Source organism: Rhineura floridana, chromosome 1, assembly GCF_030035675.1.
Source record: "Rhineura floridana isolate rRhiFlo1 chromosome 1, rRhiFlo1.hap2, whole genome shotgun sequence".
Taxonomy (NCBI): Eukaryota; Metazoa; Chordata; class Lepidosauria; order Squamata; family Rhineuridae; genus Rhineura; species Rhineura floridana.
Genome location: NC_084480.1, coordinates 248443049 through 248587227, shown reverse-complemented (window position 1 = coordinate 248587227; position 144179 = coordinate 248443049). Strand labels below are relative to the sequence as shown.

The following is a 144179-nucleotide window of genomic DNA, read 5'->3' as shown; positions in this document are numbered from 1 at the left end:
GCTCAGTCGGTGACTGTCATTGGCTCTCAACCTAACCTACTTCACAGGGTTGTTGGGAGGACAAAAGTGGGAAGGAGAAAACCGTGTATGCCACCCTGAGCAACTTGGATGAAAAGTGGGATATAAATGTAATAATAACTAAAAATAAAAGTAAAAATCTAGAATGGGGGTGGCATAGCTCAGTGATAAAGCACACACTTTGCATGCAGGCAACCTCAGTTAAAAAGAAGAGCCACATCCAATCAGAGTAGACAACAACAACAACAATAATAATAAATCCCACCCTTCCTCCCCGTAGCAGCCCAGGGCGGCACAATACCTGGCTAAAGAGACAAATAGACTGAACCGGTGTAAGGCAGCTTCCTATGTTCCCAGGATAGTGAATGCTATGGAACGGCATGGTGCCTCCCCCTATGATTCTCCCTGCTCCATGTCATGTAAGCAAGAAGCGTGGTGTTGTTGTTGTTTAAAAAAAAGACATCCAAATCCTTCTCAATATGTCTGCCTCCTTTCCCTCCTCATAATATAACAACCTAGGAAGAGCTTGCTAGATCAGGCTGGTGGCCCATCCAACCCAGCACCCTGTTCTCACAGTGGCCAACCAGATGCCTATGGGAAACCTGAAAGCCAAATGCGAGTGCAGCAGCATTCTCCCCACTCTCAGCAACTGGCATTGAGAGGCTCCAACAGTGGACGTAGCGCATAGCCATCATGGCTAGTAACCATTGATAGCCATATTTGTCTAATCCTCTTTTAAAGCTATCCGAGGTGGTGGCCATCGCTGCCTCCTGTGGGAGCTAATTCCATCTTTTAGCTATGCACACATGTGTTCTCTTGCACTTCATATTTTAGATGTTATCTTGGAAAGCCAGCTTATTTACTCAAAATCATTTTGAATAGGATTCCTTGTAGGGGTGTACACCAAAAACAAGATTTGCTTTGGACCCCAATTCAGCATTTCAGAAGCTGTCAATTTGGTTTGGGTTCAAATCCTGATTTGGAAAAATAGCACTTTGGGTTGTATCTAATGCTGCTGTTCCACTAGCACAGCAGATTTCTGATTGCATTATGAAACTTTCCCTCTCCTCTCCCCTGCAGCCCCCCATGTACCCTCAAAATGTGTTCCCTCCAGAGAGTTGAAGGACTCTCCAGAGCAGATTTTGAGGATGTGCAGGAAGAGGAGAGGAGAGGAGAGAGGAAGGGCAAGTCCCATTGCATGAGCAGAACTCTACATGTGCAGTGTTGGATACACCCTGTGTGCCCCCCACTCACCCATTCACTAATCAAAAAATGGCTACATTTTTTTCCTTTTTACAGAATTGTATGGAATTTGCAAGCATCATATCCCCTCCGGATAAAGCCACCAAATCACAAAGAGGCCCAGACGTTTTTATATGCTGGACACCTCTAAAGTTGTTTTTTTTTAAAGGAGTTGCTTTGCTTTCCCCGAGAGCTCTTCAAAACTTGACAGGCAGTGTTCTAGACTGCCTCACGTTGTAAGGCCTGTCAGAGACCAGTAAAAGATTATTGGGATGCCTCTAAAGGGCTAGTTCTGCACCACCTATTGGAAGACCAACAGCTACCAGAAAGGCCAGTGTGGCCAGCTTTTTTTTTTTAAAGTACAAACAAGAATGCACATCACTAGACTACCTCTTAATATTTTTAAGGTAAGGAAGAAACAAACTGCCACTCCTCCTGCCTCATAAGAGATTATGGAGGAAAATGTATCCCTTTTACTTCCCTTCAACAAAAAGTCCCTGGACTTATTTGGCTGAAATTTGACAGGCTTAATCTGCTCTGGAGGGACTCCTGTGCTTGTAAATTTTATCTACTGTGGCCCAGACGGCAAAAGGTTATTGCTGTTTTTAGATTCCCCATTATAATGAACACAGAGGTTCATTTAATCATAGCACCTCCAGTTGTAACCCAAAGCACAGACTGAAGTAGAGAGAGCACAGAGTGACTCAGAAACAGATCAGAATTTTAAAACACAAACAGATACGAGGCAAATCTTGGGGTCCACGCACACCTCTGTTGTGATGATACAAGTTGGAATTTCATTATGGATAATTTTAGTGGAATGGCCCTCTGCACAAAGGGGGCACTTTGCATAGCCAAGGTGGAAAAGCAAAGTAGGAGGTGCCAGGCGCGTGACTCCGATCTTCTAAGAATCTTTCCAGGCAGAATTCTAGGCACCAACAGAACTTCAACTACACTGCTACAAAATGAGCAATGGCAAGACACTCCACACAGGTAAGCAAGGGTGGCTGACTGTGAAGTGGAAGCCCATGTAGGCCTTCTGAGAGGCAAACATTTGGAGAGGAAAAGATTAGCCACAAGTCCTCCACTCAACATTGCACTCAACCTCCTAAGATTGCCTTTTGGTTTTCAAAAGAAATGAGGAAAAGATACAGCTTCAGTGTAGGAATTGCTTAGAAAAACTTGTCATTGACCTTACTGGGCTGCATGCAAGAATAAATGTATATATAAGTTGCCAAAGTCATTAGCATGAATAGCTTTGCCACAGAGCTCACAGTGAGTGAGTTCTTTTTTTTTTTTTTTCAATAATTTTTATTCAGATTTTCATAAAACATACAAGACAAAATCATAAAACATTCAAAGACAAAAAACAAAATCAAAAATAGTTAAACAAAAAGAAAAAAAGAAAAAAAAAACAAAAATAAAAAATAAAGAGTAAAATATTGACTTCCCATTTGTCAAAGATCAAATCAGTTATAAGTCTATAATATATAGCAATCCTGTCTCTTAAGTCATATTATAAAATCACTTTCCTCCAGTAGTTATCTTACTTAATCATCAAATCTCATAAACATTACTTTATTCTTTCCACAAAAAGTCAAAGAGAGGTTTCAATTCTTTAAGAAATATATCTATCAATTTTTTTTTTCCAGATAAGCATATCGATTAATCCATCTCATTACTAATTATGATAATCTTATTGTCATAACCATAGTCAAAATAAACATTTCAATTAATCCATCACATCAGAATCTGTTAGGTTCAGTAATTTCAGTAGCCATTGTTCTATTATCTCTGTTAGTTCCATTTTCCATCTTCCATCTTCAGTAGTCTTGTTAAGTCCAGTAATTTCAATATCCAATCTTCCATTATCAGTATTCCATAATAATCTTGCTGTCAAAGCCATAGTCATATAGTAAGAGTCTAATGGGAATTACCTCTATCCCAAATATTTTCTTGCCATCCATTCTGAATAAGTTGCTGAAATACTGCTGTAAAATCATATCTCTGTTCTTTTTTTCAAAATACACTGGGTCATCTCTTAAAAGTTTTTCCATTGTCACATGGCTGCAGTTAATTCCATAGATTTTCTCTATATTGGGCTCCATCACATCATTCCAGTCCAGAAGATAATCCATGCCATTGATAACTTTATCTCTAGAATCTTCATTAATTTCTTCAGAGATAACATTGAATTCCAAACAATAGATTTTATTTCTAAAGTCCATAAACTCCAAATCTTGTTCCTGTTCCACGTTTGTTCCAATCTCCGGGATCTCCTCTCTCACAGGGACCCCTATTCCAGTCTCCAGGGTCTCCTCTCTCACAGGGACCCCTGTTCCAATCTCCGGGGTCTCCTCTCTCACAGGGACCCCTTCCAGGGTCACCTCTCTCACAGGGACCCTTATATCTTTAATCTCCTGCTTCATTTTACTCAATTCAATTTTCGTTATCTCAATCTCATCCATTATTTTCTGAAACATAGTTATTTCCAGATTCTCAGCCACTTTCTTAATTGCCATTTTAAAAGAAAAATATAGGAAAACCACTTCTTATTTCAGCAACAATTGGGTTAATACTCCAAACTTGGTGACATCACAGTATAAACAGAGCAGACAGCCTTATCTCTCCAATAGTTAAGTAAACAAAATGCAGTTCCCAGGATCGAAACAATTAATGGCAATCGTCAAGAAACAGATTCGTCAAAATAAAATAGACCAAAAAGAGAGTAGTCTCAAAACAGTATAATATTTTTCAAAATAAAAATCTGGAATAGAAATCCCTCTTCTGTGTGTATCTTTAGAATGCAAATCCAGGACAGCTTTTTGCAACAAAAACAGAGATAAGCTATTAATTAGTGCGTAGCAGAGAGAAGTTACGGCTCCCCAGTGAGATGTCAAAAACCGATCAATCTGGCAAATCTCTTTTAAACAGCAACAATTTAAGTCAAGTAAAAGAAAAATATAGAAAGAAGGGTGCTTGCCTGTTAGTGCGTTCTCTCTTAGAAGATAAGATGAACGTTCGCTTTAACAGATAGAGCTTGCTGTTGAAAATCCGTCCCACCTTCGTCGGCTGGACCTCGTCCCATAAATTAATGAGATCTGGTCGTCCCAACAAAAATAGGCTTTGAGGTTAATCTCTTCGTTTCTCCCTACCCGGGAGAAGTTTAATCAGTCAAAAAAAAAAGAAAAAACTGACTGATATATCTGAATAAGCTTCTTTTGAGGCAGGAGCCCGTCTCAAAAGCAGGCACAGGCTAAGTCACCCTTCCCGGAAGTCACAGTGAGTGAGTTCTATGCCCTTAAAGATCAAGGAAAGAAGCAAATTAGTTAGCAATCTCAAAGGCAAAGTTGTTTGGGGTTTTTTTTAAAAAAAAAAAAAGTTAAACCCACACATTTTGCCTACAGCTATTTAAGAGCACCATATTAAAGGAGCAGATGGTTGGTATACTTCTGGACAAAGTAACAATAAATCCCACACTGTAAAGTAAAAAAATAAAATCAGTATATGTGAGTTAAGAAAAATGTGCTTTTAAAAATATAATAATAGTTGTGAGCAAAAAAAAAAAAAGCCAGCCAAAAGATTATGGCTCAGTGGTAAACTGTATGCTCTGCTATGTTCCAAGATCAATTCTCTGCATGTCTAGTGAAAGGATCTCAAGCAACAGGACTCGGAAAGGCCAGAGCCACTGCCGCTCAGAAACATCATGATGGCGTAGCTGGACCAATGGCCTGATACAAACTCTGTTACCCAAATCCCGGTGGCTTTGCTGCACAGGAGAAGAGACGGTTCCTATGGACTTGTCATGAAGCATAGTAGTCCAGTGATTATCTAGACAAATATGTTAGATCCATTTTGTGGAATAAACAGAGTATCACAACTGCTGTGCCTCCCTCTCTCCATTTCCTTTATTTTAATAGCTGTAAAGCCATCCATAAAGAAGTCTCCACTTAATGATGCTTGATTAATTACTTAAAAGGCACAAAATATAAGAGCTAAGGTTGGATGCATAAGCTTAAGTGTGTTTCAATATGATCTCAGGTGGCAGATGCAACAGTGATTAGCATTGCATAAGACCCAGAACAGCATGGGCTGGGAACTTTTAATTACCTGATCACACACTAAACCCAACACCGCAACAAGCACAATCCTCAGTTGTCCACCCATAAGGAGTTCAGTGTGTGACTGACACCTGCATAAAGAGGTGAAGAGCTGTGCACTATTCTTAGAAAAATGACTTATCTCAGAGTGAGCTGTTTAAACTCCTAGCTGCTGGTAGTGGGTCTGGTTGGTCAATTTTCCAGCAGAGAATGATTAACCCAGCTATCCTCAGGCTGGGCCCTCCAGATATTTTAGACTACATCAGCCCAACCTGCATGGGAAGGTTTCCTTTTTTGAGGAAGTTTCCTTTATTGTGTGTATTGTGTGGTCAGTGATCAGGGATGATGGGAGCTATAGTCCAAAACATCTAGAGGGCACGAGTTTGGGAAGGTTGGACTAATCCATCGCTACAGGCCAGGTGATTGGACATCCTAGTGCCACTGCAAGATGAACTACCAGACCTGCTGCCATCCTACCTCCAAAAGCGTCCTGCGACCATGTTTTGCCTGTACCATCTATATCAGGACAGGGCAGCGGCGTCACTAGCGGGAGTGCGGGGGGGTGTGGACCTCCGGTGCGTGCCCTCCCAGGGGCATGGATAAGGTGGCTGGGCTTGCGTGCGCGCGCACACGAGGCCAGCCACCCCGTCCATGCCCCTGGGAGGGCGCACGCCGGAGGGGCACCCAGCTGGAGAAGGCCTGGGAATGCCGGCACGCCTCCCTCGCCCGCCCCTGCTGACGCTGCTCCCGGTCTCACCCGCCCGCCCGCCTCCGAGGAGGAGTTGGAGCAGCCTTGCTGGGCAACAGCACAGGGCGGGGCAGCTCTGGGTGTCACCCCCCTCATGGTGACACCCGGGTGCGGGCCGCACCCTCCACACCCCGGTAGTGACACCCCTGGGACAGGGGTGGGAAACCTGTGGCCCTCCAAATGTTGTTAGACTCCAATTCTATCAGCTCTAGCCAGCACTGAATAGAGGGACACAGAAGGCTGCCTTATACTGAATTAGACTTATTGAACCATCTAGCTCAGTATTGTCTACACTGACTGGCTGGAGCTGTCCAGGGATTCAGGGAGGGTTCTCTCCCAGCCCTACCTGGAGATGTTGAGAATTGAGCCTGGGACTTCTGTAAGGCAGATGCTCTACCTCTAAGCTACAGCCTTTCTCCAAATGACTAATGGTGAGGGATGATGGGAATTGCTGTTCACCAACATCCGGACAGCCATATGTTCCCCACCCTGATCTGCCCTGACAGTACAGGTTAAGCAGCGTAGGCATGATTACATCACAAGATCAAATAATGTCATATAGGGCGGTCCTTTCATGCACATACTCAAGTCTTGTAACTTCTGAACCTCTCAAGTTGAGTAAATGGGTATGTCTCAGGCAGAGCAATCCAAAGCTCCGATCCACCACGTTGGAGGGGTTTTTGGATGAAGCAGAGGTGTCCATTGTGACGCCCTTCCCTGGCTCTCCCTGTCAGGTTCCTACCTGCTCATGGTTACTGCCTGTCTCTAGGCACCACCAGGGACTCCACCAGTCCAGACTGTCCTTTCTTATGGTTTCTCTCCCCGCTCTAGCACAGATCTCAACAGATCCCCCTGCTAGGCAGCACGTCCTATAACCAGTAGTCCCAGAGACTCTGCCTGAGTCTCTCTATCTGGTTACCTCTGTGACTGAGTGCTAAAGCTGTCCCAATCCCTTTGATTTACTCAGACTGCTTATCATTCTGGTTTGCTCTGAATACTTGTGGTGTTATATTCTTCCCTTCACCCGCTGCCACCATTTGTCACTCTTAAGCCTTGGTATTTACCTTACCCTCCCTTCTGGTCTGTGAAACCCCAGCCAAGGATCAGGCCTTTGGTAAACCAAATAAGTATTTTATTATATAACAGAGATAACAAGATTTCTTTAAAAGGCACTTAAGCATATGGTTACATCTATTCCTGAGGTACTGGTCTTAGTATTAATCCGAACTCCACCCTCTCCTCTCAAAACCCACCAAAACAACCCTCTCAAGTCCACCAACGTCCACCTCACATCCACACCACATTCACCTAGATTTACCTGACATTCTTCCTTTTATACTGTCAGCCATTTTAAACATTCAGCCAATCATCCAGCATTCTACTGCCCATTCACTCCCCCTCCTCTTTCACTCCACTTACCATGTATTTTCTAAACAAACAGCACTTACCCTATTTACACTAATACAGGATCATCACATCCATCCCTCAGCCCTGCCACCCTCTGCCAGCTTCTGCCAGTGGGAGAGCTCCAACATCAGTGGGGAACATAACAACATAAGAAGAGCCTGCTGGATCAGGCCAGTGGCCCATCTAGTCCAGCATCCTGTTCTCACAGTGGCCAACCAGGTGCCTGGGGGAAGCCCGCAAGCAGGACCCGAGTGCAAGAACACTCTCCCCTCCTGAGGCTTCCAGCAACTGGTTTTCAGAAGCATGCTGCCTCTGACTAGGGTGGCACAGCACAGCCATCACGGCTAGTAGCCATTGACAGCCCTGTCCTCCATGAATTTGTCTAATCTTCTTTTAAAGCCATCCAAGCTGGTGGCCATTACTGCATCTTGTGGGAGCAAATTCCATAGTTTAACTATGCGCTGAGTAAAGAAGTACTTCCTTTTGTCTGTCCTGAATCTTCCAACATTCAGCTTCTTTGAATGTCCACGAGTTCTAGTATTATGAGAGAGGGAGAAGAACTTTTCTCTATCCACTTTCTCAATGCCATGCATAATTTTATACACTTCTATCATGTCTCCTCTGACCCGCCTTTTCTCTAAACTAAAAAGCCCCAAATGCTGCAACCTTTCCTCGTAAGGGAGTCGCTCCATCCCCTTGATCATTCTGGTTGCCCTCTTCTGAACCTTTTCCAACTCTATAATATCCTTTTTGAGATGAGGCGACCAGAACTGTACACAGTATTCCAAATGTGGCCGCACCATAGATTTATACAACGGCATTATATCGACTGTTTTATTTTCAATACCTTTCCTAATTATCGCTAGCATGGAATTTGCCTTTTTCACAGCTGCTGCACACTGGGTCGACATTTTCATCGTGCTGTCCAATACAACCCCGAGGTCTCTCTCCTGGTCGGTCACCGCCAGTTCAGACCCCATGAGCGTATATGTGAAATTCAGATTTTTTGCTCTAATATGCATAATTTTACACTTGTTTATATTGAATTGCATTTGCCATTTTTCCGCCCATTCACTCAGTTTGGAGAGGTCTTTTTGGAGCTCTTCGCAATCCCTTTTTGTTTTAACAACCCTGAACAATTTAGTGTCGTCAGCAAACTTGGCCACTTCACTGCTCAGTCCTAATTCTAGGTCATTAATGAACAAGTTGAAAAGTACAGGTCCCAATACCGATCCTTGAGGGACTCCACTTTCTACAGCCCTCCATTGGGAGAACTGTCCGTTTATTCCTACTCTCTGCTTTCTGCTTCTTAACCAATTCCTTATCCACAAGAGGACCTCTCCTCTTATTCCATGACTGCTAAGCTTCCTCAGAAGCCTTTGGTGAGGTACCTCGTCAAACACTTTTTGAAAGTCTAAGTACACTATGTCCACTGGATCACCTCTATCTATATGCTTGTTGACACTCTCAAAGAGTTCTAATAGGTTACTGAGACAGGACTTTCCCTTGCAGAAGCCATGCTGGCTCTGCTTCAGCAAGGCTTGTTCTTCTATGTGCTTAGTTAATCTAGCTTTAATCATACTTTCTACCAGTTTTCCAGGGACAGAAGTTAAGCTAACTGGCCTGTAATTTCTGGGATCCCCTCTGGATCCCTTTTTGAAGATTGGCGTTACATTTGCCACTTTCCAGTCCTCAGGCATGGAGGAGGACCCAAGGGACAAGTTACATATTTTAGTTAGCAGATCAGCAATTTCACCTTTGAGTTCTTTGAGAACTCTCGGGTGGATGCCATCCGGGCCTGGTGATTTGTCAGTTTTTATATTGTCCATTAAGCTTAGAACTTCCTCTCTCGTTACCACTATTTGTCTCAGTTCCTCAGAATCCCTTCCTGCAAATGTTAGTTCAGGTTCAGGGATCTGCCCTATATCTTCCACTGTGAAGACAGATGCAAAGAATTCATTTAGCTTCTCTGCAATCTCCTTATCGTTCTTTAGTACACCTTTGACTCCCTTATCATCCAAGGGTCCAATTGTCTCCCTAGATGGTCTCCTGCTTTGAATGTATTTATAGAACTTTTTTGTTGTTGGTTTTTATGTTCTTAGCAATGTGCTCCTCAAATTCTTTTTTAGCATCCCTTATTGTCTTCTTGCATTTCTTTTGCCAGAGTTTGTGTTCTTTTTTATTTTCTTCATTCGGACAAGACTTCCATTTTCTGAAGGAAGACTTTTTGCCTCTAAGAGCTTCCTTGACTTTGCTCGTTAACCATGCTGGCATCTTCTTGGCCCTGGCGGTACCTTTTCTGATCTGCGGTATGCACTCCAGTTGAGCTTCTAATAAAGTGTTTTTAAACAACTTCCAAGCATTTTCGAGAAGTTTTTCGGGAAGTTTTGCCAGTGAAAAGTGCCCCAATGTGGTCCCCAAATGGCAGATGGCAGCTATGTCTAACAGCACCCCCATTGGTGGTAGCCAGTGAAAAACCCAAAAATGAGGTGTTTGAAGGGCAGAGAGGAGGTGGGTCTGGGCCAGATCATGTAACAGCAATGAGCCTGGGAGGTGGCACAGCAAAAGGGCATTTTTTTTCTGTCCCCTTCTGCTTTGGCTGACATAAAGCACCAGGGCTGTGGATATGGTGCTAGTTGCGCCATTCCATCCAGCCTACTGCTCCCAGCCAAGGGTTAGGATTGCATCCTAAAACACTGAATACGGGAACACTGGTTCTTGAATATTACATTCCTTTGGCTCTCTGTTTGGCTGACCCTACCCTTCAGGATTGCCAGAGGCATTTTGATACCTGAGGCCCAAACCCCAGTGGCAACCTCCATCTGTAATAACAGTACAATAAGTGCAATAAGACTGAGGTTTACTCTCAGGTGGCTGTGCATAGAATTGCAGCCGAGTACATGAAACAACTGACAATTAACGAGGCTTCAGCGAATCCCCGTATGTGAGGCCATAAGGCAGCTTTCACACTCTGCCTCATGGTAGGGCTGGCTATTTTCTCTTTTCTCCAGTGTGGACCTTTAAAAATATTTTGGTTTTTTTGTCTTGATATGGTCTGTGGACTAATTCAATAAATTCTGTTCTATTTGATGAACTCAAAGCATGTTGCACGTGGTTTTCCAGCAATCTTCCATCCAGACAGTGCTTGGGAACAGACCTGCGAAGCTCTATTATTATATGCCTTCAGATTATTCTTGAAACTCAACACTGCTATACTATTCCCATAGCAAAGGCATACTTCTTTACTATTTATTTATTTATTTATTTATTATTTATATCCCACCCTTCCTCCCAGTAGGAGCCCAGGGCAGCAAGCAAAAGCACTAAAAACACTCTAAACATCATAAAAACAGACTTTAAAATATATTACAACAAAACATCTTTTAAAACATAGTAGTAGTATGAGTAGCAGCAACAAAAAAACCATGACCGTCTTTTTTAAGCTGCTTCCATCTTAACACAATGGACCAAAATCTATCCATCCTTCTGCATTGCCCACAAAAAGATGGTTCAAATTCCACTCTTATATCTCTGTATTTTGAACTTGAGCTGCTTGGCTCCTCTTTTATTCAATTGTACCTCAGTTACAACAGAATGTTCTTTATTGAGATTCATAAGTCTAATCCTGGCATTTGCTGTTAATTGTTCTGATGCCTTATGTTGGCTGAAAAATACAATATTCCCTTCCATGCTTTCCATTACTGTATTTCAGAACATTAACAATGAAGTTACTATACATGGGTTTTTTTTAACTTTTTAAAAAAGAAATAAAAGAAATTATTTTAATCTGCACCTATATAGGTATTATATGGCAGTCATTTTTATAGTTAGCTAAGCTGAGAGGTTCTAACACCCAAAGGATGCACAAAGAGATACACTTACATAAATTTATATAGTGCCCTGAAGGCACCTCTGTTGCATTATTGGGTATCTCATGAATAGTTCTGGTTCAGGCAGTAGGACAGTGAAGCAAAGCTAAGTAGCTCTATACCAGATGAACTGCGAACAAGACAGATTGTACTACAAATAGAACTGCCTTCAGATACAATATAGTTTCGTTTAATGCACTGGAATATGAAAAGGGGTCTCTATTAATGAAATATATAAATTATATCTCCTCTTTATGTACAATTATGCACATTCCTTTTTCAAATCCCTGAAACCAGATTTGGTTTTACCAGTAGAAGAGGGGCAATTATCCCACATTGTGAGCCTCCAAGATCTCATACATTTTTAGACCAAATCCATCACCAAACAATGTTCTCATCATTGTTTCCAGGGCCAGACTTAGAGTTTGGAACAGCCTATAGAAGGCCTAGCTCTTCGTCCTTCTCTCCTTCTCCCCTTTCTTCATTTCATAGCTCTTGGCGTCACACCAGATCCTCCTTTTCCTGAGAAATAAAACCAGATTCTCCTCCTATTTGTCCATGCTGTTAGAAAACCAAGAAAAAAACTTCTGTCAGTGGTTATTTTGTGGAAGTGACTTGTTCACTGAAGATATGCAGTGCTTGGGGTCACCACTGCCAAGAGAAGCCATTGAGTCATTGAGTGTTGCTCCCTGGGAAGCCTGGGGGCAGCAGCAAAATTTATGTTGTCTGTAGTGCCAACTTTGCAAAGGCCGGCCCTGATTGCAGCTTTTAATTAGAACCATCTGCCACATAAATCCAAACTATGTATGTGTCTTTGAACCAAGCTTGAGAGGCACTAAACTTGTGCAGAATGGGGAGGTTGGGATTGCAGTAAAGACCAGACTGGGGAAAAAAGGTGTTTGGCAACATATATACATAAACTTGTCACCTGGCCAATTTTAAGCTGGCTTAACCAATATTTAGTTGGGTTGGATGTTTCGGTTTGAGGGCCAGGCAGATGTGCCTTCCAGTCACTTGTTTTAAAGTTACCATAGATAATTTGCTTATATTTTAAATGAATGTAAAAAGATGGAGCAAACTCTTTCCCTTAATATGCCAGGAAATATTTCCTGTGGTGTGTATCAGCACTAAGTGTTCCCTGAATTCCAAAGAAAATCAGGGTGATCCAGAAAGGTACTCACATTTAAGTTGGATCATGCTGTTAACAAGGCATCTTAGTGTAGAAGCCACTAAAGTTCCAAGTGGCTTTATGGCTTCAGTTCTCCCAAAAATGCACAGTCATTTGTTTTTCTTGAGAAACAAAAGCAAGCTGATTGGGGAATTGTCCAGGGCTCGAGAGGTGAGAAGATGAAGGGGGTCAGGAGGAATCTTTCATTTTGGACAGGAGTTGCTTTTAATCACAGTGAATTATTTCCCAAGGCCATCCAATCACAGTGCTTTGGGGGAGGGATGTTGGAGTAAATAAATAGAGTTGTTCTTGATGTGGGTCTTCTTTCTCCATGTTTTGGCTATGACAGCAGCACATAAGGGGGCAGAGTTAAACTACTGGGGTGACCTGCTTCATTCCCGACCATTATTTAGCCTAACAAACCATTTAAAATCATACCTTGCGCGTGCTCTTTCTTCACAGACGGTATATTGCAGGTGACCATGCCTGCAATCTGCATCCGATTCTGTTTAGATTCCCCATTATAGTCAAAGAGGTGAAACAGAGCTTTGGACTTAACAGATCAGATTCAGACCAAAATAAATCGAATCAGAATGACAAAGAATGTTTCCAAAACAGGCCAACCTGCTTCCAAGCACTATAGGTACAAGGTGAATCCTATGGTTACTGCACACCTCTAGTATTTACCCATTTTCCATTGAAGATTATTTCTTTGTCCAGAATCCAAAGGTTTATCTGGATGTATTACAGAGCTTAACTTTTGATGCATGGTCAAGGCTTGGATCATATCTTTCCACATAAAAGTATAATGATATGGCAGACATTGTCAAGATGATCACACTGAAAGGTCCTATTCGTATATCCTTTCCCGCATTAGCAATGTGTCTTGCTTAGTTCTGCTCTGTGGTAATAGTTTCTGCCCAGAGCTTGGAAAAGCTACTTTTTTGAACTACAACTCCCATCAGCCCCAGCCAGCATGGCCACTGGATGGGCTGATGGGAGTTGTAGTTCAAAAAAATAACTTTTCCAAGCTCTGTTTCTGCCTAAGTGATAGTTGGTGATGTCATCTCTGACAGTCTTGATCACCTGTTAGTGAGGAAGGTCCACCTAGTTTCAGTTCTCCACCAGACAAGTGATTGGAACTGTGAGGGGTAAGTGTAGAGTGCAGGAGCCCTATATGACCACCCCACGGTGTCTCCCCTTGTAGCACTCCCCTGAATACATGGGTGGGCAGGAATCATGAATGGTGATCACTGAGTGAAAATTAAGTTGTCCTTCATGGAACAACCTCACCACTGATGGGGAGTCCCCCTGATGGAACACTCTTGCCTCAACATTATACTCTTCTAGGAGGAGAGTGAAGATGTATCTTGTTAGTCAGGTATTTGGAGATAAAGAGGTATAATCTGTCCGAGGTTAGTCTAATCCAAGTGAGGAAGTGAGAGTGCTAAATCAGTGCTTAGCCATCAGAGCTTGGAAAAGTTACTTTTTTTGAACTACAACTCCCATCAGCCCCAGCCAGTATGGCCACTGGATTGGGCTGATGGGAGTTGTAGTTCAAAAAAAGTAACTTTTCCAAGCTCTGAGCCATACTAACGGACTGGATGAAGGCCAACAGACCAAAGCTTAATCCATAGAACACGAAGGCACTATTAGTAAGGTGGTTCCTCTGTTAAAATAAATGGTGTTCAATCTGTTCTGGAGGAGATTGCACTCCCCTTACAAGAGTAAATTCATAGCTTGGGTGTACTCTTGGTTCTGGCACTGTCACTATAGTGCAGACCATCCTTTACCCAGCTTAAATTGGTATACCAGCTATGACCCAGCTATGTGAATGTTGATAATGTACATGTGATTTGTTTTGGACTGTTTTTAATATTGCATTTTCTATTGTTGTGACCCACCATGGTACCTTTGGGTAAAGGGTGGGCAATAAATGCAACAATAACAACAACCTGGCCTCAATGCTTCCTGCTCTGGGAACCTCCTGTTTTGTGGAAAAGAGAAAAATCGACTCATTTGAAATGTGGTGTTGGAGGAGAGCTTTGCGCATACCATAGACTGTGAAAAAGACAAATAATTGGGTGTTAGAACAAATTAAACCAGAACTGTCACTAGAAGCTAAAATGATGAAACTGAGGTTATCATACTTTGGACACATAATGAGAAGACATGATTCACTAGAAAATACCATAATGCTGGGAAAAAGAGAAGGGAATAGACAGCTCCAGACACTCTTGGATGAGACTGATTATCTGGATCCATTTCAGTCAGGTTTCAGGCCTGGTTTTGGCACGGAAACAGCCTTGGTTGCCCTGTATGATGACCTTTGTTGGGAGAGAGACAGGGGGAGTGTGACTCTGTTGATTCTCCTTGATCTCTCAGTGGCTTTCGATACCATCGACCATGGTATCCTTCTGGCGAGACTAGCTGAGTTGGGAGTGGGAGGTACTGCAGTGCGGTGGTTCTACTCCTACTTGGCAGGTCGCCTCCAGAAGGTGGTGCTTGGGGAACATTGCTTGGCACCCTGGACTCTCCAGTATGGGGTTCTGCAGGAGTCAGTTCTGTCCCCCATCCTGTTCAACATCTACATGAAACCGTTGGGGGCGGTCATCCGGAGCTTTGGAGTGCATTGCCATCAGTATGCTGATGACACGCAGCTCTATTTCTCTTTTTCGTCTTCTTCAGGTGAGGCTGTCAATGTGCTGAACCGGTGCCTAGCTGCGACAATGGACTGGATGAGGGCTAATAAACTGAGGCTCAATCCAGACAAGACTGAGATGCTGCTAGTGGGTGGTTCTTCTGACCAGATGGTGGATGTCCAACCTGTTCTGGATGGGGTTGCACTCCCCCTGAAAAAGTAGGTTCGTAGCTTGGGGGTTCTCCTAGAACCACCTCTGTCACTTGAGGCACACGTAGCCTCGGTGGCACGGAGTGCCTTCTACCAACTTCGGTTGGTGGCCCAACTACGTCCCTATCTGGACAGGGATAACCTGGATTCAGTTGTCCATGCTCTGGTAACCTCCAAATTAGATTACTGCAATGCACTCTACGTGGGACTGCCTTTGAAGATGGTTCAGAAACTACAGCTTTGCAAAATGCAGCGGCCAGATTGGTAACAGGGACCAGACGGTCTGAACATATAAAACCGAATCTGGCCTGCTTGCATTGGCTGCCTGTATGTTTCTGAGCTCAATTCAAGGTGCTGGTTTTGACCTATAAAGCCTTACACGGCTTGGGACCACAATACCTGATGGAACGCCTCTCCCGATATGAACCGACCCGTACACTACGTTCAAGATCAAAGGCCCTCCTCCGGGTGCCTACTCCGAGGGAAGCTGGGAGGGTGGCAACAAGGGAGAGGGCCTTCTCAGTGGTGGCCCCCAAATTATGGAATGTTCTTGGTGACGAGTTGCGCCTGGTGCCAACACTGTTATCTTTTCGGCGCCAGGTCAAGACTTTCCTCTTCTCCCAGGCATTTTAGCATGTGTTTTTAAATTGTTTTTATATTGTTCTGAATTTTAAAATTGTGTTTTAAATTGTTTTTAAAATGTTTTTAAATTGTGTATTTGTTTTGATGTTTTTGATTGCCGTAAACCGCCCAGAGAGCTTCGGCTATGGGGCGGTGTACAAGTGCAATAAATAAATAAATAGAAAAAGAGGAAGGCCAAACAAGAGTTGGATTGATTCCATAAAGGAAGCCACAGACCTGAACTTACAAGATCTCAACAGGGTGGTTCACGACAGATACTACTGGAGGTCACTGATTCATAGGGTTGCCATAGGTCGTAATCGACCTGAAGGCACATAACAAGAAGAATATGGCAGCAAGAGTTTTATCATGCATTATGAACAGTTCTTTCTTGACTTCATAATCTGTATCTAGGCCCAAAGTGCTGGTTTTGACTTTAAAAGCCCTGCACGGCTTGGGATCTAAAGGAACATCTCTTCCTGTAAGTACCTACCCAAACCTTAAGAGCATCAATGTGGGCTGTTGTCAGCATGCTACCCACAGTCTGAACCACAGAGTGTGGCTATGAGGGAGAGGGCCTTTTCAGAGACAACCCTCAAATTGTGGAATGCTCTCCCTAGAGATACTTGTCTCGTGCCTATGCAAATGTACTTTCTGTACCAGGCAAATACTTTTTTTTCATTCTCTCAGCACTTTTTAAACATAATTTCATGATTAATATTAATATTATTTAATTTATTAGCCTCAGTTTTTTATGGGTGTTTTTAGCCCTTGTGAGGCTTCTTTCAGGTCTCTCTTCATTTTAGGTATTTGCCTGTGTTGGTATCATGCTTAACTCTCTTTACTGGTTCTAGATTTTAGGGCTGTATTTGACTGTATTATCTGTATTTTATGTTTTAATTCGTTTTAAACTTATTTATTACACGTCGCCCAGAGATGCACAATGTTATGGGCAAGTAACAAATATAAATAATAAATACAGAATAAATTGCCCTTTTTTGCTTGCTAAAAGAAAGATAATTCAAAACACTGTTCAGTGAGTGGACTCCTGTGATCTGCATCCTTTAGATCCCCCCCCCCGAAAGCTGCCCTTTTCCTGAATGTTAGCGTTGACAGTGATGGGGGTGGGGAGGTGGTCTTAGTTTTCCAGGAGCTAATTATAAACACATGAAGTTTCAGCAAAAGCTCAAAATCCAAATACCCCTCTCAGTTTGAACTCATTAAAGCTGCTATTCACTTTCCATCACATGTTGATTGTTCACAAGCACGATTCAGATTTATATATAAAATGTGTCTTCCCTCAAGATACTCCTAAATAAAATAGAATGGCATGTAGTTTCAGTAAGTTATCCCAATGCAAAGTGTCCCTGAAAGAGCCTGACATAGTTAAAAAAAAAAAAAGGAGTGTGCTCCTTCTGGGAGGCAGGGTGGGATATAAACTTAATAATTTAAAAATTTTAATAAATAAATAAATGTGAAATCATCACTGAGATATGAAGTTACTATAAGGAAACAAATTCATTATTTGACAACAGCTCCTGTCTACTCGAGAAGCACCCCAGATAGCCAGCTTCTTTGTGGGAGCCCCTACATTATGGAATTCCCTCCCTGGCACCTTTGCTGTACACCTTCCAGCAAATACTGAAGACACACCTCTTTACTTGGCCTTTGGCTCCTGAGATATATGTTTTCAAAATGCACCCTATTCTTGTGACTGAAATGTGTTTTAATTTGTCTTAATATTGTATTTTAGATTTTGTAACCCACCCTGGGACCTATTGGTGAAAGGTGGGTGTGACGTCCTTCCCCAGCACCACCTGTGAAGCTCTCACTTGGGGCTACCAGCAGACAGGAACGTCAGGTTTTCTTCTTACCCTTTTCAGCTCTAGCACAGATTCTACAAATCCCACTGCTAGGCAGCACTACCAGTCACTTTCTGTAACCCAAACTCCCAGAGACTTTACCTAAGTCTCTCTATAGCTTGTTACTTTGTGACTGTGTGCCTATGCTGTTCCCAACCCCCTTGTATCTTTATATTTAAAGCATACAACTCTGGGTTGCTCTGGATACGTGACTTGTTACAACCTCTCCCTTCACTGCTGCCACCATTAGATACAGTTTCTGTTCAGCCTTGGTAATTACCTTGCCCTCCCTTCTGGTCTGTATATTTCCCCAGCCAAGGATCAGGCCTTTGGTAAACCAAATAAGTATTTATTAAATATCAGAAATAACAAGATTACTTAAGGAATGTTTCACAAGCGTATGGTTTCATCTATATTCTGTTAGGTACTTTACTTTTTACTAATTGCCTAAGAACTCCGACTCACTCTCAAACACCACCTCTCAATTCACCACTAAACACCACCTCAACCTCTCTCTCCATCCTTCAATTCACCACCTCCTAAACCTTCTAAACACCACCCAGATTCAACTGTCATTCTTCCATTTATACTCCCAGCCATTCAAACACTCAGCCAATCATCCAGCATTCTACTGCTCATGTACTCCCCCCTCCTCTTTCACTCTACTTACCATCTATCTTCTATATAAACAGCACTTACCATATTTACAATATAAGCAGGAACATCACAGTGGGCAATACTATCATCATCATCAAAAACAACAACATGCATTAGTTATTATGTTTATATACCAAGGAGCTCAAGGTGGGGTGCTTGGTTCTCCCCTCCCCATATAACTTCACAACCCTCTGAGGTTGGTTAGGCTGAGAGACAGTGATTGGCCCAAAGTCACCCAATGAGCTTCATAGCTGAGTGGGGATTTGAACCCTGGCCTCCCAGGTCATAGTCCAATGATTATACCACTTGTGGGGCGTGTACACAAGCAGGATAGCAAGAATCACCAGCTTTTAAGACTAGTGATGTCCAAAAGGAGGTGGCAAACTGAATTTCTTTCTTTAAAAAAAATTCTATCACATCTTTCCTCTAAGACAGCCTTTCCCAACCAGTGTGCCTCCAGATGTTGTTGGACCACAACTCCCATCAGCCTCAGCCATTGGCAATGCTGGCTGAGGCTGATGGGAGTTGTGGTCCAACAACATCTGGAGGCACACTGGTTGGGAAAGGCTGCTCTAAGGAGTTCAAGATGGGTGCCTGGTTCCCCCACCCAAGTTTTATCCTGACAACAGCCCAGGGAGGAAGGTTAGGCTGAGAGATGGAGAATGGCTTAAGGTCATCCAATGAGCTTAATGGCAGAGTGAGGATTTGAATTTGGGTCTCCCAGGTCCCAGTCCAACCCCTTACTGCTATATCACACCAGCTTTCTCAGTATAGTGATTTGTCCACATCATCTTCAAATCACAAACATAAGCCTGAGACTATTGGGGCTCCTGCTCTGACTCTTAGCCTTATTATTTCAAAGCAAAGTTGTTCCAGATTGCAGTCCTAAGCATATTTACCATGTGTAAATTCCACTGAAATGTATTTTGGACCTTTTCAGCTTAAATACTCATACTTTGGTCTCACTGGTTTGTTAAACTGATCCAATTGGATCAGTTCACAAATTACTGTGGGGGTGGGAATAGGTGGAAGCATTTTGACAGTATATTGACCATGGAATGTAAAGGTCCTGTGTGTGAGAGAGGGAGAGTGTAAAAAAGCATGCAGGGAGCATGCACCCAAGAGTTTTCCAAGTTTGCATAACACAAGTTTGCATAACACAAGTTTCTCCTTCAGATCCATAGGCTGTGAAAATACTTCCCTGTAATGTGTAAAGTAGCACAAAGTCCGTTTCACGCTTATCCTGCTATTTGTGCCAGAATGATGTGAATTCTGTTAAGGGAAGGCAGAATGCATGAGAGAACCAGTTTCAATCAAATATATATTCCAGCCACTGTAGATTTTACATTCACCTGCAGACCAATTTAAGCATCCCCTATCAACATACCTCAAAAACTACTGGGACTGAAGTAGTCCTACTTAAATTGACAGAGGTACTCTTGAGCAGTAAGTTGAGGCTCTTCAGGTGTAATACAACCTAGTAGCTTCCATGTATACAAGGAGGGCTATTTTATTGGGGAAAGTTAGCCACAATTGTGGACAGAGTCACATGATCCTCCATGGTAAATTCTGGGTAGGTTTACAGGGATATTTGCTTTCTTTTAATTTTACTGTTTGAAAATAAAAAAAAATTATGTGGAACTCCTTCAACCTTTTTGCAATTCTGCATGGTTGAAACATTTGAAATGAGTTTGTATATCACCCCCAGGCACTGATTCAGGCTTGATTGGGGCAAAGCCGACTCCACGTGCTTATTTTTATACACATCATTTGGGTATTTATATAGCCAAAGGAACAGAAAATGGGTTGCTCCCTTGCCAAATTATCCCATATCCCATACTCAAAACAGGAGGGCATCATAATCAACAAGTTGGGTGCCCTCCGTACAATGACAATGTCAGGCCAACTTGAGAAAGTGTAGAGGCAGATCTGAATACCATTTTTTAAAGGAAAAGGAAACAACCAACAATCCTTATAATTATCATCATCTGCTGCTTTTCCCTCTTCTGGCAAAGAAACAAGCCATCCATTTGCAGAAATCGCCTGCGGAAACGTTACATCAAAACTAATCACAACGATTAAAATCAGCTTTTCTGTGCAAGAGGAGACTAAAAAGCAAGTTGGAGGCTGGAATGAGAGTGTTTTTCCCACAAAAAAAAATCTGGGAAAAATACATCCTATATTGATATATATATTTGTATGCACGTTTTGAAGGAGATCAATTTTATGCCCGTGTGATCAGTTAATTTAATTTAACTTTTATTTTGGAGATTGATTTAGACTGGAGGTAGAGACATGAGCTAATTGTATCCTGATCCTTGCCTTGGGGGGTTTCAAAGCCCCTGGAGCAACTATTCTCTGTATTTTGTTCTGTCTACCTTAGCCAAGCTATTGCATTTCTCTCTGGTATAGCGAAGAGAGCAGATCGCTGCTGGGAGAGAGAAATATCGGAAGTGGGGAGGCGAGAAAGAAACGGGCTTGGAAAAAAGAGATACGCACACTTTCTGGCTTCAATGTTTCAGGTAAGATCTGACTGGGTTTGTTATTATTTGCTAAAGAGGGTATGGCTGGGACTCTGGGCGCAACTCGCTTTTACGCATGTGCCAGGCAATGGGTGAGCGCTGCACACTCCTAGAAACACACACAAGAAAATCCACGGGGCTGGCAAATCTCCCACCTCCCGGATCGCTACAACTGGGGCGAGATGAGTTTGCACGGGGAGAGCTGGAGATAGAACCGGAACGTTGCTACTGGCCAGGCTCTTGAACCGTGCAACCTTTTCGCCGACCAAAGGCGTGTCGTCCAAGCGGCTACCGATTTGGAAGCAATCCCTCCCCCTTCCCCCCCATAACCTCATCCCTCTTCATAGCCCCTTTCCAAGGGTTGCAGCCAATTCACCCCGTCGCGTTGCGCCGCCATGAGCTTCTGCTTTTGCAATTAGCCAAGCTGCCGCGCGCGCCAATTAGACCGCTGCAATAGCTTTTTCCCCCAGCGGGCTTGAGGTTTGTTTTGCTTCTCTTCCCCCTCCCCCCTTATTTCTGTCCGAAGAAAGGGGGAAAGGGGGTGGCTGGAGGAACCTAGGATAGTATTGTTCAGGGGCTCCCTGCCCCCACCGCCCCATCTGGCTGCAAGAGAGACGCCATTATGTGTCTGAGCGCGCGCGCGCGCGCCTGTGTGTGTGTTCCGATTTTGCCCCCAGGATAGCTCGCTTTCGCTATTGCAGAAAGAGGCACCTTCCCCAGTGGGCGGGCTGGCGGGGACGCGCTGGCGTAGATGCACGAGCGGTGGGCTGGCCTAGACCTAACCCCCTGGCCCCGCCCCCTTTAGTGGCTACAGGACAAGCCTCTCCCTGTCTTCCCCATCCCTACTGAGGCCTTTTTGCGTTGGTGCCTGTGTCGCTCTACCTGGTGGACGAGGCCATGGATGCTGAAAACTAGCCCGTAAACAGCCGGACGTAAAGGCGTCGGACTTCTTGAAGGGATGATTGAGGCGCAGACTCCGCAAAGGCACCAATGCGCCTTCTTCGCACAGACACAGACGCACCCCTTTCTTTCTTAGCGGGCCCTAAGCGCGCCACTCGCGGCCGCCCTCCCCTGGCCAGGTTCCGTACAATGCCAGCGGGCTTCCTGCTGCTCGCATGTTCTGTAGTCGAGGTCGTTATAGGACTCTCGTTGCCTTCTCAAGCCGTGTGCCGGGCTTCTTAAAGGGCCAGAGAGCCTTGCCTTGGAAACCTCGAGACCTCAAATCAACCTCCAGCCGAGCGTCTTCGAGGGAACTGGCAAGGCGGACCTCCGCTGCTCTGTCCTGCCGCTAGTCGTCGGTTGCTACATTGTTCTCGCTCTCTAACGTGGCTCTGCACAATACGCCAGGGCTGAGAACACCGTCAAAACAGCAACCCCAGTCTCTGAAACCAGAGGGCGCGAAGATCCTCGTCTGGCCCAAGCCTCTGTGACTACAATGGGAGTGAATAGGAAATGATTTCCACTGGAATGAAGGGGTGGCTTACCCCCAAGTAAACATGTTCAGACTTGGTGAGCTAGGGTACTGGACTGGTGTCTTCCAACCCAGAGGTTTGTTTGCTCTTGTGTTCTGCTTGCAGCCTTCCCATCTAATTAGCTACTTTGAGAATAGATGGGTAGGGCCATCCCAAGTAGGGTTTGCAGGTTCTTGGCCTGAGACTGATCCTGTATCTTTAGGAGAAGAGAAAGTCAGCCAAGTGCAGGTGTCCTTGCAACACTGTAATGGGAAAAACCACAAGGTGGAATTCTCCCTTCCCCCTGCACAACTTTTAAAGATACAGAATAACTTTTGGTTGCCAGGCCTGGCCTCCAAGAGGCCTTCTGTATCTTTAAAAGTTGTGCAGGGGGAAGGGAGAATTCCACCTTGTGGTTTTTCCCATTACAATGTTGCAAGAACACCTGCACTTGGCTGACTTTCTCTTCTCCTAAAGATACAGGATCAGTCTCAGGCCAAGAACCTGGCAACCCTACTCTGTATATGGCCCTCGGAACCCTCCCCAGGCTACACACACCTCTGGACTTGCTTTGTACCCAGTGTTTTTGCCTGGCTGAAATGTGTCTTGAACTCTTCCTTGTGTGGATGGAGAGGGGTGTGTGAGTGTGTAGAAAGTAGCCTACTGTACAAAGCTAAAATTTACTTTTAGTTGCTCTGCCCACTTTTTGCATCTGGCTACCACCATTACTGACATGTGGCCCTTGGAAGGTTGCCCAGAAAGGAATGTGGCCCCTGAGCTGAAAAAGGTTCTGCACCCTTGCTTTATTCCCTGACTTTGGCTTCTCTTGGGTCTCAGTGGCACAACGTAGTTGGCAAAAAATAATTAGTGCAAATACCGGTACAGCTGAAATGTTCCATAAGACCCTCTCTCATCAATGCATGCAAACCAGCTTTCAAATAAGACTTTGCTTGTTTGACTTTTTCCCCATTTTTCTGTTGAAAGAAAGAGAACTGTTTTAACAGCACCATTCTCTAAGAAATGTTCGCCTTCTGGTTTCAATCAAGGAAGCTGGCAGACACATACAAGTTTATTTCAGCATACCCTCTGGGTACCAAGCATGCTTGGATTGTTTGAGCAAATTAAAAATGAGGAAAATGGCTTTTACCTTCTCAGCAGTTAGACTCCTTAAAAGTCCTCCTACTTTGAAAGTGGAAAAACAAACAAAGCATGTTGTAGAGGAGGGAAAGAGAAGGAAAATTCTTAATATGCCCCAAATAAGCTTTTTTATAAATGAAGAATACGTATTTGTTTACATTACTCTTATCCATGAGGTCTGATAGAGTAATTTTCAGCTGCGCAAAATTGCAAACTTGCCTGAGAGTAAACCCTATTGAACCTAGTGGGACTTGCATCTGGTTAAACATGCACAGACTCAAGTTGCAATCCACACCTCACCTACCTGGGAGTAAGCCCCATAGAATTCAGTAGGACATACTTGTAAGTAAACGTGGGTAGGATTGCACTGTAAGAAACTAAACTCAATTCACACGTTTTTAACACAGTGCTTGTTTATATGCCATTCATCACTATTCATATTTTGCTGTATGTTTAGATTTATCTGGGTTGAGGGGATGCCACATTGGTTCATAAACTAGAGCTAGTGGTGGATGGATGCCTCTTATTTTACTTTGAAGCATTATTGAATGAGAGGGCCAGGGCTCATTTTTGAATCCTTTCCCCACACCCTGCAATTGCTGGAGTAACAGTGGCTATGCAACTGACCTATGAATCAAAATCCTTGGTTCAAAACTCATGTCTTCCATGAACTCACCAGATGGCCATAGGCAAGCCATCTCATCTCAACTTCACTACCCCGTCCCTGCAATTTGGGGGTAATAATACTTTACTGCCTTACAGGATTGTCATTGAGTCGCTATAGGATAATGCATGGTAAAACACACTGTACGCTTGAAAACATTATTCAAATACTTATAATTATTACATGGGACCAAAATGTTGCAGTATATGCCCAACCCCTAAGGTGTGTACTCCTGTTCAGGGCTTCAGACACCCTGCAATTTGATGTCTTAACTGTTTTCAGTCATAGTCTTAATTGACAGTGCAGTCTTAACCATGTCTATGTGGAATTATGTCCGAATTCAATGAAGCTCACTCCCAGGTAAGTGGAGTTAGCATTGCAGCCTCTACAATCTGCCTGACATCTGGTTACTTTAGGCCAGGAATGGGGAACTTCAGGCCCAGGGCCCATATGTGGCTCTCCAGACCTCTCTGTCTGGCCTTTGGGCTCTCCCCAGGCCCCCTGCCGTACTGAGCCAACTCCTCCTTAGCCCTGCCCTGCACCTTACTTGAGTGTTTTTGCCTGGCTGGAATGTGTCCCTGAACTTTGATAAGGCTTTGCACTTGCCTGAATGGAGGATAGAGAGGGCTGTGTGTGTGCAAAGAAACTAGCCTACTATACAAATATAATATTCACATGTATTGGTTTGCGTGGGCAAGCTGCATAGTCCCAAGGAGCCCAGTTGCCCCCCAGCTGGCAGTTGCGGACAAGGAAGGGGCTGGCTTGTGCAGTTGTGGCAAGCTGAGCAGGCCCTAGCCAGCTGGGGAGGACTAGCCTCAGAGTGAGGCAAAGGTAAACCCCCTGTGAATACCACTTACCATGAAAACCCTATTCATAGGGTTGCCATAAGGGGTTCAAATTGAAGGCAGTCCATTTCCATTTTTATTGGTTTGCCCACTTTTGCCTTTGGCTCTGCCTGCCACTGGTAAGTGGCCCCTAGAAGGTTGCTTAGGAGGGAATGTGGCCCTTGAGCTGAAAAATGTTCATCACCTCTGTTTAAGGCCCTTTTATTCCCCTCTCTGTATGCTCAACTAGTATTCTATAAATCCTGGGACCTCACAGGTTTTTGTTGAACCATTTAAAAATGTTCTTTTTCTTTTGATATACAAACTTACCTGAGTATTTAAGAAACTACGCCATTATTTTTCTATGGTCCCATTTTGCTTCCAAACTGATGGGCACTCAGCATCTCAGTTTGCTATTAGAGGAAAGGATGAGGATGATTTGGTTTCTGGACTGGTCATGCCCAAAATATTTCAGATTTGGGGCAGAAAGCTAACTTCCAGACTCTTAGGAATCATGTGCTTTTTTATTGGACGTTAAGTACATCAACAATATAATCCTATGTATGTGTTCTCAAAAATGTCCCATTCAAGTCAATTCAATGGAGCTTAGTTCCAGGTAAGTGTGTATAGGATTGCAGCTTAAAGAGGCCAGTATGTCAGACCCCACTCCAAAGCACGTTATGGAATAAATACTATAGCTCTGTAATTTGATTTATTTTTGACATTTTGATCTGACAGGCGTACAAGAAACTGTTAGGCAAACTCTTTGTGATCCTGGATGTAAAGGTTTATACACAAGCATTAGAATGCTGGTGACCTTTTGATCATTCAGCTATAAAATCAAATCATTGAAACTGATCAGACATAATGCAGAAGCTTTGGAAATAAAGGCAAGTTGATTTTTGCCCAGTTTCCACTCTGCTTCAAAAAACTGATGCCAATTGAGTTAAACCGCACACTTAGGAGGACATTTAAAACTAATTCACTCTGAGAGACACTTACTGAAATTTAATATCACATATTCAAAACGACTGCAGTGATTTTGGTGTATTAATTATGCCTCAAGCAGGACACAAAATGTTCTAGCACACACTAGAGGTCTCTCTTGTAGCTAAGATGTATCTGTGTGTACAGTTCTTTCTAATCTCAGAGTTTGAATATTGCCAGCTAGGGGTGCTGTCTAAAATACTACCATTTACTTCAGTGCTTTTTACCAAGTAGTAGAGGGAGAATTGTACCTACACATGTTGATTCAATGCACGCTAATTATAGTAATGATGAAATACTGCCCTTTTTTTAAAAAAAGGACCAATTACAAAGAAATTGGTAGGAATAACTTTTCTAAGTTATGGTCAGGTGTTAGGGGTTTCAAAGCATGCTTACTTACAAATCAACCAACATGGATCCAGCTATCCCCTAACAGGGGTTTACCATCCTTTTTGTGCATACAAAGTTTAGTTGATTTCATTAAGCTTAAAGAAAGGTAATGGGATGGTTTATTTCTTTTTGTTCTTTACAGATTCATATGTGAAGTGGTCATACTAATTATTTTTAACAGTAGTCAATATGGAATCAAAGGGGGGCAATTATTCTGATTAATTGAAGGAGACAACACTGGTGGTAAGCTACTGCTCAGATAAACCAAATGCTCTTGAAGAGCAGCAAGCAGATGCATTTATCAAGTGCCTGTGGGTTGTACTCTGGTCATATTAATAACAGGATTACGCTTAGTCACTTGTAGAATTGTCAACTTTATAATCAGCTCTTCCTCCTTTAAGAGCAACTTCATTAGCAGATGATAATAGGACTGTTCACAAGACCCCTCACCATATTTATGTTCCACACATGGGATGGGACTGTGTGTCTCTTATCCCTTGATAGCTGCACATTGAGTAGATGTCAATAGGAAAAGCATATGCATGACTGAACCTTTCTGTTTTAGGGTGGATATCTTGGAAAGCAGTAGTTTGGTACAATGAAGGCTTCTATTCATTAAAACTATAAACATGCAAGATGGAAAACTTGTATGATTGTATTATGTACAAAAAGGGGAGTAAGAGGGTAAAAAAACTTCCTATTCATAAAGAAAGTGCTACTATTCATATACTACATGCATATTTGTGAGTGGGATTAAGTTAATCACCATCTATGCAGAAAATGAAATCTTAAGAAAAAGGGCCAGGGACTAATTTGTGGATTCCTGATTTTAACAGGAGGAATGTTCATAGTTAAAAATACGCCAATTTATGTGCCTAGCCTTGTTGGTCTAGATTCCTTTTTTTAAAAAAAAATGAAAATTTAAAAAATAGATTAAAAACTTTCCAAGGCTGTTGAAAGTATTTCAGTTATCAACGAATTACAAACAAGAGAATGTTCTCTTTCCCATGTCAACAACTGCTCTTCTGCAATGTGTTCAGCTTTCCACCCTTGCTTTTGAGGGAGAAGAACTGTCAGTCAGAAGAAAATCCCCTCGTAAGATGGCTGCTGTCACCTCTTGTGCATTTGTTTTTGGGTTTTTTTTGCTCCTGCTGCTGTTACATGGCCAATTTTGATTATCTTCTGTGTACAGTGGGGGAGTCCTTGTTTTTGGAGGGAGAAACATATTTTTTTAAGTGTTTGGAGCTGACTTACTTTATTTCACACACAAGCAGAATTTTCTCTTTACATTCTGAGTCTCATTCAGCCTTAATATAACACATTTGCTAATACACTGAGAGTTAATTTGCCATACTCAATTAAAATGTATTATTCCCTTGTCCTACTTTTCATAGACTATAATCTCATTTTGCCTGCTTGGAAGAATTTATCTAAAATGCAGACTTTATTCTAATTTCAGCAGTTTACCTTTGGTATGCGCAAGCACAGAGCATCTGCTTTTGCTCTTAAGGAGCAAAAGAGGGAGTATGAGGAGTAACAAAAACTTGCACAGATTTTGGAAATCTTGTAGTAGGTATTTTATGAAATGATGCTTGTACATTTTACATAATGCTGTTAGGGTTGCCAGGCTCAGAGCCTGAGAATGATTCTGTATCTTTAAGAGAAGAGAAAATTCAGCCAAGTGCAAGTTTTCTTGCAACACTGTAATGGGAAAAACCACAAGGTGAAATTCTCCCTTCTCCCTGCACAACTTTTAAAGATACATAAGATCTCTTGGAGGCTGGGCCTGGCAACCAAGAGGTCTCCCTGAGCCTGGCAACCCTAAATGCTATATATTAATGTGATATTCACTAGTCTGAATTTTAATTGTGCTTTAGATCAACATGCAGTTCTTTCCATCTTTTATTCCTCTGTCCAGTTTAATTCATCTGATATACAGTTGACCCAAAATGCTCATTAAAGCATTAATAAATATACTTTGGATCCATTGTGCTTCTGAAGTTCTTTCCTTGATTTCACTGAAGCCAATATTATTGCTTTTAATCGCTTTTTCCTTTATTTCTTATACAAATGTGTCTACTGAAAACAAAAGGTGCAATCCACTGGGATGTAAGAATTTTAAAATATTCTTAGATTGTATCACCAAATTCTTGACCCTAGTTTTCTAGGCCTGGGGTCCGCAGTGTGGTGCACCACAGACATATGATGACACCAGATGCCCTCTTGGTGCCTGCCAGGTGAAGTGTTGGGGCTGGCTAGAAAGAGAAGCCATCTGGAGCCCCAGACTTCCAGCTTCCCATTTCCAAACGTCAGTAAAGAAAGGGGAGGACCTGGCTACTGTCTTGTAAACTAGGGGAAGTAGAGATGTGTTCTTTGATGTTTTTTGTTTGAGGAGGGATTGTGGATGTGTTGCTTCCTTTTTTATTATTAGTTATGGGTGGGAGGATTGTTTGGGTTTTTTGCTGTTTGGGTGTTTTTCTCTTTGGAGATGTTTTGCCTGCTTTTTCTGCTACTTGAGAGTATCCTGCATCCCTTATTCTTATTTTAATACTTTTGCTATTTGTTTTGCATCCTTTTTATTATGTTTGCTTTGGGAGAAGAGCTTTGTGCATACCATGGACTGTGAAAAAGACAAATAATTGGGTTTTAGAACAAATTAAACCAGAACTATCACTAGAAGCTAAAATGATGAAACCAAGGTTATCATACTTTGGACACATAATGAGAAGACATGATTCACTAGAAAAGACAATAATGCTGGGAAAAACAGAAGGGAGTAGAAAAAGAGGAAGGCCAAACAAGAGATGGATTGATTCCATAAAGGAAGCCACGGACTTGAACGTACAAGATCTGAACAGGGTGGTTCATAACAGATGCTATTGAAGGTCGCTGATTCATAGGGTCGCCATAAGTCGTAATCAACCTGAAGGTACATTGTCATGAACCTGTAATGTTCATGAGTTATTAAAAATCTAATAGCAATACTTTGGCTCCAGCAAGGGACTCTGGGAGATGGTTGCAGTTAGAAAAGACAAGCCTTTGCCAATTTGCAATTCTGAGTTTCACTTCCCAGCTGAAGATGGTTAGAGAAGTCTTAACAAGCTGCACCTGTTTATCTTTGCTGATTAGCAAGTGCCTGGTACCCAAGGTCATCCTTGGCCTGTACAGTTGGAAAACACAGTTGGGAGGGGGGCCTGAAGGCGCGAAAATGTGAGAAACATCGAGAAGAAAGTTACATCGGCCAATTCCTGATTGGTCAATTAATCTTGGACCGTTAGGATCTTTTTCCTTTAAGTATAGGGCTAGAGACCCATAGCCTTTGTTCTCTGTTCTCTGCCTATGCTGACTTGGCACCAGAGTTCCACACCTTCTGCCTTATGGTTCCAGGGGTTGCTTATGGGAAGGTAACCTATGTCTGGTTCCATTGCTTTATGTTGAACATCCATCTCTCTTAGGAGAGGTGCCACGCAACCAACTACCTCGTGTGTAAGTAGTTAGGTGAGTTTAGTTTGTTATTTTCTTGTTGTGTGTATGCATTCTCTTGTAAGAACCTAAACCCCTGTTTGGGTGTATGGTCTTAAAGGATTACTTGCTGCTATATTTTATGTGCACTTATATATCTTAATAAAGCTACTTCTATTTAACCTGGTGTGTTCATTGAGAGAAAGGGTGGTTCTGGATTCAGTACCTTGACCAATCTCAGTCACTAACTACCAAAGAGGGTTAAGAAGTTAAAGGCTTGGATTTTAAGTGTTAAACCAGAGGTGCCTGGCAAGGAGTGTAACTGTGATTCTTGTCTTTTAGGACCTTGGTTTTTATATATCCTCTGGGCTCAGAGATCCCCTGGCTCTGAGTAGACCAGTATACAGGGGTGGTGGCAGCCTACCTTCTACCTTGCAGGGTTGTTGTGAGCGTACACAGCCTTGGCAAGGGTGAAGTATTAGCTTTTTGGTTCCAGTCTCATTTCCCTAAGAGTGGGGGTCTGAGCCTGATGCATGAACCCAGTACCTTGGTGGTCTAGGGGGCATGACATGGCTGGCAGCGGTGAGGATCGAAGCCATTCCTGCTCTTAAGTGAACACGCTGTGTGAGATAAGTGCATTGCAGCAAGTTGTAAATTTGAAAGAGACTTCTGACACAACCGTTTGTTACTTTGGGTAGTAAGGTCAGTGCAGAATGTCACAAAAGATAAAAACCAGATCTCAAAAGAACGGAGCCGAGGATGTGCACCTGGCAGACAATGCGTTGCCTAGTCAGCTTGTTCAGCTGGAGGAAGGCGCTGCTGCTCTGTCATTTATACCTCAGCCTTCTGCGGATGACAAGGAGATCGTGTTTAAGCAAACTGAGGAAAGTGAGGAGGACAGTGAAGATGAGGAGGAAGAAGATTCTGATGGGGAAGAGCTGCCTAGAAGTATGCAGCGTTACCTAGCCAAGCAAATGAAGCTGTTGTCCCTACAGTTCAAGGCTATGAAGGAGGATCGCCGGAGTAGGGAAAGTTTTGCTCGTGAGCTGCAACAACCGCGAGGAGGAAGACCAGACCTCCATAAAAAATCTTTTCCGACCTTTCGTGAGACAGATGATATCTTTACCTTTTTTCAAGTTTTTGCTCACTCTTGTAGAGACCAAGGTGTGCTTAAAAAGTACTGGATGAGTGCTTTACGCATTAACGCTGAAGGCGAATTGAGAGAATTGTTGAACTCTCTGCCAGCGGAGTATGCAGATAATTTTGATTACTTCTATGCTCTAGCAAGATCCCACTTTGCTTTAACAGCAGAGGACTGTTTTCGACGTTTAGAGGCAGATCAGAAAAAGCCTCGGGAAAGCTTCTCAGCTTTTTCTGCACGGATGGGCAGGAATGTGGAACGCTGGGCAGACACGGCTGAAGCTGCAACTCGAGGCGAGGTTTTAGATCTGTTTGCTAAAGAACTGTTTTACAGACGTCTCCCTCGAGACCTGATGGCTCTGGTTAGAGACCAGCAGCCCCGTTCGCTGGCTGAAGCAGGCGCGCTAGCAGATCGTATGTTTAAAAACAGAGCTGGAGAAAAGTTTACTCTGTTTCGGAAACCTGAGAACGTTCCTGTGAAACCGCCTGGGCGAGAGATTCCAAGTATGCAGAAACCATGGCAACCGCCGAGGGAAGTGAAGGGAGGGCAGAGCTACTCCAAAGTAACTTCCACTCTGACAGAGTCGGGATTACAAAAGAAGTCCCTTGTAGAAATAACTTGCTTTAAATGTGGAAAAATCGGCCATAAGGCTAATTCCTGTTCTGAAATCTTACCTAAGCCCAATCCTGCTGGGAGGAAGAATCCAAGGGTTGCCCCAGTTGTGCGTGTAAGAGACTTAGAGTCACCTGGAGCGGAACCCCCTGAACTTTCTTCTTGGTCGTCAGCAGAGGAGAATGAAGGAGCAGAATCGGATTTTGTGTTTTCTGCCCCAAATTCACAAGACCGTCCTGAAACTCCTCGTGGACCTGTAGTCAAAACCCTGTCGGTGAGTGTTGTACAAAATATACCCGGGGGCAGAGAGGGAGGAGTAAAGGATAGCTTAGTGCTAGGAAGAAACTACCCAAAACCTCTTTCACCGGAATGTAAGGAATGGGTTCAAACGCAGTTTTCGGAACCCATATATGTCAATTGTGTTCAGGTCATGAGAAGGGTAGATTCGGGTGCTGAGATTACCAGTATTGCTGAACACCTGGTTAAGCCAGAACAATATGTCCCAGACTTACAAGTGACTGTCACGGCGTATGGACCCAGGACAGTGCAAGCTCGTGTAGCTGAGCTGGTGCTTTCGTACAAAAATTGGACTGGGCGCCATAAAGTTCTAGTTCATTCAACCAACAGTTTATGGGACGCTTTGATAGGAGCAGACCTGCTTTTCCTGCACCATAAAGAGACTGAACGTAGAGCGGAGAGGGATGCTCTTGCTAGGTCTCAAGTTTTGTTAGACGCCTTGAAACGTAATGGGAAGGAAGCCAAGGCTTCGAAGGAGCGGGCCGTGGGCTTGCCTGAGCCACAGGAAAGAAGTTCGCCTTTGCAGCCCAGAGGAGGGGGGCTGATGGAATGCAAAGTGCCGCCTGTTGGCTCTCGAGAAACTAAGACAGTTCTATTAAAGAAGGGAAGCCTCCCAAGTTGTAAAAACAAAACGGAAGTCAACCCGGCTGCTTTGTTAAAGGCGGAGAAATCTAATTCTCTTAATGAACATTTAATTATGGCTTGCGCTAAGGTGTGTGAATTTGCAGAGGATTCTTTGGATTTGGTTACAGAGAGCCAACAAGCAGGGGGGATAACTGAAGTTACCCTACCCAAAGGTTTGACTCAGGAGCAACGAAATCAATTAGTCCAAATCCTGACTGACTTTAAACCTATGTTTTCCAGTAAGCCTGGAAGAACTGATTTGGCTATTCATTCTATTAACACCGGGAATCATCCCCCTATGCAAGCTTCTCCGTATCGAGTTACAGGGCGGAATGCAGAAGTGGTAGAGAGGGAAGTCCAAACTATGTTGGAAATGGGAGTTATTGAACCCTCTACCAGTCCCTGGTCCTCCCCTATTGTGCTAGTGGCTAAACGAGAAGCTAATGAAGTGCGTTTCTGTGTGGATTACAGGAAGCTGAACCAGATTTCCCAAGTGGATCCGTATCCTTTGCCTAGGATGGACCATTTAATAGAAAGGCTGGGAGCAGCAAAATACATCACTACACTGGATTTAACCAAGGGATATTGGCAAGTGCCTCTAGATGGGGACGCTGCTGTGAAATCTGCTTTTGTCACGCATATGGGTTTGTTCCAGTTCAAGGTTCTCCCATTCGGACTTTGAAACGCTCCAGCAACGTTCATGAGGCTTATTAATTCCGTGATTAATGGCCTAGGCGAATTTTCTTGCGCGTATCTGGACGATATAGCCATTTTTAGCCCTGACTGGAATTCGCATTTGAATCACTTGAGAATTGTTTTACAGAGACTGCAGGCTGCTGGACTAACCATCAAAGCGCAGAAATGTCAATTTGGGTTGGGGGAAGTTGTATATCTTGGCCACAGGGTGGGGCAGGATCGTGTAAAACCCCTGGAGGCTAAGATCGAAGCTATTCAAAATTGGCCTGTCCCTAAGACTAAGAAACAGGTTCAGTCTTTTTTGGGGTTAGCAGGCTATTACAGAAAATTTGCCCCACATTTTAGTAGTGTTGCTACCCCCCTAACTGAATTGTGCAAAAAGACTATGCCGATGCGTGTCATTTGGACTGATAAATGTCAAAGTGCTTTTGATGCTTTAAAAACCATGTTGGTAAACTATCCTGTTTTGAAAGCCCCTGATTTTTCCAGCCCTTTTGTAGTTCAGACGGATGCCTCCAACTTTGGGCTAGGAGCTGCCTTGCTCCAAAAAGATGCTGCTGGAGATTTGCACCCTATTGCATACATTAGTAAGAAATTGATTCCAAGAGAGCGCAATTTGGCTACTATTGAAAAGGAGTGTCTTGCTTTGGTTTGGGCTCTTGACAAGTTACGCCCGTACCTATGGGGACGTCATTTTCAATTGCAGACAGACCATTCCCCTTTGTGTTGGCTAAACAGGATGAAAAACTCCAACCAAAAATTGTTATGTTGGAGTCTGGCCCTTCAAGACTTTGATTTTTCAATCCACTTCATAAAAGGGCGGGATAATGTAGTAGCTGATGCTCTATCTCGCGTATCTGTTCCAGTTGACTGATATTTGATTCATGCCTATTTTACTGACTGATTTCCCGGCTCTGATGACCTCTGGACTGTTTTTAGACCTTGTGCTACTCTTTTACGCTTTTAACATGTTTTATGGACTTTTATAGGATTTTATGGCTTATGACCTTTTTTGAACCTGGACCAGCTTTTGGATTACCCCATTTTTTATTTTTATTTCTTTATTTCTTTAATAAAGTCTTCTTTTTCTTGGGTATTTTTAGGGGTCCCTTAATTTTCTTACTGTTATTTTGTAACTGTGTGTATCTTTTGAATATATTTAGAAGGCATAAGTCAAGAAGTAGCTCACCTGCTTAAAATGTTATCAATCCTTTCTTCTTTTAATGCTGTATATAGTGCAATGTCGATATATTGATTAAATTTTTGATTGTTCCCTTATCCCTGGTTGCTGTGGCGATGACGCAGAACTATCCAGAGTTCTGACATCATCTTCCCAAAAAGGGGCGTGTCATGAACCTGTAATGTTCATGAGTTATTAAAAATCTAATAGCAATACTTTGGCTCCAGCAAGGGACTCTGGGAGATGGTTGCAGTTAGAAAAGACAAGCCTTTGCCAATTTGCAATTCTGAGTTTCACTTCCCAGCTGAAGATGGTTAGAGAAGTCTTAACAAGCTGCACCTGTTTATCTTTGCTGATTAGCAAGTGCCTGGTACCCAAGGTCATCCTTGGCCTGTACAGTTGGAAAACACAGTTGGGAGGGGGGCCTGAAGGTGTGAAAATGTGAGAAACATCGAGAAGAAAGTTACATCAGCCAATTCCTGATTGGTCAATTAATCTTGGACCGTTAGGATCTTTTTCCTTTAAGTATAGGACTAGAGACCCATAGCCTTTGTTCTCTGCCTATGCTGACTTGGCACCAGAGTTCCACACCTTCTGCCTTATGGTTCCAGGGGTTGCTTATGGGAAGGTAACCTATGTCTGGTTCCATTGCTTTATGTTGAACATCCATCTCTCTTAGGAGAGGTGCCACGCAACCAACTACCTCGTGTGTAAGTAGTTAGGTGAGTTTAGTTTGTTATTTTCTTGTTGTGTGTATGAATTCTCTTGTAAGAACCTAAACCCCTGTTTGGGTGTATGGTCTTAAAGGATTACTTGCTGCTATATTTTATGTGCACTTATATATCTTAATAAAGCTACTTCTATTTAACCTGGTGTGTTCATTGAGAGAAAGGGTGGTTCTGGATTCAGTACCTTGACCAATCTCAGTCACTAACTACCAAAGAGGGTTAAGAAGTTAAAGGCTTGGATTTTAAGTGTTAAACCAGAGGTGCCTGGCAAGGAGTGTAACTGTGACTCTTGCCTTTTAGGACCTTGGTTTTTATATATCCTCTGGGCTCAGAGATCCCCTGGCTCTGAGTAGACCAGTATACAGGGGTGGTGGCAGCCTACCTTCTACCTTGCAGGGTTGTTGTGAGCGTACACAGCCTTGGCAAGGGTGAAGTATTAGCTTTTTGGTTCCAGTCTCATTTCCCTAAGAGTGGGGGTCTGAGCCTGATGCATGAACCCAGTACCTTGGTGGTCTAGGGGGCATGACAACATAACAACAACAAATACATGTTTGGGGTGTGTATGAAGGCGTTTGGTTTGCTTGAGCATCACCAGTTTTCTTCTGTGAAATGGCTATTTTGTGAATCTGGCAGTTTCTTAGATTTCTAAATGTGCCTTTGGACCCAAAATTGATTGGAGGGGGGTGCTGTTCTAAACTGTAGCTTTAAAGTCTAGTTCCCTATTTAATTACATTTCATTAACTTCTGTGATTTGATTTTTTTTAAAAAAATGTTCATGTTACCACTTTCTGTAGGTATAGAAAATTCATTGGCAATAAATATTTTACTTTGAGCCATTTGTGTAAGAACACAATGGTAGGAAATACAGGTTTTAATTTCTATGGCATCTCAGCTAGCTGGACCAAAAATTAGAAAAATGAAAATGAAGCTGGGAAAGATCCACTGGGTCATAGGGTCAAATCCTCTGTCCTGAAGCATAACATCATGTATTTGAAGATTCCCACCAGATACTTCTCTAGCCTTTTCATAAAAACCTTCAAAGAGATAGATTCCATAGGCATCCTAGTCAGCTGGCCCTAACTGCTCATTAGGATACAGTCACCTTAGCATGTTTGCTGATATCTATCTGAGAATTAGCCAGAACTGTTCACATGCTGGGTGGAATTGCTGTTTAATATTCCATTTCTGGGCTTTGTGTGATTCAAAGGAAGTTTCCTCCTAAAGAGGAATTGACTTTCCCTACAATATCCCTCAGCATATCTGTTATCAGGAGTGGCTGCAGCCTCCACAGCTGGTAGATCTATTCCAACCTATCTACGCAGCTGAGCCAGCTGATGAGGGATCTCTTTCCAATTGGAGTCTGGTGTTTTCAATTTAAAATGGAGCCGTTCCCTAGCCAACACATTTTCAAGATCACTAGGAGATCTGCCTGCTGTCATGCACTTTGGTTGAGCCTGGAGGCCTCCTGGCCAACATACAATGTACTTGTGAGTAAGCAGCCCAGCCTTTAGGTTGTCAGAATGAATCCCTGCACTGGATGTTTCTGTTGAGTCAGTTGCTTCTATGTTACTTACTGGGGTACAGGCAAACCTGAGCACTCTGGCAGACCACAATCTGTTATCAATTAATTATACCTGGAGAGACAATACCAATAACAATGGTCTTCTTAGGAAGGCTTGCTTTGAGAAAACGTGGCAGCCCCTGTACAGAGATAATTTCATAAAGCAAAGGGAGTGTGGTGAGGTGTAGGGAAACAACTCTTGCAATAATTTTATTTAAATGATAAAACAGGAAGTGATGCAAACTTCACCACAGAGAGTAAAAGTAGAAATGAAGTCTTGAAAATTGCTTTGTTAACAAACAATGAAACCACGTTCTTGCCTGTGAAATATACAATGCTGCAATCCTACAGTTGCTTACCTGGGAGTATGTATTGAATTCTGGGGCTTACTTCTGAGTAGACATGCCTAGGATTACACTGCATATTAGTAAACTTAAAAGTGCTATGGTTTTTTAATTGGTAACTTGAATTGATTTTCTTTACAACTGCTAAACACAGTATACCCTAGTTGTTTTCTTTGTGTCTATTTTTGGATTTTCAGTTCCTTTAGGTGGGGGTCTGTCTTTTTCATTGGTCAGCTTTTAACTTTTTCTAGTTTAAATAAAAGGTTAACTTAAAAAAGTTGTTGAAGTGTAACATTGATTCCCTGTAAGAGTGGGAACATATCTGCTACTAAATTTAAAGACCCCAGAAGATATGTGATTAAGTATAATGTACAGGTTTATAAACCTTTTGGAGGCTCTCAGTGAGACTTTATGATAAAAATTTTTATTCAGAATTCTGGACATTTTTAGTGTAATGCTAAGTTTGTATGACAAGTAGCAAATTGTTTTCAGGTAAAGCCCGGTGAGTTCTGTGGGCTTATGGAAAAGAAACCCACTCATAGCATTTGAAAATGAAAAATAATCCTACCAGGCAATTCACTGTGTTTCATGCATTTCTCATGACTGGAAAGTTCATAGTTGAAAGTGGATCTATTTAACTTTTAACTTGAGTTAATTTTAAAGGCTTTTAACTTTGATTAGTTAAATTTTTCATTAACTTTTCCCATGTCTGTATAAATGAAATGCCATACTGGCTTTCACATTAAGTGATATTTTATCGCATCTGTCTTGCTTTTGGAAAAAGTGGGGCAGGGAGAAAAATGAAGAAAAAATAGTATTTAAAAATTCAGATCACATTCATGAACTAGATGGCTTGAAGCATTTCATTATTCTCTCAGCCCCACCCTGTACACTCACCTCAATCTGCAATAGGGTATAACAGCACAGACCTTTCTTCTAAAACTGTTGGATTACCAAAATAACCTGTATGAAGCATTTTGAATGATAGAAATGCTATATGTAAATATCAAGTCTTACTGTTTGCCTGAGTGGGATGGCATACATTCGCTGTTGGCTTCTCCCACTGCCCCAGTCTCACAGAGCCCTAAAAGACAAACAGCTCCTCTTCCAAGAGGAGGAGGCATCCCTTTCTTGCCTTGCCTTCGTCAGTTCAGATTGGGGCTTTTCAGCTCGTGTGGTGAAATCCCTTCTTTTTCCTTGTCTTTTTCTGACTCTCCATCTCTAGTTTTTCTGGGTTTGTTGTTGTGAGTGTTCCTCTTCTCATCCATTTTTTTTAAAAAAAGCTTTTCTTTCCCCAGCCCCCCCCCAATTTTCCCGCCTTTTCCTCTCAGCTTGTGATCTTTGTCTTTGGGTTTTTTGGTGGAGGTATTGAGTTGGGGTTCTTAGGCATGGCTACAGTGGCTTCTCTCCCTAGTGACTCCTGCAGTCGCTGCTACTGACAGGACTGCCATTTTGTGCTGGGTGTATGGTTTGGAGGCATCTGGGATAACTCCCTCAGGCCTCTTATCAGCTGCTTATGGAGTTTTTTTTCCTGCATTTGATTTCATTGGTGTGGGCTGGTGTCCGTTTATTCTAGCACCAGGCAACATTAGTGCTACCTGCTCCTACCATCCTTGCAGGTTAGCGTTCTGGGCTTCCCTCTGCCTTATTGGGTGTGTGTGTTACTTTCTGTACGTTTTGTGTGGTTATGGCTTGCTCATGATGGTACATGCAAGTTTAGATGCTTTTCTTGGCAGTCTATTATTAAATGAAGTGTACGTTTTAAATATAAAATAAATTTCTTTATCCCTTTCTCTGACAGATAATCCCTTTTTGAAGATGTGTTTAATAGAATCACAGAGAAGATGCTGCTTTTTATATTGTCTAACTGAGAGGGAAAGTAGCCCCATGCCTTTTAGTAGTCCTTTATGCCCCCTTAAACAATTGTTTAATCATGGGGACGCCAGATACTGCACAGGTTACTGTGGCATGGCAACTTTCTGCCAACACACATAAGTTTGAGAAGTTTTGTCTAGCTGGAGAAGCTTCTTTCTCAGAGTTTTGGCTAATGTTAAATGATTCTGGAGTACAGATGGCTAACGTTTCTGGTGTTCATCAGGCATATTTCTTTGTCTAGCAGATGGAGATGCTGTTTTCATGGAGTTTTTCCTAAGCTCAAATCACTTTAAGAGTATGATTAGTTAACTTTACTGGTGTCAGTTAGGCATTTTCCTTCTCTTCTGTTGGCAAGGTGTATCCTGGCGGCTCAGGTGACGTCACCTGATGGTGTTCGTCCAAAGTTTTAGTTTCTCCTAGTCTTTTCAGCAGCTTCCACTTCCATTTGTAGATCGCATTCCAGCACAGCTGAGAATTTTGGTGTCTATTCCAGACACAGCTTTCTTGCACTTTTCATCAGTCTTCTTCATCAGATGCATGAAGTGTGATAGTCAGTTAGGACGCATGAATACGTAAGGGTGTCGAGCAAAGCAATTGTAAACAGCATTCAAATGGCAATGAAACACAAAAAGTACAGTCTCTGACAATTCAATTAAGGGACCACTCACAACTTAATTCAGTTGTTACCGGCTGTACTTTTTGCATAGTCATGCATGCAGGAGGAGGTCCCAGGCTCAATCCTCAGCATCTTCAGGTAGGGCTGGGAGAGAACCTGAAGAGCTGTTGTCAGTCATCTAGAAGAACCAGTGGTCTGACTCAATATGGCAGCTTCTGGTGTTCCTTTGTGCCTGCCAACTGAGACTAAAGCAGTTTTTGCATTCGGTCAGCATGGCCAGCTGCCTAAGACATTTTGTTGCCTCAGCTGAAGCAGTTAATTGTTCTTTCCCTCAATCCTACAAGTCAAGGTGTATAGTACCCAACGCCAGACAAGTTATTTTGGCATCCTGAAGCAGAAAATCTTACAAGCACCTCTCCCTGGATGTAACAATGCAACAATAATAAAGTAACTAATAATTTGCCACCCTTTTATGACACCCAGTTTGGCTGCCTGAGGCTGCTGCCTCACTCTGTCTAATGGTAGGACTGGCTCTCCATGAAAGCTTATGTCACAATAAATTTGTTCATATTTAAGATTCTATAGGACTCTGTTGTTTTTGGTGCAACAATCTAATGCAGCCACCCTCTGGAACTCCACACAGAAATGTTGCCCGCTGTGCTGTGTGTGAGATGGTAACTAGATGCTGAGCAGCAGGATGACATTCCAGGTTGATAAGAAACACTAGTCCTTTCCCCCAGTAGATTTCAAAACTGTACTGCTAGAGCCTTGCTCAGCCAACCAGAGAAATGCAGCAGCAAAGGGCAATTTTGAAATGGAACTTGTAAAACTTGAAGTGATAGTCCAATGCTACCACTAAATCTTTGCACCTGTTTACTTTCATCACTATTTCTGGACTGCTGTCTGAGGAAACTCTGTCCACCTTCTCAACATAGGAAGCTCCCTTATACTGAATCAGACCACTGTATTGTTCTCTACACTGATTGGCAGCAGTTCTCTGGGATTTGAGTCAGGGAGTCTTTCCCACCCCTACTAGGAGATGCTAGGCATTGAACTTCGGTCCTTCTGCATACAAAGCAGCATGAGGGACAGCCCTTCCCCAAAGCTGCCTTTGAGATGTAAAGAAGTTCCCCATTAGGTTGGCTGCTATTTTATCCTTCAGTACTGCCATCCTATGCATGTTTATATGGGAATAAGCTCCACTGAGGACAGTTAACTTCCTCCTGAGTAAAGATGCATAGAATTACCCTGTAAATGTAACTGCATTACAACATATCTAAAACTGAGGCCTTTGGATAGATCCAGGATTGAAAGAGTTGGGCCAGGAAGGAACATAAGAACATCCCGCCCCTAGCCCCAATGGAAGGCTTTTCTAAAGTGTTAGAGCAGTGATTTTCAACCTTTTTCATCTCACAGCACACTGACAAGGCACTAAAATTGTCAAGGCACACCATCAGTTTTTTAAGGATATATTTTATCATTTAAAAAAAGAGTATTAAGATTGTGCTTAAAGTTCAATAACTAAAATTTTAATCATTGTGTTATTTAAAAAGAAATCAGTGGGAAATCTGTGCTTGATGTTTCATGATGTCCCTTGTCTGAGGGCAGATGGTTGACAAGCATACCCTCAAGTCCTCCTCCAGTATTTGAAGCCACGACCTGTTCTTGCTCTTCATTGTGTTCCTAGCAGAGAAACCAGCCTCACACAGATAAGATGTTGAGAAAGGAAGAAGTGCTTTAATCCCCATCTTTGTGATGATGGGGTATGCCTCTTGGAGAGACAACCAGAATGAGGCCATATCTGTTGATGAGTGTTTCAGTTTCAGTCCTCTATTATTTCTGATTTCCATCAGCTCATCTTCTTCTGCAACAGTTAATTCTGCTGACTCGCACGCACTTAACACAAACGGATCTCTCACCCAGTCTAAGGAAGATACATCAAGTGACGGGAAATACTTTACAATGTTTTTACTCAGCAGTGACAAATTTTGTAGAATTAAATCGACAAGATTTTTGTCCAGTCTGCAACTTTTTGTCAGTTCAAGCATTTCAGCTTTGTTCTCTTTTTTGATTCTGGCTCCCCACAGTGTTAGTTTTTCCTTAAAGGAGATAACTTTGTCAGTACAAGTAAGAATATTTTCATTCTCTCTCTGCATACTCTTGTTAAGAGTGTTCAAGGCTTGCAAAATGTCATCTAGGAATGCAACTTTATTGCACCAGGTCTCATCACTAAGCAGGACAGCCAGCTCAGACTCTTCTGACGTAAAAAAAATTAGAAGCTCTTCCCTCAGTTTATACAACCTTGAAAGCACCTGCCCTCAAGATAGCCATCTCACTTCCGTGTGCAGTAGAAGTTGTGTGTGAGCAGCTTCCATGGCAGAACACAGTGCTGAAAACAACCTAGATTTCAATGGCCTACTCTTGATGTAGTTAATCATTTTGATCGTCTCAGCCAGTACTTTTTGGAGTTCAGGTAGTACTGATTTTGAAATGAGGGCCTCTCTGCAGGAAACAGTGTGTACAAACAATGCCAGGGTTCTTTTGTTTGGCCAGTGCAACGAATCCTCTTAGGCTTCCCAACATAGAGGGAGCACCGTCCGTGCAGATGCTGATGCATGATTTCCATGACAAATCGTGAGAATTGAAATAGATGTTGACAACATCAAAAATGTCTTGGCCTCTTGTTGTTTCTGGAAGTGATTTGCAAAATAACAATTGTTCAATGATGTCTCCATTAAAAACAAACCTGCCGAATGCTAGGAGTTGAGCTTTTCCAGTGATGTCAGTTGACTCATCCAACTGGATAGCAAAGAAATCGGCTTCTTTAATGTTAGCTATCACTTGTGACTCAATGTCTTGAGACATGTCCTGTATACGCCGACTAACAGTGTTATCTGACACAGGGATTTTCAAGATCTTTTTCATATGTTTTGCCAAACATAATATTTCACCAAACATAATACAGCATCCTGGTAAAATTACTGACTCAGCAATTGATGTGATTTCATCTTTTTTGCTACAGTTTTGGCAATGGCATAGCTTGCTTCTTGAGCTTTGTCAGAAATAGTTGTGATTTTGGTAAATTGTTTAGCCTGATGTGTTTGATCAGCTATAACCCTTTTAAAATAATCAGTTGGTTTCTCGCATAAATCTGAGTGCTTTGTGTGAAGGTGTCTTTTCAGCTTACTTGGAACCATAGCTTGGTTTGCCAGTTTCTCACTGCAAACAACACACTTAGGACGTGGCACTTCTTCTCCCGATAAAATGAATCCGAAGGACAAATAGTCTTCATTATACTGGCACACGATGGTTTTAGAACTAACACTGATGGTACTATGTGCATTACTACCTGAACTAGTGCCAGCCACACCTGATTCATTGTCATCGTCCAACTTACATTTTTTAATTAAAAATCTATCCATGTCTAATAAGCCCTGAAAAAAAAAACATAATTAGGAACTAAATTCAGAAATAACAAAATAAACATAAACAAGATAGAAATAACAAACTATTTACCTGGACATTTTTGTCCCTGGGGCAAGAGCACTTTGGGAGGTGACTGGGGATGAGTTTTTTGAGCCATACACAACTCTACCAAACAATAACAATGCTCACCATCGTTGGAGTCTTCCAGCAGAGCTCTTGCACTTTGCTTTGAAAGCCAGGGCACCACATCTCTCTGAAGATCAAATTGGGTGTTCAGCTGGAGCAGCATCGCTCCTTCTGCTTCTGGTCTGCCACCAGCCCCCATAGGCAGCACGCTCCCCAAAAGCTGCTTTCGCTTCTGACCCGCGCTCGTCGTCTCTTAAGATTGGAATCACCCAAAGTAGGCAGAGAAACTATTGCCTATTTGATGCGCCGAGTGTCACTCATGTTTGCGCTGCTTCCTCGCCCTCTGTAGCTTGACCCTGCAGTGATTGTGTTGCAGTGGTGCCCCATTAGCGTTTAAATACATTGGAAGTGTTTCCCTGAGTATCTTGGTGTGCATTTGCAGGTGCGTCATTAGTGCTCGACTAAGCAGGGTTCAGTGTATTTCAGTTCTAACCCTGTAGCAGCTACACGGAATAACATGGAACTTACAAGCTTACACGGAATAACACACCCAATCCGAACAACAGCTGACTGAAGAATGACACTGGTTCTGCCCTCCCTCAAACTCCCCAATGGCCCTACTAATAAATGACCCTCCCCCAAACTCCTGCAGCACACCTGCAGACCATTCGCAGCACACCAGTGTGCCATGGCACAGTGGTTGAAAATCGCTGGGTTAGAGAGATGCATGGATTACTGGATTTGTGTATAGTGAAGTCACAAAAAATATAGTCCAAAAATTGCTTTGAGCTTGGGGGAATGGAAGGAGAAAAGAAGGAAATTAAACTCCGTCAACTCAGCATGGGACTACTTAAGCACTAGCATAATGAGTCGCAGAAGGTATGCATGCACCAAACCCAACAATGCAGCAGGAAGGCAAGACCAAAATAAATAAATAAAACAAGCTGAGCTGAACTGAGCAAGTAACCTTCAGGAAATGGAAATTCAGCCTTCGTGAGGGCAGTGTAAAAGGAACGAGAAGGAAGACAGGGAAACCAAAAATTGGCAATTTGAAAGCTGGGAAGGGAATTAATAAAATTTGGTCAGTTACATCAGTGGTGTAATAATACTATATAACAGATATTATGAGGCGTGCCTTATTTACTTTTGCTGAGGAGATTACTAACAGAATTGTGTTTTCATCAATGGCAACCCTGTTGCTCCAACCCCTTTGCTCAGCATTCTCCTGTCTCTTTGCCTCTTGTGATGCATAGTCTGAAGCATCTGCTAGTTCCAGTCTGAAGGACAGCCTGCAGGACTATTGTGATCCTCAGGTGGGAATCCATTATTTGGAAATCACTAACATAGAAATACTAGTATGAGAACCAGATAGCAGTTAGTATTCTGAATGGCAGTTGATTTCCCACCACCCCAACACATGGCCCTGGATCAAAGGAAATTATTTTCATTTACAATATATCTTATTTTATGCCTTTGTGATGCAAATGTGTACATGGTTGCTGCTGGGGGGGAAATATGTTTCACTGTTGTTGGTAGTCTGTGCTCAGACAATAGGCTGCATGAATGAAATTTGCCATACTAAAGGCAGAATTAGTTATATCTTAATGGGCAACATTTGAAAAACCTTTTGCCTCCCAGATAAGCAATTGTTCCCCATAGCAACTGCCATGGATGAACATGCCTTTAGAAATGAAAAGTAGCAACTGAATTGCCCAATTCATCTTTCAAACTGTTCACTTCAGGAGATCAGAAAACAAGGAGATAGTATATGATAGTGTTCAGGTTTTAAAAGTGGGTTTCTTTGGGAAAAGTGGAGAAATTGATTGAAGAAAATAAAAAGATGGGGAGATGTTGTTTCAGCAAAACAAAAATACTCCTCCAAACACTTGCAGTTTAAGAATCTTAACTGGATTTTGGTTTTCACAAGGATGTTTTTTTTCCTTGAAAAGAATGGTGAAGTTCAAAAAGAATGGTGAAGTTCAAAGAGCTTCACAAAGCTCTATTCACTGTAGATGTGAAAGGTGATGAAATCTAGGACAAGCAGTGTTTGCAATCTAGAGAGCAAATGAGAAAATTGACAGAAGCCGGTTCATTAATTCTCTGCTAGTATTAGCTAAGAGAGAGTGGGGAAAATTTTCAACCTGAGGGCTGCATTTCCTTGGGGGCAATCTTCTGGGGGACTCATGCCAATAGTGGGCAGACAGACAGAGGCAAAGTGAGCAGAGCTATGGAACCCAGTTTAGATCACAATCTCGTGTGCAATTCATTTTTTATCAATACAGAGCATTGTGAGTGGATTAAATAATTTGGTGGTCTGTTATGCAATGCCGGTCTCTGAGGTAGTAAGGAAAGACCTCATTCCATCATAATTTAATATGTACATAGTGCCTCTAATATATTAAGTGCTTATAAGATAGTATTAGACGCATCAATTTAACTATGCATATGAGGCTGTTATATCCCTTTTATGTGACACCATGTGAACTGTGCTCTACAACATAATTCTTTCCCCCATTTCCCCCTCCCCCAACCTGTCTGGGTAATTAAACTGCCATCTCGGGCACTTTCAAATGGATGGGCCCTAACAGATGATGCGTAAGGTCCTAAACATCGCCAATTAAAGGATGTTGGGGTTGGGAAAGATTTGCAGTGACATAGATAGGGAACAAAAAGGAGCTTTAAAAAAAAATTCTAACCAATTTTTTCCCCCTATGGTTGACTGAAAAAATATAGTAACGTCTTAAACAAAAGTGCAACTCCATTACAACATTGCAATAAAATGAATGGCATATCTTCTGATTTGTTGTATTTGCAAATAAAAAATCAAATCAAATTAAATTTTAAAAGCACACTTTCTACTGATGTGGCTGTTCATGCCCTCAGCTCCAGCAGAAACCTTGTTGTATTCATACTATGGATTAATTGTAAGAACTACAATTAAATTTGGCTAAGCTAATATTGCATTTGTTGCTATGTCTGTTGTTTAGTTTGTTACAAACCACCTTCAGCACAATTTTCTTATGGAAACACAATATACAAAAAAAGTGAATTATCTGTTGATTGATTGACTGAATAAATGGTATCCAATTAACTCCAGGCCAGTACTATTTACAAGGGAAGAAAGGCCAGAAATAAGTCTTGGAATAAAGATGCAATAAAGATGCAATCCTAACCCTTGGCTGGTAGGAGTGGGGCCTGATAGAGACGTTGAACTTACACTGGCTGGGGAGGGTGGGGGGAGAAGGAAAAATGATCCAGAATTCTGGATCAGGTCCATTGTAGTCACACAACAGGAGAAGGGTCTGAACCCGATCCAGTGGAACCAGTGCTGACCTGATCTCCTCCCCTGAATCCTCGCATTGCAGGGGTTTTCTGCTGACTACTGCCAGCGGACATGCTACCAGTAGTAGAATCTGTCTGACATTTCAGTTGACACAGGGTGTTCCTTGCTGGCGGGACTTTCCTGCTGACAGGAGAGCTTCCAAATTATACTCGCCTACTATATATCCAACATTGGGGGGTCTAGATTGGCCTTGGCTGTCATGTAGAATTGTTAGGCAGGCAATTATTGAGGTATTCTGATTTCGTGACATTTAGGATTTTAAAGGTCAGAACCAGCACCTTGAATTCTATGGGCTACCTGTGAAAATGTAATTCATTTTAAGGTTTGCTCTTTCATGGCCTTCAATTTTATGGCCTTCCATGTACAATGAAACAACAGCAATCCAACATCCATCTGAAGAAGTGATAATTGACTGAATACCATCTCTCCATGAGGAGCATATTTCTCTATGGTCAACTACAAAGTTTTTGTGCATTTCAGACTATGCTATTCTGCAGGCACTTGCGGCTCACTGGTGAAGCAGCCAGTGTCCCGTCACAAGTCAGTGTCAAACAGAGAATATACAGGGCCCTGGACAGCTCCAAGGGGCCCAAGGCAACTACAACAGAAATTATATCTGCAGGATGCTAGACCCCACTGAAATGTTATGTAGGCTGATCAGGCCTGAAGTATGGTAAGTTCCACCTCCCTGACTGGAATGGCTGGCTGGTTAAAGGATTCTTGCCTTATTTTGTAGCCTTTAGCTTATGCAAGGTGGGAAGACAGAGGTACTTCAAAAAGTTGTGGGACTCTCCAAAACAGGGTGGAAGGGGCTGCAGGTGGAGATAGTGGCTGCAAGGGGAAGGGTGATTTGGCAAAGTTGCTTTCCCTCCTCTTTCATCCATAGATTGATCCACTGGATCAAAAGCCCTTCCATGAAGGTAAGGGCACCAACTGGATTCTGCTCAAAATCTTCTTATAAAGTGGGAGTAACCAACATGGTGTATATACTGCCTGTCAGGCCCCATAATGTTCTTACTCTTGCTTTTTAATGGTAACACCATTACTGGAATGTTTATCCCATTGTCTGCTTAGTACTGGACCAGTTCTAAGTTTCACCACCCACCACCATTATGGAAAGAGAGAATATATAAACTGAGTTAAAAGCACTGTAACTTTCCATTTATGTGCTATTTTTGCTCCATGTTTTGAGAGCTCCCTATAACATGATAGCATTTTCCCTTTCCATATTGGTGCCCCTGCTTCTTTCTGGATTGTCAACAGGTTTTGTAACCAGTATTGAATTCCTAGATGTCATTGATTGCTTTGCAGAAAAGACAAATGTGAAGTCATTCTTACTCTGAAATGTTGATAGGTAGGTCACACTGATGCACCTTCAAATTATTTTTGGAACACAAAATTTCTTCATTGTTCCTCCAAATGCAGTGGTTTTGGAAACTTATTTTTGTATCTTGAAAGGAGATTCAGGGCTTTTTTTCTGATGGTACTCACTGGTACGAAGTACCACCACCTCTTTTTTGACTGCCCATGGCAACTATTGGGTGCTGGCACGCACAGCACATTTATCAAGGTATGAGTACCGGCACCTCATTTTTCACCAAAAAAGCACTGGGGAGATGAAAACATTTTTGTCAGCTATGGAGGAGCACAGAAAAGATAGTAAAAAGCCCTGCTGCACGCATGAATCTTCCCATTGATTTTTCTGCTTTAGGACCATTACATAGGTTTCTGTCAGTCTGGACCAAAAGTAAGTCTTTGGAATCATCAAGACATAATGTATGAATCTGAGGAAGTAAAATTACAGCTACAATCCTGTGCATACTGACCTGGGTGTCAGTCCCACTGAAATCAGTGGGAACTACTTCTGAATAAACACTTACAGGATTTGACTGTAAGCTCAATAGTCTTTTGTGGATAAGACTATTATGAGAGCATATAAGCAAACTATGCAAATGAGTGATGAATTTTTATGAATAAATAGTAATAGTGTTATAGATGACAGTATGTCTGGGTTACAAGACTCAAGAAAACATAGGGAATCTTGAACAGCAATGTGTGGCCGTACCTTTAGATTCTCTATTATGGGCTTCGAAGAGAAAAGGGCTTCCATGTCGATTCAATCCTTAGTGCCACAGCAACTGCTGAGGATTGGGATAGATACAGAGAGATATTAAGTCCTGACATATTGCAATAGACTTCAGTAATATGACATGAAAAATTATTACAAATAATTCTATTGAATTTTGTCTGTGAGAAGAATGAGTACCGAGGTATGGAGATTTGGTAACTGATGGCTGGTTCTTAACAAGGCAGGAGATCACCTTGAAAACTGTAGGGAGGTCACACACACGGCTGCAGTATTTTCAAATCCAGAACTTTGTTCTGAATACTCTAGTACAGCTTTAAGACAACAATAGCCTGGGATAAAAGTATTGAAAAATGAGTTTGATTATTACCAGAAAATCACAAACTCCTAACGGATCTAACAACAAAGGAGGTCATTTCTAGGAGGAGGTGGGAAAAAGACATTGGCAATGTAATTTCGGAGAGCCCTTGATTAAGATCTGGGGGTTGATAGATAAAAGCTTTCTATGTCTATCAAATCATGAAAGTAAATACAAGCTTAAATTAAGATAGTACTTAAGAACATAAGAACATAAGAAGAGCCTGCTGGATCAGGCCAGTGGCCCATCTAGTCCAGCATCCTGTTCTCACAGTAGCCAACCAGGTGCCTGGGGGAAGCCCGCAAGCAGGACCCGAGTGCAAGAACACTCTCCCCTCCTGAGGCTTCCGGCAACTGGTTTTCAGAAGCATGCTGCCTCTGACTAGGGTGGCAGAGCACAGCCATCACGGCTAGTAGCCATTGATAGCCCTGTCCTCCATGAATTTGTCTAATCTTCTTTTAAAGCCATCCAAGCTGGTGGCCATTACTGCATCTTGTGGGAGCAAATTCCATAGTTTAACTATGCGCTGAGTAAAGAAGTACTTCCTTTTGTCTGTCCTGAATCTTCCAACATTCAGCTTCTTTGAATGTCCACGAGTTCTAGTATTATGAGAGAGGGAGAAGAACTTTTCTCTATCCACTTTCTCAATGCCATGCATAATTTTATACACTTCTATCATGTCTCCTCTGACCCGCCTTTTCTCTAAACTAAAAAGGCCCAAATGCTGCAACCTTTCCTCGTAAGGGAGTCGCTCCATCCCCTTGATCATTCTGGTTGCCCTCTTCTGAACCTTTTCCAACTCTATAATATCCTTTCTGAGATGAGGCGACCAGAACTGTACACAGTATTCCAAATGCGGTCGCACCATAGATTTATACAACGGCATTATGATACCGGCTGTTTTATTTTCAATACCTTTCCTAATTATTGCTAGCATGGAATTTGCCTTTTTCACAGCTGCCGCACACTGGGTCGACATTTTCATCGTGCTGTCCACCACAACCCCGAGGTCTCTCTCCTGGTCGGTCACCGCCAGTTCAGACCCCATGAGCGTATATGTGAAATTCAGATTTTTTGCTCCAATATGCATAATTTTACACTTGTTTATATTGAATTGCATTTGCCATTTTTCCGCCCATTCACTCAGTTTGGAGAGGTCTTTTTGGAGCTCTTCGCAATCCCTTCTTGTTTTAACAACCCTGAACAATTTAGTGTCATCAGCAAACTTGGCCACTTCACTGCTCACTCCTAATTCTAGGTCATTAATGAACAAGTTGAAAAGTACAGGTCCCAATACCGATCCTTGAGGGACTCCACTTTCTACAGCCCTCCATTGGGAGAACTGTCCGTTTATTCCTACTCTCTGCTTTCTGCTTCTTAACCAATTCCACAAAAGGACCTCTCCTCTTATTCCATGACTGCTAAGCTTCCTCAGAAGCCTTTGGTGAGGTACCTTGTCAAACGCTTTTTGAAAGTCTTACACTATGTCCACTGGATCACCTCTATCTATATGCTTGTTGACACTCTCAAAGAATTCTAATAGGTTACTGAGACAGGACTTTCCCTTGCAGAAGCCATGCTGGCTCTGCTTCAGCAAGGCTTGTTCTTCTATGTGCTTGGTTAATCTAGCTTTAATAATACTTTCTACCATTTTTCCAGGGACAGAAGTTAAGCTAACTGGCCTGTAATTTCCGGGATCCCCCCTGGATCCCTTTTTGAAGATTGGCGTTACATTTGCCACTTTCCAGTCCTCAGGCACGGAGGAGGACCCGAGGGACAAGTTACATATTTTAGTTAGCAGATCAGCAATTTCACCTTTGAGTTCTTTGAGAACTCTCGGGTGGATGCCATCCGGGCCCGGTGATTTGTCAGTTTTTATATTATCCATTAAGCTTAGAACTTCCTCTCTCGTTACCACTATTTGTCTTAGTTCCTCAGAATCCCTTCCTGCAAATGTTAGTTCAGGTTCAGGGATCTGCCCTATATCTTCCACTGTGAAGACAGATGCAAAGAATTCATTTAGCTTCTCTGCAATCTCCTTATCGTTCTTTAGTACACCTTTGACTCCCTTATCACCCAAGGGTCCAATTGTCTCCCTAGATGGTCTCCTGCTTTGAATGTATTTATAGAATTTTTTGTTGTTGGTTTTTATGTTCTTAGCAATGTGCTCCTCAAATTCTTTTTTAGCATCCCTTATTGTCTTCTTGCATTTCTTTTGCCAGAGTTTGTGTTCTTTTTTATTTTCTTCATTTGGACAAGACTTCCATTTTCTGAAGGAAGACTTTTTGCCTCTAAGAGCTTCCTTGACTTTGCTCGTTAACCATGCTGTTATCTTCTTGGCCCTGGCGGTACCTTTTCTGATCTGCGGTATGCACTCCAGTTGAGCTTCTAATATAGTGTTTTTAAACAACTTCCAAGCATTTTCGAGTGATGTGACCCTCTGGACTTTGTTTTTCAGCTTTCTTTTTACCAATCTCCTCATTTTTGTGAAGTTTCCTCTTTTGAAGTCAAATGTGACCGTGTTGGATTTTCTTGGCAATTGGCCAGTTACATGTATGTTTAATTTAATAGCACTGTGGTCACTGCTCCCAATCGGTTCAACAACACTTACATCTTGCACCATGTCCCGGTCCCCACTGAGGATTAAGTCCAGGGTTGCCATCCCTCTGGTCGGTTCCATGACCAACTGATCTAGGGAATAGTCATTTAGTTTCGAGCTTGCTGGATTCAATGCCTTCTTTCACGTATGGAGCGACTCCACCACCAATACGTCCTTCCCTGTCCTTCCGATATAGTTTATATCCAGGGATAACTGTATCCCACTGGTTTTCTCCATTCCACCAGGTCTCGGTTATGCTCACTATATCAGTGCTCTTCTCTAAGACCAAGCACTCCAGTTCTCCCATCTTGGTTCGGAGGCTCCTAGCATTAGCATACAGGCACTTGTAAGCGTGTCTCTCTTCAAGTGTCTTTGGCACTTGTGGTTAGGCCTGTGGTAATTTTGCTCTTCTGAATTTATATCCTGTGCCCCTGCTCTCACAATGCCTACTTCTAGGCCTACCCCTTTTAAAATTTCATCATTTCTTTGGTTTTTATCCCAGGGGGGAGGTTTATTCCAAACCGGACCTTTCTCAGCTCCTGTCGGGTTTCCCCCCTCAGTCAGTTTAAAAGCTGCTCTGCTACCTTTTTAATTTTAAGTGCCAGCAGTCTGGTTCCATTCTGGTTCAAGTGGAGCCCGTCCCTTTTGTACAGGCCCGGCTTGTCCCAAAATGTTCCCCAGTGCCTAACAAATCCAAACCCTTCCACCCGACACCATCGTCTCATCCACGCATTGAGACTGCGAAGCTGGGCCTGTCTGGCTGGTCCTGCACGTGGAACCGGTAGCATTAACCGGTACTTAATGCTGAAAAGGTTGAAAAATGTATTCTAACAATTCCTTTTAATGCTGCAAATGTCAAATAAATAAATAAATGTTAAATGCAAATCTTAAACATATATGGTGGGACTGACCAGTGTCACTCATTTCTGGAATCAGTTCAGAATATATGTAGCATAATCAACTTTCCACTGGGACCCACACTGATGATGATTATTTTTCAGATTATATCAGATGAGGTTCCATCCACATTAAGATCTCTTAATATTAGTTATGATGTAGCAGCCAAAATTGTATGGGCTAGGTGTTGGAAAAAAGCACAACCACCACTTAACACTGAGTGGTTAAAGAAATGCCTTGAATTAGCGGTAATGAATAAACTAGCCTTTTATATTCAGAAAAGAGAAGGAAGAGCGTGTAACCTAAGTTTCATAGAGAGATGGGAATCATTTAGAGTAGACAATATTGGAATAATAGACATGGGAATATCAGATTGGAAAGGTTTTTGTTTCAATAAGAAATTATAGACACAACATGGGACAATCAGGTCAATCTTTTTAAATTCTCTGCCATTCTCAGTGGTAAATACTGTTCATCTATCTATCTGGGCTCCTATTGGAAGGAAGGACGGGATAAATAAAATAAATAAATATCATTTGTCTGTTTCTTTCCCCTCATTTACCTTCCCAATTTCTTGTTATGTATTTGATATTTTTTCAATGAACTTGTAGTGCCTGTATAAGATATCTAACATATGCTGTATCTATAATTTGAGAATTCTGGAGTGTTATGTATTGTTGTGTAGTTAGTTTTGTTGGTACTAGTGTTATGTGCTTCATAAGGTTTAATAAAAAAAATTTTAAACATGGAGAAATAATGTAGATGAGGGGAAATGAAAACTAGTCAATACAAAGTATTTGTAGTTTGTTTTGGTTTAAACTCCTCCTTATTGTTATGCATGCTGATGGCATTAAATCCCATTAATCAAACAGGACTTACTTCTGTTGGGTTACATGTCATATTTACAAATACTTGAGTAAACAGGACTTGACCAAAGTTAATTCTCTGCTGAATTGGACCCAACAGGTATTATTTATCTTTAAAAAATAGTGTTCTCAGGTTCTAGGGAAGCCTTTCCCAACCTTTGGGTCCCCAGATGTTGCTGAACTACAGTTCCCATAATTTGTGACCATTGGCCATGCTGGCCAGAGCTGATAGGAATTGTAGTCCAGCAATGTGTGGGGACCCAAAGGTTAGGGTTGCCATATTCCAGTTCCACAAATCCGGGCAAGCTAATTTGCATATTATGCAAATTATTTGCATATTGTTTGCATATTATGCAAATATTTGCATATTAATATTTGGATTGTCCAGTTGTTTTGTTTTTGTGCCTAGGAATTACCACCAAAAACTGGGGAAAGATGTGAGAAATCATTTAAAAAAAAAAACATTTTCAGCCTTAAATGCCTAGACTCTAGTTTCCAACACTATGGAATGTTGATTGATTGATTAAGAGGATTTATATCCTGCCCTTCTGCTGTTAAAAACAGAGCTCAGGACAGCTTACAAATATAATAAAAACAATAAAAATACACAATCAGTATAAAAACATAATAAAAACACAAAATAGCAACAAACATAAAGTAAGTCAGGGCAAGCAGTACGGTTAACCATTACATATAGGATATATTTCAGAGATGTGGTGGGTGGAGAAAAACAAGAAGCCAAAATGTTAGGAAAAGGAGTCTTTCACACTACATGCTCAGTTCTAAATACTGTTGCAGCAAGTTTTACAAGTTCCTCCAGTATTCCACTGGTGCAGGCACTCAGACATTCAAAGTATCTGTATGTTTCTTAGGTTTATAAAAGCAGAGCTTTGCTTAACTCAAAATTTCTTCTCCCTTTGATCAACCACATCTACACAGGCTCCACCTCCCTACTCAAAGTGAAACTGGGCCTGGAAGTGTGCAACAACCCCACACATACCTTGCTAATTAGATTACCAATGCCAGGATGTCTGTCTTATCGACTACTCTCCTATTCCCCCCCACCCCCACCGGGCATCATGAAAGACCCAGTCCTGGGCTCAGAAAGAAAATAGTACTGATAAGCCTCTTGTTTTAATTAAAATAATAATTATAAGTTTTTGCTCTTATCACTAATGGGAGTTAATTATCTTGCATATGCTGCTGTTGCTTCTATGGCTGTAATGGAGTGAGGTTAAAGATAAGTGAAATGCAACTAGGATAAAAAAAACACAGAAGGCAGTAACACTTTCCTAAATGTAATACCATACCAACCACAACAAGATTCCTATGAGTAAGGCAGAAAACTAAGCATCTCATAACCAGTCAGGATTCCTAACCAAAAACCAAAACTATGATAAATGAAGAAATATTTATATAAGCATGACTATCAAATATATTTATTATTTACACAAACTGTAAAGATATTTATAGTGCAATCCTAGGTTTATTTATTCAGAAGCAAGTCCCAGAGTATTCAGTGGAACTTACTCAAACTGGGACAGAACTGTAACCTCAAGTGATAAGCAACTTCACACAACCCAAAATTCTGAATCATGCCACTTTACGCTGTTTTGCAACTGTTTATACTTGTTTTTATGGTTATTGGATTTTAAATGGCTTTATTTCTTGTTGTGAGCTGCCTTGGTTTCCAACCCTACCTCACAGGGTTGTTGGAAAGACTACACACAGACACTGCAGATGTATAAATACATACAGCCCATATAATAGTTTATTGTCAAACCAGTTGGTCATTGCAGAAAAATCAGTATTAGTTTTTAAAAAACCAGTATTAGTTTCCTACAGAATAAAAACTGTAATACCTAAGTAAGCCCTGCCTACTTGCTTTAAAATAGGACTGGGGTGAGGGGAACAGAAAGAGAACACAAACACAATTCTTTTTTACATTCACTCCAAAGTCCCATTGATTTTCAGCGCATTCATAACCATGTCTACTCAAAAGTAAATCCTATTGAATTCAATGGGATTTACTCTGGACATATGGGATTAGCAATGCTTTTACCCCCACAAAAGCAACTATTGGGAAGGTTTTCAAAACACTGCCCAGGATCTGACTCCTACACACAAGGGGGGGGGGAAACTGAAATGTATATACTTACCCAATTTATGAGATTTTCAGATAAACGGGAGGGGGAACCACCATTTTCTTGCCTTGCATTGAGGTTTACTAGACGCTGCCACAGGTCAACCAAGCACTTCACTGATAGGCTGCAATCCTGAACGGGCGGGGTTAAAGCTGCGAAGTGCTATACAGTAGTTTAAAAAAAAAGATTTAACGGGGGGGCTGATGTTTTTATGTATATCTCGAGAACTGGACCACCTAGAAACTTAATTTTTTAAAAAATTAAAGCTGAGAATCTGGGCCAGCTAGGGGGCTAAACGGGTGCCGGGTGGCATGCAAAGAATCCGGGTAAAACCCAGCTAACCGGGCAATACGGCAACCCTACCAAAGGTTGGGAAAGGCTGTTCTAGGCTGTAATGTTTAATGAATGAATCAGTTGGATCTATCAATTTTTGTTCTTCTAAAAAATGTTTTATTCACCTAAAAAGCTGCCCCAATTACTTGGGCAGCAGATGTATTTTTAATGAGTAGTTTGCAAACACTGTTTTAAAAGAGGCATTCCAGCCTTCTCTTGTATTCTAAGGTAATGCACATCTAAAACCAAAACAATAATGTTTCTAATTTCAGAACCACCCATATGCAAATATAAACAGTCATTTAGAGCACAATACTATACATACTCGTACTTAAGACCCATGATTTCACTGGGGCTTGCTATTGAGTAAGAGCAATCCAAACCCAAGATCCAAGGGATGAGCAAGTTTCTGGCAGATCTCCCTCTCAGCCAGAGATATGCCAACATAAGTCTTATCTCTGCTAACCCAGGTCAGCATCCCCAAACAGGAGCTTCCTGGGATTGTGGTGGGGGTGGGAACCAGGTGGTGGTAGTGAATTATGCTGGATCCTAACTCTTTTCAGATTCATCATGTGACCTGGCAGTCCTGCCACACTTACAGCAGCAAAAAGAGTGGTAGAAGTCAAACCCTCTTTTAAAGGCTTGTTTCCCCTCTATCAGGTTTGGGCCAACTCAGCAGTAGCCCTGCTCCTGAACAGACTTTGGATCTGGTATACTTTACACCTGCTTAAGTTAAACTGGCGTAAATTACGCTGGCTTCCTATAGTTAGGATTGCTCCCTAAGTGTCTATAGGATTGCAATCTTAACTAAAATGGATGCAGTTAATCAACTTTTTTCTTTAATTACCTGAAAGCCCTACCAAGTTCTCATTTTTCACCTGTTTTTTATTTTTAAAAAGTTGTTTTCTGAGATACAAGATTTGACTAAAGAGGCAGTTTTACCTTTCGCCCTTTGAAGTATTGTTTGGTTTTTTAAATTTTGCTCTCCATTCATTTGAAATAAATATGTTCCTTAGCTTTAGCAGGAAATCTAAAAGGCAAAGGTTCAAGTCTGGTTCATGTGAGGAGAAATGTGTACATGTGATAAGTTCCATCTCTCACACTCACAGTTCAAAGTGTATAACATGGATTGTATTCAATGTAGTACTAAACTGATGGAATGATCTCCCTCTCCTTCCCCCCGTGCTCCCCTAAATCTGTTCTAGGGGCTCACCTTACCCCCCAGAGCAAATTTGGAGATGGCACAGGGCGCATGCCAAGGGAGGACGGGGGCATCCTCTTGTTCTAATGCAGTGGGAATACTGTCCCATGTTTATAATTTACTCCCAGTGTGTTCAGTGAGACATAATTCTACATAACTCTACATGGGGTTACAACCTTAATTGTTTTTCAGTAGAGTCGGGATTTGTCTAATAATTCATATTAAAAATCCACAGAATTTACTATATGCTAGCTGTCATCTTGGCAAACTTCAAGGAAGTAGTACCTATTTTCAAAACCAGATTGCTAAAACATTCCTACATTTTAAATTTGACTGATTCCCGCATAAATTCCATAAACTAATAGAAGAAAGTTGTAGCTAAATTTCAAGTTATCTGTGAAGCAAAATCGGTGAACTACAAATCTAAATTAAATCCATGTTGAGTCTACCTAGGGGGCTATTTCTAATTCCCACCCTTCAAAATAAGTGTGAGTGCTTTGTGGATCTTAAGCAGAACCTTAGTTGGAAAGCACGAGAACTGAGATGTATACAGTTAAGGCACCATTCAGTCACATGACCTTTTGAGGGCATCAGTTCAGGGCAAATTCCCCAGAGGTACAAAGGTATATGTTCAGCCTTTCACATCCTTATCAAATATCTTGTGCAGATGAACTTTCAGAAATGTGAAGGTGCTCTCGGCTGGTTCTGCTATATGACAATAGTTGGACAGATGGTTTTTCCTGGGGCTTCGAATCACTACAGAAGTAGACATTTACAAAAACACAAACCAAGGTCTTCGCTCAAGAGTGCAACCAATGTTGCTGATGAAGGATTGTCTCTGCTAATATAAGGCCCTCCTTTAACTTTTTTCCCTCTGAAAAAATGTGTGCATCCTTCCAGCCTTCTCCACTAGAACACTCATCTCAACATTTTCTTGCTCTTCAGGAAGTCAGTTCCTTTCCTTTATTATGTTTATACATGTTTCGTGTTTTAGGAATCAGACTAGTGCCACTACAGTACTACAAACGCTACAGTACTTCTGACACTGCCGAGAGGATCTCCTCTGTTGATCTTAACACCTAACAGCGTCTGTAGGGAAGGAAGTGATCTTTCAAATATTTGGGGCCTCAGTCATTTAGGGCTTTATTTCAATTAGTACCATTATTATTATTAATGCATTAGTCATTCCTTGATGCTTTGTGGGTACAAAATAAGATATATAAACTAGAAAGATCTTGAGAAGGGACATAGGCATGGAGGGGGGACACCACAGAACTGCTCCTTTCTGCCATTTTCTTTTATTGCTATGAAAACGTGGACATTAGTTTTTTAACAGAATTCCAATGTATGATAGTGAAAACAATGCTTCTACTGTAGTTTGTTTGTATGTATTTCTGTTTAACTCTGATAATGTCAACATCAACAGAATAACTGAAGTACTTTTGAATAAAATGTGTATTTTATTTAATTGTTAACATTTGAACAATAACCCTAACTCAGGAATAAAGACATATTAGTAGGATTTAGTGGCAGCATTACATGAGTGAGAGTAATTACTAGTCACAGTAGGGTAGTGTTGAATTAAGAAGATTTCTGGTTTCCTTTGAAACACTGAAACCTTCAAAATCTAGAAAGCAGTTTTAACTACTGGAACTTCAAACTTTTCAGGTATGTTCCAGTAATTATTCCATGTCTGGTTCTCCACTTGCCCCCATCTTTACAAATCCTAGGCAACAGAGAGCTTTAGGATCACGCAGTTGGTACCTGAGCAATGCTCTGAAATTGTCAAATGGTTCTCTCTCTTCTGAAGTTAACCACTTTGTTATCTACCTGCACTCTGGTTTAGTGCACATAACGAACCAAGTGTGGGACTCTTGCTGTCTGGATATCGCTGTGTTCTAACAATAATGTTTCCAAAAACTTTTTTGGAAGTGCTTGTGTTTTAAAGGGAAAGGCATATGTGGAAAAGGAATTTGATTTCTATTCCCTGTAGCCCAAATGTCCCTGATGTCTTTTGATCTTGTTTATAGCCTCTCTAGATCAAATACTCTGGTGGTCTGTGTGTTCTGATGTCTGACTAGTTATGGCAACAGAGGTGCTGATGCCAGGCATGAGTACTGTTCTTAAAACTCACTGTTTCCTTGCCTTCTAGCTCAAAGCTAACCTCATTTTTTGAACGAGGAAAAGATATAATCATCTGGTTCTTTGTCCACCTATTCTTGTTAAGATGACCTTTTCCCTCTGATGGTAAGGCAAAAAGGGAGAGTCTGCTGTAAGCTATCTTACTCCCATCCTTTTTTCTTGCTCTTGGAAAGTTTGCCCCAGACCTTGCTCAATCTTCATGGCTGGCTCATGTTAACACATGCATGAATATGCAAGACATGCACAACTTGAACTGGCAGGAGAAATTGCGTCTTGCAGTGCTTCCAAAAGCTGCTTTCCTTGGGATTTGATATTTGCAGTCTAGAAAAGGCAAACAGATAAAGCCAGTATTCTCAGACAACATTTGGTGGAGAGTGATGTCTCTTACAGCTTAATCCCATGCATGCAAGTCCACTGAGTTCAATGGCTCCTTGTTCGCATGTCACAAAATATACATAGGCTTACACGCTAGCAACCTGAGCCTCTGCAATGGGTATAAGGTTTCAGTTATCTTAATGTGCCTAACTCTGCATAGGATTGGGCTTCTTAGTATTTTCGACACCCTTTCATGCTCTGTAACACATACTGCCAGTGTTACAGTTTCAGTTCATTTATACCTTGCCTTTCCCTCAAGGAGCTCAAGGCAGCATATATGGTCTCCTCCACACGCATGAAAGCCAGCCTCCTTCAACAGACTGTTGGTATGTCATTTCTGGCCTTCATATCTTTTTAAGAAAATCTTTCATGACTTGTATATTAGTAGCGGGGGCTTCAGGCCTGGGAGGGGCAAATGTGGCCCTCCAGGCCTCTCTATATGACCCGTAGACTCTCCCTAGGCCATACTATCTTGCCAGCCCTGCTCCATGCCTTCCTTGAGTGCTTTGGCGTGACTGAAATGTGTCTGAACAGTGATAATTCCTCTTGCTTGTCTGGATGGTGGTATATGTGTGTCTCTCTCTGTGTGCAAATCTCTGTCTCGTGTGGCTGGAATTTAGGCTCCTGTACAAAGGTCACATTCACCGCTCTGCCCAAGTTTTGCCTCTGGCCCCTCCCACCATTGCCATGCAGTCTGCAGAAGGTTGCCCGTCGGAGAATGCAGCCCTTGGGCTGAAAAAGTGCTCCCTCCTCTGTACTGGAGAAATTATAACATCTTGCCTAAATGTAGGGCATATATTTTCAAATAGTGATATATTGACAGTTAGTGCCGAGTGCTCTTTACCATGTCAGAAGACAACAGTTGCACCTGGATGGCCTGAACAAGGAAGATTTCTGCTTTCCACTCTGTCCCCTAAAAAAACCAAGCTGCATATTTGATGTCAATTACTCTACCAGAGTGGCTTAAGAACTGAATCCATACTACCAGAAGTTTCCTTCAAGATGTCTGTGTTGCCAGCTTTTCTTTGGCTGGGCTCCTGTGCCTTCTGTAACAGCATGACAACCAGAGATTCAGCAGGTGATACATGTCTGGCCTGCTTTGATGGGAAAAATTTCACTTGTGCTCCATATACTAAAAGCACAGAAGTCTTGAAAGAACAAGCTTTTCAGTTCTAGTGTATATTGCAATATGGCATGGAATGCTATAACTTCTGAATGGCTGAAAGCTCACCATACTCACTTGGGTTGATGTCTCCTGAAAAATAATCTGAATCTGGAAAATCTTCTAGGGATTTTAAAATTAGAAACTTTTACCAAAAGATGCAGTAATGACCACCAACTTGAATGGAAATGGACTGCCTTCACGTCGATCCTGACTTGTGGAGACCCTGTGAACAAAGTTTTCATAGTAAGCAGTATTCAGAGGTGGTTTACCATTGCCTCCCTCTGAGGCTGAGAGGCAGTGACTGGCCCAAGGTCACCCAGTGAGCTTCATGGCTGTGTGGGGATTCAAACCCTGGTCTCCCAGGTCGTAGTCCAACACTCTAACCACTACACCACATTGGCTGTCAGACCACCAGCTGAGATGGATTTAAAAGGACATTAGATAAATTCACTCATAGAGGACAAAACTAACAATGAAAGCTACCTGTCATGATGACTGTTGAATGCTACTTCTAGTATTGGAGGCAATATGTGTCTGAATACCAGTTGCTGGGAATCATGAGCTGCAGAATGCTATTGCATCCATGCCCTGCTTCTGGACTTTTCAGAGGCTTCTGGTTGACCACTGTGGGAAACAGGATGCTGCTTGAGATACGCCTTTGGTATGGTCCAGCAGAGCTCTTCTCGTGTCCTTACAAGAACATGAAGAAATAGCTTCAAAGCAGAAGGGTTTTGTACCTTCTCAGTAGGCTGTTGGGAATTGCCAATTCTCAATAATTTTTGATAACACAACACATCGAGCAAGTCAATTTGCATCAATGTATTTATTTGTACATTGTTACTTCTTTTTTGTAAACTCTTCCTTACTGAATTCCTTTGTGGTGTTTAATTGCAATTTTTTGTATTTAGATCTCTAAAGGTATTGAGGCTTAATTCCTGCAGATGATATCAGCACAATAAAAAAAGCCCAGGTCCAATTAGGCTACAAAAAAACCAGCCCACTTTTTATAACGAAGAGTTGCAATGCTTTTAAAAGATGCTCTAGTGTCTGTCTGGGTATGTTTCCAGTTGACAATTATGGATCAGCCACAGAGAAATCTGTTTCCGTCCCAAACAGACTATTCAAATAGTCCATCCAATTAAATAAAACTTAGTTAATTAATCATATTAGACTTAGTAAAAGTCTAATCAAAAGTAAATCTATTAAATTTGCATATATGGGTAAAACAACAGTTTTAAGTAAGAAACATTCTTTGTTTTTAGATAATGTAGACAGGTATTATAGAAGGCATTGTCTTAAAAGAAGCTTTCTTTCCTGTGGGGGGCAGGAGGGAAAGGAATGCTTATTTTAATATTGTCTTTGTCACCTACAGTTTTCATTAGCACTTTGGTTAAAAAATTATTATTTTTTAAAAATGCGCTTGATTAATGGATGGGGGTTAGCTGACTAAAAGTTTTTTTAAAAATAAAAATGTGATGTTTAAAAGTTGGTGAAATGTTTTCAAGCTCAATTAATCTAACCCATTAATCCATGAAACTCTGCCAGCCTAGGTTGTAGGATGCCCCTGGACAGTTGTACTGCCTGATCTTCTGAAACCTTACTTAGAAGTGAATCCCAGTGTGTCTGCAACCTTAGTAATCATCAGGATAATGTGGTCTCTTAAATCCTCTTTGGCTCTTTGCCTGTGGCAAAAGCCGTTCTGCTGCAAGATATGCATGCATTGGCATAGACTTTCTCTGCATAGAGAAAGCCTCCACATAAAAAGCTGGTTCATGCATAGGCTACCATGCAATTGGAACCCCTGATTTCCCTATATGGACAGTCCACAACACATTGTGACAATTCACACTGAAGGAGCTTTAGAACTTTACCCACCATTTTATATTTCAAATCAGAGGGTGAATTGGTGATTCTCATCTTTATTAATAATTCTAAGCCAAGTATGGAACCAGAAACTGTTAGTTGCTTTGGATTAACAAAACAAGTTTATGTATGTCTGCTCAAAAAGAAGTCCCACTGTAATCAAAAGAAGCATATTTCCAGGTAAGTGGATTGCACCGTTGCACTGTCATTTAAAGAACAGCACAGTGGTTAATGGATGAGGATGGCAATGGTAAACCACCTCTGAATACCACTTACCATGAAAACCCTAAGATGGAATCGACTTGAAGGCAGTCCATTTCCATTTTTTCATGTGGTATAGAATGCTTTAAAGGGGGAGAGAAGGACATGATACAGTCAAGAGTCTCTGCCTGCATTTCCTACACCACCACCCCTCCTCATGCCAACCCCATTTAATTAAGGTTTAGAAACATAATTGCACTTAGGTCTGTGCAAAGCCCCAGTTCAGTTTGGGACCTGAATTGGAATTTGTTGAGGTCATCCCAGGTTGGATTGGACCTCATCTGAGGCACTGAATCAGGCCTGAACCAGGTCAGGGGCAGGGAATACACAGCCCTATCAGTTCCCACAATACAGTTAGAACCTTGCTTTCTGTTCATTTTGGTTCCTAATCAGCAGTGAAACTTGCTGGGAAATGTTGGATATTACCAGAGCAAATATGATCGAGAGAGCTCAAAATCTTATGACACTGATTATGAAAGTTTGTGCTTTATTATTTTTTCTCATTAACTCATGTGTGTTTGAATTATTCTGAAGGTGTGAAATAGAGAGGAAGATTATGGCCAAAATGATAACACTGAAGTTAATTAACAATAATTAATACTGTAAACCGCCCAGATAGCTTCGGCTATGGGGTGGTATACAAATACAATCAATCAATCAATCAATCGGCAGCATTTTGCTTACACGACTCATTTACGTTTGGAACAAGTAATATTATAGCTTGATGCATCAAGCTGAGAGATGATATATATCCTTTGATTTTAGTGACAGACCATTTCAAACTACTTCTTTGAATATAGCTCATTTCAGACTATGGGAAGTACTTGGGTCCTTCTCCGGATATCTCTACTGAGTGCAGAACCAAGCAGAGCTTAAGGGACGGGAAAGGGGGTTAGCTTTGGTCTCTAAGAGGAAAGAGGAACCTATGGTCCTCCAGATATTGCTAGACTACAACTCCCATTATCTCTCATCATTGGCCATGCTGGTTAAGACTGATGGGAGTTGGAGTTCAACAACATCTGGAGCACCATAAGTTCCCTATTGCTGGTCTATAAAGGTTGCATCTCACTGATCAGGCAGTCTGCTCATCAAGAGTCCCTGTACCTGGTGTGGGAATCTAAAGAGAGAAAGTGGGGGTTGTTAGTGTCACATCTTATTGCCTAACAGCCTCTGTATCTGAACTGACAAAGGTGGTATTGGCAGTGGTGATGAGAAACCTGAGGCTGATGGCCATGGAGGATTTCGACATCCATGTGTGGAGGGGGCCTGTCTCCAATAGTTTTGGGCCCAACACATGTAGCAGGACACTCTTGATTTGGTGTTTTGTTCAAGAATAGGATAAGACTATCTGTGGATGGGAAAAACTTTAGTGGCTCCATTGTCATGGACAGATCGTTATCTGATCTAATTGGACCTTCAGGCTATCTGTAACCTCTACTGAGGTTAAGGAGCAAAGCTGATGTTCCATCCCCAGAAGATTATGAATCATGGGCAGGATCATTTTCCTGCAGGGTGTTCCCCATGTTTTCTGAGGACTCTGGAGTGGAAGGATGTCTCCAGCTATCAAAATGATTTCACCCAAACATTCTCTGTCAACGTATAGAATCATGCCAGCACTTTGGTATACTGAGGAGCTTAAAGCAATGAAACACTTTTAATTCTGGGTTCTAGAAAACACACTGTGGCAGTGACGACAGCAAAGAAATTGTACTGCCAGCCAATGTCAGCCAATGAAACTTTTTAGGGTGATTAATGCCCTCCTTTGTAGAGACCTGGGAGAACACGGAGAAGTGTTCAAACACCCACTGGGACCAGTTTGCTTTACATTTTAATGATAAATGAACCTGGATGTCATGATTTTAATAGAATGAGAGATGGATGGTCCAACTTTAACTGGTGCAAAAACCTGTCACCTGGGTATTGGTTGAGGCTAGGTGATCTGAGTATGTGGCACCTATTTTGCACCAGTTACACCAGTAATTAATTAAAAATGCTAGTTCTGACCTTTAAAGCTGTGTTTTGAGGCTTTTTTTTTTTTTTTTGGAAGGATGGCCTACACCCATATGAGCCTTCATAGGCACTAAGATCTGCCTTGGAGACCCTGCTTGTAGGCCCCATCTGTAAGGCTGACTGTGGGCATGAGATACAGGGCATTTTCTGTGGTGACCCCAGATTATGGAGCTCCTGCCATATGGATGTGTGGATGGCCTCAACATCTGCAAATCTTTAAACAGGTTTTTAAGACCTATTTATTTCAGAGTGCCTTTTCCTAATTTAGGCATCTGTTTTATGAGCTTGCATTAGATAACTGTTTTAGAATGTATGTTTTTATATGGCTTCTGGAATCTGTACTACTATTCTATTCTAACTGGCATTTTTAAAAATAATTTTGTACACTTCCTGTTTAGATTATCTGTTGTTGTTATGTGCCTTCAAGTCGATTACGACTTATGGCGACCCTATGAATCAGTGACCTCTAAGAGCATTGTATTGTGTTCTTATGACATGTAAGCTGTCTTATATGGGCTAGACCCAAAAAGATTATTTATGACCACATTTACAAATCAAAAATACAGAAAAATGTTACCTCTGAAATGTTGCTACTGATCTTTATTTCACCTAGCAATTTTTAGGTCAATTATATTTTTCCCAATTTGACAGCAAGGAAGAGAGACCCATTTCTTCTTTTTTTCCTTCATTTTTTATTTTAAAAACTTACTTTTAATTTGAATAAATGCCACATGCAAGATCAGAGATGAGAAACCTGTCACCCTCCCATCAACTGCAACTCCCATCAGCCTTTGGATTGCCAAAAAATTTGCCATCCCTGCGCTAGTCAAAATATATATGGCACAATGCAGTCAAAATTGTGCATTTTTTCAGTTTCACACATTTCACTGGATACAGTTTAAGTAGGTGCTTAATACTTCCTTTGAAATCAGTGAGATTTATTTTAGGCTAGATCATGCTCCTGTCTTTTTATTAATATTTTATTTGATTAAAATACAAGTCAATTATATTGCAACATAACAAAACAATTAACAAAGACAAGTGCGGATAAGAGAGCATGTAACAAAAATGAATTAAGTCATAGCCCAAAAGACTTATAAGGTAGATTACAACACAATTACTATCATAAATCAAGTAGAAGAGGAAGTTGTGTCTTATGAGTGAGGCACACCTTAGATCATTTATTTCAATGGCATAAGAGCATTTTGCATAAGATTAGACTGTTTATCTCAATGAATATTACTATTGGAGTTGAATAGGTATTTGTTAAAATGACTAGTCTTGCTATTTCTTCCTATTTCTTTAAAATCTATAGGCAGAATTGCAGCCCTAAAACCATAGCTCTCTCTCTCTCACACTCCCTCACTCCCCCACACACACGCCTGACCCTTCCTCCAAAGTGTTCAGAGCAATAGTTGAGGTAGGCTAGGTGGAGTCTTGCCCTCAAACCTTCCAGTGACTTTTACCACTTGATAAACAAATAGTTGAACCTAGAGTCCTCACACCACATAGATGTTTTTTAAATCCGTGTGTGTGTGTTTCTCTAAAAACTAGGGCATATAGTTCAGGGTAGTACTGAAATTTCTAAACATTAACAGCCTAATGAGTGATGAGCAAACTCTCCCCAGCTCGGTTTGAATAACTTCAGTATTTAAGAGCTTTCTTGGCAAGTCTGAAAAAAAGGTTCATCCAGTTTCTAAGAGTTCTTTCCCAGCTTCATAATGTTGGTGTACGCACACTGACAATGCAATGCATTGCTGTATTCTCCTGGAAACTGTAGCTACAGAACTTCTATACATGAACCTACAAATCAGCTGGTTTTGAAATCCCTTTGTGTAGTTTCATAGAACTAGAGTCCCACTGAGAGTAAGGTATTAAGATATTCTATTCTGTCTTACAAAGAAGTTGGCTTTCATTGTCCATTGTGCTGAATGCTGACCACATATGTCCAGTGTCTCTTTTAACACTTCAAGCCAGAGAAAGAGTCCAGGTATTTCTTGATGAAATAGATTATCTGAATCCTTTTCAATCTGGTTTCAGAGCCAGACTGCCTTGGTCACCATGGTTGATGATCTGCACCAAGAGATGGACAGGTGGAATGCAGCCATTAGTTCTGCTGTACCTCTCAGAAGCTTTCAGTAACATTGATTGTTATCCTTCTAGATGGCCTATTTGGAATGGGTCTTGGGGATACCATTTTACAGTGTTTCCTGTCTACCATGGAGGAAAGATCTCAGAAGGTGGTGGTAGGGAGATAGCTACTTGATGTCATGGCCATAGGCTTATGTTCAGTTTTATGCCCTATGCTGTTCGGGATTCAACGCCATCAGTATGACATTCAGTTCTATCTCTCCTTTCTTATTCTATAGATGCTGTGGAGTTTTTAAAAAAAAATCTTAATTTTTATTGTTGCCTCTGTGGAGGTTCTCAACCAATGCCTGAGATCAGTGAAGGGCTAGATGTGAACTACCAAATTGGTTGGTACGAATGTGGATAAAGAAATAAGGTTTAAATCTGTTTTGGATGGGATGGAGCACCCCTTGAAGAATCAGGTTCATATTTTGGAAGTGCTCCTTGATCCAGCTTTGCTACCAGATGTTCAGGTGGCAGTAGTGCTTTTGACTACCTTAGGCTGGTGCGCCAATTGTACCTGTTATTAGAGCACGTGGATCTGGCCATGGCAACATATGATTTAATTACTTCAAGTAGACTACTGTAAAAGGTAAAGGTGTCCCCGCACTTGTAGCGTGAGTCATTTCCGAGTCTTAGGGCTTATCCAAACGGAGCGGGATAATCCACGGTTTCCATATTCAGTTTGTCATCTGATAGTCCTCACTTTGCCTTTTAGTTCTCTCTTTCCCAATGAAAAAAACCTGCTTTTTTGCACCTGCACACACAGCGGTAAGACCCCTACATTCTTTCCGCTTTTTCCAAGCTCCGCCTCTAAAACCTCCCCCTATCAACCAATTGGTCAGCAAAAAAATGACTGCTCCTCTCCCCCTTTGCAACGAAGCACAATATGGCTGTAAAGGAGTTCTTGCCTAGAAAGAAAAGGCTGCTGGTTGGTTTCACTCCTGCCTTGTTTGTATTAGCGATATTACACTTAAAGGAATGTATGCTTTTCTGCCTTTATTGATATTTAAGGAGATACACACGCTGGCAATTGCACTTATTTCTCCAAAAAAGCAAGAAACGTGTCACACACACCCTCCTTCTCCCTTTCCTTCCCAGGAGAATGAAATTGACAAAGGTTTCCCAAGCAGGCTTGAAACCAACTAGCAAACCTTTTCTTCTTTGTATTTGCGATATTACACTTAAATGAATGTATGCTTTTCTGATTTGAAGCAAAAACCCCAGCAAGTAGAACGAAATTGACAAAGCTTTCCGGAGGCAGGCTGAAACCGACCACCACCCCTTTCTCACTTGCTGTGCATTGCAGATCTCACCCAGAGTGGCTGCCCAGTTTGCAGGCTAGCAAAAAATAAAATGCATCTGTGCAGTAGTTGCAGACCCCCCCCAACACCCCACCATTGCGATATTGGTTCAATTTTCCCGGGCTTATTCTCGCACATGCGCAAAAGTGCAGATACGTGATTGGCTGGAATGAGGAGAAGGGGCAAGGGGAAACACCCAAGAACCGCCCATCAGCTGTAAAGTCCACGGTATTGCATCCTAACTCCTGAAGGCACAGCGGATGATTCCTGATTTTAAACAGCAAATTGCATTTTTGCTGGTATTGCAAGGAGCGAATTTAACCCGTGAAAATGCGTAACAGCGCGAGACGTCATTTGGACGACCGAAAAATAATGAACACAAATAGCGGGCGTGTCACACATTTTACAGTCGTCTGGATGAGCCCTTAGAGTGATGTCTTGCGATGTTTACTAGGCAGACCATATATATGGGTGGGATTGCCAGTTCCGTCCCCGGCCTTTCTTTACCCCCCAGCATATGCCGGGTACTCATTTTACTGACCATGGATGGATGGAAGGCTGAACTGTCACTTTTTAAAATTTCCAGTAGGTATTTTCAGCATCATCACTAAATAATTGTGTACAAACAACATTTTGGCAAGTATGGCCTGTCATGCAGCCACAAGAAAAGCCAGCCCCCCACCTTTACACAATTAAAAGTGCAGAAGCTCTGCTCACCTAACATCAAACTGAAACCTGAAGAAACAACTTTTGAGGCCATACATACATCTAGCATGAGGGACTTTCTAGGAAATTAATAATGTCCTGAAGTTTTTTTTTCCTTTTAACTCACAAAAGTCCAGTGAAATGAGAGCCTTGAATGTTTTATTGGGGGCCTTGTCATTATAACAGGGGAACTAGGGCTGTGTGGTAGTGTGCACGCTTGTATTCAAGAGGTCAGGTTCAGTCCCTTGAATCTTAAGACAGGGCTGAGAAACACTCCAGCCTGACACTTAGATTGCTGCTGCCATTTCAGTATAGATAATACTGAATGAGATGGTCCAGTGGCCTGATTTGGTATAAGGCAGCTTCCTGTATAACAGGATGAATTACAGGAATGACTCTACAATGGTAGAAATGCTTCGACGGATTGAAACATATGACTTGAAATAACCTGATACATCTTCTTCCAGGATGTGTTAATGGGTACAACATGCACCTGCAATTTTTAATTGCGACACTGTGTTTTTCCAAAGCTGTGAGAGTGATAATTGTTATTTGCTTGTTATAACAACAGGCTTGCAAGCAACTAAGGACTTGCAATCAAACAATTCTACTAAAACATTTTTCAACCAAACATTTGCCAATTGATAGCAATGAAACAGACCCATTTTTGTCTACACAGAGAGGGTTACAGAATCGGAATTTTAGAAAGGAAGGTGATAAAACTGGTGATCAAATAATGTATTATTACAATTAAACATGTTTGCATCCCACCTTCCAATTTAGATACAAAAAGCAGCATAAAACAAGACAAAGTACAAAATTCACAAGGCAGCTTACAAAATATCAAACTGCAAAATAACCAATGAAATAATAATCACTATAATAGTAAAAATAGCAAAAGCAGCATGAGATAAGAATAAACAGAACAGCATTAAAACTTTAGAAGCAGCAATAAAACAATCACGTTGTTAAATTAAGAACTTTAGTTAAAAAGAATTGTTTTGACATGGAATCTAAAACTAAGCAGAATTGATATGCAGTACCACCACAGAAAAGGCATTCTCCTTTATCTTTGAAAATGCAAACTTTGTGGAAGTTCCAGTCATCTATCTCCTCATTATAAGGTTATTTCTCAATGACAGCCTATCCCTTGGAAGTGTGTGTGTGTGTGGGGGGGGAATGCAGCTGCTAGATGAATAAGATGAAAAAAGAACGCACATAAACATCATGAGGGTGACCACAAATTAAATCATATTGGACCAAGGACTTAAGAGATATGTACATTATAACTGATTATGTCTTATCTATGGTTCCTCTAATCTTACTACCATTCTAAGGGAATTATTCTAAGGGAATAATATTTTGTATGTATTTATTGTGGGAAAAAATAGATATTATCCTTCTATGGGGGGCACAGCTAATACCATGGAAGACAGAAACAAAATTCAAAGGGACCTTGATAGGCTCGAGCATTGGGCAAAACAAAAAAGAGTGAAATTCATCAGAGATAAATGCAAAGTTCTACACCTAGGAAAAAGAAATCAGATGCACAGTTATAAGATGGGGATACTTGGCTCAGCAATATGACATGTGAGAAGGATCTTGGAATTGTCATTGCTCACAAGCTGAATAAGAGCCAACAGCGTGATGCGGCTGCAGAAAAGGCAAATTCTATTTTAGTCTGCATTAACAGAAGTATAGTTTCCAAATCGCGTGAAGTATTAGTTGCTCTCTATTCAGCACTGGTTAGGCCTCATCTTGAGTACTGCATCTAATTCTGGTGCCTGCACTTCAAGAAGGATGCAGACAAACTGGAACAGGTTCAGAGGAGGGCAACAAGGATGTTCAGGGGACTGGAAACCAAGCCCTATGAGGATAGACTGAAAGAACTGGGCATGTTTAGCCTGGAGAAGCCTGAGGGGAGATATAATAGCACTCTTCAAGTACATGAAAGGTTGCCACACAGAGGAGGGCCAGGATCTCTTCTCAGTCGTCCCAGAGTGCAGGACACGGAATAATGGGCTCAAGTTGCAGGAAGCCAGATTTCAACTGAACATCAGGAAAAACTTCCTGTTAGAGCCATACGACAACGGAACTAATTACCTAGAGAGGTAGTCAGCTCTCAGACACTGGAGGCATTCAAGAGGCAGCTGGACAGCTATCCGTTGGGAATGCTTTGATTTGGATTCCTGCATGGAGCGGGAGGTTGGACTTGATGGCCTCATAGGCCCCTTCCAACTCTACTATCCTATGATTCTATGAAAGATCCAAGAATACTGGATCTCCAGATGTTGCTTGACTTCAATTCCCATCAGCCCCAGCCAGCATGGCCAATGGTTGGGGAAGATGACAACTGTAGTCCAAAATATGTGGGTGGCACCAGCTCAGGGAGCACTGGAAGATATGGGAAGTTTTGGCTGGCACCATAATGTCATTGTACAATGTTAGACAGGGGTAGCTAACTTGGTGTTCTCCAGAAGTTGTGGACATAAGTCGACAGCAAAAAGGTTCTCTTTCCTCCCTTCCCTCCAAAGTAAGCCAACATGTTTTCTGGAACCGAGCCAAAGAAGGGACCAAGAAGCATGAATATATTTGTGTCCTCCAAAACAGCCCTTTCATTTTGGGGAAGGGGTGTTTGAAAGGACATGAAAGTGTTTGTGAAAGGACAAACTGACCCTCTTTTTTTTTTTAACCACATTGTGGTAGTGAAGCCACCTTAGTGCAGCAAAACGAGGAGCTTCAATCTGGCTTGTTGTCTATTGGAATGCACATTTAGGTGATCATTTGAATGTGCATCATACTGTTGTCAATGGGATACATGATTAATTATGTAGTCTACATTTCTGGATTCTGGTATGGGTAGAGTGGACCTGGACTTCAGAATGAGAGCAGTATGGCTTTGTCCTCACTGACATCACTCATAGTCCATGGATGGGTGACGTTTGCCTTCCAGAGGTTATTGGACTACAGGTCTCATCATCCATAAGCATTGATCCTGCTGACTGGGACTGACAGAAGTTGTAGTCCCAACAACATACGTTGGCTACCCTGATGTAAGATGTATATTTGTAGTTACAGGAAGATAATGGAGCAAGACTATAATTTCTGAACCAATATCAGTGTAATATAGTGCTTTCCCCAAAAATATGTTTGTGTTGTAAAGATAGAAATGGGTGAACTTTTGCAGCTGATTCTGAACAGACTAGTTGGAAGTTAGGCTGGAGTTAGACTTTGTGCACACTACTGTCCTTAAAAAATAGCAAGACCATTTTGTCCTGGTGCTTTTTGAAACAAATCTGCACCCAGCTGTACACCTTTTTGTTTGATTGGAATACAAGGAGCCCCACTGCTGATGTCAGACCTTTTAGGACCGCCCACAGCAATGCATTTCTATTGGACAGCCCTTAGAGACACAACAGGTTGATTGACCAAACCGTTTTGAAGTTTGTGTGAAGCTGGCTTGAAGAGAAAATACTGTACATCCAATCTCAAAAAGCCTATATTCTGAGTAAAAGTGGTCTGAGTTTGACTGGCCTGATTCACAACAGAGTTGGAGATGCACTGAAACCAGTAATAACTGCAAGTGTGCCCATAGCCTTTATGCACACTTACCTGGGAGTAAATCCCACTGAATTCATTTGGACTTATTTTTGAGTAAACATGTATAGGATTAAGGTGTGTGGTCATTTTCAGACTTCTGCTGAGGAAATGCAAAATATAAATGTTTTAAATATAGTATAGTTAATATGCCATCTTTCTAGACTTTCTGTTAACTCAACATTCAAATATTGAATCTTAGAGTGGAAGTCAAGAAGAGAAGAGCAATATCTGATTTGCTGGAATTTTGAAGACTTCAGACATGTAATGCTGTGTGTTTTTGGACCACTTTGAGAGGCTGTTATCTGTCTTTCCCAAAATATCTTTCACTCTTTAGAGAGAGAAAAAACCAGACTGTACTTCGGTGCTGTCAAATTACCTCCCGGGCCTTTTTTAGGGATCAGGGCAACAATAAACTGTCATCTCTGGCCTTATCTGTGAATCATATCTGGGGTGTTGCGATTGCTGGTTGTGACTTGTTTGTAGCTTAACAAGATTTACCCAGAATTTTGTTCCAGGTGAAAGTACAGTATCAAAAGAGGCAGGGGAGTGAGTGAAAACCTATATGTTCACTTCTTAAAAGTGCAAGGCCAAGACACAGTGGCGTCAGTTTGGCATAGCCAGTTTGTGAGTGCTGTGTGTGTGTTCACTGAGGAAGCAACTTGTAGCCCCCTGTCCGTGTGAGGGCAAGTTCAGACGCACCTCTCCCAGTCACAGCAAGGAAATGGTGGGTGCCCATAGCTTGCCTGTCTCCGCCAACCCGCCCAGCAACATTCTGCTTTTGTTGTGGGTGTCATTACTGCTCCTGGAGCCCCATCCTCCTTTTGAAATCAAGCGGCAAAACATTTTGAAACGTTAAAAGAGAGGCGAGGCCAGCCGAAGAAAGCAAGCCTCCCCCCCCCTTCGCTTGAAGTCAGGGGTTTGTGGCGTCTGGAAGTACATACGGAAATGAGCTGGGGGGGCGGCGGCGGCGGGGGTCGGTAAATGATTCCAGCGGCTACTAACTCGAGGGCAGCTTTTGGCAGCGCCAGGGCTTGCCGAATCCCATATTGCCCGAGGGAGATGCCTGTTTGAAAATCTAGAAATGGTTCGAGGATGGTGGAAAACTAGACGGGGGGGGGTAGATATGTGCGTGTATGTGAGAAAGAGAAGTGTTGATGGCTGAGCTCTGCAGGGCTAGGCTGTGCCTGCTCGCTCGCTCCTTTTCTGTGTGTGCGCGCGTTACAGCTGCCTGTCCCCGCGGGCTGGGAATAGCTCTCGATTTGCCTCTTGGCTGCGGACTAGCCCTGGCGGCTTCTGATGCTACTGGCTTCCTTCAGCTTATTAGCGCCAGGCAGGAAACAAGCGGGCTTCCTCCTTTTGTAGACAGCCACCCCGGCACCACTCGTAGGCTCCGATCGCCCCCCAGATCTGCAGCTTGACGGCAGCCGCTCGGGCAGGGAACGACGGAGGACGCTCCTGGGACCCGCTCTGACTCTCCTCCTCGGTCTCTCTCTTTCCGGACTAGTCAGCTGCCTTCCCGCGAGGTTCGCCGTCTCCGATTCCAGCCGCAGTCTGGCTGAAGACTGCTCAATGTCGTTGCCGTGAAGCCGAGGAGTGCGAGATCGACGCGCCTGGTATGCAGCCAGAGTGGCTTTTTTTTTTTGGACGGGGGGGTAGGTGGGATGGCCGGGGAGTAGGAGAGGGGAGGGAGGGGGAAGCGGACAGAGTCACTGAGAAGTGCTGACGATCCGAGAACTTTCTCCTCTGCCGGAGTCAACTCCAAGCTCCCGCCGCCGCCGACTAGGGGCTGCGATGCTGCCGCGTTCCCGCGCTTGGCTGCCAGAAATCAGTAGGGAGGAGCTGCCTTGTGCGTAAAGCGCCTGCCCCCCTCCTCGCTGATCTCACCTGGCGCTGTTATTGCAGCTGCGCCCCCCCCCAATTCTAAGTCCCCACCGCAGTCGTTTCCCTTCAGACGGTACCGCCAGCGAAGGGGACAGAATCTCCCCTCACTCCCCCCCCCGTAAGCTATGAGAGCGTGGGGTCTACCGGGCTGCTCTTCGGGCATCACTTAGCGGACAGCAGCTGGCACTGCACTGAGGCTGGGTAAGTGGATCTGCCAGTCCCAGCCTCCCCTTCTACTTGGGTGCATGCACGGGCCAATATAAAGTAACCCTTTGCACTGCATTAGCCTTGTGTGCCGCGCTAGACTGGGGAACGGAAGGCTTTCCAAGCTGCTGTGTCTGTCTGGTGGTGTTTGTTTCTCTGTCTCTTTCTTGCTTCCCCGTCCTCTGTGTCTGTCCTGCTTCCCCACCCCATTCATCGCACTGCAGCCACAACCACTGGGAGCGCGCGGCCCCTTTAAGAGCCCAGCTTTGCCTCCCGGTAGCTGAAGGTCATTAAACACAAAAGCTCTCCAGCGCTGCGGTCCAATATAGCGCATGCGCCCTGCCCGAGGACTGGCAGGAAGACGGCAATATGGCGAGAATGCCTGGCAGCGGCGGCGGAGGAGACTGGAGCACCGGGGGCGGCAGCGCAGGAGGCGGCGGCGGCGCAGGTGGTGGTGGAGAGAACAATACGGGGGACCGGCAGCCCGGCCGGAGCGGCCCCCACCGACCTCTCCACTATTGCAGCGCTGGGGAGGAAGAGGACGGGGAGGACGAGGATGAGATCCAGGAGGTGCAGATAACGGGGGACGAGGAGGGAGCCGATGAGGGGATCCTTTTGCTGGACGAGGAGGAAGAGGAGGAAATGATGATGATGGGGCTGGAGTGGGCCGCTTCCGAGGAGCCGGGCCATATGATCCGTATGGACCAAGGCACTGGAGTACTGCTGGACTCTGCAGCGGCTGCTGTCTGCGGCGTCAGGGGCCGCCTCGGAGGAGTCAGGGGAGGCGGCAGCAGTGGCGGCGTCGGGGCTTCCGCGGGTGGCGCTCCCTCGGTTCCCGTTAGCGCCCGCGGCGCTGCCGCCTCCCTAGCTGGCAACGCGTCCGCCGTGGCCGTCGCTGAGGACTCGGACCCGGAGGCGGAGCTGCTTCTGCAGCGTCCCGAGCGGGCCCGGCTGAGCGAGAACACACGCTTGGCCACCCGCTACGCAGTGCGCATCTTCCGCGAGTACCTGAACGAGAAGGCGCAGAGCCCGGACTTCGAGACCATGGACAAGGGGGCGCTGTGCCGGGTGCTGCGCTCCTTCTACGCCGAGGCGCGTTCCAAGAGCGGGCAGCTCTACTCCAAATCGTCGCTCATCAGCATCCGCAGCTCGCTCAACCGCTACCTCAACGAGCCTCCTTACTGCCGCACCCTCGACCTCACCAAGGACCCGGAGCTGCGCGCCGCCAACCTGACGCTAGCTGCCGTCATCCGCAAGCTGGAGGAGCAAGGAGCCAGCCCCGTGGTGCAGAAGCAGGCCATCACGCGCGCCGACCTGCGCAAGCTCTACACCTGCAGCGTGTTCAGCACGCAGAGCCCCTTTGGGCTCCTCAACAAGGTCTGGTTCGAGACGTGCATGTACTTCTGCACGCGGGGCCGCGAGAACCAGCGCGAGCTGGAGGAGGACTCCTTCGGGCTGGCCATGGACGAGGACGGGCGCAAGTTCGTCTACTTCAAGGCCCTGGGGCCCTACCACAAATCGCGCTCGTCGTCGTGGAGCAAAAAGCGCGCGGAGAGCAGCGACGAGGAGAACCTGCCGCGCATGTACGAGACCGGCACGGAGTTCTGCCCTTACGCCAGCTTCGTCAAGTATTTGGCCAAGCGCAACCCGCTCTGCAAGGCCTTCTTCCAGCGCCCGCGGGACCACTGCAGCGAGGGCGACGTCACCTGGTACGAGAACAAGGCCATCGGCAAGAACCTGCTGGGCACTCGCATGCAGATGCTTTCCAAGGCCGCCAAACTCTCAAAGACCTACACCAACCACTGTATAGGCGCCGTCTCCATCGCCACCCTCAACAGCATCGCTGGCATCGGAACCAAACTGCCCTCGGGCGCCGCTGCCGGAGGGGGCTGCTACGCCCTCAACGGCAGGGCCCGCCCCTCGCCCGTTCCCGCCAACAACACCTACATCCTTCCCAACGACGGCGACAGCCTCCCCAGCGTGAAGGCCGAAGCGGCTGCTGTCGTCGTGTCGGCTAAGCGCTCCCTCTATGAGACGATGTACGCTGCGGGGGGTGGGGCCGCGGCTGGGGGGGACGCCTGCGGCCCCTCCGCGTCCCCCAAAAGACTCTGCCTGAGGCCTGCCGAGCCCCTGGATGCGGGCGCAGCGGCTGCGGCGGTGGTGGTGGTCTCAGTGAAACACGACCCCTTGCCACTCCTCATCCCTGAAGCCAATGGGCATAGAAGCACCAACTCTCCCACTATCATTTCACCTGCTATGGTTTCCCCCACACAGGTAACAAAAAAGAAAACCCATCATCTCCTTTACTTTTTCTCTTTCCCAAATGGACACCCCTTCTTTACTTTTTCTAACTGCTCCAGTCACGTGAATGGCATTACATACCAAAGGACGAGTGCATGTTGCAGCTCACTTCAGGCAACCTCCTCAGAGTTTAGATCAACATTAGCTCCTTAGCAGGTAGAAGGTGATCCTAAAGTGAAAGCAATCTTGGAAACTTTCCTAGTTTCCCTACCATCACTTCGGACAGTCTCTGTCCTGATTTCTGACTTTTAGCTTTGGACTCTCTGGGAAATCTGGAGGAAATTAACATTTTGTTAGGCTCAGTCCCCACCCACTACATGCCGAAAGGTAGGCTTGGGAAGTCCCAGATCTTGGCTAGAGAGGGCCATCAGTTTGTGTGGTGGGAGTAATAACTGCTGGAAAAACCTAGTTGCTTCTTTCTTTCTGAAAGTGAGGCAAAAGTTCTTTTAAAAGGTTTTGAGACCTTACTTAAATGCCCAGATTCTTAACAATATTGTCTAATCTCATTAATGGAAGAAACAGATTAATTCCACATCAGTAATGGGAGGTGGATCCTTCAAATTTCAGAACCTGCCCCCCAACAATAATTTCACACATGCATTCCTTTTGTTTTGTTACAACCAACTATAAGTAGTTGGATCTTAATCGCATATTGTCCACTTCCATAATGCCAATATGTAATAGTATTACAGAGTCCTCACTGTGCTGCATCCTGTAAAATATATCTGAGGTAACAATATTATTACAAGCCACTGCAATTGACTCTTCAACCTCTTGCTGATCTGGTCTCCAACATTAACAATGAATTCAGTCAAAGCTCTGAAAGAGCTTTATTCTGTGGATGCAGGTATATGACATGCCTGAGCAATTTCCAAAGTGGAAATACCAGTTTTGTACAAACTGACCCTTTCAGGGGAGTTTGCCAGCTAATCAGCCAGCCTGAAGGCTAATTGAAGAATGGGCCTTTTTGTGAATGGCTGCATCAGCATCTGTCTTCTGTAAAATGCATGTGACCTCTCTTTACTGTTTGGAGTTTGGGGCCACTTGAGTAGAATATTGTACTTTGGTCTCCTGCTGCGTGTATCTTATGGCTGTGAATGACTAGATATCTGCTGTTGTGTAGATAATGTTTTTATTCTAGCTTGTTGATGAAAGAAACTACATCTTTAGTTTTTTTAAAAAAATACCAGCATGAAATTAACAAAAGTTGGGATGCAAAGTAGGAACTGATGGTTGAAAACATATTTCAGAGTTGTGTTCTTACGTTGGATGTCTGTAAGCAAGAAATAAAAAAGACAATCTTAAAAGAAGTATATTTGCATGCAAGTGTAGTTCACCATATGTTACTGCAGTAAGAGGCTGTGCTTTTTAAGCTGAGAATCACTTTTACATCATAATTTATAAAGCCCCTTCCCCCAATAATTTATAATTATGTTCCCTAAACTGCATAAGAAGCTTACTAAGGTGAACTTAGTTTATGTAGAGGTTTTAAATGCTACTAACTTTTAAGTCATACATTACAGATAAGAGGGAAAGCCAGACTTCTGATGAAATTGTATATGCAGTAGATAGAATGAAGACATCTGTTGTTTCTGTGTTGGTACTTTCCCCCAAGAAATGAGCATTCCGTTAGACTGGAAAATGTTAAACATTAGTTTAATAGTAATCCTCTATTTTATTGGGGGGTCGTTCTTGATTAAGTAGGATAATTTGGCTGTTCACCCATTGGGAGTGGGATGCGGTGAACATAGTCATTTGGCTTGTGTGCAACAGTATAATTTTATTTTTTAGCAAAAGACACAATTTCAATAGGCTTTATCTAGTAACCTTTCTTTCTGCAATTATTATTTCCCAAATAATTGCAGCATTTCACACCCACCTTCTCCATAGATGACCCTGTAAGTCTAAATACAAATTTTAAAATATGGGAAAATAAATTTGAGACTGTAATCCTAACCCCATTTTCCTGGAGGTAAGCCCCATTGAGTTCTATTTCTGAGTAAACATGGTTTGGATTGTGCTGTAAGATACTTTCCCTACTCTTTTCAAATATAACAATAGCCATAATGGTAAAGTCACAGAGTTGTTTGAAGAAATGGATAGGTGTTTGGGCGAAGAAGCCTGAAGTATTGCCTTGGGCCATCAAACATTGTAGCTGGTCATTAATCTAGAGGAAATTTCTTGACCCACAATAGTTATTGCTTAATTATAAACATAGACTTTTCAGGTCATTACTGAGTTGCCTTCATCAAGTGGTATGCCTCTGAATTCTGTGGCTGACAAATATTGCTGCTTTCATGATAGCTTCAAGGTCTTGAAGGTCATAGACTGATAGTTTTATTGATTCCTGTTATTATAAAGATGTACATGCTGCCAGTAATATGAATCTAAAAATAAATGGTGCACTCTAGTTTTAGGTGAAGACTTGAGGTAAAGTATTGATCTCCCTGAAAACAGGAAAGTTGAGCTTTCACCTAGAGTTACTCGATGAACATATTTTGTGCCCGTATAATTTGTAATATTGACATCCTGACCCTAAATATGCCTTGGCTTTGATGTATGAAATGAATACATCCCACTGAATTCAGTGGCCTAACACTATGATCCCACGTTGGTCATGACCACAACATTTTCTGTATATTAAGGCTTCCTCTTCTGTGAATGGAAAGGCACCATGCATAGATTGCTCAGATGGTGCATTCCTCTGCTCATTGAAGATAATTTATTTATCTGCTTCTTATGCTTCTGTCCTGTCTTTCGTCTATGGAGCTCAGAGTGGCATCCCTGAGTCCACAGATGAGTTCTTCTTGAGGTATTTGTCAGGCTCAAAGCGGCTTTGACATTTGTGATGAAACTATTTGAGACCATTCTTGGAGAACAGGAAAACTTGTGTTTATGTGCATACACATGTATTTGTGGTTCTTAAGTGTTATATGTAAGTGAGGGTAGCTCCATACTTGCTGTATGTACACCAGTTTTATACTGGGGTTCTCCAGACCAAACATGTAAAATGAGGGCAACTTGTTCACAGCTAGATGCAGGAAATATTTATATTATATTTGCCACATAAATGGACAGACTTCCATGTATATATTTTTAGAATTGGGATGCTGTTCAATACCAGATATGGAAATGCAGAGTTCAGATATTTTAATGTGGCGCTAGCTACCAAGTGTAGATGCGCTGGAATTTCAGGAATGTTGTGTTTTGGATTTTGATATACTACATCCATTTTCTTCTTTCATTCTAAGATGCATTTTACTGTGCTAGGTAAATATATTTTAGTGTGTAAGGTACAGAAGCATTGTAGGATGCAGGAATGGAATGAGGAGAAGGCATGTTAAACATTCCTTTAATCCAGCTATTGCTCTAGATAGCAGACACGGGAAGCTTTATAGTATTTTAATCATATATGACTGAGCCTGTATGATCTTGGCTTCAGTCTTTTTGCTCCTGAAATTCAACAGTGTTAGTATCAATGGTGCAGTAGTATAGCTGGGAACGATGAATGAGGTTCATAAGTTGGCTGTTTGTCTCCTACATACTTGTGTATTCATTTTTCATACCTAATCAAAATCTAAAACAGTACAATAGCTATCAAGATGTATCCAATCAATATTTTTTGAGTTTGGTCAACAAAGTTTAGAAATTCTTCAGAGACCAGATTGTCTTTGGTTGGGGCTATAATGACAGGATGAGACACAGATTTCTGTTACAGCTTAGATGTACCAGTATTTGGATACAAAGGCTGTTACAGCTGTTCAGCTGTAGCTTCCACAAGCTGCTGCTTGTATTCTTGAAGTTGGAGAGAAAGCATAAGGCTGCGGTGCAAGAGAGTGAGACCAGTGCTTGACCATGCTGGGTTCTGTATATAAGGAAGGAAAGTAAGCATGACTGAAGTCATGAATGTCTTCAGGTTAATTATTTAACTTTATTTGTTCAGTGCTGTGGACCTGGAGATTGCCAGAGACAAGATCACAACATCAGAGGAATTCATCATAGAGAAAGAAAGAAACAAACGAACAATGAGAGAAATAATTAAAAATGGCATACACTATCACCTTGCACTGTCTAACTAAGGGTTTTATGCCATATTCTTAAGCATGCCAGATCCATTCTTATATCCAGATGATCTGAATGCAACTAAGCACATTTTTACAACTGTATCAGTCCATGGTGGCCCCTGGGAAAAGGCCAACCTGTACTGACTTTCAGTTGTATGAATCAGTGGTGAGTCAATTGAGCACATCTGCCAATATACACAGGATTCAGCTTTAGTCACTCAATGGCATATCAAAAATCAAATCAGCTGAATCCCACACTGGTGAGTAGATTCTGATGCCTGCTTTGTTGCTTGCTGATGTAGCTGTAAGTCTACACAAAGTTGTTTTTTTTCCATCTGTGGTTGCTACCAGCTGAGATGATTGTGAGACCTGGCCCTAGGTTGTTAATATTTTTCCCTACATCTGAGAGAGACATACAGCATAATAATAAAACCTTATAATATACAATAGAATACAAGTACAATTAACAAGCAATTTCTAAAATCAGTAACAAAAACATAACATAAAACCAAAACTTGAAAACAAAAACAAAACCTTACAGCAGCAAAGGTAAAATATGTTGCACGTTAAAACTAGCAGCAACAATACTAATGTATTATAAGCCTGTGGAATAGAAGCACATTCTGTATCTGGTGAAAAAGGCACAAAGAGGGAACCTGTTGAATTTCATTTGGGAAAGCAGTCCAAAATTATGGTGTCACCATAGAGAAAACCCTGTTTCTCATGCTCATTCATCAAATCTCCCAAAATAACACTAAGTGTAAGGCTTCTGATAATAATCTTAATTCCTGGCCCAGCATGTATGTGACCAAGCAGTGTCAGCTAAGGTAACCTAGTCCTGAACTATTCAGAGCTTTGAAGGCTAAACTAGCACTTTGAACTAAGCTCAGAAGCAAATAGGAAGCCAGTAGAGCTAACATAACATCAGAGTTATATAGAGCTCCAGACAAAAGTCTAGCTGCTAAATTTTGGATCGGTTTGAAGCTTCCTATGTGTCTTCAAAGGCAGCCTGTGTAGAGTGCATTACAATAGTCCAGTCTGGAACTAACTGAAGCATGGATGACACAAACTCATGACAATTGCATTCATATCAGTCTTTTTGTTAGCTTTTCTGGCCCTCCTGCCAATTTTCTCCACTTTTTAAAAACAGGAATGTAAGACAGTCTGTATACTAGATACTAAAACCAATGGAACAGGTCTTGGAAAAGATACTGTCCTGTGCTCTCCAAGAAACATGAAGGAGTGACTTTAATTCGGACTGCAAAATATCTCCTTTCTAGTTGTGAAGTGTATAGCAGCCTTCTGTGGGATGGCTTTTGTATTTATTTATTTTGTTCAAACCATTATTTCTGTAATGGTGTCTTGAAAAACAACAGCAGTTTCATCATTCGGTATGGATATTGTTTTCTCTTACTGACTCTTGGCCCTTTCTTTTGTTTGTTGATGTTATTTAACCTCATCTCTTGCTTCTCTCGCCCCTATAATACATTTTGTTTGTTTGTTGCAGTTAGTCATTAGTTGCTTTTCAGGGCCAAACACTCACAAACAAACATAAGAGAGAGAGAAACATCAGGCAGCATATGAGTGGGTACTGACAAGTAAATGCATGAGATCACCTAAGTTCTCTTAAGGAATGGTTAAATTAGTTGCTGTTCATAATCTATATCCTGATAGGGAATGGTGGTAGATTCAGGACCAACAAAAGACAGAACATGGTTAAACTGTGGAATTGCTCCCAAAAGCAATGATGATGGCCACCAACTTGGATGGGCTTAAAAAAGGTTTAGACAAGTTCATGGAAGATACCAATGGCTACTAGCCATGATGGCTATGTTGGAGACAAATACCTCTGAATGCCAGTTGCTGAGAGTGGGGAGAATGCTGTTGCACTCGCATTTGGCTTTCAGGTTTCCCATAGGCATCTGGTTGGCCACTGTGAGAACAGGGTGCTGGGTTGGATAGGCCACCAGCCTGATCTAGCAAGCTCTTCCTAGGTTGTTATATTATGAGGAGGGAAAGGAGGCAGACATATTGAGAAGGATTTGGATGTCTTTTTTTTAAACAACAACACCACCACGCTTCTTGCTTACATGACATGGAGCAGGGAGAATCATAGGGGGAGGCACCATGCCGTTCCATAGCATTCACTATCCTGGGAACATAGGAAGCTGCCTTACACCGGTTCAGTCTATTTGTCTCTTTAGCCAGGTATTGTGCCGCCCTGGGCTGCTACGGGGAGGAAGGGTGGGATTTATTATTGTTGTTGTTGTTGTTGTCTACTCTGATTGGATGTGGCTCTTCTGAGTCTCAGACGGAAGTTTTTCCCCCATCACCAGCTACCTGCTTCTTTTTTAACTGGGTTTCCCGGGATTGAACCTGTGACCTTCTGCATGCAAAGTGTGTGCTTTATCACTGAGCTATGCCACCCCCATTCTAGATTTTTACTTTTATTTTTAGTTATTATTACATTTGTATTCCACTTTTCATCCAAGTTGCTCAGGGTGGCATACACGGTTTTCCTCTTCCCACCTTTGTCCTCCCAACAACCCTGTGAAGTAGGTTAGGTTGAGAGCCAATGACAGTCACCGACTGAGCTTCATGGCTGAGCGAGGATTTGAATCCTGGTCTCCTAGGTCCTACTCCAAGACTCTTAAACCACGATGCCACATACTGGCTCTAGAATTATTCTGTATTGGTTGAGAAGGCACGAAGTTCCCATATTACTTGGGTGACAAGTGCCTGCAGTACCATGGCATATGAAACACTCTACCCCATTAATTTTTGGTGTCCTTTCACCTGTGTGATGCTTCTCTTAAGACCATTACTTTGCAACTGCCACCATACACTTCAGTAAAATGTCGTGTTTTCATGCTGAATGGTCCTCTAAAAAGAGAGGCAGTGAAAGTTCAATATTTTGTGTCTTGGCCAGTCTTGAGCAATCTTCATGGGTACGATTGGGAGAGGCAAGGAAATCATGGCTGGAGAGCTGAAGCAGCACCTCACAAAATCCCTTTTTCCCCAGATAGTTAAATAATTCACTATCCTTAGTATACGAACATCAAAGTCCTAATGCACAAACTGGAATTGCAGGTGCCTGAAAGCATTTTCCCTATTAAATGAAGCTTCTGTGGTTTTACTGTTGACAAGGGCTCCTTTTTGCTCACTGTTCTCCTTGCAGAGACCCAGAGATCAGAAAATGCTCATTTTTAATTGGTGAATATGTGTGACAGTGAGCTACCTTTTTATGTATGGGCTAGAAATAAATGAGTGGTTAAACCCTTTGAAATATGCCACTGCTGCAAAAGCCATGGGCTGTAATTAAATTGAATGTGGGGTTGTATTGTCTGCTGCCTTTAGCTATAAACTTGATAATAGACCATAGTACACCAACTATTGTGTTAGAAGTTGGAACATAATTAGTAATGTTTTAGATTTTTCAGCCACTTTGGAAGATCTGTCTGTCTCCCTTCCTTCCCCCCCCCCGACTTTTTGTTGTGTCAGAAACGTACATTTTCCTCTCTTTGAATGAAGAAAGCAGTGAAGGTGGCTCTGAAATATCAGTGTGCCAGTTACTGCTTAATGGGCCATATGTTGTGAATTCTGTGGAGGTGATTTCAGTACAATTTGGATTCAGTGTCATTTGCAGAAACTTGTAAAGTACATGCCTAAGGACAGGCTGTTATAAGTCTTGACTTCTAGGCATTAATTTTCTGAAGGAAAATGGGTTCTATATCTCATAGTGTAGTCCAGCTGCAGTTTTTAAAAAGATTTTCTTAATGGTTTGATACATTTGCAAAACGAGACTTAAGTATGAGCACCTTTTGAAACAACTATCATCCATCCCTCCAAACAGCTTCTTCATTGTGGTTTAGAAAATTTATGTTAAAAGAAAAGCGTACAGTGCCATATCAGACATTAGGCTCCAGGGGTGTAATTGTATTAAACATTATTTCTGTGCAACTTTAATAGAAAGTCCAATGAAGGATCCTGCTGTTGGAAGAGGGAAGGCAATTTTCACAGATCTTCCCTTCTCCCAAAAGTCCAGGAAGGTCCCTCAACCTACCAGAGAAGATTGGGGGAGAGCAGCAGAAAAAGCTACAGGGAGAAGGGGAATTGGCAAAAGTTGCCTCCTCCTTCTCTTTCTGGTTCTACGAGTATCCCATGGGTGGCTAACTACATACAGGATCCTCCCACTGGTGGATGGAAACTCTCAGGAGCCAAGCTGTTGTCTTTAATGTTGGTCTTGCACAGGGACATAGTTTGTCTTGATGGATTATGCCAGTCTTCATCAACCTGGGTCCTTGAGACCTTTTGGATTACAATTCCCATCAGCTTCAGCCAGCATGGCCAATGGTCAGAGGGTCCCAGGTTGGGGAAGTCTGGATTATACATTAGGGATGAACACATATGACTGTTGACTGCATCTTATTACTGGGCATACTACTACATGAGAGTTCATCTTTCAGCTGCATGCAAGGAGAATTTTGCTACACATCCACAAGCCAGGGAAAGCAAGGGAGTGGTAAAATATTCCACTTGGTTTTCTCTATCAAGTGGCATGCTCAGTCTGGCAAACTGTCACTTGGCTAAGGGTAGTGAACATGATCCCTTCCATATGATGCTGGACTACAACTTTCATTGTCCCTGACCGTTGGCCATGGTGGCTGGGGTTGATGGATGTTGTAGTTCAACAATATCTGGAGGGCACCATGTTGACTGCCCCAGCATTTGACAAATGGTTTTCTGTATTCACCATCTGGTTGTGAAATTGGTATGATCATGATTAAACTTTTGACTGAGATGGAATATTTGATTTGATACTGAAGCACTATCACTGTATTAAGGCGGTGCTGGAGCAGTGGCAGGAGTCAGCTTTAACTGCTGCTAGAATATAAAAAGATAAGATACTCTGCTGGTATAGTACATATACTTCCTGTACATACAGTACTGCTACATATATGATTAAACATTTTTGTAATGATTGGTAATTAATTAGTAAGCCATTTTTACTCCTCGCTCAACCTCTTTGCATCTGTCTCTTCTGAGAAGCCTCTGGCTCCTAGCCTTTAATCGATTAAAAACTCCATTACAAATCACACTAGCTAATGTTAAGCCCATACAGCAAGCAAAGAAATATTATGAAGATCCATTATATCATTTTGTGTTTCATTATGCAAGTGTAATTGAGACAAGTTTTTATTTATTGTGTGCAGTAAATCATACAGCATGTATTAGGTGGTAGCTAAGTGTGAATGATGTGTATGATATTGTAAGAACAGCAGCTCTATCTTCTGGAGAGAAACTAGATTGTCTGTGGTAAAAGATCCTACATGCCCTCTGTTTTTAGTTGAGGCCCTATTTGCACAGGCAAATTGCTAAACTCATGGGACAGAAACTTTGCATCTGTTCATTCATTCATTTCGTGTTTTTACATTCCGGCCTTCCTCCAGTCTGTAACACAAAACAAGAACAAAAGCAGCTAACTACAAAAAGTAAGTAAAATAATGATAGAATGGGAAGACAAAATTTAAAAAATCACAAAATCATAAAAAACTGCAGTAAAATCTAGGTATAGGTACTTTAGTTTTTAGCCTCCATTTGTTTGGCATAATGTCTAAAAGAGCGCACATGCACAATATCTCCTGCCTCTTTTGATTTTGAGGGATGAGCATAGCTTGTTACCCTCCATGTGCAACTTGCACAAAGAGGGAAAATGAGTAGAGCATGGCTGCAGGGCCACATTTCTGGCCCTGCTGTCCTGGCATGCGGCTCCCTCATCCATTCATAAGTCTGGCTGTCTGAGGCAGGAGAGCCTTCATTCATTTACCTCTTCCCACAGAGGGTTACCTCAATTCCAGAACCTTGTGCAATCAGGATTCCAGCATCTGAGGAAGCCTCCACAGGAAGACGTAAATGCACAGAGGCTTCCCTATTTCAGTTGGACACCCACTAATGCATGACTGATGGGTGAGCTACAGACCATGACAGCAGGGCCAGAAGGGCTCACTTTCCCTACTCCCTACTCACTTTCCCTCTTCACACGAGAAACGCATGGAGGCCTGTTAGCTCTATCTTGGACATTATGCCATTCAACACACGAGAGTCTGTGGCTTCATCCCTTCTCTTCCCTCATTGAACTCAATGCAAGAAAGTTGGGGACAAAGCTGGAAATGACATGGAAATTGGGAGTGGGGCTGTCTGCCCTACTCTTCCTCCACGTACTGAATTTCATAACACCTGACTAGAACTATTGTTTACACATAAGCAGGAATCTTTGAGCACATTTAGAAACTCTCCATTGCAGGTGGACATGGTCCCTCTGCTCACCCTCAACGTTCTCAAAGAGTACTTATCAATGGTTCCTTCTCAAACTGGGCAGAAGTAATGAGTGGGGTATCACAGGGCTTGGTCCTGGGCCGAGTGCTCTTCAACATTTTTATTAACGACTTGGATGAAGAGATACAGAGCATGCTTATCAAATTTGCAGATGATACAAAATTGGGGGGCACAGCTAATACCATGGAAGACAGAAACAAAATTCAAAGGGACCTTGATAGGCTCGAGCATTGGGCTGAAAACAGAATGAAATTCAAGAGGGATAAATGCCTACACTTAGGAAAAAGAAACCAAATGCACAGTTATAAGATGGGGGATACAGCAGTACAACATGTGAGAAGGATCTTGGAATTGTCGTTAATCACAAGCTGAATATGAGCCAACAGTGTGATGTGGTTGCCAAAAAGGCAAATGCTATATTAGGCTGCATTAACAGAAGTATAGTTTCCAAATCACGTGAAGTATTAGTTGCTCTCTGTTCAGCACTTGTTAGGCCTCATCTTGAGTACTGCATCTAATTCTGGTGTCTGCACTTCAAGAAGGATGCAGACAAACTGGAACGGGTTCAGAGGAGGGCAACAAGGATGATCAGGGGACTGGAAACCAAGCCCTATGAGGAGAGACTGAAAGAACTGGGCATGTTTAGCTTGGAGAAAAGAAGACTGAGGGGAGATATGATAGCACTGTTCAAGTACATGAAAGGTTGCCACACAGAGGAGGGCCGGAATCTCTTCTTGATCATCTCAGAGTGCAGGACACGGAATAATGGGCTTAAGTTGCAGGAAGCCAGATTTCAACTGAACATCAGGAAAAACTTCCTAACTGTTAGAGCCATAGACAATGGAACCAATTTCCTAGAGAGGTAGTGGGCTGTCTGACACTGGTGGCATTCAAGAGGCAGCTGGAAAGCCATCTGTCGGGAATGCTTTGATTTGGATTCCTGCATTGAGCAGGGGGTTGGACTCGATGGCCTTATAGGCCCCTTCCAACTCTACTATTCTATGATTCTATGAATAGTACAGTATTCGTGGTCATTTGGCAATTCATGGTCATTTGGCAAATAGCTGCCTTTGCATCCCAGGACAGTCTTGGAGGTTGTGCCTATCGGTAGCTCCTGTCCTGCTTCCCTTGCACAAGATGACATGGACACCGTTTCATCTGTGTTGGATGTGAAAAGCAGAGTTGATATCTTATTTTTACTTTTAAAAAAACCCCAATATCTGCTCTTATATTACCAGGGGACAGGTGCTAAATTGCCTTCACTAATAATATTCTTCCCCTCTCCCCCTTGAATCCCATCGTGTGTGTGTGTGTGTGTGTGTGTGTATGATATATTGATCACTACTTGGTTTTAAATATCTTTCTAATTGTTGGCATTTGTTATGTGTTGTCCCTTATTGCTGAACATTTATATCTTCCAACTTCATAGATGTTTTCCCAACATTGATCAAATTTATACAATGTATGAATACTAAAAGTTAAAAAGAGGCTGATCTATAGACTTAGGCATTCAAACATACATTTGTATTTGTTAGCAGTCTTATACAGATTCTTCAACTATTTTCTGTTTTTTTCAAAGCTGTTTTCCATGTACATATGATTTATATTGCTTCCTCAGTTCTTATAGCGTTTAGAGGTTTTTTATTTTGCCCCACTTACATTACATATACATGGAAATAACTTACCCATTTACTTGCAGATATATAATATAGAAGAGCTCCCAGCCCATAGTAGTTTGAAGTATTTTCTTCTCTCCTTAGTTTAGCTTACAAAATTACAGGGAGATGCTTCATAGGTAAGTTAGTCTCTAAAATCAGTAAAATACACATCTTCCAAAACATACACATATTTAGATAGTGTATTAACAGTATGTTCACACAAAAAACCCACTGTTGTGGTTTTGGTTATCTTTTTATTTGGGGGACATGTACACTAATGTCATGACTCTTAAACCTGAGCTTGTGTGTAGATCATAGAATGTCCATTAGCTTATAAAGCAAGGATGGGGAATCTTTTCTGGCCAGAGGGCCATATCTTAATTTCTCCAATTCCTGGCAGGCTAAAATTAACAGATGAGTGGGGCTGCCCACCTGTCAATCACCTGCCTTCATAGTGAGGTCAGATGATGCTTTCTTTTGAAGCCCTGATTTTAGGGACTTCAAACCTGAAGGCGACCTTCGATCTGTCCAGAATAGGAGTGTGCCTTCAAAAGGTGCCCCTCTGCACTTCTCTTTCAAACCTCTTCAGCGTGCTCTAATCTGCCCAGCAGCTGATGGGCAGTTGGGAGCATGCCTTCAAATGCCTACTCTCACCAGTGACACCAGCTGGTGGGCGTGGTTTGGGGAAAATGGCCTCAGGGGCCAAACTGGATCCCTTAGAGGGCTGTGATTGGCCTAGAGGTTTCCCATCCCTGTTACAGAGCAACATACTGTAAAATAATTTCCTTAATATTGATTTGTAGATGTTATACTCTATGATTTGGCCCTGTTCCTAAAATTTGGGCATTAGATTTGCTAGCTATTCTTCTCTGAAGTGAAAAGAGTAAGGCGTATACTTTTAGATAACACTATGTGTATTGTTGTTATGTGCCTTCAAGTCAAATTTGACTTATGGCGACCCTATGAATCAGCGACCTCCAATTTTGTTGTTGTTATGTGCCTTCAAGTCGATTACCACTTACGGCGACCCTATGAATCAGCTACCTCCAATAGAATCTGCTGTGAACCACTCTGTTCAGATCTTGTAAGTTCAGGTCTTTATGGAATCAATCCATCTCTTGTTTGGCCTTCCTTTTTTTCCTTCTGTTTTTCCCAGTATTATTGTCTTTTCTAGTGAATCATATCTTCTCATTATGTGTCCAAAGTATGATAACCTCAGTTTCATCATTTTAGCTTCTAGTGATAGTTCTGGTTTAATTTGTTCTAACACACAATTATTTGTCTTTTTTGCGGTCCATGGTATGCACAAAGCTCTCCTCCAACACCACATTTCAGATGAGTTGATTTTTCTCTTATCCGCTTTTTTCACTGTCCAACTTTCACATCCATACATAGAGATTGGGAATACCATGGTCTGAATGATATTGACTTTTTTGCTTTCAGTGAAGCTTCACCTGCTTTCACCTGTAGTTGCTGTAGTTATTTATAACATTGCATTGGTCTGACAGGATGAATTAAGCTGGTTCAGTTGCTTAGACAAAAATAGTTGCCTTTGAGACACTCTTGCATTATTACAGATAAGCCACATGTACAGTTCACTGAAGCAGGAAAAACTCTTTGAGAACTTCAGGAGTATCTGTGCATTGTTTCAGATCAGATAAACATTTCATATTAAAAAGCATCTTACATCAAATAGTAAAACCCAGAATATTGGTATGCTTTTCAGTGAATGCTATAAATCAGGCCTGAACAAGATATGGCCCACCACATAGCTCACAAGCTATGCAAGATGCTCTGTAAATCTTTGGTTGTGCTGCTTGACTAGGACTGCAAAAATAAGGAAGTTGTCAAGCACCTGGCAAACCATAATATAGGCTGGTGGGCAGTTTCAGTTTGGTGGGTTGCATGTTGTGCAGGCGTGATATAGATCCCTGTTGCCTGACTTGAAAAACTATCTCAAGAAACATAAAATAATCCCCTGAAACGTGTCTTGGCTCACTTTCTTTAGTCATCTGGAGCCATTTGATGTGCACAAAGAAATGAAAGAAAAAGCCCCCCAAAGGTGCTTGTAAATACCTTAAATGCAATTTCTCTTTAAATGTCCAAGACATTTCAAGCCCCTGCAAGTTCTTCCTCAAGTAATTCTAAAGCTGCTACAAGGAGAGTTGGTTTCCTTTCTCTCTCAACCTCCTGAGCGGTGCTGAATGTTTACAAGCATCTTTGGGACTTCCTGTCTTGTGTAGCCTCTGTGTTGTCACTGTGCCTTTTGCTTGCCCGTAGCGCGACTGCCTTTTCTGATGTTGGTAATACACTGCAGTCTGGACTGCATCGTTGAAGGGTCCTGGGTTTTAGCAGGAGGAACTTTTTGGCCGCTTCCTGTTCTGTGAAATCTATGAGTAATTGCAGTTGAAGTCTAGTAGAACATGAAAGTGTGTCATTTTGGTTTTCCACAGTGGAATTTTTTCCTAATGAAGGTTCTTCAGGTTGGGCGCTGTGAGTGTTGATCCTTCACAAAACAGTGCCACTTTCTGACAATTAGAAATTATAGGTAGGTTCTCCTAGCTTATATACTGTTTTTGAGGCATTTGTTTAAATTATGGACAATTTCCCTTTTAAATGAAACTTCTACTTTTGCAGTTACTTTTTTTTAAAGTAAATTCTCTCATGCAAAATTTTACCAAACTGTGGCTTGAATCCAGAGAGGCACTGACAGAAGGTGACTTCCCCATCACCTTCTTCCTCTGGCAGCCCTCTTTCAGTCAGCATTGGCAGACCATCCTGGGGTGGGCTGTGCAACCGGAGGGGTGAGGGGAAAGGGAAGGATGTTTGCCAAAAATAAGGCAGAGGCACCTTGCTGTTCATTCTGTGCATTTCCAAGCCCTGGAACACTGGCAGGTAGGAAGGAGCAGGGGGAAATGCAGTGTCATGACATCAGATCTTTTTGTCTGTCTCTTTAAAAAATATGTTTATTTAGTTAATGAAGTAAGAGATACCAGTATACAAATAGAAACAAAACAGTTAATGTCATTTTGTGAATATGTGGATGGTTATTTACAAATTACAAAAACAAATATTTATAAATTAAAGTATTAAAGATGAGTCAGAAGGATTTTATCAGGGAACAAGATGCAGGACAGTGGCAGCTCTGTGTTTTGCCTAATATCCAGTTAGACCCTGAAGATAAAGTAGTGTTTCTGTTGTTTAGTAACTGCAGTAGAAATAAGTGTTCAGGGGCTGCCGCCATAACTACTGTGGTATGCAATGTGATGAGGTTTTCAAATGGCAAGTTTTTTTCATCTTCTGTTAACAAAAACACTTTCTCAGACTAATGTGCTTCCAAAATGTTCTTCTGTTTGCAGTAGCAAATATACTCCTGTTGTAAAGAATTCTGCTGGTCACTGTTTGGTACTGTAGAGTTCACTGACCACATTTTGCTTCTGCCTATCCCAGCAGTGCCCTTTACACAGATCATTGGCATTACTGCTCATCAGACATTGCTTAGCTTCTATTTAATGTTGCTCAAAATTAGAAAAATAAAAGGCGATTACCAAAGACCTTTGAGCAAAACAGTATCATTTTTTGGGAGTTTGTTAAAAAAAAAGCCTTATCAAGTCGACCCCCCATTTCAGATAAATAGATTCAAGTGACTAGAATACATGATTGATTAGTTTATGCACTCATCATGGATCACGTTAAGTGGTAGCTTAAACAAATAGATAATGCATGATAGATTCTGTGCGGCACAATCTACCTAGAAGTCCTCTTGTGTAGATCTCATTGAAAGCTATTTGTGTAATTGAGAATTGTGCAGGACAATTATTTTCTATTATTTTCCAAGGTAACCTTTCAAAGGAGTAGTGTTTGGTAGCACAGGACAACATAATAGACTACGTAGCAGTTTGCAGCAGTCTGTTTCTACAATGTTGATCCTTCACTGATGAGAATTATGAATTTAATTATTTCCTTCTTACTCTGAAAGTTTACAAATCTGAATATGTGGAATTACAGTAGTATCTCTATAGTTTAGATTGGAGCTAAGAGTTTGCGTTCATCAGAACACTTTGGCAGTTAGCACAAGTTAGCAAATCTTAGAAAACATCTCAGGATTTGAGAAAGCAAGAGAGCTGGGAGGTCTCGAATATAGTAGCCCATCTTGGGGAAAGTGGTTCTGCTATTTCAGAGGGTCTGTTTATTGTTTTTGAAGATGTGTTCCCTGGATTTTAAATGTAGTGCATGTATATGTTCCTCTCTAATGTGGTTCCCTGTATGACTTGCTGGGCTTACTCATTTTTCTAGCATTAATTAGTGAGTCTACAAAAAAAATGGTACAGAAGCTAGAATTTTTTCTTAAAAATTCCTTACACTATGGTGGCAGTAGGATTCACATGTGGGTAATATAGTGAACTTTGTGCATAAATACTGACACCAGTTTTTCTCTGTCATGCCTTAAGAGTTCCTTTCCCCTAAGGAACATTGGGTGGCAACCTTAAAATATATCTGTTGCTTAAAATATATCTGTTGCTAGTTGTGCATACATTGACATTAGGGAACACAGTACCCAGAGTGCTGGTTGTGTTGTCATACTACATGCAGCAGGTTACGGGTTTTATCCTAATTTTGCACAGGTGTGTGCCCCTTTGTATTTTATCCTTTAAAAATATGTAAGTAAAAGCATAAGAATATAAGAAGCACCCTGCTGAATCAGACCAAAGGCCCATCTAGTCCAGCATTCTGTTTTTTCAGTGGTTAGCCAGGTTCCTATGGGAAGCCCGCCAGCAGGATGTGAATGTAAAAATACTGAAGGTGAAGCAGTGTGCAATTATTGTGCAACAGGACTCTTAATAATTGTGGGCAGGAGTATGTCTAGAGATGTGAAGGCTCGGAGAGGGGGAAGGAAAAATGGGGGGGAACCATTTCCCACCTTCTCTGAAGCTTTTGTTCCTCCCCCCAAATTGGAAAAAATTGACTATTAGCTCATTTTTCTGCATTCCTATGCTGCTTTAAACAACACATTGTATCTATACACACTAGGGTGTATCCAAAGCAGCTCTTATGCAGATGGAAGATGCTGCAATCCAGTAAAGGTCGCTACTCATGGAAGCAGGGTGTAGCAGTGTTCACATACTTCCCCTGCAGCTCCTGCACAATCTCTCATGCTGTCCAGAAGGTCCTGTAACCCTCTGGAGCAGATTTTCATGGAGATGCAGGAGGAAGGTGGAAAGGGCTTAACCAAAAGTACTGTCCCCATCCTTCTGCGAGTGGGATTTCTGGATCCAAACCATTGTAACCACTGTTGCCATAGTCATACGAATAAAACTGACTAGTAGATCAATGGGCTCTCTAAACATGAAATAATAGTATTTTACGTGCCAAGGAATCTCCCCCGGGAAATAGCAGAAATATTTTACACTTATCTCACTGTAATGTTGAATTAGTTCACATGCATATAGCGTACAAAGATGATTGCCTTTTGGTGGGTTCCTACTGGGAGAAAGGAGAGGATATGAATCAAATAAATAAATAATTGATTTCAACTGAAAAAATGCTTAAATCTCTTCATTAAAGTAAGTGAAACTTATAGTACAATACTTTATGTGCTTACTCAGAAGTAAATCCCATAGAATGCAGTGGGTCTTACTCCCAGATAAGTCTTTTATATGATTGCACGGTTGAGCTGGGAGTAAGCCCCATTGAACTCAGTGGAGCTTTCTTCTGGGTAGTCATGTGTAGGAGTGCACTATTAAGTACTTGGTGCTTTCCTGGATTGTACCCATAAAGGTTACTAAAAGGTGTATGTAGTGAAAGTTTAACCTTGCACCACAACATTATCAAATGTGTGTTTTCCTTATTCCATGCAGAAAGTGAAAAACATGAACATGTCATCACTGAGTAACATTAATAGTATAAAAAAACTTTTGAAAGCTGTGCTGCTCTCTTGTACATTAAGAAATATGCTTTCTTCTGAAGAATTCACTCTCTTGTTGTACTGTTCTCTAAATAAATGAGTGTTTTTTTAATGTTTTTTATGTGGCATAGTTTTGATTGTAACATCATTGTTGATTTATTTTTATTCATCACCATGTCTCAATTAAATTTCAGTTTTTTAAGAATGACCCAGTATGCACGTAAACCAAACCGTGTTAGTTGTTCTTATGTGCCTTCAACTCAATTTCGACTTAATGGCGACCCTATGAATCAGTGACCTCCAATAGCATATGTTATAAACCAGCTGTTCAGATCTTGTAAGTTCAGGTCTGTGGCTTCCTTTATGGAATCAATCCATCCCTTGTTTGGCCTTCCTCTTTTTCTACTCCCTTCTGTTTTTCCCACCATTATTGTCTTTTCTAGTAAATCATGTCTTCTCATTATGTGTGCAAAGTATGATAACCTCAGTTTCATCATTTTAGCTTCTAGTGCTAGTTCTGGTTCAATTTGTTCTAACACCCAATTATTTGTCTTTTTCATGGTCCTTGGTACAGGCGGGCCCCTGCCGTAAAGCGGAACCCATTGAATATAATGGTGCCGTCGCGTGAAAATGTCGCAAAACGGCAAAATCGTCTTTAAAAAAGTGAAATCAAAGCCGCTGCATTAGCGGAACGCCGGGAAGCGGGGCCCTACTGTATGTGCAAAGGACTCCTCCAACCAGGGCTGTGGAGTTGGAGTTGTGGAGTCGGAGTCGGAAGCAATTTTGGGTGGAGTCGGAGTCGGAAGAAATGTACTGACTCCAACTTCAAAATGAAATTAATATTTTAATATTAATATTAATATTAATTTATTAATATTAACACATCAATATACATTTGCCATTTATGAAGGAGTCGGAGTCGGACAGTAGAAAAATAGAGGAGTCGGAGTCGAAGGTTTGACATAGCAACTCCACAGCCCTGCCTCCAACATCACATTTCAGATTAGTTTATTTTTCTCTTACCCGCTTTTTTACTGTCCTAGTTGCACATCCATACATAGAGATCAGGAATACCATGGCCTGAATGATCCTGACTTTAGTGTTCAGCTATACATGTTTGCATTTGAGGACCTTTTCTAGTTCTCTCATAGCTGCCCTCCCCAGTCCTAGTCTTCTTCTGATTTCTTGACTATTGTCTCCATTTTGGTTAATGACTGTGCCAAGGTATTGATAATCCTTGACAAGTTCAATGTCCTCATTGTCAACTTTAAAGTTACATAAATCTTCTGTTGTCATTACTTTAGTCTTCTTGATGTTCAGCTGTAGTCCTGCGTTTGTGCTTTCATCTAACTTTCATCAGCATTCGTTTCAAATCATTACTAGTTTCTGCTAGTGGTATGGTATCGTCTGCATATCTTAGATTATTGATATTCCTCCCTCCAATTTTCACACCTCCTTCATCTTGGTCCAATCCCGCTTTCTGTATGATATGCTCAGAGTATAGATTAAACAAGTAGGGTGATAAAATATACCCGCCTCTCACCCTTTCCGATGGGGAACCAATCGGTTTCTCCATATTCTGTCCTTACAGTAGCCTCTTGTCCAGAGAATAGGTTGCGCATCAGGACAATCAGATGCTGTGGCACCCCCATTTCTTTTAAAGGATTCCATAGTTTTTCATGATCTACACAATCAAAGGCTTTGCTGTAATCTATAAAGCACAGGGTGATTTTCTTCTGAAATTCCTGGGTGTGTTCCATCATCCAACATATGTTTGCGATATGATCTCTGGTGCCTCTTCCCTTTCTCAATTCAGCTTGGACATCTGGCCTTTGTTGTAGAATCTTGAGCATTACTTTACATGCATGGAATATTAAGGCCATAGTTTGATACTTACTGCATTCCCTGGGATCCCCTTTCTTTGGAATTGGGATGAATATTGAACACTTCCAGTCTGTGGGCCATTGTTTTGTGTTGATGAATTTTTGTCAAAATTTGGACAGATTCAGTCTCAGTAACTTGTAGCAGCTCTATTGGTATGCCATTTGTTCTTGGTGATTTGTTTCTTCCAAGTATTTTAAGAGTAGCTTTCACCTCACATTCTAAAATTTCTGGTTCTTCATCATACGGTTCCTCCATGAATGAATCTGTCATCCTTGCATCTCTTTTATAAAGAGTTCTTCTGTGTATTGCTTCCATCTTCCTTTTATTTTGTCTTGTTCAGGTAGTGTGTATTCCCTGTTGATTATTCAGCATCTCTACTCTTGGCTTAAATTTCCCTTTAATTTCTCTGATCTTTTGGAATAGGGCTCTTGTTCTACCTTTTTCGTTGTCCTATTTCTATACAATAACTATTGTAAGTTCTCTTTGTCCCTATGCACTAGTCACTATATTATTGGATTTAGGGTTCTGTGTTTTTGTCTTCTCAACAATTTTAAGAGTTTTGTCAGTCATCCATTGAGGTCTTTCTTTTTAACTAGAGACACTGTCTTTTTGCATTATTCCCTAATAATGTCTCTGACTTCACTCTATAGTTCTTCTGGTTCTCTGTCGATTAAGTTTAAAGCCTCAAATCTGTTCCTTATTTGATCTTTATATTCTTCTGGGATGTGGCATTATGATTGCTCTGTTCTTCTTTAGCGTTACTCTGATTTTCTATATTACCAGTTCATGATCTGTACCACGGTCTGCTCCTGGTCTTGTTTTTGCAGAAAGTATGGAGCTTCTCCATCTTCTGCTACCAATTATATAATCAGTTTGATTCCTATATTGACTATTTGGTGATGTCCACGTGTACAGTCATCTTTCTGGTTGCTCAAAAAAATGCATTTGCAAGAAACAAATTATTGACTTCACAGAATTCAGTAAGCTTTTCTCCTGCTTCATTTCTATCTCCTAAGCCCCATTTTTGCACAATTTCTAGTTCTTCTCTGTCCTCTGCTTTTGCATTCCAGTCCCCCATAGTTATCAGCACATCTTTTTTTGGTGTGTGATCAATTTCTTCCTGTACTTCTCCGAAAAATCTCTCCACTTCCTCTTCTTCTGTGTTTGCCATTGGAGCATAGACTTGGATGATGATTATGTTAACAGGTGTCCTATTAAATCTCATTGATATCACTCGCTCAGACCTTGGGTTATAGCTCTCAATTGCTTTTGCTACATCACTTTTCACTATTAAAGCAACTCTGCTTCTTAATTTCTCATTTTCTGTATAAAATATTTTGTAGTTGCCTGATTGAAAATGTCCCATTCCTGTCCATTTTAATTCACTCACGGCAAGTATCGTAATGTTGATGCATTCCATTTCTTTTTGACAATTTGTAACTTTCCCTAGTTCATGCTTCTTACATTCCATGTTCCTATGGTGTACCCCATACAACTCCAGACTCTCCTTTCACATCTATGCACATCAGCCTCTGGGCTTCCATTCGGCTTTGACCCAGTGGCATCATTAATCACATTTGTACTCGTCTGTTGTTCTTCCCCAGTAGCTCGCCGAGTGCCATCTGACCTGGGGGTCTCATTTTCCAGCACTATCTCGTGTTGCATATTGGATACTCTGTTCATAGGGCTTTTGTGGTAAGAGGTATTAAGAGGTGGCTTACTATTTATTTATTTATTTATTGCATTTGTATACTGCCCCGTAGCCAAAGCTCTCTGGGCGGTTTACAACAATTAAAAACATTAAAAACAAATATACAAATTTAAAAACATGTTTTTTAAGAAAAGCAATTTAAAAACACGTACTAAAATGCCTGGGAGAAGATGCATCTTAGTCTTGTGTCTCAGGTTTGACCATTCCACCTTGGGTTCTCCTGCTAGGAGTCTAGCCTCTTGGTCTAGACTCCTGATGGCATTGCTCTCATCTTCTTCGACACTCTCAGACCCCCTCACCACGTTAAGGTATGCATCCTAGAGGAGGTACCAAACCATGACTTAGCATTAAAAGAGCAAATGTGCAGGTTCCCACAGAGATAGTTGTGGTGGTGGCACTTCTCCCCCAGTCCTATTGCTGTTGTGCTATCCAGGGCTGTGTCATACTTTGGTTTAGTGTTACATCTGAACCCAGGCTCATGGTTAGTTTACCCCAGACAAGCCATGAGAGGTAAACCAAAAACAAACCTTGGTTTAGTGTGTAGCTTATGTGGAGTGAGACACATCCAAACCTGGGCTCATGGTTTAACACTAAGGCAAACCATGGCTTAGATGTAGGTAGTGCAGCAGTGGGACTGGAGGAGGACTGCAGCGGGCATGATCTTTCCTCCAAAAACCCACAGGCTTGCTCTTCCATGCTAAGCCATAGTTTGACTTACCATTGCATCTGAATTGGGTCACTGTGAGGATCTTATGTACTCTTAATATTATGTCTATTCGTCCTTAATATAATAATTCTTTTTAACCTTAACTTCTGTTTCCTGCTTTTTGAATGTTTGATAGAACAGTATAGGAGGGTGTAAGTGTGAGGTAGCCAGCTTTAACTGTTGATTAAAATAATGTTTTTACCAGTTCATTCATAATATGAAACAGAAGACTATAGTAGAGGTAAAAATGTCTGCGGGTTAAAAATCTTGATTGCTGGTGTTCAGAGGGATACTTCTGAGATATAAATAATATTTTTCATGAATTGGGAGTTAGTATAGTAGTTAACTTTCCTGATGATAGTTCTGATCCCTAAAGGTGCTTGACAGATTACTCTCAGGTTCCTTCCTCTATGTTCTCTCTCTGTCACATTCACACACACATGCTCTCTTTTGCGCGCACGCACACACGCATGCAGATCCTTACCTCTAATATGGGGATAATGATATTGGCATATTGCAGGGATGCTGTAAGGATTGAAAAAAGCACCCATGTAAATACAAAACAGTTGTATATGAGTGTTGGTAAGTTTGTGACAAGATTAGAAACAGTAACATATGAGCATTGCTGATTTTAAGAAACTGGCATTAGAACAGAAGGAAATGTAAAGTCACAAAACACACATTGGGATGAGAAAGGGTCTTCTGGTTGGTAGATATTCATCGCTGATGATTCAGAGAAAACCCATAATGACTGAAAATCTTTCTACTAAAATTATTTTACTGAGCAGTAAACTGATTTCTCCTAGAAAATTCAGGGCAGTGATGATATTAATCAGAAACTGTATTTATTTATTTCCCACCCTTCCTCCCAATAGGAGCTCAGGGCAGCAAACAAAAACACTATAAAACAAGAATAGGCATTAAAATATGTTAAAACAAAACGTCTTTAAAAACATCTTTAAAAAAAATGCTTTAAAAACATCTTAAAAAGCAATTCCAACACAGATGGAGGCTAAAGGTTTACCAGCTTGCATATCAATTCAGAGTCATGGCCCTGACAATTGGCAGTAATCAGTGCTTTTAAATGAACAAGTGGGAGTGGAGGATTTCCAATGAACTCTGTCACAAAGCTTCCACGATTCACCCTGAATCCTCCCTCTTTCAATCCAGCTGGAGATAGAAAATAAACTAATTTCATGAACTTTCAAAAATGCAGAAATACAACCCCTGGACATTGACCTGTGAAGGCCTTTCTCTCTCTCTCTCTCGCTCCTTTTTTTGTCCTGTTTTCTGTGCACATCAGTCTTCTCCCCCTCCCCCATCCTCCCCATCTCACCAAATATTTCATAATACCTGCATGTGGGCACTGGATAGCATCAGATGTATATGCATATTTGCTTGAGAGTCAGTGCAGCATGGGGTATGTAGTATTATAAGATGTGGAAACTTCATTGTTACATTATACATATTTATGCATGTCTATTTAATCAAGGTTGTGTTGCATGTGATGGTCTGAAGCTGGGCAAATAATTGTAATATATACATATGTGCACACATACTTCAGCATCATTGCAACTTAGAGGAATAGGTTTCTCTTCAATAGGATTTTAAAGTATCACAGCAGCACAGAATGAGTGTTGCATCAAAATACATATACACATGTTCCCAGAATGCATGTGCACAGTGGGTTTAATGAAAGCATAGCAGAGTTTTGAAGGGCTCAGAATTTTTGGAATAATAATCAAAGTGAATTTGTGGATTTCTGCAGTAGTCCATTCCTAAAGCATGTGTTTTTCTATTACTGACCCCATATACAAAAAGTCAGAACTATTCTTTCAGATTTTATTCAGTTCTGATCTTTCATATGTAGCAAATTCCTCTCCATTTTCAAATCATGTATGTTTTGCATTGCACTAGCATGATAACTGCATTTGCATGTACTGCTTTAATGGGAACACCTGTCTGGATCAATATTCGTACTAAATATTGCTTACTGGTAATGCAAAACCATAGGTGAGATTATCACTCTATTGGGTAGGAGTTTGTCTCCTTCCCTTAGAACTCCTGAGTAAGTATGGAAGTGGTATCAGGAGAGACAGATGTGTTAATTCAAAGATTTCTTGGTACATCTCAGGAGAGTGTTGCTTTAATTTGCCCCCTTTTTGAAGGGCTTATTATCTGAGCAGTTAAGGTGGCCTATGGCATGTGTAGAGTGGCAAGACAGGATCTTCAGTAAGTTCCTTTGGATCTCTCATTCTTTCCTATAAATCAAAGATGGGGAACCTATGGCCCTCAAGATGATGGTAGACCATAACGTCCATCATCCCCAGCCAGTATGGCCAGTGGTGATGGGTGTTTTAGCCCAACAGCATCTGGAGGGCCACATTCCCCACCCCTGCTACAAAGTATGCCTAACAAATATTTGTACATTTTGTCAGGAGAGTCTATAGCACGCTATAATTTTGTGAGACTCTTTTTAATGTTGCGTTGTTTGACTGTCCACTTTCATGCCTACTAGTGAGAAACCTTTGGCTATTTTATATCTGACAGTATACTATATTTTTCTTCCTGTGCTTCAGTTCTTAAAGATACCCTGTTTTCAGAACTAGCTGTTCTGGTTCCAGTAAGGGAGGAAGGTGATACATTAGAATATGCCAAATTTCCTTCATGAAAATATTTTCTTTAAAGTCTTCATGGCAGGGTTGTATTCTATAATAGGGATGTGTATATTGGAGAGGGGGAAATTCATAAAGAAAATCATACATTGTTTCATATAGGCCATAGAACTATTATTTGCTCTTTGTTCTGATTGTCCTATATGTAATAAATTAAACTCCTCCATGTCTGTTGAATAAAATCAATTTGTGATATCCTCAAATTTTTCACTTTACCTATAGCCATCTCCTCCTGACCATTTTATTTTTCTTCTGTCTTTCCCAATGTTATATTAAACATACAGTCGCATGAAGGCACAGTCTTCCCACTCACATCATTGTGGGATGTGTAGACCTGTTTTTGTTGTTCTCCAAGTAGATCTTCCAGCATTTCCAGATCCTAAGAACATAGCATTCTGCAAATAAGAATTAACAGATGTCGCTTCTTAAGTCACATTTCAACTCCCTCTCTTTGCATACAATGATTTGTTTGCTCTCCTTTGGAACTAATTAGCTGGGCCCAGTATCCATGGAAATTGAATGCACTCTGCAACTGTGATCCTTTAAGTTTCAAATGTAAAACATGTCTCATGTTGTTCTTTTTAAGTTTTAAAAGTGTAGTACAGTTAAGTATTTATTCACTTAAATGTTCTCTTATCTCTGACATACTTCAGTATGGTCAATTATGGGAGATGGTTTGTCCAAAATAAGCAGATGCTTCTTGTAGCCAATTGAATGAATGGCCCAAATGATTCATTCCAGCTCAAATTTTATTTATTTTTTATTAATTTAATTTAATTTATATACCGCCCTAAGCCCGAAGGCTCTCTGAGCGGTGTACAAAAGATAAAACAAGCACAGTGTATAAATACAATAAATACAATAAATCAAGAAACAAAAACAAACAAACAATAAAAGAACCAAACAACGTCCAAAATATCCAAGGAGGGCTTCTTTAAGATTGGTTTTATTACCTCCTTGAGAGTTGATGGCATCATGCCCTCTTCCAAGGATTTTAATATTTCTACCCCGCCTTCCGGCCAAAAGGCCCTCAAGGCGGCTTACAAAAATATAAAAATACACCAATAAAACATCAATAATACATCAATAAAACAATAAACAATAAAAACAATACAATTTGTAATACAATTCAATGTTAACACAAACTACCTGCCCCCTCACTTTGGCAAAATAGGTGTTATAGGCATTGGGCTACTTTGCAAGGCTAGCCACACTCTCTCAGTCATAGTCCTATCCCCATAGTTCTGGGTGTGGCGCGGCCCTCTTAGCCCGCGGAAGCCAGGGCTCCTCCTTATGATGGCGGTGGGATGGCAGTTCTGGCCCTGGAGCCACCGGTTTGCCTTGCGATGGTCCCAAAGGTGGAGCCCGATGGAGGGGGAGGGAGAGTGAGAAGCCGCCGGAGGCCTTTCCTAGCCACGGACTTCCTGCGTCTTGGGCCGCAGCATCATCCCCGGACAAGAAGCGAGCAGCCCCTGAGAGGAGACAGGCGCCGGAATAGCTGTCTTGAACTGGAGCGTGGGGTCTTTTTTGCTTCCCCAACGTCCTCCTGCAGCAAGACGTAGAGCATCCCTACAGAGTTCTGGATTCTGAAGATGGAGCCATTGCACCAGGTTTCTTTCATCGCAGCGACCACCAAACACATCCTTTGTCGGGGGCAAAGCAGGGCCAGCCGGACAGGGGGCGCAGCGCAGAGAATTTTTAGTGTGACAAAACCTTCCAACGGGTCTGCTCTAATACCATGAAGCAGCAAGAGTCAGAAAAAAACTTCAATAGCTGTATTTATTTGGGAACAACAAATCAGCTGCTCAGCATAGCAGCTAGGCCATAGTCAAGACTAAGGGTTCCCACTGAGCTACAAATGAAGGCAAATATCACAACTATTGAATAATGCTCCACAGTTCTAGTGAAAGAATATTTTAAATTGTGAGGTAGGGATTCATCTTTCAAAAACATTTGATGGTACAGTGTTCAGTCAATTTTGAGCCTGCCACCAACGGAATGTGTTAATAAATATTATATTTCTTTTCCGCTGTGCAGAACTGTAAATCTTCTAGTGAGGCTTATTATAATTTTATCAACCTCTTACCCCTTTCTTATTCCAATAATCCTCATAGCTCTGAGATTGTTCTTGTTTTTCTCATTTTACACATGGAGAAATGGAGATTAACAGTGCAACCCTATGCATGTCTAATCAGTACAGTAGTTCCAGGTTACTTCTGAGCAGACACTTATAACCCTAAACAAACAATCTAGGAAGTACTTGGTATACTCAGCCAGTGCAAGTGACATTCTTGAGTGAATATGTTAGAAGAATGTGAGTTTGCCCTAGAAAAGTGGCCAGGTTTTGTTTTGTTTTGTTTTGTTTACATTCCAGAATTTTGAAATTCTGGTCTTCCTTGCTGGCTTCAGCAAAATGCTTTGCTTTGCTTTGCTCTGCCCCACCCTGACTCTGTGCACAGGTTTAGTGCCTGCTGTTTACTGACATTGCATTTCCAGTTTGACTGTTTGTTTCATCTGCATCTGCTCGTGGTGCTCCCTTTTGGAGTTTTCTTTGGGAAGCTGCTCTGGGGATAGCAGCCTGTTTGGGTGCAGAGGGACATCTGTCACAACTTGTATAATATTTTTATGGAAAATGTCTTTCTCAAAGGCTCTTGGTGCCCCATGTTTTACAGTACATGAACAGTTGGCTAGTCCAGGTGTTTCCTCTTCTGTTTGCGTGATATGTGAATTGGAAATTCAAGAGAAGAGTTGGCAGAATGGAAGAGCTGAGGGTTTGTATTCACCTATTCTAACTGCATAGCAAATAGGAGGGTTTGGGACACAGCAAAATCTTGCTTCTCTCCTTTCCCAGTAACCTTTTGATCTCAGGCATAAAAATACTAGTGACTTAATCTAGCTCTAAAATATGAACACTGATCAGTTCTTGTTTTTAAATGAAAGCTTGAAAGCATTTCCTTTCCATAAGGTGAGCTTAAACAACTCTGTTTGTTGGATTTTTCAGCTTGCAATGTAACTAAATTACAAGCTTAGCTGACTTTTTTTTTAAAAAAAAGAAGCAGCAGCAGCAGCTTTATTTAAAGGTGGAGACTGAGGTTTGGTGCTGGTGGCATTTTATTCACTCTTAAATGTGAACTTTGCTGTGTTGCTGTTGGTTTTTCTGACATAGAAACTCAAATTCCTAATGGTGTTTGTGTCTTTTCACAGGACAGTCGGCCCAATATGTCAAGACCTCTGATCACTAGGTCCCCTGCATCTCCTTTGAACAATCAAGGCATCCCCACGCCAGCACAGCTCACAAAATCCAATGCACCGGTACATATTGACGTGGGTGGGCACATGTATACCAGCAGCCTGGCCACACTTACTAAATATCCTGATTCAAGGTAATTCTAAGGACTATGTTGCATGTCTCCAGCAGCCTTGTTAATTTACTTACTTCTGTCCTTTGATCTCTGTAATCTTCTTACTCAGTGCAAAAGTGTTTCACTTGAAAGTGAATCCCTACACTTAAAGTAGTAGTTAGAAAACATTTTATTAAATGAAGCACACCAGTGTATTCTATTTATTTGCTCAGGACCCACTTATATGTGCACCTATAACTGACCCACATCATTCATACACCAGCTTCTTATGCTGTATTTTCTAACACCATCTGTTGGCAGCTTGTCAGTCCTTCCAAGCAATATCACTGCACACTGGTGGGTTCCAATTTAGCATTTGGATTAACTGCTTTAGAAGAAGGTGGTTGGCTTTCTTCTTGCATCCAAATTGTCTTTACATGGACACCAGGACTTCTCAGGCACTCAGGGTTAAAATACACACACTAATCAAGGTGCTAACAATGTCCCTTTGCTATCTGTGTCTACCTTATCTATGCAGATACTATGCTTTTGAGGGAGGTGATAGTGTTGGTTACTGTGAGGCTGCCCTGCGCTAGGGTCTCCTGAGACTCAAGTAGCTTCACAGCAGTAGTGATCACTGTTGGACCTTTCGTTGTGGCACCTTGGAGTCAGCAGACAGGAACACAGACTTTTTTCACTAGGCCACTGAATCCTAGGAGCTCCTGGCATGCAGCAGTCTTGTAGTGACAGCAGCAGCTAGTAGGTTCTTTTTCCTGTGAACACTGAGGAGGTGGCTGCAGAAAGACATCCTGAGGCAAGTGGCAGGAAAAAACAGAGCAAAAAGATAGAAAAACTGACTTCATCCTCTCTCCTAGCCCCTCTGTGCAGCATGAAATATCATCACAGGCCCCCACTTGAATTAAGATGAAACTGAACCCAAGCTTTGTTTTATATTCTTCCAAGAAGTTCCTCTTTAAAAAAAAGCACTTTTCTTACATCAGAATCTCAGATAGCCAAGGGTATATCTGAACAATTAAAACTTAAAATACCTATATTATTAGACTACTAGTTACTACATAACATACATGTACATAGTCCTAGATAAAAACATTTGCGTTGTAAACATATACCTGTACAAAAAGAAGTATCATTACTAATTTTAATACAATCTTTATTTTAAGTAAACACGTTAATTGGAAAATTACAAATTCTATAAATGTACAGTACTCTAGTGAATACAGTAGGGCCCCGCTTTACAGCGCTTCACTTTACAGCGTTCCGCTAATACAGCGGTTGTGAATTGTAGAAAGGCCCCGCTTTACAGCGCTTATTCCTCTTTTACAGCGCTTTTTTGCCGCCGGGCACCATTTTGGTCAATGTAAGTCAATGGGATCCGCTCTACAGCAGTTTTCGCTTTACAGTGGGGGTCCGGAGCGTAACCCGCTGTATGAGCAGGGCCCTACTGTATAGAGTTGGTCTTGAGTAATAGGTTATTTAAAACCTGCAAATTATTTTTTTCATAAACCTGCAAATTATTTTTTTCAAAGTCAGTGACTGAAATCGCACATAGCCCACATGTGTATATGAGTGTTCCAGTCAGATGATCAGCACTGTTATCTTTGACAGTGCTAATTATCTATTCAGTGGAATGGGGTGAATCCTGGTCTCAAAACTCCCACATGCAGGAATACCTGCAAACATGTGACTGGTGATTAGAATTGTGACCAATATCAATTGGCTGATCCAACTGGGAATCTGCTTGTGGAAGTCAAGTTTTACACATAGGATCCCTCTTGCTTATTCAGGTTGAATTATCTGTTGCCTACATAAGGGGAAATTTCATATAGTTATTTCCTATTTTATTGTTATACTGGTATTCAGTATCAATCAGGCATCTAGAGAGATTGATGCATCACTGGTTTATTAGGTCTTGGTGGTGATGGTGCTGTCACTTGTATTTGAACTACACCAAAAGTCAGCAGTGCCTGCTGACAAAGTCATTGAACTTTACATAGTCAATGGCTAGCTCTAATTAAGGAATAAATATTTTCCTCTGTTTTCATTCTGATTACCATAGTCAAGTGAGATGCTATAGTGTCTTGGTTCATTATAGGTAGAGAAGAACTAAATGTAATCTAAATGAGTGCATCAGTGTATTTCCTTGTGTCAACCTTTTGTAGAAATATTGTGCTTTTAAAGAAACATATATATGAAAGTCAGTAGTATTTGTGGTTTCAGGAGAGATGGTGATCTTTCAAATATGGGATTAGGAGATGTTGCAATATGTCTGCAGTTTCTTACCATTTTTTAAATTATAGAGTTATAGGGAGAGGGTGATGGAGTGTGGTGGTAAATGAGGAAAAAAGATATCTTAAGTTCTTCACCAGGAATAAAAAAAACTCCTTGGCATCATAGATGGATAGTATAAAACATTTATAATAGTAGCATTGACCTTCAGTTGGGACCCACTACCAGGTTTGCAGTCTGATCTGTGATGGATCCCAACAGCAGCACTACAACCATACAAATACATGGTAAAAAAATTAAGAAATAGGGCCCAAATGCATGTGAGTTTGGTCCCAGTTCTGAAAACGTTCAAGGCTACTGGTATTAAAAAAAAAAAAAAGAATCTCTATATTTTTGTCCACAGCATGCATAGCAAATTTCTAATCCCTGGTAAATGTGTAATGACTTATAACTATTCCTACTTGAAAGTGGCCATGGCTTTTAGTGATAATGTTATTTTTTTTTGTAAACTGCTTAAGAGGTTCTTCACAATCAAGCAGTATCTAAATTTTGTTGTTTAAATAAAAGGGATATTGCTGAAGGTTTCACTAACTGAGCCAAATCCTTGGGGCCTTCCTGACATCCTATTTTTCCCCTGTCCAGATCTCAGTTTTAAAAGGCTTCCCCATTGTGGAAGCTCTAGCCATTGGCCTCTGTTTCAGAATTCGGCTGTGTGCGTTGCAGATGCCCTCAGACTTTTAATCACTTAGCCTACAGCTTTGTTACAGGCATGGGTTGCGTCATTCAATTTAATATGGAAGTTACAACTCCAGTTTCTAAAAACAGGTTTGGATTTAGTCTAAGTAACATTTGCTCTGTCTTTTGAGAAGTTGTCTACATTTGTTTTATTAAACTGATCAATGATAATAAGAATAAGATATTAATTCTCAATAATAAGATTAATTCTCAGGAAGCTCTTGTATATGTTTCTTTTGAAAAAAAAATTGAGTGGAATAACTTAAAGTTAGCATGTCCTCTACTAGCTTAATTAACAATATCAAGACTAAGTGTACCTTGAAGAAGGTATATCAGCTTCTGTTTCTGCATTTGCCATGGGTCGGCCATGGTCCTCTCCATGAACCTCTTTGTACGTTCTTTGACACTAGAGGCCAGAAACTATAATAGTTTATTCCTTGGCTAATGACTGGCAGAGAACAGCAATGTGAAAATATAGGCAAGCTTTTAATCTCATGTAACACAGGCCAGTGGCTAGAGCTTTTTATCCAGATGGCTGGTTATTTTTAGCTGCTAGGTATTGTAGTGACGGAACATTTCCAGGTATCCATAACATGTAGAAATTCTACAGAATGACTGATGTGTGTTCTTGTTTCTGAAGGGATTTTTAATGCATTCAGCACCAGCTACAAACTATTATTGGTGTCTAGTTATAAAGTTAAGGTGTATGCCAGGGGTAGGCAACATGGTCCATTCCAGATGTTATTGGCCTACAACACTCATCAGCCTCTATCAGCATGGTCAGTGGTGAGGAGAGTTGTAGTTCAACAACATCTGGAGGTGCCATGTTAGCTACCCCTGCTGTATGCAGTATCCTATGAATATTGGTAACTGCTTTTCCAACTGCAAAGAAATCTGAACATTTGACTAGAGTGAGTGTCTCAGGGTGCATACACACCTTATGTTTAAAGCACATTACACCCCCGCTCCCCAGGAATCCTGGAAACTATAATTTGTTAAGTGTACTGGGAGTTGTAGCTCTGTGAGGGGCAAGCTACATGATTTCCAGGATTCTTCAGGGGAAGCAATGTGCTTTTAATGTATAGTGTGTATGTAGCCTCAGACAGTGTTTCTATAATGTGTAGCTACACTTTGGAACATCCTGCCTATTGATACCAGGCAGGTGCCTTTGCTGTATTCTTTTCAGCACCTGCTTAAAACATTTCTGTTCACACAAGCCTTTTTATACACATAGATATTGATATATTTTAATCTCTTTTTAGTTTACTACTGATTTTAATTATCTTTTAAATGTTTAAAATTGTTTTTAACTGTTTTTATTGATAATTTTAACATTTCTTGTAAACTTCTTAAATATCTTTTTACAATCAAGCAGTATATACATCTTGTTAAATAAATTCCTGACCAAAGCCAGTCTTCTAAGCTGGCTTCTGAAATGTAGGGTTGACACCACTTATATCAGACACAGGACATTTCCACTTAACCCTCTAGTTAAAGTGAGAGAGAGGGCAGCTGTGGTTCTCTCATGGCTACTTCTATATAATCTGATCTCTAAACTCCTCCCTCACCTTCTATGGTAAGGAGGAGACACAGCCGTCTCGGCTGTGTTATTGGAGGACCCTGGAACGGTGATTTCAATGTCCATGCTGAGGCTGCCTCTAGTGTTCCACCTTAGGACTTCATGGCCTACATGACGACCATGGGGCTGTCTCAAGTTGTCACTGGCCCGATGCATAGGGCAGGGCACACCCTCAACTTTAATTTTTAATTTTTTTAAATGTTTTAAAGTGTTCTTGGCGCTTTTATTTGCTGCCCTGGGCTCCTACTGGGAGAAAAGGTGGGATATAAATCAAATAAATAAATAATAAAATAATGTAGCAGGTGCATGAGTTACAGCATTGCAGACGAATTAAACAGCAGGAGCTAAAGCTGCTCCCCCCCCCGCTTCATTTGAAGGGTAGTGTTTGATCTCTGGTAAAAGGTGGCAACTCTACTGAGGTGCACAGAGCAGAAGATATTTGTAGGGCCAGGCCTGTCTTAGGCTACGTGCACCCTAGTGTCCTTAAAAAACAGCAAGACCATTTTGTCTGGGTGCAGTTTGAAACGAACCTGCACCCAGCTGCACACATCTTCATTGTTTGATTCGTTTTTTCTCATATTGACTCGGTATACACGCCAGTGGGCAGAACAGGGTGGTGATGACCAAATAGTTTTGATGTCGAGACAGCTGACTTCCCTCCCCCACCTTCCTCCCTTGTAGTTACTTGCTTTACTTGTGTCATTTGTGGATCTCACTTTTAGGCAAAGGGAGAAGAGCAGTGCTGTTTTGCTTTGTAGCTTGTGACAAGATGCTATCTTCTTATTTCGACATTTTACAGTTAAAAAATGCAGCAGCTGAAGAGGTGAGGTGTTTTTGGAGCCTCTGAGGGAAACAGAAGGCAAACAGGAACCTCCACAAGAGAACATGTGTAAAGGGAACTGTTGGTCCCCTCTTGCCCACATAGAAGCCTCCACACTCCCTCCTGTGTGCTGACAAGGTGGCCCCCATGGCTCCCCCTGCCTCCTTCCTGCTTGGTGGGAGCTGTGGGGAAAAAGTGAGACTTCTCTAGCCCCAGTCTCTTTCCTCCCGCTGCCTTCTTTCCTCAGCACCTGGAGGAACCTGCTTGCCCCCCACTTCCAGCCAAACACTTTGGAGGTCCATGTGAAGCTGGCTTAAAGAGAAAACACATCTGATCTCAAAAATCCCAGATTTTGGAGTAACAAAGGGCAGAGTTTGACTGATGTTGTGTCTCCCTGGATTCACAACACAAAGGTAGTGTGTCTCTACCTTTAGAGCTGTTGGGAAGAAAAAAGCAGACGTGTGCGTGCATGTGCGCACAAAGAACAGAGTGGATTCAGAGTAAGAATTAAATGCTATTTTAAAGAAATTATATGTGCTTGAGACCTGTCTTTAAAAACAAAATATCCTTCTGTCTCACTCACTCACTAAAAAAAAAAGCCTTAATATAAGTTAGCTAGAATCAATAAAAAGCCCAAATCCTTGGGTGGGAGAACCTCTTTTATAGGGAATGGTATTTGTTTCAAATAAGTCATGACTCAAACCTAATAACTACTTTGCTAAATGCATGAGTGTTAAAGAAATTAACCTCTTTTTGATATGCATAGAATTGCTCTGTTAATATCCCTGGAGGAAAATAGTTTACCTCAATATGTGTCAAGAGCCAATATTTTCTACTTAAGAGACTTGATATCCACTTTGGGGGTCAGAAAAGTTATCATTTGTGGGCTTATTTAGGTCATTTACTGAGATGTACCACAGCATGTGATGTGGGAAGCTAGACTTGTGGTTTTTTAGTGGCGTGGTTTTTTAGTAGCCAAACAATATTTTCATCTTATTTATATGGGTTGGTGCAGTTTTTGTTATGTGTTCCATAGATTAACTTTTAGGCCACAACTCTTCTCTGTTGAAGAAATAGAACAATTCACTTACTTTTCTGAGAATTCATTAACTTAGTCCCAGCTTCTGCTATGCTGGTCTCTCCTAAATTGCTGTATAGTTGCATAGTAGTTTAATATACTTCTTGTCTATAATTGCAGGACTAAACAGAGTCTGCTTGTAGTTTTGCAGCCAACACCCATGGCCACCCACAGGGCACATTTGAAGCTTCGGGATATAGCTGCCAATTCTAGAATGTTTTCTGCTGGCTTTGTTCCACCTTCTTTTGAGATTTGTTTCCCAGTGCTTTGTCAAAAGTGAGTCATGAAGTGAGGAAGATCCTTTGGATCCGATGGTGTTATTTTCAAGTTGATGCTTTGACCAATAAAACCTTACCTATTCTTATGGGATGTTTTAAATTAAATCACACAAGGGAGCGTACCACAGTTTTTCACTTTCCCCTTTTCTCAACACTAAACTACAAACCAACTCAAGCTACATTTTGTGCAATCATCCCTTTCTCCCCTTTTTTCCAGTTTTACTCACTCCTGTTCTTCTGTTTCGTTGGCTGAGGGCAAAACTAAAAGTTAGTTTAATTACTTATCTGTCTGTATTTTTATTCTTTAATTACAGGCAAAGGGGCAATTTTTCTGTTGGGACCACAGAGTGCAGAGAGGGGACATTTAACCCTTCCCTTCTGGCTGTGTTCCAGATAAAACAGCTATGAGGAGCTATTGGGGGGGAAAGCTTCCATTTGCACCACTGGAAGCTTTTTTTCTAAGCCTCATAACTGCAGTGTGTGTGTAAGTGTGTGTTGGAATTGCAGCTGGGGAGAGAAGAATTAAATCTTCTCCATATCTTGCTGCCCCTGTGAAAATTGCAAGCCCACCCCAGTAATTGCTGTCTCGGTCTCCTACTGGGAGGAAGGGTGAGAAATTAAATAAATAAATAAATAGACAAATAAATAAAGGGAAAATGCAGATACAGTTGCCTCCTGTGTGCTAAGCACAGCAGTTTGACTTTGTTCTTTATATCTAATTTGACTTTGTTCTTTCCTGAGAGCATAATCCAGTGCACATTTAAATCCCCTCATTTTCAAGGTGATCAACTTTGTTTATTTTGAATTTAATTCTGCTCCATATACAGAGCTCAAAAATGTACTTTTTATCATTTCCATTGCAAGCATCTCTTCCCTATTGACAAAAATTAATAAACAAGCACAAGCTTTTGATTGCTCTTGGTAGACAGCCAGACTGGCAGCTCTTGCCCATGAGTGTGTTTAGCTACAGTCTTGCTCTATGACCTCCATCTTACCTCCTCCAACAAGCCAACAAGTGATTTTGCTGTAGTGGAGAGGTGGGCAACTGCATCTGACCAGTGGGACAGATCCTTATTTCCCCACCCCCACCGGCCATGTCACAGTTTTGTCTGGTTGCCTGTTTTTGCCCATGCAGTTTGAAATCAAGTCAGAGTGCTTTGCAAGCCCCGATGATCAGCTGTTGTCAGGTGTAGGGCAGATGGGCATGGCTTGGCCAGAACAGCCTCATGGGCCAAATGGAGAATGCTGGAGGAAGTGAAATTTAAAGTTATAGCATCAGTCTCTGCTGTTGTGGTTCTCCCATTTAATCAGTCGTATCAGCTTTTCATTTCTGCTGGATCATATACTTCTGATAATGGCATGTTCTAATACTTTCTCTGCCAATTGCTCTTCACTGATGGCTTTCATGTCTTCCTTCCAACCCCAACCTCCAGTTTCAGTCCAACATTCACAATTAATTGGCCTTCCTTATAAACATTTAATAATGAAGAGAGATTGTGTTTTTTTAATTTACCCTGTAAAGTTCCAACCCATTTCACCCTTCTTCTCACTTCATGTAACTTATTAACCATCACACTTCTCACTTATCTCAGAGTCCCAAGACCCTCTGGCATTAACTGAGGGGTGAGTCCCTTATTCCTGAACTAGAAAATTCAGAACTCCTCTCACCACAGGGTCTGTTTGCACCTCTAAATATCTCTCCTTTGTAATTATACACTCTCTATAAATCCCATTCTTTAATCGGGGAGTTAGCTCCACTTCTGCTATCAAGTAAAGTAAGTTCAGGTTTTCACATCCCCTTTTGTGTTATCATACCAGCCATCCTTGAATTTTGATTGCCCTTTGAAGTTGCATTTTCCTGTATGCATTTGTAGCTTGTGCGTGCTCTGAGCCAAGCTAGCCCTCTCCTGTCCATTCTCCATCATTAAATGCTACAGAAGAAGCTGAGAGCCTGGGCACCAGCTTGCTGCCAATACCTGATGCTGACCCTGAGCAGCCAATGTTTATTTCAAATCATAACAAGAACAGCACAGTGTTGAATGCCTGCAGCCTCGGCCTCCTTAACATACACATACAGTTTATTTTCATAATAATATTAATTAATATATAAAACATTATAAAGCCTATATTAATATATGGATACATTTAAAATGTGTATTTTCCAGTTGAGTGAAGAAATTAATTCTATATTTTTATGCTGGCATTTACCCCTGTCATGTTCACCCTATGTAATTAACACATTATTGGTCTTGTAATGATCTCGTCAAATAACATTACCAGAAATCTCTAATTGTAGAATGAATTAGAATAAAGTGGCTCCCTTGAGAGACATAAATTTAAATAAAGTGAGACATAAATTTAAACAAATAAAAATTACAGTATTTCTTCTTTTAAGAAAATTGAGCTGCAGTGAACATTACAAGTAAACATACGTAATCCATACAGTTGTTGTTGTTGTTGTTGTTGTTGTTGTTATTATTTGTATACCGCCCCATAGCCGAAGCTTTCTGGGCGGTTTACAACAGTTAAAAACATTAAATACAAATATACAAATTTAAAAACACTTAAAAAAAAAACAATTTAAAAACACATGCTAAAATGCCTGGGAGCAGAGGAAAGTCTTGACCTGGCGCCGAAAAGATAACAGTGTTGGTACCAGGCACACCTCGTCAGAAAGATCATTCCATAATATATATATGGGATAGGATAAGTTTTAGCTATTTATGCAACTTATTAACCATCTTTCTGTTAAAAATGCCCCAAGATGGTATAGAGAACTAAGGCTGCAATCCAATACATGTCTACTCAGAAGTAAGCTCCATTAGGTACCTGCTTACTCCCACTTAAGTGTGTGTTGAATTGCAGCCTAAGGAAACAATCCAAACCACACTTAACTGGGAGTAAGCCCCATTGAATTCAGTAGTACTTACTTCTGAGTAAACAAAATTAGGATTATGCTGTAAGATAATAGATTTAAATTTTATATCCAACTGACTAAATTTTTATTCAGACTGTATATTTTGAACTTGGTAATTAAGGTCCTGATTGTTAAAAAATCTTTTGTCTTTTTATCTCAACAAAAGATGGTTCAGGGAATAGAAAAATGCCTTGTTCTTCAGCTACGTCAGGTGGGTAAATGAGAAGGTGGGCAGAGAGTGAATGATGCAGAAATGGTCTCATGCTGTAGTGGATGCATGTGCTCCTCTGGAATTCTATGCCCATCAGTTTTCTCATGGTCCAGCTGTGGCTGGGATACATCTTACATGAATAATCCAGATGTGGTGGGTCTTGCATTGCTGCATTTGGGTTGAACAAGTCTTTGGGAAGTCTCTGTCCCTGATGTAGGGTAGTTCTGTGAAATATTCTCAGCTTCATTTGACTTTTTTTAAAAAAATTGTCAGTGCACTTGAGCTCTTTTGTGTTTCTTCTGTTAGAATACGCCTGCAGTCATATTAGACAGAATTTCCTGTTAGGGGTCCATCTCAGAAAGACAGCATAGATTCTCCATGTTTTCTATATCCACGTAGCACATATCCAACTGTAATTTCAAAGCAGACTGTAACATTTAATTGAAAGGGGCTTTTTTTCTTGCACAATCGTTTGTGTGTGTGTGTGGTTACCTGGATGTACTTGTTACAGCATCAGAAGATTATGTAACATGGTCACAAAGTAATGGTTTCCTCCCTTTATACATAAACATCAAGATCTTGTTTGCATAGTAACTGCTTTTCCTTTTGTCCTCATTAGTGGTAGCAATTAATTTACACTCTTGTGTAACTAGATATTATGTCTCAAGTACTAAGACTATAATTTATGGCTTTACTCAAGGAGCCATAACCGCAAATTCTAAAGAGTAGCAGCAAACACTTCCAGGCCAGAGCTTCTCTGCTGAAAGAAGGTTCTAAACTTGTCTGGCCTTGTTTAGGATTCAACTGAATGAGGTCCAGAAGACTCTACTCAATTTCATTAAGACTCTTCTGGCCTCCTTTTACCCATTTGAAAATTGATTTAAAAAAACAGTTTAAGAAGATGCCTCAGGGCTTCATAGCCTATATCTAAAAAATGAAATCTCTTCCTATCTTAAAGCAGCACAAATAATCAATACAAAATTGACAAATGATCCTTTAAGGATATCCATTGAATCCATTATCTTCAGGCCCCTGTGTGAAACACTTCATCACAAACATCATCATCTTGATGATACATTACAGAAGAAACAAGGTGAAAATCAAATAACTACCCCCTCCTCCCACCCCCAGTATTTATACGCAGACTACTGCAATCATAGAGGTAAGCTGGTATCAGCCCGAATATATATTTTGAGGGCAGGAATTGAGATTACTTTCATTTCTTGACATTTACTCAAAATACGTTTAACATATTTCAAATGGAAAGAAGCAAAGTTATGCTATACCTTACAACAAACACTTTCAACAAAAAAAACAATTTGTTAAAAGTAAAAGATTTATAAAGCTTTTCAACAGGCTATTTTAGGGAATGCCTTCACCGTATCATCCTGCCCAATCACTGAGGTCAGACAGTGAGTCCCTTCTGGTTGTGCCATTACCTCCAAAGGTCTATCTTGTGGCAACTAAGATGCTCTTAGGGAAGCCTTTTGTTGTTGCAGTGCCTCTTCTATGGAACTATCTCCCCTCTGAGTTATGGCAGATGTCCACATTCATGAGATTTTGGCTCTTGCCTGAAAACTCATTTATTCCTCCAAGCCTTTCCTGGCAATTAATACTAGTCTGTTCTTTATCTGTTTGCTTTAAATTTACTGTTTTTATGATTATTGTTGAATTTGTGTTGGTTTTGTTCTTACTGTTGCTTTGTGCTGTTCATCACTTGTTTTTTAAATGAAAAGCAGTATAAAAATATTTTTAAATAAATGACAAAATATTTACTTATGAAAATTAAGTAACTTTTCAGTTTGCGTGTCCTTCAAAGAACAGCCCCAAGCAACAGGAGGCTAAGCTGCACATTCACTCTTCCTGACAAGGAAAAGAGGGGATGGATTGAAATTGTTGTTTTAGTTAGGTTTTCTACTATGAATTTCTTGGCTTTTATTGAGAATGCCTTGGTGTTCCAAAAAGTGAGTTTTAAAAATTCACATTTCTAGTTGAATTGTTTATACCTGTGTGTTAGCATGAGAAATTGCTCACTCTCTCTTCCCCTTTTTATCCACTGTTGCTCATAACTTTGATTCTTGATGATTTTTCATGAGTTGGACTTCTGAGTGTGCTGCTTTCACATCAATTTTCTAAAATGGTAAATAGGCCTTGGTAGTCCTTAAGTACTGTTCCACACAGTTATTGAGTTCAACAAGATAGTAAGTTATTGTGAAATCTCAAGAGTTCATAGAAAACGTAGGCAGAGAGGATGGCTGGAAGGAACACAGGGTTAGGGTAGCAGCAAGACTGGGAACTCCTGAAGAGAAGGAATAAAGGGAAGCTCATCAAGACACGAAAATAGGGCTAGACTGTATAGAATGCATGACTAAGGGCTCTTGTTCCCTTCTGAGTTGGTCCCAGTGAGTATCAAACTTGGCCAGGGTTCACACATCCTTGCCTTGGAGATAGGCTGGCTGGCACCAGCAGCTGAGGAACTTCTTCTCTGCTCTCTTCTTGGATAAGGGTTGGCTCTGTCATATTGAGTTGGTTAACACAAACCTGCTCTGGAAAGAGAAGGAAGAAACTTTGTTATTACAAACTATTTGGATAGTTGTTGGGTGTTTGCCCAACAACTATCCAAATACTTTCTCCAACTTCTCTCACAGATGTTATGCTTGCCTCTTCCTCTTAAGTGCAGATAGCTAGGAAAAAGGCAAGGGCAGTTGTGGACCAGATTACAAATAAAGAGAACTAGAATTGTCTCGCCATACGCACAGGTTTGTCCTTCCGTTACTTTGCATATAGATTAGATGTGAACTCAGTGAGAGAGGTGGCTGTGGGATTTGAGGGGTGGTGGAGCCCTTTAGATCTTGCCCTGTTATATCTGGCTGCAAGCCTGGTAGCTTTTTGTCATGTCTTGTTGATGGCCATAAGGAAATTGCAAAGAGAAGTAACTTTTGAGTAAGTACAAAACAAAATTAGAAATGAATTTTCAGTTGTGTTTAATATGATATGAACACCACTTGGGAGAAAAATGTCTTTTTTAAAGAAACAAATCAACTTGAATGCTAGCAAATGTCTAGGGAACTAATCCAATCCACTTCATTTTGAAATATTTGAAATATTTCTTGACCCCTTATTTATTCATGTTTAAAAATTTATTTACTTTATTCAAAGACAACTTTCACAATATAAATCTTCGATCTTGTTAAATCTATGAACATTTCATTTGCCTCCTGGGTTGCATTTTCATTTTGTACAGCTGCTTTCTGCCTTGGGCCACTGTGAGTCTGACAGTTTCATTGTGCTTCTACTTGGAAGTTCAGAAGCAAATATTAAAGCAATTCAGACACGTGTGATTTGGAGGATGAAGTCCATTGGGGGAGTGGTGGTGGTGGTGGTGGTGGGAAAGAATGGCAGGAAGAAGCATCAACTCCTATTTAACACTACCTTATCCTGTTGCTGGCTTTATAGTGGAACTAGAAAAAGTGAACCTGGAGTGAAGAAATAAGTAATGTAAGGTCATTAAATGTGACATAAAAGTAACAGCCCTTTGCCATAATGGAAAACATTGGAAAGAGTATTCTTGTCATCTATATTCCTTATTACTGGCATCCTTAGAATCTTGAATCACTAGGTTCTGCTTGTTTTATTTCAGCTGAGTTATATAACCCAAATTTGTTATATGCCTCAACTTGAGAACAAAGAAAGATGAACCTCTTTACCATGGCCTTCGACATCTGAGATGTATATTTTTAGGACCCATCCTATTTACTGTGATGTTGTTTAGGTTGTTTTTAATTATGTGTTTAAAATTGTTGTAACCTGCTCTGGGACTTTTAGGTATAGGGCAGCGGCGGCTGCTGCTGATAATAGGGGCCATCCAAATCTCTGATCCCTGTGATCCTGCTGAATAGCTTTTGCCATTCAGTCTTTTTCTAAGTGATCATTTTACTTTGTAAATGGGAAGATACATAAAGTTCTGTTCCTTTTTGTGGCTTTGGTATGAAATTTGAAATTTCAGGTTGTTCCTGAAAGTCAGTGAAAGGCCAGTGATTACACAAAGTGAAAATAGATGGTTTAAAAATACAAATTATTTGCTGGCAGCTTTAATAGGACTTAACCCTAGCTGAGTTGCATTTCCCTATCCCTTGTTCTTGTTGTTCAACTAAAAGTAGCTAAATTGATTAACACTTAGGGTAGATCAGCAACATAAAGAATATTGACAGTGGTATAAATTGGAGACATGTACAGAGTTTGTCTGAAAATAATCAAGTAGACACTACTTGGCTTAAAATCTTGTATGGTGGTACTGAAATATGGGAGTGGGTCTCTATCCAAAACTTTTAGTTCTACTCTAATGTTCACTGGCTTCCTTGATTGACAGAAGGGCATTGTATATATTATTATTTAAGCAATTCAAATGAGAGATTAAGGATTAATTCCCTGAATAGCCAAATCTGAACAGGGGTGAGCCAAATTCAAATTACTTCTCAGCCAGGAATCTGGATAGTTTAGGCTGCAGTCCAAACCTCTTTGCATTGTACTGGGTGGGTGGAGTTGGATTAGACAAAGCTGTCCCTCTGCCGAGCCTTGCCAGCTTTTAATAACTTGCACTCACAGAACGATGCCAACATTATTCAGCTGGTATGAAGCTTCCTGTTCTATCTGCCAAATGGTGCAGAAAATCTTGAAATGGGCATTCCTGGAGGGGCTCAGCTAGCCCAGGATCCACTGGATCCAAAGCCAGCCCTACTGCCACCATTTGACAGCATGAGGCCCAAAGGGCAGGCCAAGAATATCACTACTGCATAAATAAAACTCACACTAATGATTTTCTTGTCTTTTCCTTGTGGGAGTAATGGATGGAAAAAGAAAGGGCTAATGGCATCATTAAAAAATAAAATTTGAAAATGGTTCTCCTTGGATTTAGAGCCGCAGTCTTATTTCTTTCACATGGCACAAACTCAAGAATGAAAACTTGAAATATTCAGAATATAAAAATCAAATCACAATGATTACCAGATTTCACATGCTTAGATTATTTTGGTTTAGAGCCAAAGACACAGAAATCTCAGCCCTGAAGGCTTATGTTGCAAGATGTAAATATAAGAAAATTCTGTGGATGGGTAAGAGTACTTCTAATGGACATGCTTTTTTCATACAGCATCATTTAAAGGATGTTTTAAAGAACTATTGAAATGGGGATTCATTCCATATTGCTCTGCTTTCATTATAACTATCTGAGGAGACAAGTCTTCTCATTTCTATTAAGTTTTAAATTGATTCCACATTCACATTGATAATGTATCACTCTGTCATGTTCATTATGATATTGTTTTCACCACAAAATGTTATCGGCACTGAGCCTAATTAAATGCAAACTATGGATTCAAAAAATTTCCATGCCCAAGGTCAGTGACTCCTAATGGTTTAAGATGCTGACTGTAAATTGACTTTTCTCTCACTTTCAGAATTGGGAGGCTTTTTGATGGCACAGAGCCAATTGTTTTGGACAGCCTGAAGCAGCACTACTTCATTGACAGAGATGGCCAAATGTTCAGATATATCCTGAATTTCCTGCGAACATCAAAACTCCTCATACCAGATGATTTCAAGGTGAAATTTTATACATCATCATCATGTTTGAAATGTTTAGAAAGGAGGTAATTTGAGTAATCAGAACTGCAAAGCACAGGGACCAAAATGTTTGTGGGCTGCTTTGATGAACACATGGACAAGGAGGCAGGTCCAATGAGGACACGTGGATGGGAGTAAGGCCAGCAGGCACCACCCCAGTCTCTCACACCATGTGATGGTAACCTTTATTGCAAACCTCTCACAGAACTTTGGTTATTGGGTGGTATAAATGTGCAATAAATATATGCATGCTTTTGAATGCCTGAATATGGCTCTTGAGCTGTAGACGTCCATGGAATTTGATGGCTCCCCATGCACTGTTGTTGCCATTTGTGTCATAGAGGTTTGACCTTTGATCATAACCCAGCATAAGGGGAAGATTTTCAGCAGTTTTCAGAGTAGTGCTATCTTTCCTTTTTGAGTCCCTGAGATAAATCTGTCAACAGCTACTAGCCTTGATAACTAAACAGAGCCTCCAAGCTAAGAAGCAGTGTGCCTCTGAATATCAGTTGCAGGTGGGTAACAACAGGGAAGGGCCATTGTCTTTATGCCAGGGGTGGGGCACATTCCCACCCGACCCACATCCTTTCTTCCCCAGCCTTCCCTGGCAGCCTGGTTACTGTTGGAAACAAGATACAGGCCAAGATGGACTCTTCTGCCTAATCTAGCAGGACTCAGGAATGCAGTCAAAACCTCATCACTTCCAGACAACCTGTTTTTTGAGCATTCACCATTATTTGTTTGCACAAAGTTTGTGAAGAGGTTATATAATTCCCGCTGTTTATTGAACATGCGTTGTGGTTTGTTTGTATCCTGTCTTCTCTTCTTCCAGGCATTTTAGGATGTATTTTTAAATTGTTTTTTTTGTTAAGTGTTTTTAAATTTGTATATTTGTTTTTAATGTTTTTAATTGTTGTAAACCACCCAGAGAGCTTTGGCTATGGGGTGGTATACAAATGTAATAAATAATAATAATGTCAAGTAATTGTTATTCCACACTTCTGGTCACTTTCTTTACTTGCAAAAAGTCCACGTTTTTTCTCCCAGAAGTGGGTTTGTTTTGCAAGAGTACCATATCCACTTTAATTGCTCATCTTGAATTTGCCAGCCTATAACTGAATCCCACCCGCAGTCTCTCCACTTTTATCCTCACAATAATCCTGCGAGGTAGGTTAAACTAAGACCGACTAACTGACTGAAGTCACCCAATGAGTTTCTAGACTGGGTCTCTCCAGTCTGTCTGATACTTTAGGTACTGGATATCATGGATTTGGGCTGCAGCCATTTTTTTCAATTTCAAAGGTAAAAAAATTATAAATCCCACGATTTTCTGTAGGATTTGCTTACAGGTAAGTGCGCTTAGGATTTCAGTTCTGGAGAATGAAATTATCCAGTACAAGGACACAGTCTGTTCAAAGTATCCATGCATGTATATTTCATGAAAATATGGGTTCTAAAATAATACAATTTAATAAGTACAGAAAAAATGCATTTAAATGAGGAGTGTAAGACTTACTCCTCATGTAAACCACTAGCTTTTAAAAATATTCTCCTTTGTGCACCATCAGAATTAATATTTTCATAGTCTTTTTATCCTCACCTTAGTATGATGTGCCCTAACATGGTATTTGTTTGCATTCAGATGGGATTATTTTATTTTTTTTTGCATTCAGATAGGATGGGGAAGAAACCTTGAAAAGAGATGAAGAATTTCAAGATATTGTGTAATTGTTTTATCCCTGTTGCTTGAGGGCCATATTTTTTTTAAAAAAAGGTTTTGTGTGAGCACTCTTAAAAACCCAGCCCCAGGATATTGGAAACATCTGGCCCGATTTATCTACTCAGTAGGAAAATCAAAACTTGTTTGAAGAAATGAGCTCTAGCTCCAGTCACAGAGCTAAACTGCAGTCTTCACAAAACCCTGTAGTAGCAACTTGCCCTTCACAAGCATTCTTAGGGTGCACTAAATAGCCGTTAACCACATATGTCCACTTGAGGCTCAGCATCTGTTTCTCCACTGCCCCAATGGTTTCTTTTCCTAAAGGTAGACCAAACATTTAAAATGGAAAAATGTTGCCCTTGTTCAAAATTCATACTTTGTTTTCAGAGCACGTAAAATAGGTTTGAATCCTATTCACTTTGAATTGGGATGATGATGTCACTGCCAGTTCCATTTTTATATGTATAATAACTGAATCCAATGTGGAAGGGACCTTCAAGGTCATCTACTCCAGTCTTGTGACAGGGGCAGGATTCTTTAAAGATGAGGTATCCTTGAAATATTTTCATCTTGGAAGAAGTCTAGAGCACAACATCCTGTTACTTTTCTGAGCAGCATATTCCACATACCAGCACTTCTGGGCGTCCAGTCTGAACCGCTCTTGCCATAGCTGGAGCCAGTAGTTACCTGCTAGCCCTTCTCTCTGTGGGAGTATTTTATTTATTTATTTATTTATTTGATTGAACTTTTATACCGCCCATAGCAAGCTCTCTGGGCGGTGTACATAAAAAATAAAACACAAACAATTTAAAAGCAGCTAAAAACCAACTAATCATCCAATTATAAAAGGTGTGTCGTATGGCTGTCTGTTAAAACATTAGATGCAAATACAAACTATTAACAGATATAAAAATATTAAATATTAAAATCTTAAAAATATTAAAATGCCTGGACAAAGAGGAAGGTTTTCACCTGGAGCCGAAAGGATAGTAATGTAGGCGCCAGGCGAACCTCATCAGGAAGGGTGTTCCATAATTCGGGGGCCACCACCGAGAAGGCCCTCTTTCTTGTAGTCGCCTTCCGGGCATCTCTCTGAGTAGGCACCCGGAGGTGGGCCTTCGATGTTGAGCGCAGTGTACGGGTAGGTTCGTATCAGGAGAGACGTTTCATCAGGTATTGCGGGCCACTGTTTTCCTCCACAGGTATTTTCCTCCACTGTTTGAAAAATTCTTATGTCCCACCCTGACCTTGATCTTGCTTTTCTAAATTTAACTTACATAATTATAATAGGAATTTCCAAAACCTTATTTTCCCCTTGTTGCTTTTGAATCTTACCCAGTTTTTGGTGAGGCCTACTGGGGTGATACCTCCTTCATGGGATCTCTATTTGTCATGGGCTAGTTCGGAACTTTGAGTGTATCTTAAATACTTTTGGGGTGGGGTTCAGATGGCTTTAGACCATCCCTTTCTCTTATCCTTTATTGTCGGAAGGCAGAGCTGGGGTCCCAATCCCGGGGAGCTGGATCCCAGAGAGTTGGGAGAAGAGTATTCGGATGGATGGCAGAGGGAAGGGGGAGGAACTTCCCCCCTTTGGAGCGAAGACGAAACAGAGGAACTGCCAGTGATAAGGTCGCTTAGCAACGGGGAGCCTGAGCCCCTCCCTGGACATTCTCACGCCTCCCCCTCTTTCAGGCTCAGAGCAAGAGGGGGAAGAGGGAGGGCTGCTCACAGCCGAAAAGCGGGGAGGCAGTTTACCATCAGCCCCTCCCCTATCCCCCATCCTGGAATTGGAAACTTCAGAAGAGGAGGGGGTGATGCTTCCCCTCTCACCGCACACACGCAGACAGCTGAAAAGACAGGAGAGAAGGGGGGGAAGGCGGGCAGTACCTGAGGGGCAGTTAAGGAGGAGCGAAAGATTGCGCGCCCGTTTGGCCCCTTCTTAAAGAACAGGTGGGAAGAAGTCCCTTGCTCTGTCAACTTTCTCCCAATGCCGCAGGACCTGTATCCCTGTATTGCTTCATGAGAAAACGCAGTCTTTGTTTGGACATTACCCTAATAAAACACGAATTAACTACAATCGTTGGTCTGGTTCCTGAGTCACATCCTGGGCCTGACAGCTTGACAGAGCCACCTAAATCACCCTCAACGCTCTCTTCACTTGACTGGGACAAGATGTCAAAGGGAGCAGCGGGGGGGACGAACCCCACTTCTGAGACGGAAGAAGTGGAACTCCTGAGGACTAAGGTAGCTGATTTACAGACGGATGTTCAAGCCCTGCTAGCAGCAGTCAAGGCGCTGAAGACGGATAATCAAACCTTGAAGGCCACGATAGACCAGATGCGAACAGCCCCTCCAGCTGCCGTAGTAAAGGTTCCCATTGGATTGCCCCCAAAATACGCGGGACAAAGTGATCAGTTGGCAACCTTCGTGGCTCAATGTGAGTTATATCTGGATGTCAGGCACACGGAATTTCCAGACGATGGGGCTAAAGTAGCTTTCGTGATTAGCCTCCTGGAGGGAGAAGCTGCAAAATGGGTGACTCCGTATCTCGTGAGAAAGGATACTGTCTTAGGAAGGTACAGAGGATTTATACAGGAGATGACCGAGATGTTTCAAGACCCGCAAAGGGCTGAAACAGTAGCGCGGCAACTAGGCGCTCTGAAGCAAGCTAAAGGGACTGTTTCCGAGTACACTAACGCTTTTAAAATTCTGTCCCAGGAAACTGGTTACAATGACGCCGCTCTGATGTTTATGTACCGGAGTGGATTAAATGCTGAAATCCTGGATGAGTTGGCCAGGACCTCCCCCCCCGCTGACCTACCAGGGCTCATCCGGCTATGCCTACAGATAGATCACCGGATGGAAGGAAGGCGCCTGGAAAGGAAGCAGGAGGTCCCGAGATACTCAGCCTCGGCATCCCGCAACAAGACCCTTCCCACTACAGGAATGGCAGGTAATGCAACTGAGGGACAGGGAGGGGCTAGGCCAAGACTGTCGGAAGAAGAAAAGGAAAGACGACGCCGGGAACGTTTATGCTTTTATTGTTCAAAGCCGGGCCATGTGGCCAGAGACTGTGGACTGAAAGGGGGGAAAGCCGAGCCGTCGGGAAACTAGAACACCCAGTCCACGTGCAGGCCGGTGGACTGGGGGCAGCGTTGTATAAAGGCCCCCCAATGATCCAACCTCCCTCAAAGGGGGTGTTGGTCTTGCCTATTCGGATTACAACTTCCAGAGGAGTGGTGTTTAATTCCACTGCCTTAATTGACAGTGGAGCCTCCACAAATTTTATTGATGCAAAGTTAGTCAAGCGTCATGGAATTTCCCGGTGGAAACTGGACGCTCCCCTAGCGGTGGAGACTATCGATGGGAGACCCCTGAAGTCAGGAGGGGTGACACAAGCCACGGAGGAAGTGAAACTTCAAATCCCTGGGCACGAAGAGTTCATTTCGCTATACGTGTCAGATCTCTCGAACTTTGAGGTGATTCTGGGAATGCCCTGGCTAGCAAAGCATGAACCCAAAATAAGTTGGAAGGAGGCGGTGGTGTGGTTCACCTCACAGTATTGCCAGGAGAACTGTCAACCTGAAGGAATCAAGAACACCTTAGCGGGGGCAGTGCAAGAGATCGAGCAAGTGACCCTGCCGCCAAAGTATGAAGAATTCAAAGATGTGTTTGATGAAAAAGAGGCAGAGACTTTACCCCCCCACCGCCCTTACGACTGTGCGATTGACTAGTGCCAGGAGCCAGCATCCCATCAGGGAGAATCTACTCTCTCACAGAGAATGAGAGGGAGGCCCTGAAGGAATTCCTGGATAAAAACCTGAGGCGAGGATTCATACGCCCCTCACAATCCCCTGCTGGAGCGCCACTATTGTTTGTGAAAAAGAAGGGGGGGGAACTCAGACCCTGTAACAACTATCGCGCATTGAACCAGATCACCATCCCCAACAGCTACCCGCTGCCCCTGATCTCAGAGTTGTTGGACCGACTGCGCTCTGCAAAAATCTTCACGAAGTTGGATTTGAGAGGAGCGTACAATCTGATCAGAATGAAGGAGGGAGATGAATGGAAAACAGGATTCTTGACCGCTTACGGACAGTATGAATACCTGGTCATGCCGTTCGGGCTTTGTGGAAGTCCAGGAATTTTTCAAAAATTCATGAACGACGTGTTTAGAGACTTGTTGGACACGTATGTAATCTGTTACTTAGATGATATCCTGGTGTTCTCAAAGAACCAGGAAGACCACGACCAGCATGTGAAGACGGTGTTGAAGAGACTGAGAGAAAATCACCTGTATGCTAAATTAGAGAAATGTGGATTTGACCTCAAGTCTCTAGACTTCCTTGGATATCGAATCTCAGCGGAAGGCGTGGAGATGGACCCAGGGAAAGTAAGCTGCATATTGGACTGGGGCCAACCTGTCACCAAAAGGGATGTACAACGGTTTTTGGGGTTTGCCAATTATTACAGAAAGTTCATTCCAGGGTTTTCCAAATTAACAGCTCCTCTGACTGACTGTTTAAGGGGGAAGAAGAAGTTTCAATGGACAGAGAACGCCACCGAGGCCTTTGAGGAGCTGAAGAGAAGGTTTGCTACTGAGCCCATTCTGCGTTTTGCTGATCCGAACCGCCCTTTCGTAGTGGAAGCAGATGCTTCAGATTTTGCCATCGGGGGGGTCCTGCTACAGTTAGACCAAGAAGGGAAGGAGCTGCACCCCTGTGCGTACTTCTCTCGGAAGTTAAAGCCTGCAGAGAAGAACTACACAGTTTGGGAGAAGGAGCTGCTGGCCATCAAGAGCTGCTGGCTCTTTTGAAAACTAGAGACAATACCTAGAGGGGACCTCTCATCGAATTGAAGTTCGCTCCGACCACAAGAATCTTGAAAGCCTCCAAACAGCCAGAAAGCTGAACCAGAGACAGATAAGATGGTCCCAGTTTTTCACTAGGTTTAACTTCCAGATTACTTACCATGCCCAAGCCAAAAACCAGAGAGCGGATGCCTTATCCAGACAGCCACAATACAAAGAAAGTGAATCCGAGGACCAGCCTCAGTACGTAATCCCGCCAGAGAAATTAACGTTGGGAGTATGCCAGCCTTCATGGGAAGAGGAACTCAAAAAGGCACAACAAGAAGATGCAGACATGCTAAAATATCAGCAGGAGACAGGACAAGGTCAAGACTCAGAAGTAACCTTTCACTGGAGAAATGGACTGTTATGGTTCAAAACCGCCAGATATGTGCCAGAAGGGGAATTAAGGCTCAGAATCCTACGCCAGTGTCATGATTCCATCACAGCGGGACACTTTGGGATTTACAAGACCATTCAGAACGTGGCCAAGGACTTCTGGTGGCCTAAAATGCGTCGGGATATTGAGAGTTATGTAAAGTCCTGCTCTGTCTGTCTGCGGACAAAAACACAAACAGGGACACCAGCAGGACTGTTACAACCGTTGCCTGTCCCACACGAACCCTGGAAGGACCTCTCCATGGATTTTATAACTGATCTACCCAAGTCCCAAGGAATGACAGCCATCTTAGTAGTGGTGGATCTACTTACCAAAATGGCACACTTTCTTCCTTGTGCAGGGGCCTTAGAGGCTAAAGAAACGGCCAAGTTATTCATAAAAGAAGTCTACCGGCTGCATGGATTGCCAAACAGCGTAGTCTCAGACCGAGGAACTCAGTTCACAGCCAAATTTTGGAGAGCAATGTGGAAACAGTTGCAGACGGAATTAAAACTCTCCTCCGCCCATCACCCCCAGACAGATGGGCAGACGGAACGCTTGAACGCCATTTTGGAAAGATATTTACGAAGTTATGTGTCCTATCAACAGACTGACTGGGTATCATATTTGCATTTTGCAGAGTTCGCCTACGACAATTCTCTGCACTCCAGCACTCAACAAACCCCGTTCTTCGCTAATTATGGATTCCATCCTAAAGTCTTTCCAAGCAGCTCAGAAGGAATGCTGGTACCGGCAGCTGAGAACTTCCTTAAGGAATTGCAAGCGGCGCAACAGACACTGAAACAGCAGTTAAACGAAGCCAAAACGGAGTACAAGCGAGTTGCTGACCTGCACAGGAAGGAGGGCCCCCCCCTTCAACCGGGAGACCAGGTATGGCTGTCCACCCACTTCCTCCAGATGCCGGGCAAATGTAGAAAATTACAAGACAAGAGGGTGGGTCCTTTCGAGATAGAAACTCAAATCAATCCCGTGGCGTACCGACTGAAGCTGCCTGACACGTTTAAAATACATCCTGTGTTCCATCGATCCCTCTTAACGAAAGCCGCCCCTCCCAGTGAGTTACGGCCGGAGGAACCTCCCGGAGCTCCACTCCTGGTAAATGAGCAGCTTGAGTTTGAAGTTGAGGAGATCTTAGATTCCAGGATCAGACGCCACAAGCTGCAGTACTTGATTCACTGGAAAGGCTATGGGGTGGCTGACAGATCATGGGAAGATGCAGCTGATGTGCATGCTCCAGAATTGGTAAAACTTTTCCATCAACGTTTTCCCCACCGTCCCAAGCCAGACAAGGGGAGGGGGGCACAGCCTGGGAGGGGGGATGGTGTCGGAAGGCAGAGCTGGGGTCCCAATCCCGGGGAGCTGGATCCCAGAGAGTTGGGAGAAGAGTATTCGGATGGATGGCAGAGGGAAGGGGGAGGAACTTCCCCCCTTTGGAGCGAAGACGAAACAGAGGAACTGCCAGTGATAAGGTCGCTTAGCAACGGAGAGCCTGAGCCCTCCCTGGACATTCTCACGCCTCCCCCTCTTTCAGGCTCAGAGCAAGAGGGGGAAGAGGGAGGGCTGCTCACAGCCGAAAAGCGGGGAGGCAGTTTACCATCAGTCCCTCCCCTATCCCCCATCCTGGAATCAGAAACTTCAGAAGAGGAGGGGGTGATGCTTCCCCCCTCACCGCACGCACGCAGACAGCTGAAAAGACAGGAGAGAAGGGGGGGAAGGCGGGCAGTACCTGAGGGGCAGTTAAGGAGGAGCGAAAGATTGCGCGCCCGTTTGGCCCCTTCTTAAAGAACAGGCAGGAAGAAGTCCCTTGCTCTGTCAACTTTCTCCCAATGCCGCAGGACCTGTATCCCTGTATTGATTCATGAGAAAACGCAGTCTTTGTTTGGACATTACCCTAATAAAACACGAATTAACTACAATCGTTGGTCTGGTTCCTGAGTCACATCCTGGGCCTGACATTTATCCACCTTACAGGTACTTGGTGGCCAGTCTACTGAGTCATTTCCCTGACTCTTAAGATGTTTTCATATGCTGCTTTATTTAATTTTTAATTTTGGGGGATTTTATTGTTTCATCTGGTATTGTAGTCTTTTAATTTCACTGTGTGTAACACACACAGAGAGAGAGAGAGAGAGAGAGAGAGAGAGATGGTTATCATTTTGTAAACTGCTTAGAGATTGTTCTGGTATTAAATAGTATATAAATATATTAAATAAATGAAAAAGGGACCAAAATCACATCTAACAGAGAAGATATTTGGGGATTTGACCAGGCATCAAGATGTATCAGGTGTGCCATAATTTGCCTCAACTCGGAAATAAATTATTTCTGGCCATTGTATCAATGCATACGTATGGATAGTGATAGACTGAGTAGTACTTTTATATGTAATGTACTTTTCTTTGTGTATATGGTTTCTGTATTATGTGAATATTTAATATTCAATCTTTATATATTTCAAATAAAAAACATATTAAAAAATCAAAAGAAATCAATGCATACCTAACAAGAAGTGTTTATAGAGTTGCTGAGTCTCATCCATGTATGCCTCAGGATGCTTCATATCATCTACAAGGAGGTCAAAATGCCATTTTCCCTTTTTCTTTTAAACACACCACACAACACCATCATGTTGCTGGTCTCTAGCCTGCCTGCCCCGCGTTTTGAATTGGGGGAAAGGACAGGTTTAGAATCATGAAAAAAGCCCAAGTTAAAAAAACAAAACAAAAAATAATCTGGGACACAATCAGGATATTCAGGTAGGTCCTCGGCAAATTCAACATATGGCTGTCTACTGGGACAAGGTTGCATGGGTGGTGTGTGCAGGCGGGGTGCAATCCGTACTACATATAGGCTCTGCACACTGAGTGCTCATCTGAACCATCTTCTGCACCATCCTACGTTTTGTAATAGAATTTTAGATTTGCCAAAGTATTGTTATATTCTTTTTATATTCATCCACCCTGTAAAATAGATAATAGAGCAATTTTAGCAAAACAGCAAAAAGAGCAGTACTAACATCTTCAGGACTGAGAAATTTATTATGGCATAAATTGTCTTGGGCTAAAGTCCACTTCACCAGATGCATCATTCTTGGTAATGCATGAAAGCTTGTGCAATAATACATTTACTTGCCTTAAAGTGCTACTGGACTACTTGTTTCATTTCTGCTGTAAGCCATGGCTACTTGGCACCTGCTTCCCCAATGCAGAATCTCTGTTTGTATTCAATAAGATGATTCCACAACAGTAACTTCAGCCTGAAATATAAACTCTTCATTGCCAGTCAATCACATGATGCATGGAATTACAGCTATTTTTTTACCAAGATGCCAAGGAAAAAACCCAGAAGCAACTGGCTGTAGCACCAACAGATAGTAATCACTATAAGGGAATCTAGTCTGAACCTAGTGCAGCTCCAGGCCTAGCTTTACTAAAAAAAAAAAAGACGCCGATGTTATAGTCCAGGCAAGGAAGATGTGAACAAATTAATTAATTTTTTTTCTTGCAGAACTGTTCTTGCAGTTTAACAGACACCTAAAAAAGGACTCATCAGTGTGCCCAAACATCCATGCTTCCCTCGCAGAATGCTATTTGGTTAAAAGGCAGGCTCAGATCATTCAGTTAGGCCCTGAGGCAGTTGAGGAGAGATATTTTTGGTGGGCTTTTCTCATGCCTAATGTGTATTCCAGTTTCTTTCTAAATGAAATGGTTTAGTCACTACTCTTTGTGCAAAGAGTACATCTTACAATCACCAGAGTACTGTTGTTCTGCACTACACCTGCCCACACCAAACTGACAACAGCAATCAGTACACTTACACAATAAATAATCTCAAGTTAAATCTATTACCATCATCTATCAAGATTCCAGACTCACAGGATCCAAAAGGAAATACAAGCCCCAGCATGTCTTTGAATAAAACCACTCCCCCTTCCTTCTCAGCATAATTAATTACCGTATTTATTCCATCAGCTTATAATGAGGGTGAACTGTTGGAGTAGAAAACAGTAATTATTGAAAAGTAATAATTTTAACCTTTCTTCCCATCCAATAAACAAATATATATAAATATATATAAAAATTACGGTACAAAGATGACACTTACCAGGGTCCAGTGATACTCACTCTCACAAATAGGCAGTTCAGTGAAAAAACACACAGCAAACATGGAAATATTCACTCATAGGCAAAAATCCTTGCGGTTTAAGAATGTACCTATAGCTCACAGATATTTCTATCAAACTTTAAAAAGCAGGGAAATTGGGCAGCTATAGTGAAAGCACTAGGGGAGCAGGAGACCTGACCTCCTCTCTGAGATATTGTACTGTCCTACAAATTTGTCAAAATACAAACACCATTTGGGTTGGTCTTTCACAGTCCAATCCACTTGCTGTGTAGCTTGGAAGAATTGGGAGGGGGAGGGGAGGAGAAGGACAGGTTTGATCATTTGCATGTTTGTTGAGTTCAGTGCAATTTACTCCCGTGCATCATGCTTAGGATAGGTAAGACTGACCGGGAGGGGGGAGGGAAGGAGGGCTGGAGTGGGCAGGGGAGGAAGAAGAAGTAAGAGGGGAAGGGAGGAGGAAGGAAGAGGAGAGGAGGAGGAGGGGGAAAGCAGGTCTGATCATTTGCATGTTTATTGAGTTCAATGGGATTTACTCCTATGCAATCATGGTTAGAATAGGAAAAACTGACCGAGGGGGAAGGAGCGCATTGGAGGGGGGCAAAGGAAGGGGGAGGGGAGGGCAGGTTTGATCATTTGCATACTTATAGAGTTCAGTGGGATTTACTCCCCTGCAATCATGCTTAGGATAGGTGAAACTGACCACGGGATGGGGAGGAGGAAGAGGATGAGGGAGGGGAGGAAAGGCAGAGAGGAGGACTGGGATGGGAGCAAGCAGGAGGGGGGGAGGACAGGTTTGATCATTTGCCTGTTTGAGTTCAGTGCGATTTACTCCCATGTAATCATGCTTAGGATAGGTAAAACTGCCCGGGGGAAGGGAGGGAGGGCTGGAGTGGGCAGGGGAGGAGGAAGAAGGAAGGGGGGGAGGAAAGGAGAGCAGAGGGGAAGGAGGAGAAAAGCAGGTCTGATCATTTGCATGCTTATTGAGTTCAATGGGATTTACTCCTATGCAATCATGCTTAGGATAGGAAAAACTGACATGGGGAGCAGGGCTGGCTCCAGGAATCCCGGGGCCCTTGGGCATCAGCTTGCCCTGGCCTCCGTGCATCGCACATGCATGCGTGCCCCCCATGCCCCCACCTACCTTTCTGCTGTCTTTTACCATTGCCGTTAGTGAAGATGGCTGCCGCGGTTTCCCTAACGGGATGATGCCTCTGCCACCATCTTTGTTGATGGTACGTGTGCGTGCTGTGCATGCGCATCTCTGCTATCAACTAAGATGGCGGCAGGGGCTTCAGTACCTTAGGGAAACCGTGGCCGCCGTCTTCATTAAGGGCAATGGTAAAAGACAGCAGAAAGGTAGGTGGGGGTGTGGGGGGCCCGCAGATCGTGGAAGGGGAGCAGAGAGGCAGCTGAGGGGGCCCCTGTAGCTCCAGTGGCCATCAGGCCAGTGCCCGTCCTGGCCACCCTTTAGAACCGGCCCTGATGGGGAGGAGGAAGGGGAGGGGATCGGAAGAGGATGGGGAGGGAGGGGCGAGGGAAGGGCAAGAGGGAGGGGATAGGAGGGAGGAGAAGCGAGGGTGGGTTTGATCATTTGCATACTTTTTGAGTTCAGTGGGATTTATTTCTGTGCAATCATGTTTGAAAATGGAAATGGACTGACTTCAAGTCGACTGGACTTATGGTGACCCTGTGAATAGGGTTTTCGTGGTAAACGGTATTCAGAGGTGGTTTTACCATTGCCTTGCTCTGAGGCTGAGAGGCAGTGACTGGCCCAAGGTCACCCAGTCAGCTTCATGGCTGTGTGGGGATTCGAACCCCGGTCTCCCAGGTTGTAGTCCAACACTGACCCGGGGAAGGGGCAGGGAGGGTAGGAGGATGGGGAGGGGAGGAGATTGGGTGGGTGGGCACTGGGCAGAGGGGAAGCCCCTTTTCTTTCCAAAAGGAAAATGTTGTGAACAGTATCATTGCTTTTCAGCGTTTCCCCCACCTTTTTATTCTACCTCAGGCACATATAGCCTCCCACCCAAATTTAAACCAAAGCTGTCCCTGGCCACATCCACACCAGGCCTTTATTTCACTTTGGGGAATCATAGCTTCTCTCAAAGAATCCTGGGAAGTATAGTTAGTGAAGGGTGCTGAGAGTTGCTAGGAGACGCCCTGTTCCCCTCACAGACCTTCAGTCAGAGTGGCTGACTGTTAAACCATTCTTGCCGCTGAAGCTCTCTCAGTGGAACAGGAGTCTCCTCTCAGCACCCTTCACAAACTACACTTCCCAGGATTCTCTGAGGGAAGCCATGACTGTCTCAAGTGAAATCAAAGTCTGGTGTGGATGTGGCCCCCTGATTAGCCAAGCCAAGCAGTTGGGAGTCTGGCTTTTGGAACACAGACAGTTTGTTCTTACTGAGCACGCCCTGCGTTAAGATTGGGTTCCAGCCAAAATTTCGTAAATTAATTAAAAATCAGCCAGGCATTTTTTAAACTTTTAGGTCAGGGCAAGGTCAGTATTAGGATTACAGGTACTCTATGAACATGGCTGGTTTTTAATGAATTTCAACAGATTATGAGAACTCTGACAAAAAAGTCCAAAAGGGCTTTGGGGTTCCCCCCCCTCTTTTTAGACGTTGAACTCTCTATGCTCTCTTGACTGCTTTGTGTATCGCCATGAAAATTGAGAGGGTTGTTAAGCAAGCGTTTCTGAGTTCAGGACTATAAGTTTTGTAAGGTTTTGTTTTGAAATGAGCTTATGGGAAGCATCAGAATGGCATGGGGGGCATTTTCAATTTAAACATTGCGGAATGTGAAAAATCCACGCTGACTATAGTATGCAGCCACTCTTGTGGCTGTATAAATAATCAAGCAGTTGACTAGGGGAAGGCTGATCAAGGAAGACAAACAGTCTTGGGGCCCAATTAAGGTTGTCTGGAGTGTGACTGCAAGGAAGAGTTCTGGAGCGTGCTCAGAACAGCTCTGTGGGCTACCCAAAAAGCCCAGTTAAGGTTAGGTACTTCAAATGGAGTGAGATAATAACAACAGGAGGGAGGGGATCACTGCACAGCTAGGATTTAAAAAATGAGTTTTTCTGTCTGGAGACAGATGGGTGGTACCTCCTGGCCGTAAGAATACTTTTGGATTGAGAATTGCTGAGTGATGCAGAGAGCTGATTGGCCAGAGAATGGGAGATTGACAGAAAAGTATTCAGGTCTCTCTCTACATTGACATGAATTATGAAAGAATTTGTGGGATAGGAGAGAGTGTGGCTTTGAGTTTTTGGGGGGCTAAATTCAAACAAATTGCAAGACATGTGACTTGGTAGGGCTGGCCCTGGTAGCCCTAATGGAGCAGCCTCCACTGCCTAGGGCAGCCTTTCCCAACCAGTGTGCCTCCAGATGTTGTTGGACCACAACTCCCATCAGCCTCAGCCAGCATTGCCAAAGGACAGGAAAGATGGGAATTGTGGTCCTACAACATCTGGAGGCACACTGGTTGGGAAAGGCTGGCCTAGGGACTGAACTCAGTGAGTCTTACTTCTGATTATATATGAGTAGGATTGTGTTGTAAATAACTTGCTTAGAATATCATCTGGAACCATGTCTAAATTGTTTGCTGAAGCTAATGGATTGCCCTCCATCAAACCAGTTGCCATATCAAAGGGAATATAGAATCACATTTTTAACAAAGTGATGCTAGCTGTTCAAAATTACTGTGCTCTCATTTTGATGCTTTCAAACACCAGTGTTTACAGGTTGCCATACCACCTAATTATATTTTGCCATCTAACTATATTTTTGTACAAATGTTGTATCTCTTGCTTCTTAAAAGGTCTGGTGTAGGTGTTCAGCACTGGCTTATTCTTTGCCATTTATTTTCTTTTGTGTGGCCACTTTAAGCTCAGGATCAGACATTATGATAAACTGGGAATTACCACTGCAGGCCGTCCCCCATGTCTAGCTTTCCCCTCCTCAATTTAGTTATATTATGATGTCATCATGCTGTGTTTTCCTCAGTCCTGTTTGGCAGGAAAATGCATAAGACCATAGAACGCTGCCTTATTCTGGGTCATATCAGGGGTCTGTCTATCTCAGTATTGTCTGCACTGATTGGCAGTGGCTCTCCAGGGTTCCAGACAGGGAGGCTTTACCTGGCCAGTTTGGAAGTGTTGGGGATTGAACCTGGGACCTTTGGCATGTGCTCTACCACTGAGCCATAGTTCTTCCACCAAACATATAAACAAAATGAGTGATGCTATCTGGGCATGAGTAAGTTCACTACACATAGAGGCGAAGAAAAGCATGAAACATGATATCAACCCAAAGTTGCACCAGCAGATATAATAGGACTTTCTGATCCTCTCTTCCTTGCAGTCTCTGTGGCCACATTCACACCAGACATTTATTCCACTTTAAACAGTCATAGCTTCTCCCAAAGAATCACGGGAAGTATAGTTTGTGAAGGGTGCTGAGAGTTGTTAGGAGACCCATATTCTCCTCACAGAGTTACAGTTTGCCAGAATGGTTTAAAAGTCATTTCCTCTTCCCAGAAAACTCTGAGAATTGTAGCTCTGTGAAGGGAATAGGAATCTTCTAACAGCTTTCAGCACCCGTCACAAACTACCCAGGATTCTTAGGAGGAGTCCATGACTGTTTAAAGTGAAATAATAGTGGAATAAATGTCTGGTGTGAATGTGGCCTGTGTCCCCCAACCTTCCAGAGCAGAGTTTGAAGGCATTTAAGGGGCTACAATGGGAAGGAGATAAAGGGGCAGTCTGTTGCATAAGCAGTCTGATAATGTTGGATGTTACTCATACCCTATAGTGGCATATATGTTCTTTTTTATAATTAAAATTGTGTCTTTCAGGATTACAGCTTGTTATATGAAGAAGCAAAGTATTTTCAGCTTCAGCCCATGTTAGGAGAGATGGAAAGGTGGAAACAGGATCGGGAGACATGTCGGTTTTCAAAATCCTGCGAATGTTTGGTTGTGAGAGTTGCTCCAGATCTTGGAGAGAGGATTACCTTGAGTGGTGACAAGTCTTTGATAGAAGAGGTTTTCCCAGAAATCGGTGACGTGATGTGCAATTCAGTCAATGCAGGTTGGAATCACGACTCAACGCATGTCATCAGATTTCCTTTAAATGGATATTGTCATCTCAATTCAGTTCAGGTATGCAGACATTGTTAGTTTTGGGGCAGGCTGGTAAATGTGTGAAGGAGAGTGGGGAGGTTATTTTAAATTATAAAAATCATAGTATGTTTTTAATTAATGTAATAAGTTATAGATTGATTAGTCTTGTTACCAAACCTTCTGGAAGTTTCATATTCCCTGAAGGATCCTATCCCCCAAATATACATGAGGCACAGAGAAGTGCTATGTTGCAAAATAGTAACTTGCTGTGCCAGAGGTTGAATACTAGTTTGGCTTTGTTCCAAACCACTACTTAACCCTCTTCCCCCCACCCTGGCCCACTCCCTTGATAAAACGAGGGGATTTTGGCGTGATTAGCAAAAGACAGTTTTGAACCTTTGAAATTAGAGGCAGCTTCTTCCATCTCACTTTTAGAGGAAAAGATTCAGGTAGGAAAGCTCTCGTCACTCATCGCCATACTCATACACACTCAGTGAACGCACAGAGGGGGAGCAGGTTGATGCCTGCTGATCCTTACTTCTGAAAGAGCCTAAATGAATGCACGGATATATATGTATAGGCTTCTCCATTGATCATACGAGCTCCCAGTTGCATAGAAGAGCCTACATATACATACAGCCTGAAGAAAAGTACTTCAAAGAAATTACCTACCTAAAGTTGTTTCCTTTTTCATTGATAAGTTTTGAAATAACTTGAATTTGGAAGCTTCAATTAGTTCGGAATTTGGCTGCAAGAATTCTGTCTGGTGTGGGTAGATAGAGCTATACTACATCAATTCTTAAAGAATTACACTGGCTGCCTCTTTGCTTGTGGGGTTCAAGATGTTCGTGCTTATCTTTAAAGCTCTAAATAGCTTTGGACCCAAATACCTGAAGTAACGCCTCTTCTGATATTGTTGTGCATTGGGGTCTTCAACTGAAGTCCTCCCCTGAGTGCTGTCACTTGATGCAGTGTGTACTGCATGCACGAAGGAGAGGGGGTTTTCTGTGGTGGTACCCCACCTTTGGAATAACGTCCCTAGAGACTCTTGAATGGTGTCAACATTGCAATCTGTTTGGCACAAGATCAGAAATATTTAAAGTAAATAAATGAATCCAATATAACTGAAAACAACCAAGCGTTTCCTTGGAGCATCAGTTGCAGTTTTTTATTTATTTGTTACCATTGAGTCTGATTGTTTGCATTGAACCTATTCAGTAGATAATTGAGCAGGCAGATGCTTCTGAGAACATAGCAGTTTCCAGAGTTCTTGGGAAATGTACTGTTATCTCTCCCCCTGCTGCCTCCCATGTTTCTATCTTATGACATAATGAGGTTCCATATACTGTCACTTAAATGAAGTGTGTTAGTGAAAAATCTGATATATATATATATATATATATATAGAAAGCTAACTCTTTATGGAACTACCTGTGCTGGTTTCTGTTGATTAACTCCACTCCAAGGTGTCATGTTTTAAGAACTATTTTGAACAATCATTGGGGGTTCAGGAGCATTGTAGTTAGCTACCAAAATTTATAATGTCTGAATATTCTCTATGATTGACATAAGACCTGTCTTTAGTTGATCTAAAATGGTACATCTACCCCTGTACCCTATATCTTCCCAGCAAGTTTGAATATTATGCCTTGAAAGTTAACTAGATATTCATTCTCACTCTCACTTTCATTGACACACACACAGATATAAAGCAATGCAGTGAAAGATTACTGAACAAGATCTTGTCATGTCTGATTATTACTTTTCACCTATATTATAAGCAGTTTTTCCTTGAAAGGAGCTTTCCTTGGCCTTTGTTTTGTTCTGTTTTAATCAATATATTTTAACTTACATTGAACTCTGAGCATTCAATATTAAAACAAACCCTACAGCTACAGTGTAAACACACCAGCTACATCCTGCCCCAAACCATTTTAACTTTGGTTTCTATACATAGAGTTAAACCAAATAAAGAAGTTCAGTCCTTCCAGAAGTATGAGGACTGAGTCTAGGCACTTTTTAGTCTCTCCAGGGGATTGAAAATTTATCAGCACATTTATATCTTGTCTTTCTTCCATCATGGAACTCATGAACATTGAGTTCCTAGATTATCTTCTGTCCAAGTGCAGACCACCTTGGCTTCAGCAAGATTGCTGCATCGTGTGACCTCAGACCATGCCCTGGGAGTTCCAAAACTATGGAGTATCCACTAGAAAAATTTGTATGAGCTCATGTCATTGCCATTTAGAATAGTCAAGAGGATGCTACATTTATCTTAATGATCGTGTTAGGTATGGGGAAGACATGGGGATATTTTTGAAGTGTGCCAGTTAGTTTGAAAGGCTGTAGTAGTCTGTAGCACAAGGTGCTGTGGAGTTGTACTTCTACAATGCAGTCATCTTCACATCTAACCCCACTGAGTTAAAAGTGCTTGTTTCTAGGTAAGTGGCATGCCTATCATGAGATGTCAGTTTCATTCCACATCACGTTAACGCAGCCTTCAGGGACAGCCCATGTAAGGTCCATTGTGGTAGTCTAGCTGCAGGTCTTGATATTATGGGAGGGAGGGGGGGAAGAATGAGAGTTATGCATCCTTAAACTTAGTAGTTTGTAGTGTTTTCATCAGGTGAGCAATAAGCCAGTTCAAAGGCATACAGTGATCTTGCAATTAGTAGACTTCTTGCATGCTCCCTTCCAGTTAGATCATTCCACACAGAGTTGCTTTTGTCTGTCCCTTATTTCTCTTTACACATGTTTATTGGCTAATGTAGGGCCTTCCAGACATCCTTTTTATTGTGCATTCATGATGACTTGTTCATGGGATGTGTCAGGGTGATTATATGTAATCCCATTTTCAATTTTGTTTGCACCTGCAAAAGTTTTGGGGTGGACATAGTACTTTGAGTCCAGTTGGTATATGTCCTGTAGCTTCCTGTTGAAATTCTGCTACTTTTCATACCACAGATGTCTTTTTGTGTCTCTGTGTGGGGGAAATATTGTCCTGTTTTTGTTGCACTATAGTGCAAGAGTACCCGTCCAGATAGTAATAATGTGGTATCATTGGGAAAGCAACATAGAACTAATCAGGTGGAATGATGCATGGATGGTTCAGTATAAATCTGTCACTAATGCATTCATATTGTATTAATGACACATTGCCGAATACACTTTCTAAAAAAACTGTCTGGAGGGGCCCTAAGACCCTTGCAGTGTTTCTTTATCAGTTCACACTTTGCCCATGTGTACTTCAATACAAAATAATAAATACCTACCAGGAAATCCATTGCAGTAACCTGGCCTATATGACTGTGACTAGATCTGCTTTCTTCTTCTAGGAAAGGTCACAGCTGGTGCAGTAGCCAAAGGTGTGCAAAGGCACTTCTGGCCATACCAGCCACCTAAGCATCCGGGAGCAAAGCCGGAATGCAATCTTTTTCTGACTAGGTTGTACTCCTATTCCTGGATTACCTTTCCTGCTGACTAGCATGTCTTATGTGGATTAAGTCTCAATTTATTTGTCCACATCCAACATAACTGTGTTAAAACAGTAGTTCAGGACCTATGCAATCTCTGTGGCATCAGATGAAAAGGAGAGAGAGACCTGGGTGTCATCTGCATATTGCTGAACCCCAGTCTTGCGTCCCTAACAACTTCCCCCAGCAGTTTCATGTAGAAGTTAAATGGCATAATGGAACAAGATAGAACCAACAAGAACATATTCTGCCTGCCTAGCTCCTGGTATAGCTCATCCACCAGAGCAACCAAGTCTGTCTCGGTCCCCTAACTAGGCCAAAGTCCAGATTGGAAAGGATTAAGAAAATGACTTTCAAACAAATATATCTGGGGTTGTAGCACCACTTTCATCTTGCACACCTCAGTACTGACTCATAGTTATCTGGGGGGAGGGGGGAGATCCAGAGGGCTTTTTTTAGCAGTGATCATACAGTTGCCTCTTGCCATACCAGTGGCACAACTTCCCCTCTGAGAGAGGCATTTGCTATCACCGAAAGGGTCAGTCCCCTGCTTAACTTAATTAGCCAGGAAGAACAAGAGTCAAAGGCACATGGTTGGCATCAAACCTAGAGTACACAGTGTTAAACTAGAATTAGCTATGGTTGAGCAAAGGTGTGTTAGTGAGGCATGGAATCAGAATGGATAACCTAGCTTAAAAAGCATGTTCTGAATTGTTAGCGTTGTGTAGACTATATTTTTAGATCCTATATTTACCTTGTGATAGGGCAAATCAAATCAAATGTTTATTGCGGTCATAGACCCATATGTGATAGGGCAAAGATAAATGGAATGAAGAGGTTGTAATTTTGCTATCTATTGAGCTATAATAGCTGCTGTTATGTAATTGAAATCCACCAGTGATTTATCACTAGGGTGGGAGTTTCCTTTGTTTCTGTCTCCATAAGCATAAAGTGGAAAGTATAATAACAGGATGTGAAAACAAATTTGTTTTTTCACCATATAGACTGCCGTTTCTGTCTTTTGTTCTTACACAATCTTTTCCTTGTCCTATTTTGTAGGTACTTGAGAGGTTGCAACAAAGAGGCTTTGAAATTGTTGGCTCATGTGGAGGAGGGGTGGACTCTTCCCAGTTCAGTGAATATGTACTTAGGCGAGAACTCAGAAGGACATCTCGTTCATCCTCTGTCATTCGAATAAAGCAAGAGCCTCTGGACTAAGGACGTATTTTCTTATGCAGCATCAAAAAGGGGAACCTTTTTCATGTGCAGTTGGAACACCAAAAGAGCCCTGGAATGAAACGTTAAATAAAGACACATTTATATCGAATATAGAGACCATACCTGTATTCATATGGGAGCATTTGGATTAGTAATAACCTCAAGGTGTAAAATATGTATATGTAAAAAGTTAGAAATGCAAAGAGAAAGGGAAAAAACCCTTTAAATGGTAGGTGAGGTTGGTGCTGTGATGGCCATTAAGTGTCCTAGGCCTTAGGTAGGCCTGATTAACAATAAAGAAGCCATTGCCATTAGGGCTCATAACTCCCTTCCATTTTCCATTGCCAAATGGCAATCTGCTTTTCAGTGTGTACACCTTGAATGAATCAAGTTTGCAGATGTTTGTCTTAGAAGTGACTAGGCGCAACTCTAGAAAACATCAATTATTACACAACAGAAGTCATGGACAAGAATTTTAAATGTAGCTTGTATAGAAGTCGTATACTTCTGTTCACCTGACAGATGTGAGCAGTCTTCTTATTTTTTATCAAATGGAGCCAGAATTTGTTACTACATGGTAGAGTTGCTCTGGTTTGAGTCCAGTGCTTTCATCTTTTTTTTTCAAATGTAGTATAATAAATTCTGTTAAAATGTCCTGTTTAAACCAACCATAGCCAAAAAAGTAAAATGAAAAATTCAAAACATCAAGATTAACATTAGCTTTTTACTTGCTTTGTTATGCATCTGATAACATTTGTTGGACAGTAAGTAATGTTGAATTCTACCTGCAAACAAAAATGTGAAGGCACAAGGTAGATAGTTAAAGAAAGATGATGTGCTTTATCTTTAATTCATAGTGGCAAAAGGTTCTAACGCACCACATGGTGCTACTTTCTCTCCATCAATTTTCCAGCCTTGTTTGACAAGTGACCTAATGTTGGTTGGAGGATCTTTTCAGTCCTACTGGACATTTTTTTTTGTAAAGTCATTAAACACAGATCTGTACAACTACTTTAAACTCTTTCTAATGCTAACATCCCTGCCTAGTATAATTTCATCACCACCCATAAGGTCAAACTGAAGTATGGTTTTCCTTTCTAAGTAGTATAATTCTGCATAGTTTTGCCTAAGATGATGTTTTAAGGGAAAAGACATGCCCTCCATCCACTGAGTAATAATACTTAAACTTCTATTGATTCTATGGTAGGAGTGGACAGAAGGTACAACTGGATCTACTGGCAGATCTTCGGATGATTTATTGTGATTTCTGACTCCCAGTTGTTTAACAATAGCAGCAACAAAATGATCCTTCCCTGCCCTATGTTGTACTGAAATGAAGAAAGCTTGGGCTAACCAAGAGTGCATTTTTCTGTGGAAGGGAAAGAATGTGACCAACGTTCAGTTCTGATACTCAAAACAAATTCCTGGGCTCAGAATTCTTTAAGTTTGTCTTTTGCACCAGGCTCTGGTTGGTAGTTCTTGGGGTTTAGTAAAAAGGCTGAAGTCTGTCCATCCCTGATCTAAGGGAACAATTGTAAAGCTGGCTAAAAGCCAGCTGTGGGACCACATGAAGTGGCATGAATACTGCTCTGCTGGCAGAGATGGAGACCCAGTGGCAGGGCACCACTCATACAATGCAGGCAAAAATAACCCTTAACACAAAACTTAGTGACCAAAATCAAAGATAAGAAGGAGCATGTATCTTCAAAAAGTACAAAAAACCCCACCCCTACAGTGAAATAACTTATCAGATAAATAAATACTTCAGTAATAAGTCCATGAATAGACCAAATGGTTGCAATAAATTACAACATAAGCAAACACATGTTGACGCAGAGTTTTTATCTTTGGCCTAATATAACTAAACATAACCACTCAATAGGCTTTGGCTCTTGACTTTGACTTCAGAGGAGGAGCACAAACCTCCTTTATTAACAACCAACTATATTACTATTTATCAGTGCAACCATCAATGTAAACTTTCCCATAACATTAAATATAACCTCATTCCCCATACAGATTTACCTTCTACAGAGTCAAAGTGGTGTTTTTCAAAGTCATGGGTTGAGACTTAAAATGTTTATATCTATAAAAAGAAAATTGAAATAATATTGGCTCTCACATTGATTTGTATTTTGTTGGTGGTTTTATTGTACAAAATATTTAATATATTGGTTATTTCTGTAATGCTATGCAAAATTTAAAAAGGATTGGGGGAATGAGGGAATGTCACGCTCATCAGAGGTAAGCAAGCAAACAAAGCCTCTGGTGAGCATGAATAAGCTTTTTCATAATTTCCGCAGGAGTCGCAAAAACAACAAAATGCACCTTAAAGACTAACAAATTTATATTGGCATAAGCTTCGTTCACTACAGTCTGGATAAGGGCCAACAGGCTGAGCTTGAACTCTGGAATGACAGAGGCAGTTGCTGTTTCCTTTGTCTGGGAGACTGACCAGTTGCCTGTTCTGGGTGGAGTTATACTCCCTCTGAAAGAACAAGTTCGGAATTTGGGGGTGCTCCTGGACCCATC

General features: G+C 41.9%; 1 protein-coding gene across 6 annotated transcripts; it reads left to right on the top strand.

Moving 5' to 3' along the window:
• The first annotated feature begins 36640 nt into the window (after positions 1-36640).
• Positions 36641-142658, top strand: KCTD1 (potassium channel tetramerization domain containing 1). 6 transcript variants are annotated; one of them, XM_061597555.1, is made up of 7 exons: positions 36662-36745; positions 74093-74201; positions 104586-104684; positions 105118-105296; positions 120576-120720; positions 136690-136995; positions 141489-142658. In XM_061597555.1, the coding sequence occupies exons 3-7, from the start codon at positions 104670-104672 to the stop codon at positions 141645-141647; spliced, it is 804 nt and encodes a 267-aa protein (XP_061453539.1). In that variant the 5' UTR covers positions 36662-36745; positions 74093-74201; positions 104586-104669; the 3' UTR covers positions 141648-142658. The 6 variants fall into 6 exon arrangements, with proteins under 6 accessions (XP_061453530.1, XP_061453521.1, XP_061453559.1 ...); XM_061597546.1 differs by lacking the exon at positions 74093-74201 and having other exon boundaries at positions 36641-36745; XM_061597575.1 differs by lacking the exon at positions 104586-104684 and having other exon boundaries at positions 36661-36745.
• Positions 142659-144179: the final 1521 nt, after the last annotated feature.

Coding starts and splice junctions, on each gene's coding strand:
- KCTD1 (XM_061597528.1), top strand. CDS start 75,043: ATGGCGAGAATGCCTGGCAGCGGCGGCGGAGGAGACTGGAGCACCGGG. Junction 105,297..120,575: donor ACTAAATATCCTGATTCAAG/GTAATTCTAAGG, acceptor TCTCACTTTCAG/AATTGGGAGGCTTTTTGATG. Junction 136,996..141,488: donor GTCATCTCAATTCAGTTCAG/GTATGCAGACAT, acceptor CCTATTTTGTAG/GTACTTGAGAGGTTGCAACA.